The 133,152-nt window shown below is 57.4% G+C and overlaps 9 protein-coding genes across 15 annotated transcripts in view; 4 read left to right on the forward strand and 5 right to left on the reverse strand.

The window, feature by feature from the left end:
* Positions 1–653: 653 nt before the first annotated feature.
* On the reverse strand, positions 654–25,973 carry SGSM1 (small G protein signaling modulator 1). Of its 3 annotated transcripts, none has more exons than XM_088135062.1 (25): positions 25,637–25,973; positions 19,484–19,559; positions 18,612–18,774; positions 17,859–18,011; positions 17,533–17,600; positions 17,198–17,343; positions 16,759–16,890; positions 16,299–16,423; positions 15,978–16,045; positions 14,887–15,047; positions 13,912–14,041; positions 13,138–13,308; positions 11,298–11,436; positions 10,737–10,801; positions 10,399–10,544; positions 9,778–9,906; positions 9,380–9,562; positions 9,043–9,114; positions 8,192–8,764; positions 7,641–7,765; positions 6,600–6,682; positions 6,124–6,233; positions 5,744–5,840; positions 5,241–5,408; positions 654–4,381 (listed from the first exon to the last, which is right to left on the reverse strand). In XM_088135062.1, the coding sequence occupies exons 1-25, from the start codon at positions 25,805–25,807 to the stop codon at positions 4,293–4,295; spliced, it is 3,543 nt and encodes a 1,180-aa protein (XP_087991188.1). In that variant the 5' UTR covers positions 25,808–25,973; the 3' UTR covers positions 654–4,292. The 3 variants fall into 3 exon arrangements, with proteins under 3 accessions (XP_087991188.1, XP_087991187.1, XP_087991189.1); XM_088135061.1 differs by having other exon boundaries at positions 655–4,381; positions 14,887–15,050; positions 25,637–25,972; XM_088135063.1 differs by lacking the exon at positions 13,138–13,308 and having other exon boundaries at positions 657–4,381; positions 14,887–15,050; positions 25,637–25,971.
* A 2,778-nt stretch (positions 25,974–28,751) lies between these two features.
* On the forward strand, positions 28,752–38,403 carry LOC103062023 (sodium-dependent serotonin transporter-like). Its single transcript, XM_015890889.3, has 13 exons — positions 28,752–28,839; positions 30,516–30,650; positions 31,410–31,629; positions 31,875–32,013; positions 32,309–32,443; positions 33,882–33,985; positions 34,456–34,583; positions 35,190–35,302; positions 35,598–35,729; positions 36,205–36,304; positions 36,662–36,762; positions 37,624–37,791; positions 38,300–38,403. Exons 1-13 carry the CDS (start codon positions 28,752–28,754, stop codon positions 38,378–38,380), a joined length of 1,644 nt encoding a protein of 547 aa, XP_015746375.1. The 3' UTR covers positions 38,381–38,403.
* Positions 38,404–40,623: 2,220 nt separating this feature from the next.
* On the reverse strand, positions 40,624–48,859 carry ANKRD13A (ankyrin repeat domain 13A). 2 transcript variants are annotated; one of them, XM_088135067.1, is made up of 15 exons: positions 48,620–48,859; positions 47,921–48,053; positions 47,667–47,791; positions 47,148–47,193; positions 46,124–46,267; positions 45,280–45,475; positions 44,985–45,051; positions 44,053–44,134; positions 43,443–43,504; positions 43,171–43,301; positions 42,701–42,858; positions 42,476–42,589; positions 42,175–42,335; positions 41,778–41,845; positions 40,624–41,322 (listed from the first exon to the last, which is right to left on the reverse strand). In XM_088135067.1, exons 1-15 carry the CDS (start codon positions 48,701–48,703, stop codon positions 41,130–41,132), a joined length of 1,764 nt encoding a protein of 587 aa, XP_087991193.1. In that variant the 5' UTR covers positions 48,704–48,859; the 3' UTR covers positions 40,624–41,129. The 2 variants fall into 2 exon arrangements, with proteins under 2 accessions (XP_087991193.1, XP_087991194.1); XM_088135068.1 differs by lacking the exon at positions 48,620–48,859 and adding an exon at positions 48,491–48,509.
* Positions 48,860–49,080: 221 nt separating this feature from the next.
* Positions 49,081–65,653, forward strand: GIT2 (GIT ArfGAP 2). 3 transcript variants are annotated; one of them, XM_088135066.1, is made up of 19 exons: positions 49,081–49,469; positions 49,905–50,038; positions 51,386–51,498; positions 52,333–52,438; positions 52,652–52,738; positions 52,830–52,960; positions 53,204–53,298; positions 53,965–54,010; positions 55,109–55,160; positions 55,466–55,538; positions 55,847–55,944; positions 56,364–56,475; positions 57,267–57,409; positions 57,992–58,096; positions 59,778–60,017; positions 61,193–61,275; positions 61,472–61,642; positions 63,691–63,754; positions 64,268–65,653. In XM_088135066.1, exons 1-19 carry the CDS (start codon positions 49,418–49,420, stop codon positions 64,478–64,480), a joined length of 2,118 nt encoding a protein of 705 aa, XP_087991192.1. In that variant the 5' UTR covers positions 49,081–49,417; the 3' UTR covers positions 64,481–65,653. The 3 variants fall into 3 exon arrangements, with proteins under 3 accessions (XP_087991192.1, XP_087991191.1, XP_087991190.1); XM_088135065.1 differs by having other exon boundaries at positions 55,112–55,160; positions 57,992–58,141; XM_088135064.1 differs by having other exon boundaries at positions 49,082–49,469; positions 57,992–58,141.
* Positions 65,654–66,601: 948 nt separating this feature from the next.
* TCHP (trichoplein keratin filament binding) lies at positions 66,602–71,894 on the reverse strand. The gene is made up of 12 exons (XM_088135070.1): positions 70,392–71,894; positions 70,093–70,303; positions 69,952–70,008; positions 69,734–69,802; positions 69,473–69,646; positions 69,056–69,168; positions 68,513–68,579; positions 68,132–68,304; positions 67,857–67,938; positions 67,573–67,758; positions 67,325–67,468; positions 66,602–67,102 (listed from the first exon to the last, which is right to left on the reverse strand). The coding sequence occupies exons 1-12, from the start codon at positions 70,583–70,585 to the stop codon at positions 67,070–67,072; spliced, it is 1,503 nt and encodes a 500-aa protein (XP_087991196.1). The 5' UTR covers positions 70,586–71,894; the 3' UTR covers positions 66,602–67,069.
* Positions 71,895–71,986: 92 nt separating this feature from the next.
* GLTP (glycolipid transfer protein) lies at positions 71,987–78,446 on the forward strand. The gene is made up of 5 exons (XM_007444220.3): positions 71,987–72,225; positions 76,307–76,368; positions 76,735–76,868; positions 76,986–77,136; positions 77,453–78,446. The coding sequence occupies exons 1-5, from the start codon at positions 72,123–72,125 to the stop codon at positions 77,633–77,635; spliced, it is 633 nt and encodes a 210-aa protein (XP_007444282.2). The 5' UTR covers positions 71,987–72,122; the 3' UTR covers positions 77,636–78,446.
* Positions 78,447–80,550: 2,104 nt separating this feature from the next.
* On the forward strand, positions 80,551–96,203 carry TRPV4 (transient receptor potential cation channel subfamily V member 4). Of its 2 annotated transcripts, XM_088135071.1 has the most exons (18): positions 80,551–80,689; positions 85,260–85,441; positions 85,869–85,960; positions 86,595–86,992; positions 87,134–87,306; positions 87,979–88,131; positions 88,627–88,767; positions 89,209–89,507; positions 89,889–90,068; positions 90,164–90,322; positions 90,547–90,639; positions 90,865–90,938; positions 91,567–91,732; positions 91,829–91,895; positions 92,946–93,262; positions 93,843–93,970; positions 94,554–94,675; positions 95,518–96,203. In XM_088135071.1, exons 2-18 carry the CDS (start codon positions 85,414–85,416, stop codon positions 95,673–95,675), a joined length of 2,748 nt encoding a protein of 915 aa, XP_087991197.1. In that variant the 5' UTR covers positions 80,551–80,689; positions 85,260–85,413; the 3' UTR covers positions 95,676–96,203. The 2 variants fall into 2 exon arrangements, with proteins under 2 accessions (XP_087991197.1, XP_087991198.1); XM_088135072.1 differs by lacking the exon at positions 85,260–85,441.
* A 5,623-nt stretch (positions 96,204–101,826) lies between these two features.
* FAM222A (family with sequence similarity 222 member A) overlaps positions 101,827–133,152 on the reverse strand; it is a 35,099-nt gene continuing 3,773 nt past the window's right edge. The window contains exons 2-3 of the mRNA XM_088135073.1: positions 116,327–116,456; positions 101,827–103,683 (exon numbers count right to left, since the gene is read on the reverse strand). Coding sequence (XP_087991199.1) covers positions 102,425–103,683; positions 116,327–116,408 — 1,341 coding nt within the window. The 5' untranslated portion in view covers positions 116,409–116,456 and the 3' untranslated portion in view covers positions 101,827–102,424. The remainder of the gene's footprint in view (positions 103,684–116,326; positions 116,457–133,152) is intronic.
* LOC148216576 (uncharacterized) overlaps positions 126,742–133,152 on the reverse strand; it is a 10,242-nt gene continuing 3,831 nt past the window's right edge. Inside the window, exon 3 of the mRNA XM_088135002.1 lies at positions 126,742–132,759. The gene's annotated coding sequence lies outside the window, so the exon portion shown is untranslated. The remainder of the gene's footprint in view (positions 132,760–133,152) is intronic.

Here is a 133,152-nt window from a genome sequence, read left to right on the forward strand (position 1 = left end):
CCGCGCGGACGCGCAGAGGGCCGTCCGGAGGCGACGCGAGGCCTCACGGGGACCAGCGGCGCTTTGCTTCTGCTTTACTGCCGACCTGGGGATGCAGAGCCGCAGCGCAGACGCGCGTCAGTCAGGGTCAGCAGAGCGCCAAAGCGACGAGGGCGGCGTTCAGACGAGCGTTCTGGCGGGGTCTCCGGCGGCGCGTCCCCTGGCGGACGAACGTGAGCCGCGAGCAGAGGCAGGCAGGCAGGCGCGCGAGCGAGCGAGGGCGGCCCAGGGGCCCCGAGGACTCCCCGTCGGCCGGGGGCGCCTCCTGAGGGGGCGCGCGCCGCGCACGAGCAGCCCCGTCCGGGACGCGGCCCCCGCTCCCGCCTTCAGAAGCCCTCGGCCGGGCGCCAACGGGCCCCTCGCCCTCGCCGCCCGAGGGCCTGGGCGGCCCCCTCTGCCCCGGAAGGGTCTCCCCGCAGAAGCGGGGCACGCGCAGCACGGGGAGGCTAGTGCGGCTCTCCGGGGGCAAAGCAGCCGGGCGCGTCTTGAAAAGGCCCAGCCAGCCAGCCAGCCAGCCAGCCTCCCCTGCCTCGGAAGCTGGCTCGCTCCGGGGCCTCGGCTAAACCCCGAGCGCGCGAAGGGCGCCAGACGCGCGTCGCCGCACGGTCGTGGGCGCCCCAACGGCTAACCCCGCCGCCCAAATGTGCGTTCACCAAGAACGCAGCAGCAAGCCAGGCTGAAACTGAAACGGGTCGCTGGAGACTTGCTGGCCTCTCTGTTAAACAGGTGCAGCTGCGCGTGCCCACAACCGTCTCGCCTTCCTGGTTGTTGCCCCCCAGGAGTCTCCAGTCCTGCCCACCAGCCCTACAAGTTGTAAATTAGGCGAGCTTTATTTTAAGGCAAAAGCACTTCTCCCTGCCCTCCAAGTCAGGCCCGCAGCCCCCAAGCCCAGATGATGCCGAAGAAGCCGGCCCGTGCTTCTCCCCGGGAGCAAACATACAACAGCACATTAAATCTGCTGCTCGTTCAGGCCAATCCAGGAAAGGGAGCGGCTGCCTCCCTCTGCTGAACAGCAGGGCTGACCTAGCAGAAGGTCCCTTCTCTCAGGGCAAAAAGGCTGCTGAGAACCTGGAAATGGCCTCCCGGTAACAAGGATGCTGGGGCAAAAGGTGCGTAACTTGTAAATTGTTCCAGGGTATTTTACAGGAAGCAGCACATCTCTTCATATAGGAATAAACAGCAATGGTATAAGTGGGGGAAGCTTTCCTCAAATCCCTTTCTTCTGCAGACCCTGAAGCAAAGCAGGAAAATGGCCATTTCACTTACGCCCAAGGTACATGAGAGGGAGGGACGTGCTCCAGATCGCACAAAGCTCTTAGCGGCGAAGCCCTTGCAGCGCCCTGCTTAATCCACAGACATCTTGTTTATGCGTGTATATGTGTGTGTGCATGCATATGTGTGTACACACCCTCTCACGTGCACACACATACATATGCATGACCTGGTTATCTGTATAATATATAGCTATACATAAGACAATTTCCTGCTAAAATGTTTACAAGATACATTTTGAGACTGTGACAAAAAAATACACCTCTGCTTGCATAAGGCTTCATGCACACAGACTTTGGGATGCACAGAATTAATAAACACATATAAATAATGTCTCCCTTGCATTTATAACCGTTTCCCTACATGGGTCCCGTTCTCAAACGGCTGTAATAGGCGCGGTGGCAGCAAGGACCGGGCACCTCAGCTGGCTTTTGAAATGACAGAAACTGTGAGGGAGAGACTATGGGACTACCGAAGAGCCATTCCAAAGGATGCGTTGGCTACGCGGTGTGGCAAGTCCTCTCCAGGAACTTCTCAACTGACCTGAGCATTCTGCGGACGCACCCAGGTGCCCAGAAGTCAGGTGTGGGAAAAAGCCCTGTGCTAACCCCATGCTAGGAACTGTGCTGCCCTAGGGATTGGGGGGGCACCCAAGATTCACTGCTGGTCTCTACTTTGGCATCACGTCCAGCCTAAAAAAACCTCATCCCCGTTGGCCAGAGGGTGCCACCCCAAGCAGCCTCCTCCTCTACAAAAGGGACCTCGCTTCTGGCTGGCTTCTCTTGTTCAAGAACGACAAGATTTAAGCTTTCGGGAACAGATCACTCACTCAGAATTGTGCTTTTAAGAAAGAAGGATCACTGCAGCAATATCCAAAGTTAGATAGCCCAGCACAATTAAAATGCACATTTACACACACACACACGTGTATCTTTTGGGACTCCAACTGATTCTTTAAAATCCCAGTTTGTCCACCCATATCCCATAAAAAACCCCAGAGAGAATGAATTTTAAAAGATGCATTGGTTTCAAATCCGGAAATCTTGGTTTCTGAATGCTCCCTTTGTTGTGCAAGTGGGGCGAGGAGAATCAAAGGGCAAAAGATGGCCAAGAATGGACCACATAGCCTGCACAGATTTTCTCGTGTTTTCACCAATAACTGCACCCAGGCTGCCCTTCCACCTTCTACTGATGGTCTTGCTGATCTAAGGGCCACAAGAAACATCAAGTGTTTTGCTGAGAAAGTTTGTGGGAGTCCAAACAGAGCCTAATTTGGCAAGAGACACCACCTCCTGCCCCATCACCATCATCTCCATCCTTAACCAAAAGATGTTGACCTAGGAGAACTTTTGTGCAACTGACTGAAGTATAGTTCCTCCCTGGAGCATACAATTTGGGAGTCATCAAGAAGAGCCACTTCCATTTCCTGAACTAAAATTCCCTGGGGTTTGCAGAAGGAAGCCAGTTAAATGTTTGAAGTGATCGCAGAAATGGCAGCTAGAGATTAACTATAATTGTAGACCTGCCCACCCTCACTCCCTTTGAAGTCCAGCAAATGTTTTGTGAGGATGTCACCATTAAGGCCAGAATGTCCCGCTTCGGTTCAACAGACAATGACAAACATGTATCCAAAAGCGCACAAACACACAAGCTGACAGAGAAGGGCAGAAGCTCTTAAGAGTTGCTCTTTGTTATTTCTCCCTCCCTGAAATGGAATGGGAAGATAAGAAGCTAACACAGAACTGCAGCTTTGTTTAGGAGGCTGGTCCTTCTGAAGGAAGGGGGGGGGTACCTATGGCTGAGCATTTTCTGGCTTGCAGGAAGCCATTTTCACAGCAAAAATGTAGGTCCTTGCTTAACCCAAACGGTTGCTTTTTCTGGCAGGTTTTGATCAGGCAACAAAGCCCCATTTTGCTCCTCCTACCTCTCTTTAAAAACACCTGAGTTTAAAAAAACCCAAACCATCCACACGTCACCCTGCCCCCCAGGAGCCAAGGCCCCAGCCCACGGGTGACTCTGGGGCCGGCAGGAAGACATCGCAGAGGCTCCAGCCAGCGCGGCTCGGTGGGCTGCTGCCTCCGCCTTGGAATAAGCAGGGTCTTACTTCAAAGGGCGATGGAGAGGCTGCCCGGAAAGGTGATGTTGAAGAAGAATTGGTGGGGGGCGCTGAGGGACACGACCCCGCGGCAGCCACAGACTGGCTGGAGAAACGCTTCTCCCCCGTGCTTGAGGCCTCCGCTAGGAGCAGGGGACAAGCGAGAGGCACTGAGCCCCCAAGCTGCCCTCCTGCCGAAGGAAGACGCTCAGGAGTCGGCCAGAACAGCACTGGGTAGCCCAGTCCATCTTCATGAAAGCAGAGCACGCCCATCAGTCAACCTGACAGCGGGAGTTTGGCACACTGGGGGCACCCCCAAAAAGGTGCAGGGAAAAGCTCTAGGGCAGAGGTGGCCCCAAACAGCAGCCCGGTCCCGAAGGCAGAGAAGGGCTGCCTGGGGCCAAGGACTCTCCAGGCTCCAAGATTCAGGACCTCTGCCTGGGCGAGAGCCTGCCGTCAGCCCGGGGTCCTCCGCTGGGGGTGGGGCAGGACCGGGGGAAAGTCCCTTGCTTCGGCAAAAAGAAAAACACGCCCCCAACCCACATGCGTGGCAAGAAAATCTGAAGGGAGAGGAAAACAGGACCAGTCGGTTCCTGCCATCTTTTCCAAGGCTCCCGTCTCCCCCTTCAAAACAAGGTTTGTGCCAGGTCAAATGCCCCCCCATCTGACCAAGAAGGGAGACAGAAGGGTTGAGTTCTTTGGTTCATTGCGAGGATCGGCTCCCAGGTGGACTGGCAAGGCCAGGCTGTCTGCTGCCTTTCTGGGGGGGCAGACCCCAGGGAAGACTCTCCCTGGACCCTTTGCATCCTGTCCCCGTGGCCATCAGCCTCCAAGCGCAGGCGGGCGAGGGTGGTCTTCCTCCTCGGAGGGCAGGGGGCTTCCCAAATCACTTGTTCTCAATGAGCGTCTGGACTTTGGACACGAGTTCCCGTGCCAGCTGCAGGATCTGCTTGGTGTTGTGGCGCTCAGCCATTTCTGAAAAGTGGAAGTGGGAGGAAAAGGGTAGGGAGCAAGTTCTGAAGAGAAGGCAGGCAGAGCTTCTCTCCCGCCTGTGGGCAAGTCAGGACGCGGGCGGCCCAGAGCCAGGGAGGGGAAGGACTGGCTGCCAGCTTGAAGTGCCAGTGGCTTGCTTGGGAAATGCTTCAGCCAGCAAGCACACACAAGCACTCCTCCCAATGAAAGCGGCTTTGAGGCAATGGGGGGGCCTTCCCCAGCAGGTACACTACCCCAGACTGTTCCTTGCCAGCACCCGAGCTCAGCTGCCTGGCTGTGCCAGCTTCAGTGACGCCCCACTCTCTCCCTTCCCTGGTCAGGCCAGGAAGCCCCTCGGCACCCACCTCAAGAAAGCCCCCTTCCCTCCCTCAAATCCCCCGGTTTTCGACCAGCACTGCTGCTCACTCTGAATGGCCTGGGTCTGGCAGTTAGCCATAGACAAAACCGTGCAACGCGACTCAGCGGCCCTTCTTTGTGGGCAGAGCTGCATTTCACCCGGCCTGCCAAGGGTAATGCAAGCCCGCGTGCGGGTGCCACACCTGACTCTCAGCCTAGGGTGCGATTTGAGTCAGGCCCTGCTGCTCGCCCTGCGGCCCCTTATGTTGCACCAGCTTTTGCGGTAGATGAAAGCAGGCAGTTTCTGCCAGATCTCACTTAGCGAAATGGGGACGCCTCTCTGCTGACAGGTAGCAGGTCTCCTGGTGAGCAGGGGCCCTCCGCCAAGAGTGGACCCCAAGCAGGGAAGCCTCTGCAGCGGGGCCTGAGAGGCGGAGTGCCCGGGGACCCCTGGGGACGCTAGAAGGCATCCTCCGCAGGGCTCCGCAGCCAGCAAGGCCCGTACCGTTGAAAAACTTGATGATGTCTGTGAAGTCCATGTTGTTCTCCAGGATGATGTCCCGATACACCTCCACCAAGGCGAGGGCGATGAAGAGGACGTAGCAAGAGGAGGAGACCTGCGCCGCCGCCCAGATCGTCTCCCAGACAGTGAAGACATCCTCGTACACCAGCTCTGGGGGGGAGCAGAAGCCATGGGAGCCCGCGGGCCCCGTGTCTGTCCCAGAAGCCGCCCCCCCCACCCCCAGTGATTCTCCATACACGCAGGCCCAGGTGCTGGGCGCACACGACCCACTAACCCCACCGTCGGGGACAAGTTGCAACGCTGCGCACACGGGATAAGCTGTGCCGAGTCAATGACCTCACAGCTGAACGTGGCAGCCTGGGCCCTGCCACTGCGAGGACGCCTGGTCCCCAACCCGGCCCACTCCCAGCGCTCTCTCTTGAGCCGGCCCCAGCGGATCTTCGTCCCAACTCCTGGTGTGCTGCGTGGCCCCGGGCGGCGCTCACCTCGCTTGAAATCCAAGAGGAACCAGCGATAGCAGAAGTAGAAATGGGTGTAATCACCGTTTTGGTGCATCAGTTCAAAGAGCTCCGAGTCTAAAATCTGCCGGAAAAGCGCATCCCTCTCTCAGGGTCTGCGGGGAGAGGGCAGCAAAGCCCACGGCACCCTCCTCCCCGCTCTGTCCAAGACGCTCCCCTTAAGCCCTCTCCCACCAGACTCTCCGCCGGGACGTCCAGCAGACCGAAGCCCCTCTCTCCCCCTCCTCTGGCGGCTAAGAAGGAAGGCTGTTCCTGATGAATGCCTGCCTGTTTCAGGCGTACAGCACCCTGCTTCTTAAAGCCAGACCAGGCAGGCTGCAGGGGCCTGTCCACTTCTTCTTCCATACCTGGATGAGGGACCGCATGTTGGCAAAGTGGGTATCCATGGCTCCTCCGTGGGGGAAATTCTGACTCATCCTCTTCATGAGCTCCGTGAAGCAGCTGAAAGCGAGAGCTTCTGGGAAAGGAGCAGAAAGGAGAACTCCAGGGTCTTCCTCCCACCCCTCAGCTTTCCTCAGCTGGCAGAGAGCCCCCAGCGCCAGCACCAGCTCCACCCACACGGGGCGCCAGAGAGCTCTCGCTTTCCCCTGATGCCAGATTAAGAGCCTGCTGAACGCTCCTTTTCTTATCCTGCCCAGACCAAAGGACCCCAAATTCATTCCTTTTCAGTCATTTCTCCTACTCGATATGCTGCTGCCTAAGGAAAGTCCCCAGGCTGATTACCAGAGCCCCTCTAACCCCAAATGGATCGCTGTTCACTGCAGGTGGATCTCTGCAACCGCCGCCACCGAGGGAACCCAGCAAGAGGCGCAACCCAACTCACCCTCGTCCAGGATGACAAGCAGCGGGGCCAGCAAGTCACACATCCCCTGAACGTACCCCACATCAATATGGTGCCAGATGTAGCTGCAGGAAGGAAGGAGACGCTGTGAGGAGCTGCCAAAAGATCAGTATCAGAGGGAGGGAGGGAGGCAGGCAGGCAGGCAGGCAGGCAGGCAGGGTGGGGGGGTGGGGGGGTTTCTGTGCTGGATACCCCAAATTCTGCACCTCTAATTCCCTTATAAACCATGCTCCTTTGGACTCCAGCATTTTGTGCTCCAGTTCTTAGCACCCCTGAATCAGAGCCCTGCAGAGCTGTGTCGTTTACTTAGAAAACTGACACCTGACCTTAAAAAAGGAATTCAAGATAGCTCCCAAGTTAAAACTTCTCAAATGAAAACAGCACATAGACCCATAATACCAAATAACAATCCAACACAAGTATTTTCCTGAAGAACTATATTACGTACCAATCCAAAGGAAAAGAAAACAATAAAACAGGCTAAAAAACGGTACAGAAAAGATGCTGCCCTGGTACGTCCAGACCAGCGGAGCCTGCAGAGGGAATCAGGCTGGGACCTGAGGCTCCTGTTCTGAGAGATTCCCTCTGCAGGCTCCGCTGGTCTGGACGTACCAGGGCAGCATCTTTTCTGTACCGTTTTTTAGCCTGTTTTATTGTTTTCTTTTCCTTTGGATTGGTATGTAATATGGTTCTTCAGGAAAATACTTGTGCTGGATTGTTATTTGGTATTATGGGATTAAGTCAAAACATGCCTCTGAGTCACTTGATAGATTTCAAAATAATAATAACTATTATCATTATTGATCATCCACTTCTAACTATTCCAGGCACCGATTTGGAGAAGGCACCCTCCTCTTCTGCTGGGGAGAACGGAGCATCTAAGAACCTCTACATCTCTCCCACTTCAGGATCGTTTTATAGGCTCATTTATTTCTCCAACGAATCGCTTGACCAGTGGCCGGCTCTGCAGCAGAGGGCCAGGTCCTCTAGAAAGGAGCCGGGGCCGCCCCAGGCGACCGTCACCTGCACATCACGTTCCGCAGCTTCTCCAGGTTGGCTGGCGAGAAGTACCAGTAGTTCCGGTCACACCTCTGCACATCCTTCTCAATGCGGTGCAGGTTGATGGTGTACAGGTCCAGGAGCTCTGGCTGTGGAGTCACAGAGGGGGAGAGCATTGAAAGGAGCGCGCAGCTGCACCTGGCGAACGTCGCCGGGAACCATACAAAGGCCAACCCTGGGCGCTACCGATGGGATGCGGCTTTCAGTACCAGCCCCCCTTGGGGAATCCTGGGGGGCAGGGAGGACGACGCCTCTCTCGAGGACCATTCGTGCGCTAAAATAATCTCCCCAGCACACCAGGGTCACTAAAACTGCAACCTGAATAGGCTGCGTTTGCACCATTTAAATCACGGTGTTGGGGTTCCCAGGGGACGAGAAAGGCCCCCAGGGAATGCCTGCGGGTAGAAAGACCAGAAGCTATAAAATAACCACAGAGCGTCCAATATCTCTCCGAAGAAAACCAACAGAGCCCTAAGACGCAGCTTACAGATCTGCAGCCGCAAAGCTCAACTCACCGAGTAAGTAACCCCAGAGGAGGAAACAGGGGAAACTTCGCTCAAGGTGAGGTCGGTGATGGCCAGCGAGTGCGAATCCAGCTGCGGGTAGAGGCTCTCCATCTCGGGCTCTTCCGAGAGGTCGTCTTCGCTCCCCATCGAGCTGGGCTGCCCTGCGCTGTGGCTGACCCAGCGGTCGGCCAGGGCGAGGGAGCCCCCCTCTTTCCCAGGCAGTTCCTTGCCCATCCGGAGGAAGGCATCCAGGTTCCTGGGAGCAGAGAAGTCCCCCTCAAGATGGCCCCGTGGCCCTTCCCCCATCCCCGTGCCGTCCAGGAGGGTGCTCTCCACGGTGGGGGGTGCCCCTTCCCCACTTGTCTGGGCTGCTCCCCCTTTCCCTCCCTCCGGCCCGCTGTCCTCGTTGCTGAAGCTCCGCTCCGAGAAGGCGACTGAGAAATTCTGGGAGGAAGGGTGGCCGGAGTCGGGGGAGCAGGAACCAGCCTCGGGGACCCCTCCATTGGAAAGACTCGCTCGTCTGCCGGCAGCTGGCTTAACGTCTGCTTCAGTCTGCTCCACCTCATCCACGGATTCAAATACCTGACGAAACAGGAGCGAAGCCACAACGGGACCAGCTTGGCGCCTCCTTTCCAGAGACGGAAAGTGCTTGCAAAGATCCCAGCTCTGCGCTGGCATGGAACAGGAGATGGTCCTGGCCTGTCCAAAAGCCTCAGGCCAGCTGATGATGACATTCCCTCTTAAAGAGCCTTCCACCTTCAGAGCTGGAAATGCTTGGCTGACGGGGATCAGCCTCTCCCTCAGGAGGCCCTGCTGGCCCCTTCCCAGCTCACCCTGACAAGGGGGGGGCCCTTTCTCACCTGGGTGCTGCTGCTGGAGTCGCTCTGCAGCCGGCTGAGGTTCTGCGGGCCAGAACTGATGCTCTGGGAAGACTGTGAGGGAGAAGGGAAGCAGCGGAGGTTAGCCTGGATGCTCCATGATGGGCAGAGGGGGCCAGGTTAGGGACAAGAAGGCTTGAGCAGGACCACTCCCCTTTTCAGGTCGTGGGCTGCCCCTGGCCTTGGCTGGCCCGTTTTCAGATGTGGGCAGGATAAAGGAACGGATAGCCCCAGGGCCAAAACATGACCGTTGCATCCAATTAACTAAGCCACGCTCTTCTTGGGGGAACATCCGGAGGCATCCCCAGGAGATGCTCACGCCGTTGCTGACGGTGGAATCGCGGTGCCTCAGGGATTCCACGTGGGAGTCCAGGCTGGCCCCCGAGGAGCACTTGGCCAGGGCCGCCGCGTGCGACTCCTTCTCCCGCTGCCTGACGATGGCCTCGCAGCCCAGCCATTCGGACATGGTTTGCTCGTAGTTGGCCCGAGTCTGAAGGTCCACCTGCCAGCAACAGAGACGGGAGGAATAGCATGGCAAGAGCCCCTAAATGACCCCAGGAAGAGAACCAAAAAGAAGGCTGGTTCAGCAAAAGAAGATTCCATTTTGAGCCCGTTCCACTGACTCTTAGAATTAAGAGTCACGAGGGTGGGGAGAATGCTCATTGATTTCATTTTTAAAAACAACTCGGGGCTGCAAATGCTTGGAACCGGGCTCACCTCTTTCCTCTCTGCTTCCAGCATCCCGAACTGATAATGACCCAGGAGGAAAGGCCAGACGGATTTCCGAATCTCATGCTGGACTCCTCCAAAATAGACCAACCGTAGAAGCTCCTTCTCCTCGTAGCTCTGCATAGAAAGTTCAACTTAAACATGCTGGAAGGGGAAGCAGAATTAAAAAAAAAAAAAACTTGTGCTATCTGTAGCACAACGTATCTGGGCAGGAGACTAGGATTAAAAAAAACCTACACAGAATATTTTAAAAACACGTAGAATAAAAGACAATAATAAAATGGATAACATAATAACCCTCAACATTTGTTTGGGGCATCAAGGATAAAAGCCTGTGAGAATGACTGCAAGTGCCAAGAGATCTCCAGGGTCCCCGGGAGACCCGGCGCTGCACAGACAACCCCCCAAACATTAGGGCCATTCGGCCGGCTTAACAGACATCCCCTTTGGCAATTTGCTGCAGCACGGACGAGAGGGGACCCAGCTACATGAAACTGCTCGCTTTGGGGTGACATTTCCACACCCAAAGCAAAACCTGCATCAAGAGTCAACCTGGGGAGGGAGGAGGTGGAAGAGATGGGAGGGATGCCAAAGGAGACGTTGCAGTACCGTGCTGTCCTGGAGAAACTTCTCCCAGATCTCCGCAGTCAGCCCCAAGCTGGCACCGCATGGCACATCGGGAGACACAATATCGTGGTTCACCAGCGCCGAAAGGTGCGTTCGAACAGTAGAAAGGTGCCGGCAGTAGGCAAGCCCTGGAACACAGGAAGCCGGAGGAGAGGAGGGGGCTCCCCCAAATGCAAACAGCTCCCCACCTAAGGACCCTAGCTCATAATCACGAAGGACGGGAAGAGGAAGAGGACTTTGGGTGCCATTTTCATCCCCAAGGGATCAAGAGGGAAAACGGTGGCCTGGCCTTGACGGATCCCGCCCTGGGAAATACTCACAGCCATAAAATGCCCGAGAGACAATTTGGTACTTCATGTTGTCGCACAACAGCTTCAGCGGGGCTCTGCGGAGAGAGGGAGGAGATGGCCGGGGAGGGAAACCCGACCGAGCCCCCCTTCTTTTAACCTGCTTCTCAGAGGCAGAACTGAGAGCAAGTAAAGCTGGAGCAACGTGTGGCTGTTCGTTCTTTCTCCCACCCCATCCCTTTTTTTACAGCGGTTCCTAAAAGCTTTTATTCTCACGGTGGGCACCCATTCCTTCTCACTCAGGGCTAAACCAGCCTGACCAGGGTTTTCTTAAAACCTCGGCTCTGCCAACCCTGCCAACGGTCTGCAGTAGCGCTGCTCTTCATCTCGCTTCCCCAAAAGCAAAGACCGACACGCCGCCCAACAGAGCAGCAGAGGCGCATCCTCCTTGTCGCAGGGAAGGTGGCGCTTGCCAGGCCCCATCGTGCCGGGCAGACCCTTGGTCTTCACGCCCCACTCTGGGCCTCCCTCAATCGCAGGACCTCCCTGCGGTCATCCCAGCCCCATTCCTGAGGCCCCCTTACGTTCCTTCACCTCTCGTGGCTGCAGCCGTTGGACGGGCCGTTCTCCGTGGATCCGCTCTGAGCACAAGAGGAGCAGGAGGACTTGCGGGCGCTTGGCTGCCACATGGAAGGCAGGGCATTCCCCGGCGCATCCATCAGATCCTGGGCCGCTGGAAGAGCCAGAAACAGCTGTTAATGTCGCACAAGGAGGAACAGGCAGCTCAGACTCAGGAGCAGAGACAGAAAACAAGGAAAAGGCGTCATTGGAACGATTGGGACGTTCATTTCGTATGTGGCATCACATCAACTATTTGATCATCATCCAATCATCACAGCAAGGCTTTGGAGGGAAGGTCGGGAAGGGAAAGCCGATAGGAAACGCATCCCTCAAGCTTGGAGACCCCGTCGAGGAACACAGCAGAGGAGACAGAGCGTAAGATTCTCCTTTACGGGTCAGCCAGAAACGTCCAGCAACCCTCCTCAACCAGGAGCAGGGTAAGAGTTTGCCTTTTCAAGCATCTGCTGCACCAGGAGGGGCTGCTGAGCGGGCTGGCGGATTCTTCGGCTGGCCATTCCAGCCGCTTCCTCGCTGCTTTCACCTCTCGCAAAGCGTGCAAACGAATCAGGAGCCAGAGATAAACTCAGGTTGGGAGGATGCTGTCCAAGATTAAATCAAACCATCCTCTGGGTGCAAGGAAAGGCACGAAGGTTTGCTTTGCTTTGTTTGTTCTCTCAAGCCTTCAGTAGCTTCTGTTTTGAGAATGTGGTTTCCCTGATGCATCCTTATTTGTCTGTTCCACTGCACAGCTGAACTTCTAAACACTTTGTAAACCGCTGTGGATACCTATGCTAAAAAAACCTTCAATGATAATATAACTGATATAAATAATTGCCGGATTTCTAGATTTCATGGGAAAGCTCCTTGGGAGCAAACTGAGCTCTCTGGATGAGCTGGGGGGGCTACCTTGAGCTGATTCCAAAGGCGGTGAAAAGGCACTGAACCGTTTTGTTACAGAGCAACGGCTCCAAACGTCAAGGTCTCCACCAGGCTTATGATCACCCAACCAGGGGCACAGAATTCAGCCCAGCATCACTTCGCCAGGCCGAAATGTGGTGTCCTCAATCACCCAGCAGTATCTCTTCTCAAGGGGGCTAACCACAGAAGAAGAGCCCATATTTTTGACAGCCCAGGAACGCAGCAATTTGCCTTATCAGGCAGAGTTGAGGGCACAAGAAAACAGAACCATCTTGATTGAGGAACAAGGAAGGGGAATGCAAAGTCAGGAAAAGGCTGACAGGGGTCAAAGAAGGAAAGTTTGCAAAGCCGAGAGCTTGGCCCGTGATGGCATCTGAAACGGATGAGGGAGCGGCTCCAAAGATCTTCCTTCCCTGAGCCCAAGGCTTTCCCTTCCTCCATCCATCTTCCCATCTTCATGCCTCAATTTGCAAATGAGAATATATACGGATGACAGTAACACTCATTCCACTAGATGGGCTGATTAAACCAAGAGCTTTAGGAGTGCAAGGGGGCATAATCTTTTTATCTTTCTTAATTCTACTTAATGTATCTGCATCCGAGAAACGTTTTTATTTGGAGTTGTTTTAGTCAAATGTAAATCAAGTTAGTCAACTGAATTAGACCCCATATGATTAATCCAAGAGAGTTCTTCCAATATTGCCAGGAATAAAAGGCCCAACTCTGCCTCTTCTTCCCTCGCTAGGCTTTTGCGCCTCTGAAGCAGGAAGAATGGGCTGGGGATGACCCCAAGGGGACCGAAAGATGGGCCCCTGCCTTGCCAAGTCACAAATGCCAACACAGAAGCCAAGCCACTGAGCCTAAAGTGCCCCCAGCAGGCGAACGGCAACATTACAGCGGTGCTGTCTGGACTCCAAGGTGGTGGGAGAAGGAAGGATCACCCCAGGAAGACTCGGGGGCCATTTGGGGATCACCACGACTTTGCCAGGGACCCGTGTCATCCGAACCGCCTCTTCCCCAGAAGCGTTGGCAGAGGTGGGGGGAAGACAAGAGCCGTTAACAACAGCTGAAGGAGCAGAAAAGGGGAAATATAAAGATGGACCCCAACCACTCTGTAAAAAAAAACAACACCCACCCACAAAGGGTTTGAACATTTATAGAGGTAAAAATTCCTTCTTCTCTTGGTTGGGGGGGGGGGAGGGAGACAAACATCTTTGAATTGCTAAGGCTTCCCCCAAAGAAAGGGTCAGAAAGGTGATTGGAGCTCACCTCTCTGATCCCCCCGTTCTGCCGAGACCGTAACCTTCTCAGAGCAGAAACTCACAGCCCTTATACTAACGTTATCCTCTTTTGCAAGGCAGCCGTAAATTAACAGACTGAGTTGAATCAATGAAATGTTTCTAAGCTCCTTTGCCACAAGTGATCTTTCTCTCCCCAAAGGTCATGCAGACAATGCCTTGTTCTACTCTAGCTAGCATTCAAGGCAGCTAACAAAACTAAACCAATTCCAGAAATATTTCACATTAAAGTAATAGTAAAGCTGATTATACGTCTGACATGCGTAGCTGTAGCTTATCTTAACGTGCTGAAAACAAACCGTTGGGTAGAAACTTCTGCTCTTCCTCGGGAGCGGAACGGTTTCCCCGGTTCCTCCCGAGCAAGCCCTTACCGAAGTCGGACAGCGTGCCTGGGTAGAGGATCCGGAACACGTAATCCGTGGCCTCCTCTTCTTCTCTGTCCGAGGCAGACTCAGGGGGACCCTGGAGGTTGCGTTTCTTCAGTCTGGGAAACACTTTCCCCTTTCGGAAGCAAAACACAGAAGTGGGAACGCCTCAGCTCAGCTCGTGGATCTGAGCCAGCCCAACGAAAGCTAGAAAAGATGCTGTAGCTGATTCCACGGCTAAGCTCTACTCCAGCACGTCACGCTCGTTCTCAGCCCGCAGCCATCAGCTCCTTCTCGGAGACCGCTGGAAACCATCAGCGGCTGCCGGTCCACCTCGCTCAGAACAGCTGACCCCGACCTGGTTCATCCATTAGGCAAAGCCAGTTTATTTTAGCCACCATTTACTAAAGAGACCAAAATGATCTGAGCTCACACAGCACGCTGAGACAAAGAAGCGCTTCGTGGCTTGGGGAAGTGACTCTCCAGAGCTCTGAGCAAGAATTCTGCTGCTGAGGCTTAGGGCAGCGAGACCCAGCAGGCTCCAGGTTAGAGAGGACCATTATAGAGTTTATCTCTGCAGCCTCTCAAGGCTACCAAGCAATTCGCCAAGTACGCGTCAGCCAGGACAAATGGGAGGAAGGAAGTTTAAACCTTGAGAAAATGTAGAAATCTCTGACATCTCGGCACTGCAGAGGGCAATCAGTGGTTGTGCGTAAAGCCTCATTCTTGACTACAATGAAGATTCAAATACGTCCAAGTCTTCTGCCACCTTAAGGCAAGAAGCTGAACTAAGGGCGAATCATCTTGAGACCGGCGATTTACTGCCAAGGTCCAACGTGAAGCCTGATCCGTGGGCCAGCTCCCAGAATTCCCCAGCCAGCAGACGCAGGGGAGCACATTCAGACAAGAACCGGTCCTCCCTCTGCCACACCTAGCTCCGAATGTGCAGATCCACCCCAGCAAAGTCAGACTCACGCTCACCTTCCCCCTCTGTGACCAGAGAGGTGGATCCAGCTGGCCATGGGGCAGCAGGCCATTTTCCAGGCAGGAGAGGAACTGAAGGAGATGTCCCCCCTTCGGGAACCTCAGGGGAGGGCGCTGGATGCCATCCTGGCTGACCAGGACAACGGTCCCCCCGCTGTCTACTGTTGGCAAGATGGAGGAGAAAGCAAGAAAGGGCACAGAGTGGGAGCAGAGGTGAAAAGCAGATTTGGCCAATGGGAGCCCAACAGAGACTGGGGCCACCTAAAGCAGGCTGTGGCCCTCTCCACCACCAGCTCAGTTACACCCAAGCGAGCACAGGAGTGGGTACGGTACCTCCCCCTCTTCACCCAGGCAAGAGAGGAAAGTCTCATCTCCGTCCAGCTGGCACGGCCTTGGAGTTCAAGCACTGATTTCAGAAAGCCCCCAAGGGGCCTCCCAGAGAGACGTGGCCACCCAGGGCCCCGGCCTGGGGGCTCTGACTTGAGAAGGGGCCTCCCTTGCACACCCAACCCCTTGGTTGGTCTGTCCAAAATGACTGAGACTCTGAGAGAGACCAGGCTCACTTTCGTTGCAAGTTCGTCTTGGGGATTGTTTTCAGAGAGGAGAAAAGAGAGTGAGAGCCCACAATAAATTTAATTTACTGCTAGGGGCCAAGTTGTGCTTCTGGGACCCCAGGACATTTGGGGGGGGTCCCTTAGAAGCCCAGAAAATGAAAACTGAAGCATGGCCATCATTCCAAGAGGTAAGGCCTGGCTCGAAGGCTCCTCTGAAAATTAGGCAATGCTTCCTATCCTCCCTGTGAAGATGCACCCCAAGGGGCTGTTTCCCTGTCCCTGCCAGGGCTGGAAACTGAAGATGGGTCACGGGTCGGCCGGCCACATTGATGCTTCAGCCCATGACCTGGGGCAGGCTTTGCATTTGCACCAGATGGACGTCGGAGACCTTGATGTTGCTGGGTGCAAATCCAGAGCCCTCACTAGGCGAGGATCTGCGCACTGGTGACTCGCTGCCTCTTAGGACGGCTGACCAGTCAGAGCCTGAGATTCTGTGGAGGGCCACGTCACAAGCCACGGCAGATGCTCCCTTACCCTGCTGATGGCAGTGAAGGTAGACAATCTCTTCCAGGCGAATGGTCATGGCATAGTCCCAGTAAACACTGCAAAGGGAAAAACCAACGCCTGGCATGGGGAGGAGCCCCCTGAACAGGGACTCCCTCCCACCAGATTGCTGAAGGATTCAAAGAGCCCCACACGGATCTGGCAAAAACCCTATTAAACCAGAAGGGAAGCCCAAGCCAGATTCGCTTGACACGTGAATTCTTTTCACATCAAAAGCACGAAAGAGGTTTTAGCTGTGCTACGAGGCAGTCTGTGTGGCGCACGCGAGAAAGAGCACGCAGGAACACGCACCTCTTCTCATAGTCCAGGTCGCCCACAGAGCCGTTCATCAGCTGGTTTGGGGTCCACTTCAGCGTCATGACATCTGCGGTCTGGTGAAGAGATAAATAGCCCGGAATGGCTTCCATGTCATCTCGCTATCAGGAGAGGGAAAACAGGAAACGGAGCCAACTTACGACGTTGCTTCTCTACTGTCACTGGGACAGGTTTTCAGCATCCGGCATCCTTGTTCACGTTAAATAACAGTAACAAGATCCCAGCAGGTTAGAAAACCTGTGACGCTGCTTGGAAAAGGAGTTCACCATTCTCTTGGTTCTTGTAAAAAGTTACGCGAACAGATGTCCTCAAATTTGCACAAGGCATCGGAGGCGCTTCATGTCGCTTCGGGAAGGTGAAGCATCCGCACTGCCTGGCTTTAGCTCACTGCAGCGGGGCCCGGCCTCAGCAGGCCCCCCGCTTCCTGGCTACTCACCGGCTGCACCAAGACGTTGTTTTTGCCGTACAGGAGGGTAGCCCTGGAGTTCTGGTGCAGCGACTCCACGTAATCTCTGGCTGAGAGGGAGGGGCGGTCATCCATGCTGCCACTGGAGTGCCTCTTCTGGATCTAGAAACAAACCAACCAACAAACAAAATCGCCAACCCTAAGCAGAATTATTTTTCCAAAGGGGTTGGACAATTCAGTTTAGATGCCCAAATCTAACCAGGCCGAGGTTCCCAACTGAACTGGACCGACACTGTGAGTTTTGCCACGTTCTCTCTCGACCACTTTTTTTGCACTTCTGAATCCCAAGGGGTCTTGCTGGGAATCCCCTTCTTCCCCCCAGAGCGGCCTGGTTCAGGAAGGCAGCCCAGCCCTGCTGACCGTCAGCTCCTAACCCCGGCCTCCTCTTGACCGCCCCCCCGAGACCTACGCAGAGCGCAGGGCGCTTGGTGGGCGAGTCTTGTCGGCAGTGGGAGCTGTGGATCCGATGTCTCTGGACCAGCTCGTCTGCTGAGGGATCGGTCCAGAAGTGATCAGCCGTCTTCATCTTGGTGTACTCCAGGGCACAAGGACCCACTGCGGGTGCAGGAAAAAGAAGGAGGACCAATTCCAGAGAGAGCTGTGTTGGGTGTTACACCTCCCCCAAACTCATGTTCCCTTCTTCTTCCCTGGCCCCGCCGCCGACCGGCTTTCCCCACGTCAACACCCTCTGGGTGTGTGTGGATCACAACCCCCAGGATGCCCAGCCAGCCTCCAGATCCTTACCCAGCAAAGAAGCCAGGATTGGCCCATCGACAGGATCCATGAGTAAAGCCTCCTTCTCGTAGTATTTGCTGCAGGTGGGGGGAAAGGACAGGAAAGGCTTACAACTGGGTAGACAGACAGACGCGGGAAGAAGAGCCAATTCTCCCCCATTTTAACTTTTCCTAATCCTGTATTAAATATATCGCAGAATACTCTTTTGCTGCCTGAGCCTGGCTGGCCCAGACCGCGCGTGGTCCAAAAGGCCCAACTGCCCTGCCCGGCCACAGTCCCTAGCATCGCCAGCAGCCCAGCAAAGGGGGGTGGGGGGTGGGAAGGGAGATCTTCACCTGCTGTTTTCCACCAAGTAGTGCACAATTTTGTCCAGGACCTTCTCAAAAAGCGCTGTCCGGATCCAGAGGTGTTTGATGGCTTGCGGGGACAGGCTGGGCGGTTTCTGAGCCTTGCGAGCGCTCTCCTGTATGCCGGGCCCCTGGTTCCGCCTTGGAGGGAGAGAAAAAGGCCCCCCATGTTGACATCATCGTGGGCTTACGCGGCACCCAAGGTCGGCGTCTTTACCTCCTGTTTGAGCCTGTTCCTTTACACGTGCGTTCTACCTGGCTGACACCCCCACCCCCCACCCCCCCAAATCTAAACAGAGCCAGATTGGGATGGAAGGCCACTAAGAAACATCAACCTGTAGGCAAGATTGGGAATCCAAATCAGATCCCAGGGGCTTCTGACGGAAAGCCTCTTCCATACTTTTGCTGAGGAAGCAACGCTGACTTTTCCACAGGGTCACCAGGAATTGACTCAACTGAAAGGAGACTCCAGCTTTCTAAATTACCATCAGAATAAAGACAAAGAAGTTCTACAGCGAGGGGTGCGGGAGCTGAACGGACGGGTTTGGATTAAACTATAGCTGGGGACCCCCCTCCTATTTCCTCAGCACCAGCAAGCAACACGCCAAGCATGGCGCGCAACCTAAGAAGGGTTGATCCAACACCACGTGGATGCACTTATCAGCACCACAAGGCTAGCGGAGCACCCGAACCCTAACCCCGATTCCCCCAGCGCGTTTTCAAAGCACAGCCACGGCTTACGTGTTCTCCATGAGCTGCTCCAGATCTTGCACTTTCCGGGAGAGCTCCTCGGCAGGGGGGAAACTCTTCCCCACCTTCATGAACAGGGCAGCAATTTTATTGCTCCGCAGGAAACCCGCTGCCCGGCGCTTGAGCCCATGAAGGACGCAGGCTTCGACGGCGGCTGGAAGGAAAAGCCCCAAAAACTGAGAGGGGAGCCCCCAGGCCTGGCTGCGTATGAGTGTCCCTTGGGGGGATGATGTTTTGCGGAAGTCAGGTCTGGAATGGCCACTGCCACACCATCCTTCGCCGGTCCCCCGGAGGCTTGCTCAAAGGAGACCCACCACCCCCTCCGTGAAGGCTGTCCTCTGCGGAACATCTCCAAAGACCGAGATGTTGGCAGCCCTTCTGACCACACCCCCATTTCTTAAGGCCTCTAAGGCCCCCCCAGTGCCCAAGGCTGCAAAATGCAGCTCCTGCCGCCTCCTCAGCGCTTCGGCGATCTGCAAAGATGCCTCTTTAGCCAGATGTTTCACCGTTCAGTGAGTTTAGTACTTAATTTTAACAGTAACTTTTTATATTCAGCTGTTGTTTTTGAGCTCTGCTAACTGTCTTGAGTGCTCGCTGCAAGTGGGGTGTAAATCAAACCAATCAATCAATCAATGGGTTGCTTTTTTGCCCTTTCCTTCGTTCCCTCGATGGCCAGATACAGACTTCGCCAGAGAGAACAAACTACTTATTTTCAGAGATGCCAATCCATCTGCCTGCAAGAAACCTGCTTATTATCTGCATGGCAGCCAACACCAGGACCCACCAGGTGGGAAACCGCCCATGTTTCTTTGACGGGGCTCTTGATGGGAAGGACAGAAAAGGTCTGGATCCATCTAGCTTACCGCAGAAAGAGATGATGTGACTGCTGTCCTCATGCACAAATTTCCTTGTGACTGCTTCCTCCATTATTTGCTTTACCTGCAAAAAACAACGTTCAGATAAAATCTATCAGATAAACGAAAAGAGATTCTCTGCCAAAACAAATTTAAGACAAACATTTGAGGAGAAAAACGGTCCCTGGAGATACAAGATCCGAGGTGCCTCTAGATATTCATACAGGTCTCCCTCAGCCCTCTTTTCCCAATCTAGCCAGAAAATACAGCCGTTTTTCCCCCAGCTAAGATGAGGCAACAGCGGTGAGCAGAACAGAATTTTCTTGAGGTTCAGGAAACTTCTGATTTGAATTAAGGACATTAGAGACCGGGAAATCTATCATTTACTATCCAACCCTCTTGAATGCTTTGTGAAAAACCGCCAGCGTAGAAAGACTGTGAACAAGCCCCACTGTAGCCAAGGTCACATACTGCACCAAACCAGGGTTGACTGAGGAATCACAGCTGCTGAGCCCAAACCCACAGTGCGCAAATGATGTTACGGTATAGCGCAATGAGTGAACTCAACAAAGCTCGCTCTCCAGGCACGTTTCAGAGCTGCATCAAATGCAGTCCTTAGGAGGAGGAGGAGGAGGAGGAGGAGGAGGAGGAGGGAAACAAGCTGCCAACAGCCAGAAACAGAACCCAGGGCTCACCTCTTGTGGGGGAGCTGAGGGACAAAGGGTAGGTGTCTCTCTGAGGGCTGCGTGACTTCCATATTCCTCAGAATAACCTTTGTTTTGAGGTGATCTGCAGCGTGCAGCAGTACGGGAACGCAAAGGATTCAGTCAGCCTCTCCCTCCTTTTGCAGCCCCAAGTCCCAGGCCCACAAATAGCCGCCTGAGCTGCACCCGGGGACTTTGTGCCTCGTTTTGGTAGCATCGAGGCAGGTCCCAGAGAGCCGAAGGCTGCTCTGCAGCCTACAGAAACAGATGCAGGGAAGGGTTACTTTGGGAGGGGGAAAACATCTGGCCATCCCTTATACAGTAATAATTCCTGATGGGCTAGTCCTGAATTATGCTGAAGGACGAGGTCAGGAACGCCAGCAGCAGCAGCAGCAGCTTCACTTCAGGCCTGAGCAGAATTAAATCCATTCCCAACGGTTTTGCAACCTCACCCCTTTAAAAATCACTGGCCGTTTATTCGGGGACAGCATCCCTTCCCATTGCCATGGCAACCTTAGTGCAAAAGGGAAGAGCCAGCGAGTAGCAGCACCGTAGTGCATCCCGTGGGCTTGACAGCTTCCCCGGCAGCCCCTCCCTGAGGCCAAGGCCCTGATTTCCTCCCTCAGGCTGAATTCTCCCTCCCGTCTGAAGAGAGTGACAGACGGCCTGCACTGCACGACAGGGAGGCAGGATGTTAAAATGACTCTGAGCGAAAGGGAGCAGGCGGGAAGGGGAGGAACCACTCCGGCGAACAGGCCCAGGGTGTTCAGATCAAACGCGAGGGGCCAGCAATGGCCTCTCCAGCACTTCTCCAGCAGCGAGTATCTCCCGAGCCACATCGAGGAACCATGCTGTCGGGCCAGACAGATCGGCCAGGGCTCCAAATGCCGGCCTGCTAGCCTCGGGCCAGCTCCCAGGCCGATCCCCTTCCCCAGTCACGCGGCCAGGAATCCCGCCACTTCCAGCCAAAGGCCAGAGGCTGCTGGGCAGAGAGGGTGCAGCTTCAGCCTTGAGGACACCGCATCCTTCCAGCTGCCTCCACGGAGACCTTCCCTGCAGAAAACCCGCACGGTGCCCTTCAGCAGCAGCACAGCAGTTTTGCAGAGATGAGATGCTCCCCTCCGAGAAAACCGCAACCCCGGTTGTGACATTCCTTGCCCTCGCCTTAAAAAGATGCTTTTTAAAGCGTTTCATACAATACGTCAGTGCCTCTCCCATGCCTGGTGCACATCAGCTAGGACAGGTGGGTGCCTGCTTGTCCATCCCACAGAACGGCATCTCCGTCCTGCCAAGACTACCTTAAATCTTGCCAGAGAGGTTTTGCCACATTCCCCAGCTGGCTCAGCTATGGATTAACTCGTAACACTGACAGCCGAACAAGGCTGCGAGATATTGGTTTTGGCATTCCTGTCCCACCAACAGCTCCGGTTACTTTCTGCCCTTGAAAAGAAGGAAACGCGGCCCTGAGGGAGGTGGTCTGGTTGGGGGCAGGGCCCCACCTGGCCAGGCGTCCTGGTTTGTCTCCACCGTCTCTGCCTACCAGGCCCCTCAGAGCCACTGTGACCAGCCAGGGCAGATCAGGCCAGCCGCCAGCACCTCCCTCGCGGCCCCAGAACGGGCAAGAGCAAATGTCCGAGCCCCTCCTTTGGCACGTTGGGGGGACTGGGGCAATTTTAAGAGCCAACCTGAGTTTTACAGAAGCTCTCTCTTTTCAGAAGCCACGAGAGCTGCAAGAGGAAGCGCTCCCGGATTTTCTGCAGCTCTAGCTAAACCCCGTCTGAGACCCAGATCTGCTGCAGTCGAAACACACCACGTCGGGTCAGGGAAGGCGTGGCTGGACTGAGGCCAGCAGCTAAGCACTGGGCTCACAGCGCAGCAGGGCCAGGTTTTCAGGAAGCCACAGTGAAGCGTTTTAAAGCCAGCTCTTCCTGGTGTGTTCTTAGCCCAGCCAGCCTGCAAAGGCTGGTCTTTAACAGGGCATTTCTCCGAGCCATGCCATTCGCCGTCTTGATTAACAAATGGCATGCGCATAAAATCCCATTTCAAATCTATCAGCAGCCCGTAACTCCAATATCCTGTTGGAGCAAGCCGAAAAGCTACCCTGCAGATGAGGGAACTAACAAGAGTCACTGGTCTGAGATGGGCGGCCACACAAATTGAATTAAACCAATTGATAAATAAGACCCTTTTAATTAAAAAAAAAAAGGGAAAGAAAGGAAGTGAATGCCACCTGCACCATTCCTGGCATTGAGTCACTGTTTGCTCTGCATTATACAGATGATAACCCCGCTGTGGAACAAATGGAGCTGGGTCTCCACCCTCTCTTAAGGAGACACCTCAGGACAAACGCTCCGGTTTTCGACGGCGCTGAACTTAAAAGACCGTTAATGGGTTGGGGGGAAAAGTACTGAGGTCCCACGTTCTGCATTAAAGTGCACCTGAACTTTTCACGGCACCTGAAGGCGAAGGTTTTAAGCACTTGTTCCCTTCAAAGCCGTGGCGCGGGTGGTAAGCGAGGAGAAGGAGCCGGCCCAGGGTCTCACGCCTTCGCACGCCCACAAACCACTCTGTTTCCTTGGCTGGCGTGGAAAACACGACTGGCGAAAGAGGGGCAGACAGGTCAGTCGCTTGACACGCCGGAGCTGATTCTCCCCAAGCCCCTCGGCATCGCCGAATTTTGCACAGGCTTGAAGAGCGGTGACGCACGGCTCCAGATCCTCTCCCCCCCAAGCGTCGCGCTTGCCGGCACTCCGGGCTGCGGATCGTTTCGTACGCTGGTGCTGACTCATTAGAAGGCAGCCGTTCCCATGGAAACCGGCCGACACTCTCAACCCTGGAGTCCGCGCCGCTGGGCCAGGACGCGAAGAACGTGGCTCCGATGGGGTCACGGATCTTTCCCCAAAAGGCTTTTGGCACCACGCTGCGGGAGAAGAGGCCTTTCTGCCTGGCAGCGCTTCCTCCCCGAGGCCCGTTCAGCAGAAAGCCGCGGCTGCCGTCTTCAAAAGAAGAGGAACGAGCACCAGAGGCGCTTTCGACTTCACAGAAGCCCTCGGCGCCTTTGGTTTCTCTCCAAAGCAATTCCGAGGGAGCCTCTTATGATCTCTGGTCTTCTGCGCTCGGTTGATCAAAGCCACGCAGACTCACCAGCCTCTTCTCATCTCCACTGGATCCAGGAGCCTAATTCGCTTCTCCGTCCAAGGGCAGGAGAACTCATTGTGCAGTAAATGGCCCGCAAGACAACGACCTTCTCAGTTTTATTCTGACTACAGTTCAGGCAGGTAGCCTCCAGAGACTCCCTGGATCTTTCGGAAAACAGCATGACGTGTAAAGATGCTATAAATTAGTAGCAGAGAGGCAGTGTGCAGCTTTGGTCTCCTGCTGAAGGGAGGCTGCGGCCCAATTCCAATAGGGCTTACCCCCTGCGGTGTTGGAAGAACTGAAAACATAAATGCTTGTAACCTGGTATCCAGCTGTAACTGTGGCGCGTTAAATGATCTTTTCATCAATCGCTCAAATCAACTGATTAAAACATTGCAGCCCCAATAATATATAGATTTATGCCAGCTTCAACAGCAGTTCCCCTGAAGCTCGACAGGCAGCCCACGCAACAAAAGCTTGGCAGCCAATGAGCTGGAGGGGCTGCGGTGGCAATTAATTCCCCTCCACCAGCCTCAAGCCCACAATTCAAGTGGACGGACGGACGGTATCAATGGCTGCAGACCAACTTCCAGGCAATCAATAATGCCCCAGAAAGGGGAAGCCAAGAATAGGTCCGCAGAGCAGGCACAATGTGCCTGGTTCATCATTAATGAATAAAAACAGTGGAAGCTCACGGCTGGCAGGCCGGTGAATTAAAAGGCATTTAAAACCAGGCAGCCGAATCGGCAAGCTCTGTTTCGAAGCCCCGTGGCGACCGCAGGACTGCCGGCTGGGCAACTGGGGCTCAACCTGGGAGTGAAGCAGCCGCCATCCTCCTCATAACCAGGGCAGAGCTGCCATGGCAACCAAGGGAATTTCTTCCTCATCTGATTTCTACTGCGCCAACTTGGCCCGGAACAAAATGGTGGCAGTCCCGCGAAGGCAAGGAAGCAGAGGGGACGCTGAGGAGACACTGCACCCAAAGCGGACCCCCAGGAACCTCAGATTCAAAAGCCCAGGCTCATCCTGGCCTGTCAGCTATTCCTCCAGCCCGAGCACGTTTAACCTTCAGGGCCAAATGACACCAACTAGCATTTTACACAAGTCTTTTATTTTACTTTTTGTTTAAACCAGTGTGTATCAGTGCCAAGATATGGTGCCAGGCCATGCACCCTCTTCCCCACTGATCACTTCAAAATCATGCCCCCGAGCGATGCGGTCTGGATGCCAGCCCATCTGCTCCTCCTCCACAGAGGCACTCTGTCACCCAGAGGATCACAAGCGGGCGACCGTGCGCACCGGCTTCACCCAGCCTACCAATCAGGCTACCGTCTGGACCGTGTTTTGACTTGGTAGAACAGAGTCACCAGAGCCTAGCGGACCATTGAGGAGAAGGAGTCCAACCTCAGCAGGGACCCGCGGCAAAGGCCCCCCCGCAGCCTGCACCCCCACACCAGGCAGGAGCTCGGCGGTCCCACCGCCCTGTTCCTGAGGGGCGAGCAGAATCGGCCTTCCTCTGACTGCAGGCAAGGCCGGCCCCCGCCCCCCGCCGGTCCCTTCCCGGGGAAGGACCGCCCGACCCGCCACCAGGCCGAGCGCGGGTGAGCCCAGTTCGCGCGGGCTTTGGTCCGGGCCGGCCGCGCCACGCGCTGCCCCCGCAAGCGCTGCGCCCCGCTCCGAGGGAGCGGGCAAGGCAGGGCGGCCGAGCTGCAGCAGGGCCGCGGGGGAGCCTCTCAGGGCCACCGGCCACCAGGTGGCTCCGCTCGCGCGGCCGGCAGCCCGGGCAGGCAGGCGGTCAGCTCTGCTGGCCGAGGCGCCGCAGAGCCTTATGCAACGGAGCCCCGCGGCGGCGGCGCCGGCGGCGGCCTGCTCCTTTCGCCCCTCGCCGCAGCCGAACTCCGCGCCGCCCCCTCCGCGAGGAGCAGGTCCGGCAGGGGCCGAGCCGGGAAAGTCCCTGGGCCGGCCGGGCCAGGGGCGCAGCACGCCGGAAGCACGTCAAGCAGCGGGGCCGGCGCTCCCGAGATCCGGGGCTGAGGGGCAGCTGGGAGGGGACCCTCGCCCGAGCCCCGCGGCGACCTGCCGGCTCCCCCCTCTTCACAGGCCCCCCGCAGCCCCGGCTAGGGCAGGCGAGGCCCGCTCGGGGTCTGGGGGAGGGCCGGACCAGGGCTCGGAAGGGAGGCTGCGCGCAGGGACCCGCGCCCGCCGCCTCGCCCGCCCCGGGCTTTCCCCCGCCGGCCGGCCGGCCGGCCGGGCGCCCAGGTGAGGGAGCAGCGAGGTGGCCGCCGCTCGTGGCTCGCCGGCGCGCGCGCCCCGCACTCACCTCCTTCTTGGCGGTGCGCAGGAGGCGCTGGCGGGTCTCGGCCTCGGCGGGCAGCAGCAGCAGCGAGGCGGGCGCCAGCGCGCGCAGGGCGGTCGAGCCCCCGGACGTCGCGCCCGGAGCCCGCCGCCCCGACCCGGGCGCCGGGGCAGCCGGAGCCGGAGCCGCCGCCATCCTGCCAGTCCGCCCGCCTGCCCGCTCGCTGGCTCGCCCGCTGGTACGCAGTCGGGAGGCGGGCCGAGGCGAGGCAGGGCAGGGCGAGGCGAGGCGAGGCAACGCCCCGCCGGCCTGCCTGCCGCCTCTGCGCGCACGGGGCTCGGGGAGGCGGCGGCGGCGGGCGGCTGGAGCAGCGCTGTCACCGCTCGTCCGTCCCTCCCTCTTAGTCCCCCGCCCAGCCGCCCGCCTTCGGGCCGAGTTCCCGGAGGGGGGGTGCCTGGGAGCGGCTCCCCCCAGCCCGCAGGGGCGGAAATGCCCCCTCCTCGGGGTCCGTCCAGGCCCCGCTCCCTCAGCCGCGGAAGAGGGGCCGACCGGCCGGCCTTTACGGTGGAACAGAAGGAGACCGGGGGGGGGGCTGCACCTCCCCTTCCTCTCTCTTCACAACGACCCTAGGAGGTTGATTAGGCAGGAGTAAAGTCACCGAGGCGGCGAAGGTCTGAGCCTGGATTTCATCTGTCCCTGCCCCACAATGAGGGGAACACTGAGCCACGGTTGATTTAATTGTGGCTTGTGGAATAAACTGTAGTTGAATCTCTTCATGAATCATAGTAACCCATAACCCCAATTCACACATTGCAACCACTTGGGTTCACACAACACAACTAAGTCGAACTCGAAGCCGAGTGAGCTAACCCTGGTTTATGCTCAGACAGCACCACCAATTCACTTCCAAAGGGGCATTGGGCTGTTACACTATTAGAAGAAGAACAAGCCCATTTCTTGCAGAACCTTAAAGACTAAAAAGTTTATTACAATGTAACATTGTCTTCAAAGACTAAACTTGAAGGTACTACAAGGTTCTTATTTTAACCATGTATTTCATTACATTTATAGGCCGCCCAGCCCCTTTACAACTTCTCTGCATGATTCTGGAGAATATCAGAGGCCACACAGGTACGTAACAGCCCAGTAGGGTAGGCCAGCGTTATGCTGAGCAGGGGAGGGATGAGGTTGGAAGGTCCGACTTGCTCCAAGTTGAAGGGCCAGATCTGAATTCAAAACTTGGCTCTCCGGGTATCTGCAAAGCCTGAGGACCGCAGCCGAGGACGCTGGGCACGCACCTGGTCTCCTGCATCAGATCAGTACCAGGTATGTCTTGGTTCCCCAAGGGAAAGGGGAGTCAGGCCCTCTTGCCCTTTGCCCTTCGCAGCCTGTGTTGCTCAGCATCCCCACCCCACACCCTCTGTCCTCCCGGGCAAATGAGCATCAGCTTGCCCACACCTGTCAGTCCCATTGCTTTGCACAAAGGAAGCCGCCACCATATGGCTCTGGTCGGGCCTGAACGGGAACCCACCTGACCCAGCTCAGGCAGGTTCATGGCTCCACTTGGCAAAGGTTTTCAAAAGGCACTAAAGCTGCTCCTTCCCTGACCTGGGGGGGGGCACTGACTTGGGCCCAGGCTGGCCAGCGCAAAGCAGCCCGTAGGCCACTCGGGGCTTCGTGCTCAGCTGAATCATGCTCACACTAGCGAGGGAAAGTGGTGCGTCTCGTCCCAGGATCTCACCTTCCACTCGCTGCTCCTCTGACTGACGTTTTCAGAAATGGGAGCTGTCAAGGGTGAGGAGAGATTTGGACATCCAGCTGACAGGTGGCAGAGGAGAACTGAAGGCACCTGCCCAGGCATGGCTGAACAGCTCAGGGCAGCAGCTGCTGGCCAGGCATGAAAAGGCGCTGCTGCGCAGCCCTCAGCAGAGCGCCCTCGGCTCCTAAGGAATCAACCCCGGTCTCAGGGGAAGGAACCCTCCTCCTCCCTCTGCTGGTCCAGGTCTGTGAGAAAAGAAGATCTCCCTGCCTTCTGCGGTGGCCCTTGCGTCTGGTGGAGCAGAGTCAAGAAAAGCAGATGCCGTTGTCCTACCCTTGTGCTGGCAGCCTTCAGATACTTCCCGATCTCTGGCAAGGAGTGGGAGCAATAAAGCAGGGCATATGGAGGGTACCTGATTGGGAAAGGCTGCCTCCAGGTGCCCTTGCATGGAAGCCAAGGACAGCTCATCCAGTCCAGCAACCAAGGCCTACCTGGCAAGGTTGTTGTGCAGGAGAAAATCTCCAGAAGTCGCCAAATGTGGAAGAGGAAATAATCCAGCCGTCCTGGGAGCCCAACATCTGAACTCCACTGGTCCTGCCGCTGGGAGAAAGGAGAAAGCAAGCTCTCCTCCCTAGCAGCGTTTCCGTGTTCCCCTTCGGGCAATTCCTTGGTCTCCCGTTGAGCCCAGGGTGGGCTCAGTGCCACGACGCGAGTGGCAAAGGATGACCAATTCTGTCCCTAGGTGTGGCTGACCATTGTTGGCTGGCCCCTGCACCAGGGCTACCCCGGCCAGGTTTGGGGCCAAGAAGGCTGGACCAATCCAGCAAAGCAGCCCTTCCGCTGGTGGAGGTGCTCAGGTGCCCCCCCTTCTGGGGGGCTGAAGTGAATTCTAGCTGGGCAGGCCCCAGAGCTCCTCCATGCCCAGAGCTACAGCCCCCTACCCTGACTCAGGGCTGAAGGTCCCAAAAGGGAAGACCATCCTGCGTCTTTCCTTGCAGACCCAGGACAGAGGCTGTGCAGTGTGGGAGTGGGCAGGCCTGGGGCTCCCTCGTGCATCCTCTGGGACGGAGGCCGGACCCCGCTGGTTTCTCTTGCTGCTGGAGCCACACAAGAGCATGCAGCGGGGGGGGGGGGGCTCCTCCCCTGTCTCCTCCCCCTCCCTTTGAAGTGAGGCAACCCTTTCTGGAGCTGGCTGCAGCTCGCCCTCCCTCCTGGGTGCGCCTCTCTTTCTCCAACTTCTTCAGTCCAGACCCTGCTGGAGCTTTGGGGAAGATGCCCACTTCTCCAGCTGCCTGCCTTGCCAGGCCGGCTGGCACAATGACCCCCCAGGCCCCCCCTCTCCTTGGCCAGAGAAATTCCAGGGACAGGTGGGGCAAAAAGATGGATTTCCTTCTGTCCGTGGTAGGATTTGCCGTCGATCTGGGGAACGTCTGGCGCTTCCCCTACATCTGCTACCAGAATGGAGGCGGTAAGGAGCCGGGTCGGGAGCTGGGCATGGATTTGGGGCAGAGCTGAACTTTCTACCCTGACCAGGGACCCCTCTCCCCTTCCCTTGCAGCCCCTGCTCCTTACAGGGTCATAATTCTGGGTGAAACTTTGTTAGACTCCCCCTGCTTCCCTTCCTTTGCCTTTCCTAGCAACCGCTTTCTTCTCCACCAGCGCGGTTTGGAAGACTGGATTTTAGAATGTGGAAGGAATGACCCAGAAGAACAGGGAGTCCCATTTAAATCCAAAACATGAAAGTGTCAGTGCAACTTGTCAATTTATTGGAGACGTTTGCTATTGGAGAGACGTTCCAATTTTCTGGAGTTTCTTTGGTTCTAAAACTACTGGGTAGACCCACGTAATGTTTCGGTCTCTGGATAATACTACCGATAGCTACCACTAAGCTTTTCTCTCCTTTTGGGGGTGGGGAACTGTCCATGGTATTTCTTTTCAGCATCACTGAAATGCATCGCAAAAAAAAAAAAAAAAAGTTGGTTAGCAAGAAGGCATCTCTTTGGCCCCATTGGAAAATAACCTGAAACATGGTACTGCTTTAATGCAGTTCAGTCAAAATTTGATAAAATTGCAAGCAAACTTTGTGGCATTATGTGACCTTAATGTATAATACCTAAATGTAGCAATCTGCAAGCTATTGCTTTCTTTTTTCTGTAAATTTAAATTGGTTGTGTAATTATTTCTTAAATTACTGCCCCATTTATCAGCTCCTTAGAATGTTTTCAAAGTAAAATATATACAAATAATCACAAGAAAACTACCTGAAAAGGGAATCTAAATAAATCAATAAATGAAAGTCAATCGAGGCAGAAACAAATTAATCAGATACCGATCGAATCTCTGTATCCAAATTATTAAATGTTTACTTTAGATTTGTCAAGAATTTCTGTGATATTAAGGAAAAGCGATGAATATCCTCCTTGAATGAGCAAGAAAAACAAATCTGAATTGCAACTTCCAGTTCACTTCTGATGGCTTGGTGGGAACGCCATTTAGGGTCAATTTTATTCCAGCATTTCAGAGCAAGGCAGGTGTAATGCACACCTGGTGCCTAGAGATCTTTGTTTCTTCCAATGTTTTCCCAGAAACAGGCAGCTATTAACATTTCTCACTGCTGTGTGCCTGTGCCTTTCAGGCAGGGAAAGCTGCAGCCTTGTCTTATGAATGTAGCTTGCAGGGTGTTTTCTGTTTCACCTTGGACATTTTGGCTGTTCCGTAACGATGTGTGCCACTCTCATGCACGTTTCTGGACCACGTGAATGCAAAGAAATCTGATGATCGTATGGATCTCTTTAATTTTGTGCAAACAGCTGCTGGGGGGCTTTCAGAAAAGGGGGTTTAGGAGGAGATGGTGGGGAGCAAGCTGTGTCAGTGGCCACCACCTCATTTAAAACACACAGGTGGGATCTGATATGTGCCTCACTGGGAGAGGTAAGGTAGATTCATGACGCCTCCTTCCCGAAATGTCCACCCTCTGAAGCTGGCATTCTCAAACTCCAGTGATTGATGAGTAATTGAAGCTGGCTTTCTCCAAGACAGACCTCGCGGGGGCAGGGGGAGTGGGAACGCAGCTCAGCTCAGCTCAGCCGAGGACGCTGAGCGCTTCTCCGTACCTCTTGAAACTCCTGCCCTTTGCCATCACAGGAGCGTTTCTCATCCCCTACGTGTTGATGGCTGTCTTCGGCGGGGTGCCCCTTTTCTACATGGAGCTGGCTCTGGGACAATTCCATCGGGTTGGAGCCATACCCATCTGGAAGAACGTCTGCCCCATCTTTAAAGGTAACAAGCCGGCAAAACTGAGCAGAAATTTTCCCAAAGGGAAGAAGGCCGGTACGCACGCACACGTGTGCACGTCTGTCTACGTTTAGGATGCCTTAAGGAAGTAGGGCCTTTAGGAGTTCAGGGCTCCCCTCCCTCTTTCACGAGAGGCAGTTTAAATGCGTCCCTGGAACTTCAGGTCTGTATTTTAATCTTCCCCTTGCATTCTGAAATGGTCCCTCCAAAGGTTAGATGGTCGCCCGCTTCTGATTCTTGGAGTGGGCGCTGAACCCCACACCCCGCCTTGGCCCCCAGACCAATTTCGATGCTCGGGAGACGCCACGGCCCAACTTCCAGGCAAGCTGAAAGGAAGCTTTTTGCCTGCAAGACCCTCCTCAGCCAACAACAGCCTGCCAGAAATTTCAGCCCTTGTTGGCCTTGCCAGCAGCAATAGTTTGCAGCCGAGGGCCTCGATGCCACCACACTCCAAATGATGGCACAGATTAATTCATTGGTTATTGTGGATGGTTGTTATTATTTGTACATTCGTCAGTTATTCGCCGCTTTCTTTTATGTACACATCTGGCCCATTGGATAATACACCTAACTGGAGCTTTCAGATCCGAAATGTTTTACCTTTGAATAGGTGCATGGGAGCAATTGAGGTTAAGTGGCCTCTGGGCTCTGGGTCCTTTGGCTGATTTCCAAGAGGCACCTGGAAACGAGGGGCTGGGTGAGAGGCTGGGGGCGCCTCTGCCTGGCCGCCTTCTCCTTTTGCAGGCATCGGTTTCGCTATCTGTGTTATCAACCTGTACGTGGCGTTCTACTACAACACCGTCATTGCTTGGGCCCTCTGCTACTTCTACTCCTCCTTTGCACACACCCTGCCCTGGGCCAGCTGCAGCAACCCCTGGAACACCCCCAGCTGCATCAGCTACTTCGACAGCAGCAACGTGTCCTGGACGAACCACTCCAAGTCACCCGCAGAGGAGTTTTACATGTAAGGGGGGCCGGAGGGGCTTAGGGGCACTGAAAGCAGCCAGCTGATCGTAGGAGACCGGGCAGCAGAGCCAGGTGGCACTCCTGGGGCAGCACGAGCCAAAGACGGGGAGTTTGCTGCACTGGAGTCTCTGGCATCCACACTGGCAAAGTCTGCCAGAATGCAATGCTCCTTCTGGGAGTATTGGCCAGGCAGTGGTGCTTCCGCCTTTCTTTCCTCTGACCGAGAGGCTTCTCTCTGGGCAGGAGGCAGGTCCTGCAGGTGCAGAATTCGCGTGGTCTGTCTGATGTGGGCAAGATCCGTTGGCAGCTGCTCCTCTGCCTGTTCCTCATCTTCACCATCGTCTACTTCAGCCTCTGGAAGGGGGTCAAGACTTCTGGGAAGGTACAGGCTGTTGGGGTCCCTCTGACTCTGTCCTGCCCCATTACAGCCCCTGCCGGGGCCTGATGCCTCCTCAAGGGGAGCTTGGGGTCCAGATTCCGTTGCCACTCCCTTCCTCGCAGCTGCAGAAGCTGGCAGAGGGCACCGACCCTTGAGGCGTTCTGCAGGAAGAAGGGCAGCGGGAAGTCTGGGAAGAGGAAGCGACGCCCATCCTGGGATTTGGAGCTGGGGGCGGTGGAGGTGGTGAAGGCGTTTGGCTGAAACTCCACAGCCCATCGCGGCCTGGTTGTCCCCCCAGGTGGTCTGGGTGACGGCCACTCTGCCGTACATCGTCTTGTTCATCCTGCTGATCCGTGGTGCAACTCTCCCGGGGGCTTGGAGAGGAGTTGTCTTCTACCTGCGACCCGACTGGGGGAAGCTCAGGAGCATGGCCGTACGTTTGTACACGTAGCTATGTCATTGCAAGGTGATGCCTTTTGCTCGGAGACAGAGCTCTTCTGCCTTGAGCAGGCACATCTCAGACTGAAATTCAACAGGAGCTCTGCTAGAGAAGGTAGGAAAACTCCTCAGGATCTAGAGGCGGAGAGGGGGCTGGCTGGTCTTCCATACGTACTCAGTCATTGCTCAGGGACAGACCCACCAAGGACTCCCACATTTCAGTGCCACAGAATCGTGGCTTTTCCCGGCAGGATTCAGTGAACAAATCATCGGTGCTGGGTTAGGAAGCAGGCGCAGAACAACGGGGATCCTCCCTGCTCCTTCACTTGGCCTGGCGTGCAGTCACCCTTCTCCAATTCCAAAGCAATTCAAACTCCTCCGTAGGGGTCAGAAGGATGCCAAACCATCATTCTCTGTTCAACATTGCTGAGATCTATCTGATCCCAGACCCGCTGCCTCTGCAGGAGCATTCACTGCTTCAACTCCACTCCAGTTAGGTGCCTCCCCAAAGAGAGGAAAGGACTTGCTGGGGAGGCGCTGTGGCCCTCTGTGTGAAGGGCAGCTCTTTTAAAGGGTCATTTGCTCTGGCTCTGCTGCCCGTGACTCCCCCACCCCGCTATTCCCTCTTCTGCAGATCCACAAGAAAAAGGCCCCCCGTCTGGCAACCCCCAGAGAAGATCAGACGACCAGTTGGGGAGGGAGCGACACGTTCTTTCCCTTGCTATTCTTTGGCACCCTTGGAAATGCAAATCATGAATTGAATCACCCATGTCATTTACGGTCTGCCGGCAATTGATTCGGGCAGCCTGCTTTCGCGCGGCCTTTGCCAAGCTGAACTGACAATGGACTTCCTGCCCGTAATTACCTCTCCCAACGCATTGATGAATTTTCATTAAAGCTAATCGGACGGGGGGGCGGGCGGGGGGGAAACGTTGACCAGAACCTACAAGGGGCTTGCTTGCTGCCTGCCTTCTACCTAACACACACACAAGTGCAGCACCCGCCTTGTAGAAATCCACAAGAGCAGGAATACGGACCTCTTCCAACTTTTTTCACCAAAGAGTGACCTTATAGAAAGGACCAGAAGGTCCAGTTTCCCTGCTGGCATTTCAGAGGCAGAACTTGGGGACCCTTGCCATGCACCATCTGGAGGGAGAGTCCTCTGCCCACCGAGCGCATTCTTTGCCCTGAGGTTCTCCTCCTCTGGTCTTGGCTAACTTGGCTCCTTTACTGTTGGTGGGGGCAGTGTAAAATTAAACTCCAGAGGGCCCACGAGGTCCGTGGTCCTGGAGGCTCGCAGGCTCCCTTCCTGCAGCGAAAGCAACAGGGAGGGGTGCTCGGTCTGAGGATTGGCCTGGCACCTCCCCGGCTACCCTCCTGAGCCCTTCCCCGGAGGCTCTTCAGCTGCCGCAACCGTGCCTATCTCCGTTCAGGTGTGGGTTGACGCAGCTGCCCAGATCTTCTTCTCCCTGGGGCCCGGATTTGGAGTCCTCCTCGCGTTAGCCAGTTACAACCCCTTCAACAACAACTGTTACCGGTGAGGGTTCAAGGCCAAGCAGCCGGCTGTCCACAGACCCCCACTCTTCCCTCTTCTCTTAATTGCTCTCTTGGGGGGCAGACCTATCAGTAAGAAGGTGGGTTGCTGGTGCTGGGAGGGCATCAGCCGAACCAGGCATTCCGGCATGCACGGGGCCCTGCTTTGCACACGTGCCACATGGGAGCACCGGCGTTGCTGGGGTTGGGGGCTGCAGGAGAGGGCCGCGTGCAGCTCCCAAGGTGCGGTGAACAAGTGGCTCTTACCCATCGCCCAGCTGCCTTCCTTACCCGGGAGGGTGGCACGGTCTTTTCCTTCTCAGCGCCAGATGGCCAGATGCCTCAGCCTGCCCGGGGAGGAGGCTGAGCGTTTGAATGCAATGCCGTTGGCTGCACCCGCAGAGCAGCAGGGCCCTGCTCCTCTCCACTTCCCAGTCTGCCTGGGGAATTCACGGCTTTGTCGCTCCTTCCCAGAGATGCCATCCTAACCAGCCTGGTCAACTGCCTCACCAGCTTCCTCTCGGGATTCGTCATTTTCACCGTCCTGGGCTACATGGCTGAGATGCGGGACATGGAAGTTGCGGACGTGGCCAAAGACAAAGGTTTGCGGCCGCCTCTTGTTGGCATCCGTTCTCCCACACAGGGAGCTGAAGGCGGCTGCCAAGGGTTGTGGGGTTTGTAACCGCATCCTCCATCGGTGAGAACAGAGAACAGCCCCCAGTTGTCGTCCGCGGGCAGTGGAGGCAATGCTTCCTCTCCTCCGAGCAAATGAGCCCTACCTTTCCCTAATGGCATTGTTCTCAGGAAATGTTTGCCTGCGATGAACATAACAGAGTTTATTGAATTAACTCGATTTCTGGATCCAAGGAACACAACACCCTCAGCTAAAACGTGGCTGGGTTGGGCATGGCTTTCTGCTCTGGGGGAAGCCAGCCAAATAATTCTAAGGGAATATCCTTTAGCCAGATAGACTGCAGTCGTGTTAACCCTGCTGTGTTTTGCTTGCAGACTTGCAGGCCCCACACTGCTCCTACCTAAGAGTGAGGGGAAGTGGGACAAGCATTGCTTTGGGGGTGATGGGGGGCAAGCACAAGTCAGGGAAGGCCACGGTGAGCCCTCATGAGAATGCCACCCTCTCCAGTCCTGGCACAACCTCCCTTGGCCTATTGGCTGCACGCAGGAGCTGAGAGGTGGAAACCTTCTTCCAGGGCCCAGCCTCCTCTTCATCACTTATCCGGAAGCCCTCGCCAACATGACCGGATCCTCCTTCTTTGCCGTCCTCTTCTTCCTCATGATGATTACGCTGGGACTGGACAGCACGGTAAGGGTTCATTTTGCATTGGGAAGACAGAGGAGACTGTCAGGCAAGAGGGTTGGGCTCCAAGTAAGAAAGGTGGTTTCTGGCTATGGTACTCACTCGTTCTTTTGGTCTGGAAAAACAGCACTTCCCAATTTGTTTCCCAAACAATAGGCTGTTATTCCTGTTCAAGGAACAGTTTAAACCTGTCCAGGGTTAGAATTGCTCTGAATTTGACTGAGCTGCCCTGCGCTCCCCAATAAAATCTCCAGGGCTCTGCCACTGACTCAGACTGGGTTCTCCTGGGGGGTGTTTGCAGTTTGGGGGCCTGGAAGCCGTGATCACAGCCCTGATGGATGAGTATCCCCAAGTCCTAGGGGAGCACCGTCAGCTGTTTGTGCTTGGACTCATTGTCATCTGTTTCCTGGGCTCCCTCGCCACGCTGACCAATGTGAGTTGTGGGGGCACTGGGCGTTTTCTGACCCTTGATCTCAGGGCCAGGCAGCGCTTCTCTGGTTAATGCAGAAGAAAGGCCGGCTGGCATATTGGAGGTCACCGAAACACGCTGGACACAGAGGATGGCTGGCAACAGCTGCCCTTATGTATTTCCCAGAAATACAGTATCTTGTTAACATACTTGCCCCACCAGGTAGTGTTTTATTTTGCTCCTATTATGGGGGAGGGGGTGAGGCAAGATGGAAGCCCCCAAGTGAGCCAAGCGTGGGACTTCCCCCTACTAGAATCCACCACGAAATGGCAGAGAGGTACCTCAAAGGCCAACCACTGCAGTGTGGTATTGTCCACCTTCAAGGAACCACAAGACTGCTACCAACCCACAACCCCAACCTTGGGGGCCTGTAGTCTAAGCAAAGTGCCCCTATCCCCCCCAGTTTCACAGCAGGCTCTTTGCTGGTGTTCCAATCCAGGGAGGCCCCTACATTGTGAAACTCCTGGAAGAGTTCGGTGCTGGTTGCTCCATCTTAGCTGTGGTGCTGCTGGAAGCCATCGCCGTCTCCTGGTTTTACGGTGAGGAGGGATGGGTTGTGGCCCCCCTGGTGGCAGGGGGAGCCTCCAGAAGACCCCCAGTGCTGTCCTCCAAGACCCAGCCAGACGTGCCTTTTCTAAGAATCGGTAGAGTGACCGCCCCGCGTGGGTCTCCTTCAGGGAAAAACTTCGCAGAAACAAGCCCCCGCAGGCAGAGCTTTTCCCCACCATCCCTGCAAACCTTCCTGCGCCTTTCTGACTTTGAAATCAATGCTCAGAGTAGCTGTCCCCCAGAATGACTGGGGAGAGGCCCCAGCCCCTCAAAGGACTTAAAAGTGTGGGCTTTGCCAGAGCTGAAGTTGCTGAGCCAAAGATGAACAGCTTGAATCTCTCTTCCAGGAATGCAGCAGTTCTGCAGCGATGTGAAGGCCATGCTCGGGTTTGGACCAGGCATGTACTGGCAAATGTGTTGGAGAGTTGTCAGCCCGGCCACCTTAGCCGTACGTAAGAGATACTTCTCCATCATTGTTTTTATGTCACCATCATCCAGACTGAGATTAAAATAGACACAAATATTCACTGCCCCCAAATGCTTTTAACTGAACACTCCAAAAATGTGGGGAAACTGCAAAGAAACATGGGATGAGTGGTGGGTGGGAGGAAAGGCATAGTTATGGATAAGCCGGGTTGCCCTGTAAATTAGGAATCAAAATGTGTTCCCAAAGGAATATTCTTTGCATCTCCATCAAGAAGGTCTTGCTTAGTTTTTATTGCTCTTCCCAAAGCTCTAGAGAAACCCAGCCAGTCAGACTGAACCATGCTGGAGCTAGAAATGAGCTGACCTAAAGCCAGTAACCGCAAGCAGCTTTTTCACTTCCAGTTCCTGCTGAGCACAGAAACACTCATGCCACACAAATAATTGTAAACGCAAGGCCACAGATACCTCCACAATTGAAAGACAGCATGTAAGGAACTCGGAACCCATTTCACTCTGATTGCCCCCCACAAGAGTCTTTGTTTAATAATGCCAGAGTTCAGACAACCCAAGTTTGTGGATCACAGCCCTCTTCGTGAGCTGGCAGGGGCATTTCCATGAGAAAGGGGTACGGGTGCCCCAGTTCCTAAACAGGGAAATGAAGTTTGCTGTGCTTCAAACCACAACGTCAGTTTTGTCAGATGTCCCTGGCTCTCTCTAGGGCTAACAGCCCCTTGGCTACTGTTTGGTACAAATGTCCCTTTGGGGGTGGAAGGGATGAATTTTGTGGCTGGGGGGGCTTGTAAAGCAGCCAAGACGGGGACGGGGCAGCGGGGGCAGCTGGGCGTTCTCCCAGAACGGATTTTATCCTTGTCCCTTGCCCCAGTTTATTCTTATCAGCTCCCTCCTGGACCAGCCACCCCTCGTGCTGTTCGACTACAAGTATCCTGCGTGGAGCATCCAGCTGGGACACCTGATTGGAATGTCGTCCTTCCTCTGCATTCCTGCCTACATGGTGTACAAGCTTGTCTGGACCCCTGGATCTCTGAAGCAGGTCAGGGAAATAAGATCCTAACAACTCTGCCCGGGGGAGTCCCACAGCCCTCTCCTCCCGCGGATCCGATGCCTAAAGAGCGATCCCCAGGCCGCCTGGCTGAGAGACCGCACTGCGAATAGGCAGAGTCTCATCCTGGCCTCGGTTCTGCCATTAACCGAGTCAAAGGCAATGGATCTGAAGCAGGAAGAGTTGTTCTACCCACGGGGGGGGGGGAGGGGGGTTGGAAAAAAAAGGGAGGAGGGAAGGTGCATTTATGTTATTATGCTTGGGCTGTGCTCTGTGAGATTGTGAAAGCATGGACGTGGGTAAAGATTATTAGGAAAAGAGTCAGAAGTAAAAACGCTAATGTTTTAACACCTTGACCTGGAGTGGAGCCACGCATGGGACGCCACAGAGCTCAGGTTGCTGTCCTTCAAGAAGTTCTTGGACAACTGGACAAAGCAGTCCCCACCTGACCCTTTCTCCCTCTCTCTCCCCACTCTTTCTCTCTGTCCTTGGCCGCCAGCGCCTCGCCCTGTGCCTTCGGCCAGAGAAGGTTGTGCAAGAGCTGCCCCTGGAGACGGTGGATGTGCCAACCTCCCTTTAATTCCCTTGACTGAGAGCTCCTGCCTCCTACCCCGAAAACACAGGCTGTTCTCTGCTGACCCCCCACAGAAGAACACCCGGCCAAGGCAGCGACCAAGTGGATGTCGGAGCCCAGTTGGGTGGGCTGACCCCGCCATCTCCCAAGCCAACTCTCCAGCGCCCCCTCCTCCTGGAATTGCTGGCTCCTCACCCTGCCCCCGCCCCCAGCACAGCTTCTGATCCTTGGCATGCCGGACAGAAACACCTTTGTGGGGACTCAAGATAACCCTGGCTTTGGCCCTGTTTGCCTGTCTCGCAGAAGAGCTGCGCTGGGAGGAGGAGGTGTGCTGGGCATCTGCAGCCAAACCTTTCCCCGTCTGTCTAAGTGGTCAGGGCCCCCCGCCCCCAGCTCCGTCTGGCGGCGGGGGGGGGGGGCGGCTTAGCCCTGCCTACCTGCGAAGCCCCAGTGATGGCAGGACCCAGCTAGGCACAAAGACCAGTTCAGCTGCGGTCGGCTCCGAGTTCCTGCTGACGCGCGACTTCCCTTGCTCCGGGTGGCCCTTTGCGTTTTTTCGCTTAAGCAGCCTACGGCTTATTACTGGGGAGGGGGGGCGGCGGCGGCGGCGGCGCCGCCGCCTTCTGGGCGGGCGTTCGCGGCCCCTGCTCTAGGGACGCGCTTCCCCTCGGCGGGGCTGTCTGCGCCGCGCTGCCTCTTCCCGAGACCGACCTCGCGGCTTCCCTCCCGGAGCAACAAAACCGGCGTCTCAGAAACGGCGCTCCCGAGTCGGGGGGGGGGGCACCGCCGGTTCACCCGTTTGCAGAGCAATCCGCTTGCAGCCCGCCCCCTTTTACCCCGGGAGGCCGCGGACAAGCCCAAATAAAAATGCGATCTGCCTCTGAGCCGCGGCTTGCTCACTCAGCCGCACGGGCTGCGCCCGGGTACCACGCCGAGCCGCGGCCACGGATCTCAGCGGCCCCTCGGCTGGGCGACGACAGCCGCTTCCATCGCGGCCAGGCTCCAAACCGGGACCGGGTGACGGGGGGGGGGGATCGCGCGGCGTGCGCACGCGTGCAGAGGCGCGCTCGGGCCGAGGGCTGCGAGCGCCTCCCGCTGCCCTGCGCTGGCGCGAGGATGCCGCGGAGCCGCCGCCGGGGAGCCGCCCTGCCGTCTCCGTCTCGGTGTGGCCCTTCCGCCGCCGCGCTCCCCGGCGGGCGGGGGCAGCCCGGAGCCCGGCGATTTGCTTGCGCTGCGCCTTTCCTTCCTTCCTTGAGATGCGGGGTTTAAGCTGGCAGGTCGATTCTCTGTTGCTGCCCTCCGCTTTTTGGAAAGGTAAATATCTGCAAATAACCCTAATGACGGTGTCTGAATTATTAGGGGGGCTGGGAAGATCGTTTCTCCTGCAGAATTGTGTAGGGTAACAAGACAGCGCGAAGCTGCCTGCAGTTGTCGCCCCATAGATGGGTGGTTTGAGCCTGGCAGAACCGATGAACTAGCCAGGCGGCCACAGGCCCTGCAGACCCCCAAGGGGGGGGGGCGGGATTGGTCTGATGCAAGACTGATCACCGCTCCAAAGCACTCACAAACCTATCCCGATGGCGAGGTGGGAGGCCAGCTGAGACGGGCTGGGACCTCACCACCCAGACAGCTTCATGCGCAGCATTTCACAGCCGCCAGAGGAAGGGATCCTCACCTTTAGCCCTCCAAGGCCAAGAGGGACACCCCTCTGTCCCCGGTTGCCTGGATTCCAAGGGCGCTCTTCCACTCGAGCGCGCTGCCCAGAGTCCAGCAGGGAGGGCAGCTGGAGGTATTCACGCTGACAATTTGCCCATGCCTCTGCCAGCACTCCATAGATGGTTCTGCGCTTGTTTTTACACGCCGGTGGGATGTCCCTGATGCGTACTAGCTACTTCGGGGTCTGTAATAAAACAGTTGTCACTGCATGGTTTTGCTTAGCTGGTCTCCATCTTGGCGACCCTCTGGGGCGGGTCCTGAAAGAGCCCGGCTCTGTCTCGGCCAGGAGGACAGCCACGTTGCGGCGCGTGGCTTTTGCTCTCGGCAAGCGCGCTCTGACCCTGCAGGCGGCTCAACAGAACACATTCCGGGCTCTTGCAGCTTTTCTGACCTAACTTCACAGAACCGCCGAGGCTTTTTGCAGTCAGCCCCATTCGCGCTTTCAATGCTTCTTGAAGGCAGTTTTTTGTTTAACATAAACAGCTTACAGCAGCCCACTCATCTCTTTTCTGGTAAGGAATTCAGCCAAGAGGGGAGGTTGCCCCCGCTTTATTTAAAAACACAACCCCCCCCCGTGTGCGGAGGATTTGTTGCGGGCAGGGGGAGCAAAAGAGGGAAGGCTACAGAGATGAAGCGGCCGGGGTCTGAAGGGAAAGGAAAAGGGCTCTGGTGTAGACAGACCGCGGGGGACGCTTGTAGGGCTATGAAAAGACACCTGACAGCCCCTGAAATCTTTGGTAGGCAAGGAGCATGCTCCGTGGAAACCCTCCCCGTGGCTCAGGTTCCCTGCTGCCGCCCCCCCCTTTGAGGCTGATGAGAGTCCCCTGGCCCCTTCAGAGCAGCCTTTGGCATAGGTACCTCGGGGTGCCCCCTTTCAGTGCAACCGCTGAGCACAGAGGAAGACGGGCAGATCTTTGGGCTCAAAGCTTTGGCGAACGAACGGAAGAGCCCATCTCTGCTCAAGATGGCCTCCCCGTGCAGGTCCCAGGCGGAAGGGGCCCGGGGCTTCTGGCACTCGCTTCCCACGGGCAGCATCCGGCTACTTCTCCAGCAGGGAGCGCTGAAGAGCCTCCTGCAGCTCCGCCTCCTCCTCCTGCTGCCTCCGCTGCTCCAGTTCTTGCTGCTCCCGGACGGAGAGCGCCATGGCCAGCTGCAAGTCCTGGTCAAACGTGGAAGACCCGTGCAGGGGCGGGTTGCTCCTGCTGTTGGCCAGGAGGCTCTCCTGTAGGGCCCTGAGCGGGAGAGAAGAGTGCTTTCCAACGGGGCCTGGCGGGCGGGGTAAGATCCCCACAGCCCAGTTCTGCTACAGAGCTGCACCCAGATTGTGCTCGGTGGCCCAGCGAGCTCCAATTCTGGGCCTGGCTTTGGGGGAGGCTCCCCCCCACATTTCTCCAAACGCCGATGTTTGTAGGATCAAGTAATGGGGGACAGACCAGCCCCTTCCCGAAGAGGGCAGTTTCCAAGGGAGGGGGAAGAGGGCAAACCGAGTCCGAGCCACGAGGGGCGCAGGTCTGGCCAGGAGACGGGTCTCGCCCCTGTGGAGGCCATTCTGAGGTCGCTGCCCTCCTGCCTGCCAGCTGGGGTGTGCCCGTGGGGGAACAGGGAGGAGGACCGCGGGGCGTTCAGCACCAACCGTGAGAACCCAAGCGCTCCCGGTTGCCCAGCATCCTCTGGTTCTTGGCCTCACCTTTGATACTGTAGGTTGAGGTCCTGTGAGTAGGACACATCCCCGTTCAAGTGTGGCCCCAAAGGCTCCTGGGAAGACACCAGAGCGGTTACAAATCCACTTCCTGCGGGGGAACCGGTCCCACTCCTGCCCGCAGGCCTAAATGCTGAAAGATGCCTTTATCTTTCAGAGGACCCCACTCCTCGGTGGGTCACGTTCAGAGGAGCACATGAAAAGCTAAGTACAATCCCTAAACGCACATCCGTGACAAAACAGCGGAACTAAAATGTTGTCTTCGGTTAGAAAATAAAGCACAACTCGGGCTTAAAACCAACGGAGAGGCAAAAGAGGAGCCTGCGGGCAAAGCTCTTGACAGCTCACGGAAAAAGACGTGCGGAGGACAGTGAGGGAAACTCACCTGGTTTTGGCCGGACTCCATCAAGCTCTGCTGGATGGCAAACTGCATGATTTCATTGTCCTCGTCTTGCACGTGCAAGTTCCGGCCATCATCTTGAATACGGTAGGACATGGGGATCTCGAAGACAGAGGGGTCAACCACAAAGGTGGAGGCTGGAGCAGCTGGAGAGGGAGAGCTGTGATCAGGACAGCCACCAGCAGCTTTGGGGGCTGGACTCAACTCTCATCACCCGCCTTTGCCTGAAGGCTTCTGACCACTCCTCTGGTCCCACCAGTCCAACCCCCAAGAGCAGCTTCCTCACCAGATGTCCCCCGGGGGCCTTCGGGGCCCAGAGGTGAAGCGTCTTCCAGGGTGCTGCAGCTGTTCACGCTTCCAAAGGTAATCCTGGCGTTCAGTATGTGGAACAAGGGGATTTCTGCAGGTGGGAGAGAGGAAGAATTGAGAAACAAGGCCCCGGACAATCTCTACCACTACATTTGGTTTGGAAGGTGCTCCAGTTTGGAAGCACAGGACAAAAATGCCACACCGATTTTAACAGGAAATCCAGGAGGGAAGTCCAAAGTGATGAAGTCCTTCAGTCGAGCAAAGTGGGCGCTCGTCCTGGCCATCAGGTCCACGATGGGGGAGACCTGCTCCACAAGGGAGAGCGGGAACTCTTCGGACATCCACAAGTTTGCTTTAAATCTGTGCGAGAAAGGCAGGGATGGCTACGTGGGTGGGGGGGAGCGCGGAGCACGATCCTACTTGGGGGCCTTTTCCTGGCCGCCTAAGGGGCTCCCACTCTGAGCCAGAGATGCGGTGGGGGATTTATGAAGGGAGAGCTGCTCCTCTGCAATGTGGAAAAAGAAATGGCGGCCACCACACCCACCCCACGATGTTTGCTCCCTCTAGCTGAGTGGGTGCTGGGCTCTTCCTGAGGGAACAAAGCAGGGAAGGGGGGAATATGCAGGCTGGGGGACAAACCCCAAAGGGAACCAGGAGAACCGACGGCTTTACTTCTGAGTCCGAATGGTCACTTCTTTGGGCCTGCCGATATCTCTGTCCTTCAGGTCAAACTGAGGGTCAAAGTATTCCTCTGGTGTGAGAGCTGTTGGGTTGTTTGTCGAGGCAAATTCTGTTGTGAGGTCCTGGGGGAAAGGCCAACATGACTGCCCTCAGGGGCTGCTCCCTCCCCCAGAAGGACCACCACCACCCCACCTCTACCTAAGGCCAGGAGAGGCAAGCGGAGAATGGCAAGGTCAGGGCTTGGAGGGCATTGGAAGACTCACCTGCTGGGCCCCGTACTCGTGCTCAATGGTGCCCAGGAAGGATTCCAGGGGGCTTCGGTCAGCTAGGAGAAAGGAGGAAGCGGCCGGTCAGCTCCCAGCTGCCTCCGCCCTCCAGGCTTTCTACCAAGAAGCTCAGCTCACAAGCGCAAAGGGGAGAGGAGAATTTGCAGCTGGAGGAGGCAGGTGTCAATTCCACCTTTTTGAGGACTTGCCTCCCCCAGCGGTGTTAAAGAGCCACACGATACGAAACACCAGTTCATGGTGGGGCCCTGAAAACCAGCGTCTCCAGAGGCTGCTGCTAGAGCTGGACACATGGGCAGAGTGTGCTTTCACACAACCCTTTTACCTCACGGAAGGGTTGGGTGTGCTGGCTCTTCAAGGATCTAGAAGGAAGAGGAGGAAGCCAGGACAGAAGCCGAAGGCAGCAGAAATGCCAGTCTCCGAGGACTATGTGTGAGAGTAGCGTGTGGTGAGACTGTTTTAGGATTTCAGTTTCACTGGGCCTCAGCCAAGGAATCTGGTTCCAACTCTGGCTGCCGACTCCGCTGCTGGAAGAGGTTTGGCCAGGCCAGCAGTTCCAAATGACCTCGGACTATCAGCAAGGCCTTACCCTTGTATCGCCTCTTCTCCTCTTCGGTCAAGTGCTCCGTCCGGATCTTGGTCACCACATTCACGTTGTTGGCTGTGAAGACCTCGAGAAAGGAGGGAGAAGCTCCAGATCTGGCCAAAGTACCCAACCCAGACAGCCCGGAGTCCCCAAAGCCTCCCAAGAAGCTGCCCCTTCTCTGGCCCTCCTAAGGCTCAAGGGGCAGAACTCTTAAGGACACCTGTCTTGGCAAGCTCCGGACCTCCACTGCGTGCCACATGCCACACCACCCGGTGGACTACAGCTTCCGTCATCCTTGTCAACAAGAGTTGGCTATGAGGTGATGGGAGCCACAGTCCCACACCTATAGGAGGCAACGGGTAGGGAACCTTCAGGAGATCCCCTGCCTGCCTTGCATGCTGCAAGTTTTCCCTCAGCCACACAAAGAAGACACCTCTGTGAGGTCTTCCCCCTGCTGCAATAGGCTTGAAGCGCCTTAGCTCCTGACTCCATTTTCTGAATGCCACTGGACAGGCCCCCCTTGAAGCCACAGGCTAAGCAACTGTGGTAGAACCCACACCTGTTTTTCGTCCCCAGCCCCCAATTCTCAAATGCGGCAGCATTTCTGATGGCCAGATGGACCTTCTTCGGCCACTGAAACTAACGGCAGAAAGTCTCGTAGACTTGCTACCTTCTAGGTAAACCACTCTCGGTAAATCCCAGTGCTTTCTTGAGTTTAGAAAACCTAATGTGCTCTTCCAAGACCCTTTGTGGTTTAAAAACAGTCAAACGCACCCCTTGCTCCAACCAGAACAGAGATCGTCACACTGCTTGCAGATGTTCTCAGCGCTATAGAAAGGCTTGGAGGCAGGGCTCCGTGACTGTTTGTCCTGCCAGAGGCGTGCAGCTGGCAGGGAAAAGGAGACCTCCAGGCCAGAGTCTAGGCAGCGTCTTACCTTTGCTTCATAGTCATTCACCACTTCATTCCTCTCAGTTTTCCAGACCCAGAAGCCAGAGGTATTTCTGCAAGGCAAATATCCATTTCCAGAGCCTCTGGGCTTCTGCCATTCCTAAGCCCAGGAATGACTCAATGGTCCTCAAGGTTCCTTACCCCTTGGAGTAAGAACTGATAGGGGGTGCACCTCTTGGGGCCCCGGGGGGTGGTCAATTCCCTCCTATCCAGAGTCTTGTCGCAGGAAAACAACAGGAGAAGGGGAACAGGATTCCTCAGGCCAGAGATGCCCATCCTACCTTTCAAATGCAATATTCCTGGTATCCAGGGAGGTGTTGATAATGGGAGAGGTCAGCCGTCGCTCCACCTCCTTGTTCTTTGGGACCATGGAGTCCAGGGTCAGCCGCTTGATTTGCTGGGTGATCTCGAAACGCTCGGCTGCCACCACTTTCTCATCGTGGTTGACCTCAATCAGCTCAGCCCAGTGCCCAGTATCTGGAAAGCCAAGCGGGAAGTGCTGAGGTGAGTCGGAAGAGCGCTTGGAAAAGGAAGCGGGGAGCTGAGCACCGAGCCGGCTGCGTCTAGCTGAACCAGGCAAGGCAGACCAAGTCAGAATCCTCGGGATGTTTTACGGCATGCTTTCAAAACTCTGCGCTAGCAAAGGTTTAAACCTTGGCTGCTAGATTTACACCCCATGCTGCTAGATACATATATAAAGCACCCTTGTTGTTGCTCAAGAGCAACATTTGTGTACAGACTGTACCAAGATTTTTGTTAATTCTCCAGGTCATCTGTTTCGGGCAGTGAAACCAACGCAGGAGGGAGACTGCCTTTTGCACATGCTGGCATGGCAAGGATTAGCGATGCTGGCAGAGAGTCGGAAAGAAGGGGCTGGAGTTCTGCGAAGGCAAAGCTCAGCAAGCTATATGCCCATTTGGCTCTGACAGCCCCACACGCACGACTTGATCTTTATCAGAACTTTTGGGGGGGAAGTGGATCCCACAGGACGTTAGCACTGATTCATCTCCTGGGTCTCTCCAGTTGATGGGGGGCACGCACTCTTCCAGCCCATCCCACTGTCTCAAACAGTGACCCCTTGTAGCCCTTCCTCCTCCCCCCACCTGGAACTCTGGCGCTTCTCACCTTCCCCTCTGAAAATCAGGCTGCGTTTCCCCCGTTCCCAGCTCATGTTTTCAAAGCCCAGCAATGTGATATCCACTCGCAGCTTTGCACCGCTCTTCCAGATGCGGCAAACGTCACTGGGGCAAACTCTGGACACCAGTGGGACTGTTGGGAAGCATGGAGAGAGCAGAAGAGCTAAAGTCCACTTTGTTTTTGGAAGGGTGGATGGACAATACGCTTGAGAATCCCTGCCTAGTATTCCCTTCGTTAGACCCCCTTGCCAGGCCCAGCCAGAGGCTTCCAAGATGCCACAAACGAAAGGCCAGCTAGGTTCCCACATCATTTTTCGCTTGCCCATTAGTTGAATAAACTCATTCAAGTTCACACATCAAGCAAACCACAAATTGTGATTTACAAGTCATGACGTATAGGCTCATACAACACATTAACCTAACGCAAAGCAAAGGCTTACTGTGATGTGCAAGTCAAGTCTCTATCTAAGAACACAGAGGTTTTCTTTTCCTTGTGTGAAAAATCCCTCCTTTTGTGTGAATTTGCCTCTTTTTAAAGCCTGAAACTCTGAGCCACATTTTCTGGCAGAAAATCTGCCTACCTTAAGGCTGTGTTGTGCAAAAAGCCCATCTACATCACTGAAAGAGCCCAAACTCTAACAATCACTGACTAGAGCAGAATAAATTGGACCGGAGAGCATCAAGCCCCACAGCTTACATTTTATTATCTTCATCACCACCACCTCCTTGTAGTCTTACGCAGCGAGAAGAAAGGGGAAGCACGCATCACACACACAAAGAGAAACACATTTTGCATCTTGAAAGATTCAACATTTGTGGTTTGAAGACAAGGAGATTAAAAGGCAGGCAATATTCGAGAGTGGCAGAAAAGATGGCAGTGGGTCACAGGAACACAGCGAAACCCAGTTTAATCCAGAAATGAATACCATTTTCCCAGGCTGAGTTGGATCGTGTGAGCTCGGTACAAGAGGACAGATAAGCCTCTAAGAAGTGGCAACTTGATTCAGACTTACCCCAGCTGGTGAATTCCCACTTCATTTCCACATAAAAATCTGGAGTCTATTGGGGAAAAACGGAAGAAGAATAAAAAGGAAGTGAGCCTGTGGCATTAAAGCACAAGAAATCCACGCTCCACGTTCATGGAATTTCGGAAACGGAAACGCCGCTCAGCTGGTGGTGTGATCCTGAACGTGTTACTCAGAAGTAGCCCAAGAGGGCTAACTCTCCGCTAAGTAAAAGCCTAACGGCTTTTCAGGAGAGACTTAAGCCACCCACAGCAAAGCCACGCAGACCTGGAGCCGGTTTTCTGGATACGCCCGATTCTTGCTCGACTCTGCTGACGCTCGGGCAGTAAACAAGAGGGAAGGACAAGAGCCGTCTTGCAGTCCTTCCCCACCTGAGTTCTAGAGAAGGCGGTGGGTCGCACATCCCATCACGCACGTTTGCTGAAGATGGGAAGCGGAGTCCAGCACCCCTAAGGCCGGGGCACGCAGGCCCACAGGGCGTGTCCTGCTTGCGGCTCCTCCATTTACCTCACTGATCTTCTGAAGTAATTCGGGGACACCGCCGAGGGTGGCGGACGTCTGCTGGTAGTCGCGGTGCTGAAGGACCATGTGGACTATTTCCGGATCCCCGGTGCTGATGGCCTCGTGCAAGACTGGAGGAAAGACAAGCGGAGCTGAGGTGGCGGGAGGGAGGCAGCCAGCGCCGTCGCTTAGCCCGGCGCTCGGCTCCGGCCTCCAAAGTCCCCGCCCGCCCGGGCCCGCGGCCCGCCCCGGGGGCTCACCTGTCCAGCCCTGCGCGTTCTCCTTCGTGACGTCCGCCCCGTGCCGCAGCAGCACCCGGGCAGACTCCGCGTAGCCCAAGGAAACCGCCAGGTGCAGCGGGCTTCGCCCGCGGGGGTCCTCTTGGTCGACATCCTGATAAGAAACCAAGAGGGAGACCCCTTCTGAGACCCCGGGGTCCGCGGGGCACGGCCGGGAGCGCGGCCCTTTCTCGGACGCGCCACGAGATGTGCGGAAGCGGCTCCGGCGCTGCGACTGCGTTGCTCGCGGGACACACAGACAGGCAAGCGCGGAAATGAGACGGCGACCGCGAGGCCCCCCTTCCTCTCCGGGCCGCTGAGCGGGCGCCCGCCCCGCCCCAGAGCGTCCGGGGGGCGGAGGGAGGCCGGTTCCTCGCTCCGGAGCCTGCACTGCCCGCGCCGGCCGGGAGAGACCCCCGACGGCGAAGGGGCAGCAGCTCTCGCTCCCGCCGGGCCGAGGGGCGGCGGCGGATGGGATGCGCACAGAGACAACGAGCGCCCGGACGGCACGGGATGCGAGCGCGGCCCGCATGCGAGGCCCGCGCCCCTTACCTCCGCCTCCGGCCGGCCCCGCCAGCTGAAAGAGAAGAGCACCTGCGGCTGAGGGGGGGCCTCGGGGGCCGCCCGCCGCCCGCCCCCGAGCCGGCGCGCACTCGCCCGCCCACCCGCCGGCCGCGCTACCTGGCCCCGCAGCGCGGCCTCCAGCTGCCGGAAGTCGTTCCTCCAGACCAGGAGGTGCAGCGGGAACCGGGCGGCGGCGCTCATGCTGCGGCCCCGGTGCTACGCGGCCCAGCCCCCGCCCCGGCGCGCCATGGCCCGGCCGGGCTCACACGACCCCGCCTGCCCTCCGCCCCGCCCGGCCCCGCTCGCCGCCCAGCCCGGAAGCGGGGAGCTCCGCCCTGGGGCGTCGCGGCCCGGCGCTTCCCGTGACGCCCGGCGCGACATCTTGGGTGCGGGCAGCGGCCGCCCGCTCCCGCGCGGCCGCCATGTTGGCGAAGGGCGCCGTCGCGGGAAAGGCGGCCGCCCTGGCAGCTCAGGGCGACGCTTCCGCTTCCTGCTCGCCGCCCTCTTAGGGCAGGGCGGGCCTTGCGGCGCCCGCTTTGCGATTCCCCGCAGAAGCGGATCTTGCAAAGGGGTGTTCGGCAGCGTGATGTCTCCCGGTTTTAAAAAGAATGCGGCGAAACGGCACCCGCGAAAAATTTCTCCCGCCCTAGCTGAAGCGAAAACGGCGGCTCTGCCCGCCCCAAAGATGGCCGCGCCCGCCTCCCTCCGCCAGGCGTCAACAGGGCGGCCACAGCGGCGCGCCCCCGCCCCCAGCCTCGCGAGGGCGGCCCACGCGACGTGCGGAAGCGTCTTGGTGAATGGCGCCGCTCGCGCGGCGAGGCGCGCCGGCGGCGTGCGCGTGCGCGGCGAGGCTCCTCCGTGACTGGCCGGGCGGAGGGCGACCTGCGAGCGGCGGCGACCCCGGCCCTGCCCGCCATGTCCAAGCGGCTGCGGAGCAGCGACGTCTGCGCGGACTGCAGCGCTGCGGGTAGGCGGCGGCGGCGGCGGCGGGGGAGGAGGCGCCCCGCCCGCGCCGGCTGCTGGGGACCGGGGCGCCTGGGCGTGTGCAGAGCGCCCCCGGGGCCCGGGCGCAAGGGGCGGGCGTCGCGGCTCCCCCGGGGCGCCGGGAGGCGGCCGCCACTCCTCGCGCAGGGCCGCGCTCCCGGGGCCCGCGGCCGCGCGGGGGCCTGGGCGGGCCCCGGGCCTGCGGCGGCCCCCTCCGGGCTACCCGCCCCTCCCCCGCCCGCCGCCCGCCGAGCGCTTCCCGGCGCGGGGGGCCGCAGCCGCCCGCTCCCGGGGCCCGGCGGGGGCGCGCCCTGGCTTTGCCCGCGGGGCCGGCCGCGCGACTTCCCGTTTCTGCCGCGGCCGCCGCGCTTCCCGCCGGCTCGCTGACCCCCCCCTCGCTCCCTCCCCCCCCTCGCAGAGCCGAGCTGGGCCTCCGTGAACCGCGGCGTCCTGCTGTGCGATGAGTGCTGCGGCGTCCACCGCAGCCTGGGCCGCCACATCTCCCAGGTCCGGCACCTGAAGCACACGCCCTGGCCCGCCACGCTGCTGCAGGTACGGGGGGGGCTTCCGCTCCGGGGATCCTGGGAGCTCGAGCCCCTCCGCGCTGCTGGGGAATTCTGGGAGTGCGGGTCCGCCCTCCTGACGCGGCCAGGGTCCCGGGAGCAGGCGGACGGAAGCGGGCGCTGGGGTCGGTTGAATGCAGCGCTGGACGCGCGTTCCTCGGCGTCTGCACCGGTTCGCCTCGGAGGGCAGCAGTTCCGGCAGCTCATCCCGGACTCGGGACGGAGGTTGAAGGGATGCAGCTCTGCCCGTGAGCCCAGCTCCTTAACGCGGGATGCTTCGCTCGCAGCAGGCCGCCGGGCCCGTAGCCTTGTGAGCAGGTTGTTTGGGCCCTGCTGCCCTCGTTAGATCTGGATGCGGCAGAAGATCTGCGAGTCCTGAGCTAACTAAATGCTGTATTCGTGGTCTGCTTTTTAAAAAAACGTTTTCTTTCTTTGGCTTTCTGCCTTCCGCGGAGAGGTCTTTAAATTACCGGCTCTCCGCTAATTTTGGAAGGAGAGCTTAAATGGAGAGAGAAGTGCAAAACGTTAGTCGTTGGCTGCCTCGAGTCAGATGTTTGATTTGGGGATAGCTGCAGCTGGGAGCCGAATGGAGCTCCGGTGCTGATCGCGCTGCCTTCTTTTTGTTAAATCGCAGCCGAGACCCTGATCTTCATCCTGAAGGTCAAGCATAAAATACCACAAAATCTTGAAAAGAGCCATCCGTGCCAAACGTTATGTTCTTGACGGTAGTACGGTACTTTTATGCTTAAGCAATTATTGCAGTTAGCAACGGTGGTTTTATTTGTTACGTGCTTATAACTAAAGGCAGCGCGGATGTACGACTGTTAATAAAGAAATATGTCGTAATCAGTTTTATGCCGTAATATAACATGAAAGGCCCTTAAGTGATAAACTCTGTAGATTTAAACTGACAGGTAAACGTTTATGGTAAAGCAAGATTACAGGAGTCCATAAAAAGAAGCACGTTTTAGTGCTTTTTTTAAACTTCAAGGGGTGCTATTTCAGCTGTAGTCCTGGTGGGCACCCTGGCCAGGAACTAGGGGCAGCTCGGAAAAACCTCAGAATTGTGATGTGGCTCTTCCAGGATGTGGGAGAACCAAAGGACCCTGGCCGATGGTTGGGTTAATCAACAGGTACAGAGCCATCAGCAGACCTTTCTGATGACAGGGTGCACCCCTGAGTTTCACTAGTTGCTGAAAGCTGTTTCCTGAGTTGGGATGCCTGAATCCTCCTGCCCCCGAAAATGATCCGTGCCAGAAACGTGACAGCCACGAAGCTGCTGTAGAGGACCAGAAGAGGCAAGCTCAGCGCTCGTGCTTCCTGTCCTGTTTTGCAGATGGTGGAGACCTTGTACAACAATGGCGCTAATTCCATTTGGGAGCATTCGTTGCTGGATCCGGCGTCAGTCATGAGCGGAAGGCGCAAGGCGAACCCTCAGGACAAAGTGCAGTAAGCGGAGGCAGGGTTGAACGTAGCCTGCTCCTATGGTGGCGGCGGCGGCGGCAGCACTTAATAGCCCACAGCAAGTGCAGCAGCAGATGCCAGTAGACGTTATCCCTTTCTCCTGCATTGTCAGAATGAGAGAACGTGTGGGCATAAAACACAGAAACTCTTCTTTATCCAAGGAGCTTTCTGGAAGAGGGAGGGGAGAGGAAAGGGCGCCCCTGAGTAGCTTCGATGATGTGAGCACGGGAGCAACGCTTCCAAATATTTGGCTGAGTGGGGGGGCTCTGAGGCCGAGCGCGATTGGGCTGTTTCTTTAAGCGAATGTGCTGTATTCAGCCTTCTGAGTCTTGTGCTCTCCTCAAAGTGTATATCTGGCCTCTTTGATGGAGTCTTTTAACTTTCCCGTTTCAGCGCTTGGCATGTTCAGCACTGAACGTCTAGCAGCCTCATAGTATCTTCACTGACAGTGAGAATAGCTAGCTTGATCTCTAACCCTCTAGGTCATTTTTCGGGACACGTAGCGTGCAAACTGATGCATTTTGCTGGAGTGTTGATGGTTTACCTGAAGAGAAAGTTCAGTCTCCACACAGTTAGAAACTCAGGTTGCAACCCTATAGGGTATAGTGTGGAAATAAACCTGCTGAGGATTAAGGGCATGGCCAGCGATGTACAGATTGTTCCTGGGTTGATCACAAGAAGTTGATCTTTTGCGTTTGTCTGCTTCTGCCTTCCCCATGTGCTGCCCCCTCCTCAGCGCTTTGGTCCTTGGCAGGGAAAACCCATCCCACCTTTCTGGAGTTCTCATGTTGCAACCTTTTCCTCTTTCATTTCCTGCAGCCCCAACAAAGCAGAATTCATTAGGGCAAAATATCAGATGCTGGCCTTCGTTCATCGCTTGCCGTGCCGGGATGATGACAGTGTGACCGCCAAAGACCTTAGCAAGGTAGGGCTCAACCTTGGGCGGGGGGTGAGGGGATCCAAGGGATCCCGCCCACCTGGATACCACCGTGCGCAGCTTCAGCCAGGCTGAATGGCAGCTGAGTTGGCCCACCAGCCCTCTCCCAAGACAGGCTAGGCAGCTGATATCGCTGGCCTTGACGACAGGCAAGAAGGCTTCTGACAATGGCCCTGAGGCCTCTCCTGCCTTTGCTTTCAGCAACTCCACTCCAGCGTCAGGACGGGCAACCTGGAGACCTGTTTGAGGCTTCTCTCTCTGGGAGCACAGGCCAATTTCTTCCACCCGGTGAGAGGAAATGAGTGTTCTTTCTGTAGTCCCAAACGGGTTTAGAGGGGAGGACTTGCAGCTGAGCGAGCATCTCTTGGCCCTTCTGTAGGAGAAAGGGAACACCCCGCTTCACGTCGCTGCCAAGACAGGGCAGATTTTGCAAGCCGAGTTGTTGGCCGTGTATGGCGCTGATCCTGGCACTCCAGACTCCTGTGGGAAGACACCCGTGGATTACGCTAGGTGAGCCCTTTCTTGCCAGTGGAGGGGCTGCTTTGGAGGCCAGAGGGCTTGTTCCACAAAGCCAGGTGTTGTGACTCTTCCGGGCATCAAGGATGAAGACCACCTCCCTTCTTCACCAAGTGCTGGGAACAGCGGAAGGGGTTCCAATTAAGGATGTAGGTGGATGGGACCCCCCCTTTGTTCTTGCCTCAGAGCCCCACATCAGCGAATTCTGAATGCCTCTCTGACTCTTTTCTCTGTTAGGCAAGGAGGCCATCATGAGCTGGCCGAGCGGCTGGTGGAAATACAGTACGAGCTCACCGACCGGCTGGCCTTTTATCTCTGTGGCAGAAAACCGGGTAACTGGATGTTTGGTGTTGGTGGGGCCCCATTTTTCCTCTCTGGAGTTCCCACTCCACCCCCTTTCTCTGCCCCTCAGTCCAGGCAGGCAGGTAGGTTGTGTGGGCAGTGACCAGATCAGCCCTGGTCCGTTAATCTGCAGGGCTGTAAGAACAGTTTGGCCAAGGCTTGTGCAGGTGTGGGAACAGAAGGAGGTGGGGGAACCAGGATCCTGCTCCCTTGTGGGTGGTGCTGCAGTTCAGAATCTTCTAGTCTGCCAGTAGTGAATTCCTTAATTCCTTACTCCAGTCGTTATCTCTGCTTCCCAGCACACAGAATACCATGCACGTGTTTCCAGCAGCTTGGCCACAGTCATACTTTGGCCTTCATTCTTCTATCCTGAGATAGTCTGGGAAAGCAGCTAAACCCGTCCCAGGGTTCATTTCCCAACCCCCAAGAGAACGCGTAGGCAGCCCTTTGCAGACTGGCCGGTTTCAGGCTCTGCCTCTGGGAACACACTGGCGTTTTGTGGGGAGCGCAAGCGGTGCTGCTCCTGCCAGCCCTGCCCGCAAAGAGGTCCGGCTGTCCGGCAGCCCATGGCGCTGGCAGCCCCGCTGAGCGGGATGTGCAGTCGGAGAACGCCTGCTCCTCCCAGCCCTGATGCTCTTTTGAAATGTTCTTTTCAGATCACAAAAGCAGGCAGCATTTCATTATACCTCAGATGGCAGACAGGTAAGAATTTGGATTGGGACCCTGTGACTTTTTGGTAAAGCTGTCCAAGAGCAGCGCCCCGAGCGGTTTGTCTTTTGGTTTCCGTGCTGCGTCTTCAATTTGCATTCGGTTAGCTGCCGAAAACGAAACCAAGTCTGGTACGTTGGTCACAGGCCCATCATCCTTCACCAGGATAAGCAGCAGTATCAGACCGGCAGGGCTATTTCAGTCCTTTAGGCTGGGTTGAGCAAATGTAACGTCGCTAATAAGCACAATTTAAAACGATAGCTGCTAGTAAGAACAGCACGGTATTCTTCCCGTTGTTACTGAACCCTGGATCTTGGGAATTAAAGCAGCTGTAAGTACATCTTTTAGGTGAGCTCCTACTGCTTGTGCAGTTTTATTTGTTTACACCCACCATGAGCTGCCTGTGCAGCAGCCAGAGGAGACTAGACAGACAGACAAAGATGAAATGGCTCACCTCGTTTAAATTAATGGTCTAGCAGTACGAAGTCAAGAGCTGCTTTGAGTTGCGTGTGTGCTGGGGCGGCTCCTGGAGCCTCCTGTGTGACCAGTGTCTGTGTTGGGGCATCCTCTGGGGGGCTTGGAATGGAAGCGGTTCCTTGGATTTTCCCCAAAGCGCATCTTCCTTTTTGCCCTGTCTCCACGTTCCTCTTGTGACCCAGCAAAGCAGTTTTTAAGGGGAAACGAGCCCAGGGAAGGTGTGGATCTGGACGATTGGTGGTCCTGCCTCAAGCACAGCAGTTCTGGGCCTTTTCCCAGAATGTTGAGGGTGGGTAGATAAGCCTCGGTGGACAGGGAAGCATCGCCGCACAAGCTTCTCTGTAGCAAAGACCAAAGTAGGTAGAGCGGGTGGTAGGGAGAGGCTGTTGGTAGAGAGGCTCGAATCGTTAAACATTTTGAGGTTCTTCGAGAACAGAGCAGTTGAAAAGCAGGATGTGGATTTCAAGAAAGAAAGAGCGAGTACACCTGTGTGTCTCCTTGGCATTCACACGTGCGCGCACGCCTTCTTAGTTACCGTCGCCTAGCTCTGCTTCCAAGGTTGAGGTCTTCAAAGGAAAAAGGGCAAATGTTCTGACGGGCTCCCTCTTTCCGTAGCAGCTTAGACGTGTCAGCGCTGGCCAAAGCAGCCAAGAAGAAACTCCAGTTGGTAAGTCTGCCTGTTTCTCCGCTTTGACCTGGGAAGGAGGAAAGCCCACTTTCTAAAGGGAGAGCTGCGTCCGCTGGCCCCCCTCTCTGCCTGAGGCCCCTGCCCCACCTGGAAGGCAGTTCAGAACCCCAACCCGCCTGGCCCTCAGTTTTTCCAAGCGGAGGGGGTGGCCGCTCTTGCGGGCTATGGGCTTCCTGTTGAAGCCTCCAGCCAGGGACCGCAGGAGCCAGGGCCAGCCCTGCCTTGGTCCCCAGGAGCTCCTGCCAGGCCCAGCTTCAGTGTTTGGTCTTTCCCTCCCTCTTTAGTTGAGCAATCACCTGTTCGAAGAGCTTGCCATGGACGTCTACGACGAGGTGGACAGGCGGGAGACAGACGCAGGTGCTTTCCTCTGGCAGGGCTGCCCCACAGGCCAGGGGAACAGTGTGCAAGTGCCCAGCACCCCACCTCGGCCCCCCTTGCCCCCTTTTGGTGTTGCTGTGCTAGGATTTAACTACTCCCGTCATTGGCTGTCCTTAAGGGGGGGCCACGTGATTGTGTGGAGATAAAAATTAAGCTAGGCTGCATGTTAGAATGGAGGAAGGGCCTCCTCTGTTGGAGAGGAGCAAGGGTGGGATGTGGGGAAGGGCAGTTGGGTGCAGAGAGTAAGCCCACGCGCCCATGACCTCGCCCTCTTCTTGCACAAACAGTATGGCTTGCGACACAGAATCACAGCACGTTGGTCACTGAGACAACCATCGTTCCTTTCCTTCCTGTCAACCCAGAGTACTCTTCCACAAGAAACCAGGTACAATTCCCCCATGATTTTTCTGGGCTCTGACAATTACGGGGAGAGAAATGAATGCCCCTTTCCACATGTTTGGGCAGCTGAGTTTTTTCCCAGCCCTGCTGAAAAACGGCGGCCATCGTTCATTTGGGCCCTGAATTGCAGATCCGTAGATCGGCTTCAGCCCCATCCAGTTGGGTTGGAGTTCTGCTGCCGGTCGTCCCATGCCAGGATGCCGATGTCGGCCGTAGAAACAGGGCCAGCGTTCCAGAGTTGAGAAAGGGGAAGGGGGGAACGCGTCCACTGCCAGAAGAGGCTAGCTTGGGAAGCCTTGGATCTCTGCGCTCTGGGGGTGGGGAGAAGCAGTTGCCCTGCATGCACACTTCCCTAGATGTCTGCCCCGAATGCCTCTGAAACACTGCACTCCTTCATGTTCCCAGGGAAGGCAGAAACTAGCCCGCTTTAACGCCCACGAGTTCGCAACGCTTGTCATTGACATCTTGGGGGACGCCAAGCGAAGGCAGCATGGGAACCCTGTTCCAAGTGCCACAGGTGAGCCTCTGGGGTCGCTGCCCTTGCCCCCTCAAGCACTTTGGGAGCTGTAGCCTGCTCTTGGGTTGGTGTTCCATAGACAGCAAAAGTGCCCCCCTCCCATCCTTACGACATGAGACGGGCGGGGGGTCAGGGGAGATGGGGGGTCAACTCAGTGGCCTAGAGGCCAGAGGAGGGGGGCTGACAAAGGAGTAGCGAGGACTGCGAGCGAGGGGGATTGTGAGGGTCGCATAACAGGAGTGACCCTGGAGAAAAGAGGCCTGAGAGAGTCGCAGGAGGGACTTCCGAGCAGCGTCCACGGCTCGGACTGTCAGTCCCAGGAGTAAATGCATGCAGGCCCTTGAATACCGGCAGGCACTTGGAGAAAAATACTCCGTTGGCCTTAGGAGAGACGCTGGCAGTCTCATTTTGGCTGTCTCATCTTCCGCTCCACGTTGGCACCTTGGAGCCAGAGAGGCCAGAGGATCTCAGTCCCTGTGGATGGGCAGAGTGTTTGTATATCGATGGGTGGCTGGGGCCCGTGGGGAAGAAGTGCCCCCCCCATGGCTGGACTCTGGGGCCCAGCTAAGCAGTTGCCCATCTTGGGGAAGGGAGACAAGGCAAAGGGCACCAGCCGCTCTGCAGAGGTGAAGGAACCAGAAAGGGCCTTGAGGGAAGAGTAGTACCCCCAAGAGAAAGTATAAAGAAGCCCCCTTTGCTAAGGCCTCCCTGGGGTTTGCCCCTTTCTCAGCCTGTTTGGAGAGGCTCTTCCAGCACTGCCATCCTCTCCACGGAACTCTCTCCCACTCCAGAAAACGTGGAGCTGATCCTGAAGGCAGTCAATAGCCAGCATGGTCCAGGGAGTCATGAGGCTGACCAGCCCGACTACGACAGCGTTGCCTCCGATGAAGAGGGAGATCTGGAAACGTGTTCAGTGAAGGCCCCTCGGCAGAAGGTGGGTGGAAGACCATGGCAGCCTGGGGAAGGGGCTGGAGAGGCCCTGCTGCTATCCACAACGTCATCCGCAGGCAGACACTAGGCGCTGCCCTTAGTTACGGGTCTGGATGCCTCCCTCTCAGTTCGCAGAGTTCCCCTTACGACGCTAGAGCTTTTCAGAACGAATCCCCGCCCTTTTAACTAGAGAAGGTAGCTGGGATACTTCAGTGCCCTTTTCAGATCACCAAAGTCCTCAGTCTGGAAGGAGCTGACCAGTGTAATCTCAGCGTCCTCTCTTTATTTCAAAGAATAGAGAGATGGCGCTTTATGCTACTTCTTCCCTGTTCCCGAGAGAGCCCTGCATAGTCCTCGAGAGGACTTGAAATGGTCTGTCCCTGGAGCAGACGGACGCTGCCTCCGGGATTCTGAGTTGCAGCCGTCTTCCTTGTGTTATAGTAAAGGTTCTCTGAGTCGTGCTGAACTGAACACTGTCTAGCATCTTTGAAAGCTTTCTTTGTATTTGGGGCACGTTCCTCTGGGCAGGTGGTTGGGTGCGAGAGAAGGAGCGCGAATGTGTAAAAGCGGCGTGGGCGTTTTGCAGAGCCTGGACTCCGACTTGTCTGACGGCCCCATCACTGCCCAGGAATACCTGCAGGTGAAAAACGCCCTGGTGGCTTCGGAGGCGAAAATCCAGCAGCTTTTGAAGGTGAACGTCAACTTGAACGATGAGCTGAGGACCATGCAGAAGAAGGTAGCCCTGCATTCCAAACCCTGCCTGCCCTGCAGGGTTGTGCCTGTTCGGCAACAGGCCGGTTGAGCAGAATAATCAGGGTTCTGGTGCAGTGAAAAGGATGGTGTGTGTAGGGCAGCGTTTTCCCCGATGCCTCCAGGCAGGCTGATGTTGAGCTCCCACCACCAGTCGTGAGCTCTGCAGGCTGGGGATGATAGGGAGTGAAGTATCGCACATCCTCCGGTTGCAAGAAGTCTGAGGTTTGAGGTTGACGTTTAGGGGCTGGGTGAGAGATTTGGCTTGGAACTGGAAGATCTGAGTCCTTATTTCATGTGCCATCAGTGTCCCGTGAGCATTCTCTCTGCTCCTCCTCCTCCTCCTCCTCCTCCTCCTCCTCCTTCTCCTCCTCTTCCTCTTCCTTCTCAACCGTCTGCCTCTTTGGCACGTTACTCCCTTCCCTTTTCTGAGAAAGCAACAAAGCATTACTGTGCTCCCTTCTTCTTCCAGCTGACAGGTTGTGGTTTCTATTTCTGGGAGCCACGTGGCCCTCTAGGGAGTTAAACCTAGATCCCCCCAGCTGTAATCCAGCTCTTGGACCGCTTCGCAAACAGCACAGGGCCGTGAACAGATGGTCCCCTTTCTTGCCAGGGCAGAGCCACCAGCAGCTGTAAAATGCTGCGCAGATTGCTGTGCTGCAGAAAAAGGGGAAGTGCTGTAGTCCTCTGCATAACCTTCCTGGTCCCAGTTGAGATGGGGAACTTCAGGAAGTACATTTGGGGCCCTTCAGGCAATTGAGAAATTGGATGCCCTCCTCTCTGCCCCCGGCAGGCTTTCCCCATCATTTTGCCGGAGGGAGTGCAAATGCTCCTTAGCGTGCTTCAGTATGTTAGTTTATATATTTCAGAGGTGTGGAGAGGGCTTTGAGGAGGGTGAAAGAACCGATCCCTCTCAAGATCCCACTCAGGGCATAACTCCAAATCGAAGCAAGAATCAGCCTTCCAAGCAGCGCAGGCCGCCGCTGAAAAATAGGGTCCTGCTGTGCTTTGCGGAGGGGGAGGAAATGCTCCCGACCTCACCCTGGCCTGAGTTCATTGCTTGGCTCCGCATCTCAGTCCCCTGCAGGATCGTTCCGTCTCCTCCTGCAGCGTTGGTGGCAGGGCATCAGTGCCAGTTGCTGCGGGCAGCTGCCTCTTTAAAAGGTCACCTGATACTGAACCTCCATGATTTGCGTGCAGACTTAACGGGGAAGAGCAGGGCCTTCTTGCCAGGTGGAAGCTGTAGGCTGTAGTCTGGGTCCTTCTGCTTGAGGACGTTGTAGGAAACGGATGGTGCGTTGGCTTCCTTGTGCCTCTGAGTCTTGCTTTTGCCAGTAGCTTTCGTCTCATTTCCTCTTCCACCGCGGCTGTGGCACTGGCATTTCCACACTTCCCCTCCTGGCTTGGAGCTTGCCCCTCAACTGTTCCGCACGAGTGTCCTCCACTAAAAAACGTTGCTCAAGCCACGATCTCTTTGGAGGTCTTTGTGGGCCTGCCCTGCCCTGCCCTGCACTTGAAACGTGGCCCCCAAGTCTCCCCTCTCTTTGGTTCTGAGGCCTTAATATGGCCGTCTTTAGAAGCAAAAGAAAGCAAATGTGGGACGATTCCGCACTTCATTCCAGCTTCAGACCCTGCAGAGCGAAAACACGAGCCTTCGACGGCAGGCCACCGCAAACCCCCACCAAACTCCGGCCGGCTCTGAGCATACAGACGTGCCCTCTATTCGGCGCCCTTCCTTGCGCAGCAGCCGGCCCATGTCGATGTACGAGACTGGGTCCGCTCAGAAGCCCTACCTGCCCCTAGCTGAAGCCTCTTATCCCGAGGAACGCGTCACACCACGGCTGCAGCTCTTCCCTCCCCACGTAAGTAATGCAGTTGCCCTGTTGCCTTTCAGTTTGCCTCCTGTTCTCTTGTGCAGCAGCGGCCTGAAGCTCCTTTGCTTGGCGGTCAGTGGGTTGTGCCTCATGCAGCTCTTGGCTTCTGCTGGGCAAATCACTCGGACCCAAATGTTTTTGAAGAGCTGAGAGCAGGCAGGAGTCCCCAGGCTGAGCTGCACAGGCCTCAGTTGGTTGCAAGCAGGAGTGACCAGTTTGGACTCAGCAAGGCCTGGCATGTCCTGAGCAGCATCGTTCATGGATGGAGTTGGTGACCATCTCAAGAAAGTGGACGCAGATCAGCAGCCTTCACTCCGTTGCGGGGAGAGCCACTCTGCATGTGCCCTGTGCCCTTCCGGGGTATTACTCCTTAGAGAGAGAGGGTGAAGAGGGGAGAAGGGGGGTAGCAAGTCAGCTTAAGGACGGGGGAGGCAAGGCTTCAGCGCTCAGCAGGCCAGGAAGAGCTGCCGCTGGGGTCTCCGCATGCACGCCCCTGCTTTGAAATCCGGCCTGGCTGGCCCCAGAACAACAGGCCACGCAGCTTGGGCTTGTGAGGCGACTCTCAGCTCCCGCTCGGCTCTTCCGCACCCTGGCTTGCTGAAGCTAGAAGCCATCTTCAATCTTCGTTGGCTGCTGTCCTGGTTCAGAAACTGCGTGGGGTTTGGGAGAGGGCCTCTGTCTCCCCCAGCTTCCTGGGCTTGTGGAGTGGCTGTGGACTGCACTTTCCCTGCCCAGGCTTTCCTGGTTGGGAGGAGGAGACTCAGCGAGGGGGAGCCCCCCTTCTCTAGGAAGGGCTCCCGTCCTCTTCCCAGCCGGCTGATCTGCCAGGTCCTCTGCAGCGTCGGGCAGGGAGGCGGCACGTCCAGACTCCAACAATTCTCTTCAGCCTTGATGTTTCCCAGCCTCTGCCTCCCCTTTTCAGGGCCTTTGAGGGGGCTTCAGAGAACCTGGCCACTGGGCGGGAGGACCATGGGGACTGGGGAGCCAGGCGGGCATCAGAATGCTCGGCAGGGAGGTGGGACGGGCTGCCCCTTTCCCTCCTGGGGAAGAGACTCTGGCGGCTGGTGTGCCGGTTGGGAAAGAGCGCTCAGCTGCATCTGGCTTGGTTGGGGCTCCTCCGCTAACGGGGGATTCCCTCTTCCCCCCCTCGTTTTTCCCTCCAGGCATCCCGATTGGAAAAGCAGAGCAGCTGGCCAGAGGGGGATTATGACAACGCGGTCCCCGCTCTGGAGCTGGACGAGACGGGGTAAGTGCCGACGGTTGAGGGTCCAGGACAAGGAGGTGTGTAATTTCTGGGCTGCACCTGAAGGACACTCATTGTGTTGCCCCCCTTACACGCTTGCTTGAGCGAAGGGGAGGAGGGGTCAGCCCCTCTGGGGACGGGGGGGTCCAGCGAGGGGCCCAGGGAGCTGGTCTGGGCTGCAGCAGCTGCCTTTTGGCAGGCTTCTCAGGAAGGCAAGGCAGCGGAGCGGCCCCGGGCCAGAGGGCAAGGACCCCGAGGCCCACCCCAGCGCCAGCTTCCCCAGCACGGAGGACGTGATTCGGAAGACAGAGCAGATCACCAAGAACATCCAGGAGCTGCTGCGGGCGGCTCAGGAGAGCAAGCACGAGAGGTGAGCCGCGAGGGTGAGGGATGCTGGGGGCTTGGCACTGGAGCCCAGTCCCCTCCGGAGCGCCACTCCCACTTTGAGGGCAGGAGGGTGTGGCCGGCGGTCTGCCTCTCGTAGCGGGGGTTGAGTTTCTCCTCTCTCAGTCCACGCCCCAGCAACAGGCACTTTTTTCTTTGAGATGTGGAGAAGCCCAGCCACATCTGCCTGTGGCCTGTGCCCACTGCCATCGTCCATCCATGTTGGGAGAGTTTGGGGGCCTGGCGCAGCCAAATGTTTTTCTTTGCTTGCCTGGCAGAAAGTCTTTGGTTGAGTTAACGCAGACACAGCTTCTTTCCTCATCCTGAGGGAGCACACCCAAACTCAGGCGCGGCCTGGGGCTGTTTCAGGGCCCTGATTCTGTGGGCTGAGCCAGCTCCCCCCAGAGTCTGGTCCCCCCTCCTGGACGTCTGGCCTCCGTCCTGTCTCTCAGGCACAGCGTCTTTCCTCTTGTTCTCCACTTGCCCCCACCCAAGCATGGGGCAGTGGCACTTACGCAGAGGACCTGGCCTGGGTTCAGAAAGAAGCCGGCTACTTTAGTGGCTGCCACTCCAAGGCTCCCCCTGAAAGGAAGAGACCTGCAATTTGGCCCCTGCACTTTCTCACAAGACATTTACGGTCCCCCTGCTGCTTCTGCCACCTTCGCTCCAAATGCTGGAGGGCCTGTCACAAACCACCAAAAAGGCTTTTTCCTCCTGGTGCAGAATCTTACCCTTGGATGAAGCCCCGTCAAGCCCCAAACACTCTCCATGGGGTTGGCTTGAATTTAGTGGGTTGGGCCACCCAAATTATCCTGGTTTGGAAGCAGGATAAGTTCAGCCTCTGGGTGGAACTCTGCAAATGGCAATTTATATAGACCGAGGGCATACTACAAAGTGTCAGCTCTCCTGAAAAAAGGTAAAACATACTTTTGACAAAAACAACTGGATCCTGCAGTGACTTCCCCTGCGTGGCTGGCCATCCGGGAGATTTATTTGAGGCCCCCCCAGTTCTTTCCTTAACGCCTTTCTGAAGGTGTTCTCAGGAGGCAGAAGCCCCTCCTGGTGGGGAGGTGAGCCAAAGGCAGCACTAGATGTTTGGTAGCCTTGAACTGTGAGCAAGAGGAGTGAAGAGGGGCATTCAGCTGCTAGCAGGACCCAGGATCTTCCTCCTGGAGTACCTGCTGGTGGCTGCATTTCAGCGGCTTTTCCCCTCCAGGGCGGGTTGATTTCACAGGGACCTTTGCAACCTTTCCATTCTTCACTTGCAGGCAGATATGTCCCTCTCTGATTGTGTAACCTCGCTTGAAATGATGCAGTGGCAAGTAAAACAAGGGAGAGGTTTACATCACAAGAGCACAAATCTAGAAACAAGAGCTCTCCTAAGGAATTGCTGAATATTAATCCCACTGTTTTCCCCATGCCTTTTTGGGGCAGCACAGGAACCCCAGGCAAAGGCGACAGTCGTTTATCTGTTGCAGGGGTGGGACCTTGCAGAGCCACCCACCGACTCGGGGTGGGGCGTGGGTGTGCAGGACCCCTTCTTTGGAGCAGGCTACCGTTTTCCAGAAGGGTAGCTGGGCTTGCCGCCTGCTGCGCCGAGGCCAAGGGAGTTAGAGCGAAACAAATCCCGTAGGGCATCAGCTTTTGTGGACTGGAGTGTTCTGAGGTTGTGTGCGGAGCCCCTTGTCTGTCGCTGGGTAGAAGAGGAAGCGCTGTTGTCCCTCTTCCCTGCACCGAGTGAAGTTTCATGAGGTCTAGTTCAGTGAAATGCCCTCCAGACAGATTAGGTCTCAGCTCCCATCATCCTTTGCCACAGCTGGCAAACCCGTAAGCCCAGTCAATGTTTGCTCCAAAAGCTGGTGCTCAGCCAGTGCCATGTGGCTTCCTTTCTCGTAACAGACCTTACGCTGATGAGGAAGGCCTGTTGGTACAGAGCCTGTGTCTTAACTGGAGCAACTAACTTCACCTTTTGTGGGGCTGGGAGAAAGAAACCTTCTTCTCTGAAGACCCACCTGGTTTCTCTTCCCCTTGCAGCTACGTTCCCTGCTCGGAGAGGATCCATCTGGCGGTCACTGAGATGGCAGCCCTCTTTCCGAAAGTGAGTAACTCTTCTTCGGTAAGAGGGAAGGGGGGCTGGGGGGTGGAATGCCCGGTCTCTGGGCAAAGGCCGGCGCAGGAGACGAGGTGAGAAAATCTAGGGGAAGATTGTGGTAAATTTACGGGTGCTCCAGCAAGAGCAGAAGGTCGGTGTCAGTTCTGCTGACATCCCTGAAGTTTGTGAAAACTGTCAGAGGACAGGTGAGCGCACAATCAGGGGTAAAGCAAGCAACACCCACAGAGAACCCCAGAATCTCGGGCAGGGAGGTCTCGCACAACAGTCAAACTTCCTTGGTCCCCACGGGTCTGGAGGTGCAAGGCAGGGGAAGGCTGATGGTGGATGCATCTGGCAGCTGAATCCTTGGCATCACATCCCTCGCGTGACAGGAGGCCGCTGGGCATCTTTGTCTTTGACTGCATTCACAAGTTACCCTTTCCAGGCCTGTAGGCTGGCAACCACATTGGCCCATCTGGGCAGAAGCAAAAACCACTCAGCTCCCTGCTCTTTCCCCAGAAGCCGCAATCGGAGCTGGTGCGCACCCCGCTGCGGCTGCTGACCTCCAGCGCCTTCCGCCTGCATTCCGAGTGCGCGAAGGCCCTCCTGCCCGAATCTTGCTCCACGGCTGACGTCCAGCTGGTCACCCAGCAGGTCATCCAGTGCGCCTACGACATTGCCAAGGCTGCCAAGCAGCTAGTCACCATCACAACCAAAGAGAACGCCAACTGAGCGGGCTCCGGCACAGGGTTCGCTGTCGTCTTGGAAACTCTGTTAAGGTTTTCAGGGGATGGTCTTTTTTACAGGAATATTTAAAGCGGTGCATTACCATTTTTTTAAAGGAACCTCAGTATTAAATTTTTTGCATGTTTTTTTCTAAGAAGACTTTTTCCCAGGATTACTATAATCCGCTGCCTTACTTGGTGCTCTGTATTTGCCGGCATAGAGTGCGCGCGCTGGAAGTGTGTCTTGAGCCAACCGTCACATCACCAGCTTACGGTACTTCTTTGCTGTTGTGGGAAGTTTGAATCCTGTACTCTTAACACCCGTTGTGAACTCAGATGCGCATCTCAGAATCCAGGGTGCCTATCCTGGAATCCCGTGCAGTTGCTTGGCACGCTTTAACCACTAAGTAGTACACGCCATGGGCTCTTGAGTTACAGGGGATGGTCGAAAGGACACCCCAGTCCCTGCTTGGTCTGCCTGGTGCCATAGAGACCCCAGCCCCCCACCCACGAAAGCATGACGCGCTTGTGGCTCCACTTGGAAGGAAGAAGGAGCAGCCCCCCTCCTCCGCTGGAGCTGAGGGGCAACGCCTGTTGTTCCCAAGGCTCCCGAGGCCGATGTTGAGGCAGACAGTGAGGCAGGCCTGCGGCTGCGCCTCATGCTGGGTTTTCTGGAGGCTCTGGAAAGTGCCTTTGCGAAATAACTATGCACTGGGAGGCCTCGTGCCTTCCCCCTTACGGAAAACTATCCGCTGTCTTTTCTCTCATTTTTTTGGAATTCCCTGCCCTGCTGATACGGACATGTGAGGGTCTTTCTGGCATGCAGGGGCAGGGCCCCGGCCAGCCAGAGGGGACTCGTGCTGCAGGGGAGAGAGGAAGGTAGGCGTGGCTAGCTGAGCCCCCGGCCAATCCCACTGCTCCCAGTTGGAAGTGTGTCGGGGAGGGGGAGCTGTTTAAGGAGCTGGTTTTACTGGCTCCCCCCCTTCCACAAACGCTCTGTGCCACGCCAGCCCCATCTCTTACAGCACGGTAGGCCTCTGTGTGTGAAGTACAAAGCACGTGGCCATGGCACAACGGCCAATCAATGCAAAAAACAGACTTTGGGGGAGAAGGTAGCAGTTTCAGACGGCTGGGAGTAGCATCCCGCTGGTCACTCTCCTGTGTGCGTTGGAGCTGGAAGCTTCCAGCAAAGGCAGCCACTTGGCCTGCCACAGCTGGCTTGTCTCGCTGGGCTCAGTGGCTTTTGAAGGTAGGGCAGATACCTCATTGCAAGGAACCCCAGCCTCCCACACCCTTCCCCTTTCTAGGCGGCGCAGATTTCCTGCATAGCTCCACAGCCAAGCAGAGAGAAAGGCAGCCTAGGTGAGCGGGGGGCACATTGTTAGTGCACTGCAGCATGGATCATGCCGAGTGGGTGGGCAGTAGCAGCAGCCAGGTTGTCTAGAGCCTTTGGAAAAAACCGCGTAGCCCACAGCAACATTTCTGGCTAGCGATTTTTGATTCTTCCCCCAAACTGCCACTTCGCTGCTTCACAGTTTAGACAAGTCTGACTACAGGAAATGAGCTGCTTTTGCAACAGAAGAAAAAGTTGGCAGCTTTGCAGCTGAATTGTTGGCGGCTGCAAGGTTTGTCCAGCTGAGTTGCCTTGCGGCTGCTTGATTGCTAGGGCACCTTAGCCCAAGGGCGGCACCCTGCACTGGCCTTCGTGGAAACCCCCGTGCTCTACCCATCTCCAGTCCACCCCGTATGGCGGGTGTTAGCCCCCCAGCTCCTGTCCAAAGCCAAGGGCCTTCTAGCCGCCCACAACAGGCGCAGCTGGCAAAGAGGCCAGCGGGCTGCCCTTTCCTCGAGGCATCTGTCCCATGGCTGGTCTGCTGCTTGCCCCGGCCAGGACTCGCCTGCGGCCAGAGAGCAGCGATCAACTGCCCCCAAGGAGAGTCTGGCTTGCTCAGGACACCCTGCGGGAATGGGGCACCTGTTGCTTTGTGACTGTAGAGACAGGCTCCCCACCCCAATTTTAAAGCCACAATTAAGTGAAGGCTCCTGTGGAAGGGTGTGTGTGTATGTATATGTATAATATCCTGCTAGTGTGTGTGTATGTAAATCTTACGCGTATAAAAACAAGTGCCATAATATTTTGAATGCTGATATTTCATTGTAGCTATCTTTTTTTTTCAAGTGGTATACTGTTTTGGGGTTAAACAAAAATGGGTAGAACAATCCTCTCGCTGCCTTCCCCCCATAGCACCAGGCCAGAGGGAAATTGATTAAAAAAGAAAAGCAGCACTTTATTGACCTTTTAAGCACCCCGCCCAGCTTCACCACCACCTTCCTTCCTTTGCAGAGGCAACAGCAGCCAGGTAGCGGCTGCCCCTCAGGGGAAGGCAGGAAGGAGGGCTGAGTGACTGGAAACACCACTTCTGGGGCGCCCCATTCCGCCACCCTCTTCGTCTGTCCTGGAAACATCCGTTCCTTTGAACCACTCCTTCCCTGCCAGCTCAAAGTAGACCATCAAGACTTGGGTGGTTGCACTCCAGCTGGCCAGCAGGTTTTCAGCCATCCAGGCCCGGAATGCAGGCTCTCCCTCTTGCCTTCTTTAGGCCCAGGCGGTTTTGGGATAGCTGTAGCACTAGAAAGAGGAGAGTTGGAAGATGCTGGTCAAGAGTTTTATCTGACCCGTGAGCGGTCAGACCCTCCCGCTGGTGAATCAGACCAGCGAGGGGCTCTGCACCCTGGGACGGCAGCCATGAGCCCCAAGATACATCCTCCCAGAGAAGCTCCCCTCGGGGGCCGTCTGGCCTGCCGCACTAGGGGCTGCCAGGTTGGGGTCCCCTTCACCAGCAGCTCCCACCTTGTTGCGATAGCCAGCTTCCACCATGCGCCTGGCCTCCAGCTCCTCCAGCTGTTCCTTGCGCTGCTCTTGCAGCTGGGCCTCTGCTGCCACCTCCTGTTGGCGCTGCAGCTCCTCCTCCTCCTGCAGCTGCCGCTCCGTGAGCTAAAGGACGAGGAGATGATCTGGGTAGGGATGGCACCCCTAAACAGCCCTGGCCAAGCAGCCCGGGAGACTCCAGCGAGCCCTGCTCCGCAAGGAAGCGCTACCTGGGCTTGCAGCTCCTGTCTGCGAGCAGTTTTTTGCAGAGCCGCCTCCTCCTGCTCCCGCTGCGTCAGCTGCTTGGCCTCTTCGAGTTCCTGGATCAGCTGCTCCCGGAACGTCACGGACTCCTGCTGGGCCTGCCTGTTCCGCTCCATCTTCTCCTGGATCTGCTGTGCCCTCTCGGCCAGGACCTGTTTGGGGCAGAAGAGCGGGAAGGCTGAGCGGGCACCAGGGCCTCCCTTCGCGCTTCGGAACAACGGCGGCCCCGCGACTGAAGTCCCGCTCTCACCTCCGCCATGAGCCTGTCCCGGGCCTTCCGCTCCCTCTCCCACTCCTCCTCTCGCTTCTCCCACACCTGTTTAGCTTCCTCCCTGGAAGGGGAAAGGAAAAGGGGGGACGGGCAGATGGCCACTAGTCCTCTGCAGCCAAGAAGGCACTCCTGTACGTCCCAAGGCGCTTGGGTGCCTTCTGCCTGGGGGGTGAGGATCCTGGTTTTCAGGCACCCCTCAGCTTCAGCTCTTCCCAGCAGCCTTTGCTTGAGTCGCCCCACTGGCACCCCCTCACCTGAAGATGGTCTCCAGCTCAGCCTCCCGCTCCCTTTCCAGCTGCAGCTGCTGCTCAATGACCCCCCTCATCCAGGCCGCTGCGGCCACAGCTTCTTCCCGCCGTGCCGACTGCAGGCGCTGCTGCTCCTTGTCCTTCTTGGACAGGGCCAGGAGGATCTGCCTGTCCTTCTCCTAGACAAAGAAGGGCACAGGAAGCCGTTGTGGCTTGTCGCACCGCTGCTTGTGCCAGCAGCAGCACAGGCAAAGAACGGCCTTTCCGGCCGCCGCGTCCCCAGATCTTTGGAGGGATGACTCCTGCAGGCAACTGGGAGGCTCAACTGGACTTCAGGAGCTGCTTCGGGAACCACGGCCTGCCTCGCGCTCCGGTGGACGAGCTTACCAGCTCTTCCTGGACCTGCTGGGCCCGTCTCCTCAGCTGCGCATGGTACTGATGCTTCAGAAAGCGCCTGGGGGATGATGGGAACAGGAAAGAAGTCGGCAGACCACCCCATAAATGATCTGGGCCAGCAGCCTGAGAAGTGCTTGAGCTTCCCGGCTCTTTCGGTTTGTTCAAGCCCCTGAAGCGCAGCCTCCACCCTGGATATGAGAAGAGCACAAGACTGCCCGCAGCTGGCTGGGGTCCTCATTTCTCTCCACAGCTTGAGGCTAGCAACAGCTTCAATAACGGAACCCCCTCATCTGGAAGAAGGGGCCTGGGGGAAGGGGCTCCCTCTACCGATAAGCCTCCCCTTCCACGTTCTCACTGCACCCTCCTAGGCAAGCTCTCGCACTTCTCTGAGAAGCACCCCGTCCAGGCAGACAAATCCACAGCTGGACAGTGTGCCTCACGGAGAACTCAGCCCTCCCACTTCACCTCTATGCTGCCTCCTCCTCCTCCTCCAGGAACGTCTGGAGAGAAGCTGCCCCTGCCGGGATGACATACCCAAGCTCCAGCTTCTTCCGATGCTCCTCCTGGAGCTTCCGCTCTGCTTCTAGCGCTTGCAGCTCCCAATGCTGCTTCAGCAGGTTCTCCTCCTCCTCCTTCAGCTTGGTGGCCTGACAAGAGGAGCGAAAGGTAAGGGCTGGGGAATTCTGCCTCTGCCCGGGATCTCCTTGGGCTTTCCTGCCTTCTCCTTCCCCCTCCTCCGAGGAATCCTAATATAAGGGGGGGGGGCTGATTGTCTGCAGATCCAGAAGTGGGATGGGCTGTCAGACATGGGGTTCCGGATGCATCACTGCCACTTGAGGCCCGAGGGTCTCCTGTGGCCCAGAGTGCCTCCGCCAGCTGAGGGCCCATCCGTTGAGCGCTTCCTGGCCAGGCACACCCCCGCCCCCCACCCCGAGTCGGCCCTTCGTGCACCTCCGCCTCCCGCAGCTGGAGCGCTTCCATCTGCCGCAGCAGGAACTCGGCCTGCTTCTTCTCTTCCTGCCTCCGCCGCTGCTCCTCCTGCTTCAGCCTCTCCAGGGCTCCTCTGCGCGCGCTCTCGTAGCGGTTCTCCGCGCGGAGCTTCTCTTCCTGCTCCGCCGCTTCCCGCTCAAGTGGGATGAAGCAGAGAGCGCGTTAGCCGGCCTGGCTGCCCCTCCGCTGGTCAGGCGCGGGAGGGCGGCGGCGGCGGCCTACCTGCTGCTTGTGCGCCAGCTGGTCCCCCCAGGCCTCCACCACGTGCTTCTTGTGCAGCTCGGAGCCCACCTGCAGTTCAGCAGAAACGCCGGACGGTCAGTCCGCCGCCGAGCTCGCGTGGGGTCCGGCGCTGCCGGGGATCGGGTCCCGCCCGTCCGCCCTCGGCGGGCCCCCTCGTCTCCGCAGCCCCCCAGCCGGCCGCCCGAGGACGGCCCCACCTCTCGCAGCCTGGCGCTGCCGTTCCTCCAGCACTCGTAGAGCCGCTCTTCCGCCACCTGCGAGGGCGAAAGGAGGGACCTGCTGGAGGGGCTGCGCGGCTGCGGCCGCGCCCGCCCCGCCCCGCGCGGAGCCCGGCGGACCTGCTTCCTGCGCTCCTCCCTGGCCGAGCGCAGCTCCGCGCTCCTCCGCCTCCGCTCCTCCAGGCCGGCCGCCGCGCCGGGCCGCAGCTCGCGCAGCTCAGCCGCCAGCGCCTCGCGCTCCCGGAAGAGCAGCTCCCGCAGCCGCCGCCGCCGCCGCTCCAGGCCCGCCGCCTGCTCCGCCTCCCGCCGCTCCCGGCCGTGCGCCTCCATGCTGCGGGCAGAGAGGGGAGAGGGGAGTGGGCGCGCCGCCCCGCGCCCCCGGCCGCCTCGCCCGGCCGCCCGCCTCGGCCCGGCCTGACCTCCGCTGGAAGGCGCGGGGCGAGCTCCACTCGGCCTGCTTGCGGCTGCGGAGCCCGCACTGCCGGAAGGCGCGGCTGTGCAGCTCCCACTGCCGGCGCAGGCGGGCCTCCTGCTCCCGCCGGCGCACGATCTGCTGCTCGAGGGTGCGGCTGCGGCTGCCCCAGAGCCCGGGGCCGGCGGGCAGCGCCATCATCCGCGGGAGCCGCCTCGAGCGCGGGGACGTCACGCGGCGCCCCGGTCGCGCGCCGTGACGTCACCCCGCCGCTCGCCCGCCCGCCCGCCCGCGGCTCTAGCCCGCGGAAGAGGGCCGGCCCCCCGAAGCCAGGCTCGCCCGCCTCGGCGCGTGCGGGGAGTGACAGACACCGAATCGCGGCGCCGCCGCCGCCGCCACGAAAATGCCCAACGGTCCAGCGCCTTCCGGAGCCGCCAGGCGTTTCCATGGCAGCGCTTCCGGTCTCCCTACAGGGGCCGTCGAGGGACAAGAGGGCCTGTGTCACAAGAGGGGGCGGGGCCGAGTTGGGTTCGCGGAGTTCCCACAGAGCTAAGAAATGGAGAGGGGCCCCCCGATCTCGGCGCGGGCGGCTTCCGGGTGCGCTCGCTCAGAAGAAGCCGCACTTCGATATCCTGCCCCGAGGCAGACGCAGATGCTGCTGCTGCTCTGAAGAGACGAACCGCCTCCGTGGCGCAGCAGCGACGCCAGGCCGCGGGACCCTCTCGAACTGCCGGGCTTCTCATTCCCTTCTGAAACCATCTGCAGCGCCAAGTCTCAGGCAAATCCGAGACGGTTCACAACAGCCTTGCAGGGTAGCACAGGCGCCACTTGACCCCAAGCCCGCAGGGCAGTCCGATGTCACCGGCCGCCGGCCGCAGTCCCCTTTCGGGGAGCGAGGGCACACCCGTCGGGGGCTGGGGGGCGAGGAAGGGTCGCTCTCCCCCGGCAACGCCCGCCCGCAACGGGGCCCTCCTCGCTCGCTCGCTCGCTGGCTGTCCGGCGCGGGCGAGCCCGGCCGGGGCGAGGAGGCGCTGCTCCTTCCCGCGTGTGCCCCGGCCGGGGTGCTCCGCCGCGCCGCGCCGCGCCGAGCTGCGCAGCGGGGTCTTCAGAGCGGCGAGCCGGACTGCGGCACCCATCGTCCCCAGCCGGGCTCGGGTACCGAGTCGGCCCGCCGCGCTTCAGAAAGCGGGGCTGGCGACCCAGAAGCCGCGGCTGCGGCCCCGGCGCTCATCGGCCGTCGAGGCGGGGGAGCGCGAACGCCTCCCGTGCGTGGTCGGGGGCGGCCCCGCCCCGCCGCGCCCCGCCGCGCTGCCCCCTCGAGGCCAGGGTCCCCGGCAAGACCTTGGCGCCGCGCAGCCGGCCCGTCGCCCAGGGAGCTTCCCCACCCGCCACGCACGGCTCGGCCGCCCGCGACTCGGGGGCGCAGCCCCTCCGCTGCCCGGGGAGCGCCAGCTGAGCTGCCGGCGGCCGAGGGGCGCCCTGCCCTGCCCGTGGGGCCGCCTGCCCGCCCCGCCCTCCCGGCGGAGCTCCTCCGCGGGCCGGGCTCCCCTCCGCCGCTGGCCCGCGCAGCTTGGCGGTAGACTGCCCCGAGCCAGGCGGCTCGCCTCCCCTCCGCCCCGGGCTGCGGGAGGAGGCTCGCCGGCGCCCCGCCTCCCTCGGGGGCGGCGATGCCGGGCTCCACCCCGGTGACAGGGTTTCTTCTGCCCGGCTCGCCCGGTCAACCGACTGGGCTCCCGCCATGGCGCTGCTGCTGGAGTACGAGTTCCGCACGCTGCCGGCCGACAAGCAGATCGACACGGAGCCCTTCCTGGAGGCCGTGACGCACCTGCCGCCCTTCTTCGGTGAGTCGCGGCGCCCCGGCCGGGCGGGCTTGGGGCTCCCCGGGCAGAGAAGGGAGGGACGCTTGCAAAGTTTCCCGTCGCAACGACAGCCCTGCCGGGGAGGGTATCCTCGCACAGCGATCGCGGCTGCGGCGGGAGCCTTGGCGGTCCCGCTTCCTTGCGGCTCCGCGGAGGGGCGGCTGAGCACGGGAGGAAGCCCGAGGCGGCGCTGTTCCAGCGCCCTTCCGCCTCCTGGGACCAGTCCGGCCTCCCGCCGGCCGGCGCGCTCCTGCGCTAGAGGGCTGTGGATGATGGGGTTTACAGTCCGGGGCTTCTGGGAGGCTGCCTCCCCCTTTTCGTCCTCAGACAGGGGAGGGAAGCAGGAGCTCTGCCTGAGCCAAGTTGGAGCACCTGGGCAGGTTGTGAGCTGGGAAGCCGAGGGCCGCTTCTGGAGGGGCCCTCTTTGCCCAGCACCCTTCCTGGCCTCTCTGAAATCCTGGCGCCCTCCTCCCTCGCCCCCTTTCCTCAGCGCCCGTCAAGGCTTTGCAGAGCGGCAGATCTTTCCCAGTGGCCCAGCAGGACAGAAGCTGGCAGAAGTTGCCAGACCGGCTTAGTGGAGACAAAGCCTATGCAGAGAATGCGCAACGGAGACTTTAATTCTTAAATAAACCGAGTGACGGAGATACCAGACATCAGGGATCCATGTTTTCCACTCGGGTTTTGTTTTCTTTTGCTTTCTGGGAGTGGGGTGGAACTATGTGGTCACTATGTAACTTAAATTCAGCCTGGTCTTTCATTCATGTCTGTGCTTTGGGGCATGTGCAGAAGGCCCTTCAGTTGCCTTTAACATGGTCTTCCCTGCATCAGAGGCGGCCGCATCTCGTGTTAGGTCTTTTCACCCGTCTCTTGCCATTCCTCCTGCAGCTGGCTTTCCTTGGCCCTGCTGCCAGTTCTTTGCCTCGGGAGAGGGGTCCGCAGGCCCCCCGGACAGCATTGGCTCCTTGACAGGCCTGGACCCCAAGCAAGCGGAGACGTTAAGCCGGTGGGGGAGCTGGCCTTTGTCTCGGCAGCGGCCAAGAGGCTTCTGGAAATGAGATCTCTGGGCTGTCAGATGAGGAGCCACTTTCATCATGGATGTAACTGACGCTTCTAGAAATTCAGCCGGCCCTCCTTCGTCCGCTTTGTTAAACACAAAGGTCTGGAAAGGCCACACTAAGCAACTTAGGAGCACTTTCTTTCGAAGGTGGCCTCAGAAAAAGATGGCGCACAAGGCCTCAAAACAGGGACGGGGTATGCCAGCGGGCTGGTGGAGTTCCAGGGGTCAGCAGAGCCTTTCCAAGACTTAAGTTAGTTCAGCGGGAGAAAGAAATGCCTTCCTCTGAATAGGAACAATGGCCCTTGTAATCTGGAGATGGGGGGGGGCACCAGCAATTTCTGAGGATTGTCCCTACTCTGTGCTAGGACCTAAGAGAGCGAGTGGGATTTCTCCTTTCTGTGCAGCGGCCATTGTAGAAAAATGGAAATCCTGTGGATAGGGGCAGTCTACTGAGGACTGCAGAGTCCCACTGCTAGGCGACACTGTCTCATCCAGGGGCTTCTTAGGTTGGCCCCTGAACTCTTTGTTAAGGACCCCTTTAAGGCATTTCTGGAGGCCCCAGTGGCCCTGCAAGGGAGCACGGAGCGGTCCTGCCCCCGGGGTTCCTGTGGAGCCAGCCCCCCTTCTGCACGACTGACGAGCGACTTGCTACAGTCACTCTCGACCTCGGCTGCGCTTGGCAAGCTTTGTCTGAACACTTTTGGACTTGGTCGAGTTAGCCCCCTCCCGCAAAACTGCCCTTGTGCGGCTGGAGGGCAGGATGCTCCCTTCCGCTTGTTCTTGAAACCTAGAGGCCACGCTGGGGTGGCTTTGCACCGCCCACTAATGGTGGCGCAATGCTGGAGCCAGCCTGCATTTTGTGCTGGGAACCTCGAGACAGGCGCTGGGAGCCACCTGGAAGCCTGGCCCATCTCTCTTCCCACAGTGGGAAAAGCAGGAGACAGCAGAGGGTCTCCTGGGTGTGCCAGCCTCTCCCTTCCCCCTTGCGCAACCCAGAGAGGTGGGATTGCGTCACTCAGCCGAGACACTGGGTGCCGCGCAGGTCCTGGCCCTTCTGCGGTTCAGTCAGCCCTGCGCCTGAAGGTTCGGCCGGCCGGCTCCCAGCCCCCAGACTGGAGGGGGCGTCTTGGGTGCGGAAAGGGAACCAGTGCCTTTGCCCGCAGGCGGGCAGTGGGTGGCTGCCGGGAGAGCCAGCTCTCACACCACTCCAGGAAGCCGGCAGAAACAAGAAGAACAGGAATGTTTGGGCTGCTGCGGTATTGGGGGAGGAAGGGTGCCTTGCCTGGAGGGCTGTGTGGGGAAGCAGGTGGCCCCGGAGCTCCCTGGGAAAGTTGCAGGGTGGGCCTTCTTCTGGCTGCCAGCTGGGGGCTGGTTTGGGGCAAGCGCAGCTCTGGGTTTCCCAAACGGCCGGGTGGGAGGACGCCTGCCGGAGCCCGGAGGCAGAGGAGAATGGGCCTGGGGCGATTCCCAGTGCGAGATCAGGCCCCTGCCCGCCACTCCCTCCAGGCTCTTCCAGGGTGCTGGGGAAGGTGAGGAAGGCTGCTCAGTGGCGTCTGCCTGGCAGCGTCAGGTCCCGCTGAAAGAGGATGGTACATCCAATTCCTCAAGGGGGGGGAGCTGGATGTGCTCCTTCAACACTCAGTCAAGGATCTCAGCACTGCCAAGCAACGGGGGGCACAGGGTCAAGCAAGGACCAGATGCAGCCCTGCTCTCGCCCGTCATATTCAAGATGGCACAGCAGGGAGCAAGAGGGGCCCCCGCTCTTCCCTGGGCCCCCAAGGCATCCTCGCAAACATGGGGTCCCGCACCCGTCTCCCATCTCCCCCGAGAGACCCCCTCCCCCGGGATCCCATCACGCCAGCCAGCGTGCTCCGGAGACAATGGGTGAGCCTTTTCTGTTCCAGCGCATACAATATTGGTCATTATGTGAGAAAACGCACGAAAGGCCTCTCTTTCCACTCCCCCACCACAAGCCCAACTCTGAGCGAGGATGGTACAAAGCCCGCTTTGAAGATCTCACGGCTCCTTGCTGGCGAGCGGCTCCACCGAAGCCCTCCTGTCCCCCGCCGCCCCCCCTTCTATCGGTGGTTCCACAAAGTGCTCCCAGTTGCACAATCCAGGGAAGCTCCTATGGCAGTGGCGTCATTTCTATGCCCCCCGTCCCAACCTAGGCCACCCTGGGTGGTAGCGGTCCCTGACGGCATGCCAGCCACAGCCTGTAACGCGAAGCTGAAACAATCATTGGCAGCCTGTAAACAGACATTAAGGAGACCGGAAGAATGAAGGCTAGCCACCCTCGCACGTCGGGTTCGGCTCACCTTCTGGCCCGGCGCTTGAGGGCAAAGGCAGGTCTTCAAGCCCCCGCCCGCCCGAAGGCTCACAGGACTGGGGGTGCTGCTCTGCAGTGCCCAAAGCCCCCCAGCATTGCAGAGGAGGGGCTCACCAGAGCGAGGCGTGTGTAAGGCTTAAAGGGGCCTGCTTCTAGCTTAGCCACCGTCCCAGCGGCTCAACCCACCCAGGCACAATTCTCCTGTTTCTCACAACAACCCTGCAGTGTGGGTTAGACGGGGGAATAGGACTCGGAAGGACTAGATTCAGGGAGATGGCAGGGTTGAGGGAGGAGTCCTCGAAGTCATCTAGCCCACCCCAGCTCCCACTACCCGAGCAACGGTTCTCCAGTCTCTTCCTGAGGGCGCCCAGCTGCCCTCCCCGGTGCTAAAGCAAATCTCCCCATCAGCCGGGCTTAACGGCTAACGGCGCTTCATGGCCGTCTGATCACGCCCCTTTTGCCTGGAGGGTTCCAGGCATCAATGGGCGTGCCCTCTTCCCTCCTGCTCTTGGCCCTCCTGCGGCGGAGGGCTGGTACGGGGCCTTTTTCTGTTTGCAATGGGGCCCCTGCTCCCCCCGGGTCCAGATGCCCCTCGGCCATGGCAGGCTGGGTCAGGAGTCCCACCGCTGCAGGGGAAACCCAATGGGCCCCCCTGACCTTTGCTCTCTCCTCCGCAGACTGCCTGGGCACCCCGATCGTCTACACCCCGGTGAAGGCGGATCTCTCTGGGAACATTAAGGTAAGGGAAGGCCCAGTCTGGGGGAGGGAGGGCCGTGAGGCTCTGAGGAGAGAGGCTGGTAGGCTGGATCAGGCCCAGGCTGGCAGTTGGTTCGGGTGTGGCTGTGCCTGTTGTGGCTTGTCAGTGAGGGCGCCGTAGGAGTAGGAGCCCGGCTGTGGGCTATTCCACAGACCCTGGATTAGTGTAACGGGAAAGCGGCTGTTCTTCTGAGGTGCAGAAGAGGCTCCTTTGGCTTCACAGGGAGCAGGATTAAGGCGGCCGCTCATCATGCGCCCACACGCCTGGCCCTTCCGCCAGCTCCGTTGATCAGCTGGGCCCAAACTATCCGTGGGTCAAAGTCATGATTCCGTTTTGGTTCCATTTCAGAAAATACGTGCAGTTTATGAATCCAACCCAGCCAAGTTCAAAACCCTTCAGAACATCTTGGAAGTGGAGAAGGAAATGCATGGGTCGGCCTGGCCAAAAGTGGGGGCCACCTTGGCCCTCATGTGGCTGAAGAGGTGAGGGACGACCTCTGCTCCTTAGGAGTGGCTGGAGGACCTCTTGGGGCCCCCACATGGGGTGGGGGGCCCTGGCAGCCGCTCTGAGGGGTTTTCTCCTCCTCCTCCTCCTCCTAGGGGTCTCAGGTTCATCCAGGTCTTGCTGCAGAGCCTTTGTGATGGCGAGCAGGATAAGGAGAACCCGAATCTGATCCGCGTGAACGCCATCAAAGCCTACGAGCTGGCCCTGAGGAAGCACCACGGCTGGATGCTCCAGAAGCTCTTCCTGGTGAGTGGTCACTTCGGCCAGAGCCCCCAAGTGGGCGAGACCAAAAGGGGGCCTCCAGCCAAGACCCAGCTTGCCTGCGGAAGCTGGAGGTACCCCGGGGGCGGGCAACACCCCTGGACCTCCCCCCTCCGAAGGCTTCGGGGGTCTCTAGGGTGGAACAGTTCTAGCTCCTGTGTTCTGGCCCTGCGGGTGGGAGTTTTGCAAGGCCAGGCAAGCCCCGGATTCCTCCCCGTCCCACGCTTGAGCGCGACAGGCGGAAAAGCAGAAGCAGAAGAGCAAAGGGCCTGCCCGTCCCCTGACTCGCCTCCCTCCCCAGGGCTCTGTCTATGCTCTTCCCTACAAGTCGGATTTGCTGAAGGCCCTGGAGAAGGGCAAGGAGGTCAAGGAGGAGGAGACCTTACAGAAGATCCACCGGTTCCTATCGAAAGCAACCCCCATCCTCGACGCGATCTACGAGATGTACACAAAGATGAATGCTGAGCTGAACTACAAAGCTTGACCAGGCCCTCCCCTCCTCTGCCAGCCTGGGCCCCGGCTCCTTCGCCTCCTCTCCCCCCTCCCCCCCCACTGCTCTGCAGCCCAGAAGGTGCCTTCCAGCCTCTCGAGGCCACCTAGACCGAAGATCTGCAGCAGCTGAAGGAGGCCACGGTGCTACAGAAATGCTCCTCCTCTCCATCCCTGGGCTGGGGCTTAGATGCTCTTTCACGGACTTACTCCTCCTGGGGAAATGAGGGGGGGCAGCAGCCCTGCTCTGCTCACTGGGGCTGCCTGGCAGTGAGAACGTGTCTTCCTCTGAGCGTCGGACAGCCAGTTGCCTGGGTAGAGCCGAACACGCACGAGAGACACTGGTTGTGCGCCGGGACTGGCTAGTGCAAAAATGTCCCACAAGTTGTGCCAGGAAAGCCCCTTCTGGGTGGAGCTCCACTCCTGGGGATGCAGCTTTCCGGCCGTGGGGCAGAAGTGGGTCTGCCTCACCTTCTTCTGGGGTGGTTTTCCAACTTGTCTCGCCCTGACATCCTAGCCGGGCCCTGCTTTGATTTCTTGAGATCTCCCAAGGTTGAAAACCAACCAACCAGCCAACCAATGCCAGCCAGCCTTCCGTGACTCTTCTGAGCCACTCTTGGGGTGAAGGTCTACGCGTCGTTTTGCACAACAGACTTCTTCAGGGAACCAGTTCCGGCTTAAAACTTGCTGTCATTTTCCGGGGCACAAGAACCACGCCAGGCCTTAATGGTGTCTCTACTGCTTGATGCTTTCTGCATGTGGTTTTAGGGAAACCAGACAATTGAAATAAAACGTAACGAGGGAGACGTGCAACTTCTTGTAGCTTTGGTTTGCCCAAGGAGGGCTCGGTGGGACAGGATGCTGCAAACCACACCGGCTGGGGATGATGGGGGTTGAGTGTAAAGCCTTTTCGGCTAGTGGCCAACACGGAACTGGGGAGCTTTAAGATACCCGGTTGGGTTATACGTAGGCAGATATTTCTGTCACTGATGCGCTCAAACTGTTTTGGAAACACCTTTTAGGGCAACCTCCCTCCGGCAGCACACCTGCTTATTTGTCTGCCAAAGTTCTGGGCCCGCCCAACTCCAGAGCAGCTCTGAATGCGTGAACCTGGAGGAGAAGCAGGCGACCCCCCCTCCAGCTGGTCCTGTTGCGCTTGGTAGATGGTGGGGAACATGGGAAGGGGCGGGGGCTTTGCCCTCCATGCTCCCCTTACCAGCAACTCTGGACTGCCTCTGGGCTCCCAGCTGGCCAGGAGAGAGGCCCTGGAATTTGCGGCATTGCACCAGCAGGGGGTGCCCTTCCCTCACGGATGGACTCACAGCCAAGGCTGGGGTGGGGAGGCCCCTGCAGCACCATCTGCACCCAGGAAGGGGGGGGGGGTCAGCAGATGCAGGCCTCCACGATTGGCAGGAGGAAAAGCAGTCAAGGGGGAAAAGAACCCCTTTGGGCCTGGGTGGGCTGTGAGGGTGTTGAGTCCCTGGACACAGAACGGTCCCAGGACGGGTCCCCCCTCTGCCCACACTGCGGGGCAGTCCAACCCACTGAGGTCCAGGGGACTGAGTCGCAAGTGCCCACTGGGCTGCAGCCTCCCCGCCCCCATCTGCCCAGGGCTCAGTGTGACCAGGCTGGGAGCCAGCTCCACTGGGGCCCCTTGGCACTCCTGCTTCCTTGGGCAGGAGTGTAACCCAGGCCTGTTTGGGCTGGCCAGAAAAATTCCTCCGTCCCTTAAGCCCTTGGCTGATCCCAGCTACAGCCGTCAGCCCGGCTGGAGGGAGGCCGAGCAGGAAGGCCCCTGAGATTCGGATTCAGATAGAGGTGGCCCTTCCCCCGAGGAGCCTGGAGGACTCGGGGCCCCCTTGGAGAAGGCAGATGGACGGCAGCTTCCCGCGTCCCTGCGTCCCTCTCGGCCTTTGGGGGCATGGAGATCCCAGTCCTGTTCGGCAATCAAGAGGGGGCCAGGAAGATGCCCCCACATTTCCCAGCTGCCTGGGAAAACTCAGGGCCCTCCCTGGAGTGCAGCCAGCTCTACACGCCGACCCCTCTTGGCAGGGAGTTCCACAGCTTCTGGGCTCTCCCACCCTCGGACGATCTGGGCGGATTCTAGCCCTGCAAGGACTCTCCTTCTCTATTTGCCCCACGCCGAGCAAACCACGCCGTGGTTTTAAAGACCCTTCTCTTGTCCCCTTCAGAGTTGCAACTTTCACTCCTTGGGCCTTTCTCCAGCTTCACAACCCCTTGGCTGGTTCTCTGCCCACCCTGCTGACAACTTTTCTACAGAAAAGGGGGAAGAAACTCTTCTTTTGTGACGCCTCTTGGGTTGACTGGAGAGACAGAGAAAGCTACCGAAAGAAGCTTTGTAGCCCCACCCGGCCTCCACCCTCGGCAAATTCTTTTCCCAGGTTACAGACAGAGATGGGCAGGGTGCGTGCACAAAAACTTTTTAAAACATTTGTCTCATTCCACCCAGCTCCTTTTTCCACCCGCGGGGGTTCATTTCTGAGGCAGCCACAAGAGTTTGGTTTGGTTTCTTTGGGGGGGGGGTTTCTCCCTTTCTTTCTTTTGTTTACAGCCCCCTCCATCCCCAAAATGGGAGACTTTCATCTGCCTCCTGGCCTTGCGCTGAGGTCAAAGGTTTCAGAGGGTGGTGGGGGCCAGGAGGGGCGGAGGGGTGTCTTGCTCTTGAGAACATCTGGAGCTTGCAGGGGAAAGTGCTTCCCTCCTGGAGGACATACCGAGGGTGGGTGGTGTCTGACGAGGTGACGTCTCCGCAAGGATGGGCAGGTTAGCTGGGAGGCCCCCGAGCTCCTTGGCTCCGGGGTGAGCGGCCCTCCGGGCGAGGGGAGGGGAGCCGCAGCGCCGTCTCTCGCGGGGTGGGCGTTTCTTCCGCAGGGGGGAGGGCGGGCAGGCAGCAGCAGCTCCTGTGGTCTGGAGTTGGGCTTCCTCTGCGCGGAGCCGGGGAGGAGGATCTGCTCGCGGGGCAGCTGAAGCCAGAAGAGCCCGCGCGGCGCGGGGTCTTCGGCGGATGGAGCTGGACCCGGGGCGCGAGGTGAGCACGGGCGCGTGGGACGTGGGGGGCGTGGGCGGTCCGGGTGGGGGAGGGCGAGGGGAAGGGCGAGGGGTGTGTGGTTGCCCGCACCTTCGGCTCCCGCTCGGCCTGTCCAGGGAAGGCGGCTCCGGAAAGAGCGCCGTTTGGCTGCTGCTTCTGGCGTTCAGGCCCTGACCTCTCCCCGCAGCTGTCCGGGAGGAAAGCACCCATCATCCCCAGCTGGGCAAAGATTCGCGCTTCGGGTCCAAGGAGCCCAGACGTCTTGCCCTCTGCCTCCCGCTCGCCCGGGGCTCCCATCCGTCGCGGTCCGAGGGGGAGAGAGTAAAGCGGCACTTCTGGGTCCTCGCGAGGCCAGCGCCGGGGCTTGCGGGGGGGCGCGGGGCGCTTGCCGTGCGGGTCCCAGCGCGCGCTCTTCGCGGCGGCTCCGGGCAGGGGCCAAGACCGCCGCGCCGGCAGACAGACACGCGGCCCGAGCGAGCTCCCCGCGGGCGCCCCCGAGCAGGCCAGCAGCTCCGGGCAGGGGAGCGGCGAATTCCCCAAGGAGGGGAAGCACCCGCGGCCGGGAGTCGCGCCCGCCGACCGGGAAATGGGCTTCCTTCCCTGACCAGCGGTCGAGAGTAAGTCTGAGTCGGGCCTTGCCCTGTGCCCGGTCTCAGGCAAGCCGCCAACTCTGTCCCGCTTGGGGATCGTCACCTTGCCCTTCAGGTTGCTGTCCAGGGCTACGAGGGCCCCTGTTCGGGCCTGTGGATGAATCCTCTGAGCTGTGAAACCCTCCAAACTGCTTCAAGCTACGGGAGAGTCAGGAGGTGGGGGTGGCAGGAGGAGGCCAAGAGGGGCTCAGTGCTCGGGCATCAGGTCCAGGAGTCCGGCAGTCCGCCCTCCCTGCCCCGTGGCCCTCTGGCCACACTTCGAAGCCTGCAGGATGAGAGGGGTCCCTGAAGGGGCGCAAGTGGGCTGTTAAGCCGGGTGATCGACTGGAAATTAAGACCTTTCAGGCTCTCTTGCTCCCCTCCCCAGCGCCCAGCCTCTCCCTAGCCTGTGACCCACCACTTCCTTAGACCCAGGAATAGAAGCCCCTCTGCGAAACAGAGAGAAAAACGTCTTGTTGGGGGATGTTTTGACTATCCCAAAGTTCTTTGATTTGACTGCTTTCCTATGCATTGTTATTTTTACAATTTGACCTCACAGCCGTTGTTTATTTGGTGATACCTATTTGTTTGTAATTTTACATTAGACTGTGAATTCCATCTGTTACGTTTTACGGTTTGCAAGAAAGGGTTGGCAGGTGAGCACGGTGAATATTTATGCACTCGTTTCAATTTATATCAGCCCAAGGCGGTGAAATAACTGCAATGAAATAATAGTGCGGGAATTCAAAGGCGTGAGGTTCAGAGCGATGGAAGGGGCACAAGTTTAGAAACTCTGTTGGCTGAGGACGATGGGAGTTGCCCCGCAATGTATCTGGAGAGCCCCCTCCAACTGGAGAAGGTGGGCTTAGCTGCAGGTGAAGCCTTGGGAGAAATATGGAGAATCTGGAGCAGTGCCCTTGTGCTGGTGTTGGGTAGAAGGTCTTTCTTGGTGATTTGCTCTTCTGGTGCAAAGGGAGCCCAGGTGGCTTTTGTTGTTGCGGGGGGGGGGGGCTTTGCGATGCCAACACGGGGTAGAACTTCATCTCAGTGAACAGGAAAAAAGTCCTTCAGTTCCATGGCTTGTGCTTCAAATGGGGTGCCGCGTCGGTTTTTGAAATCTGGGCCTGGCCTGGCCGGAGCAGGAAGCCCATTCTCTCGGGACTCCAAGGAGGACGTTTGGGGTCTCTTACTGGGGCTGCTTCCTGATTCGGTGTGCTGAGGCTTGGCTCAGTCCGTTGATCTGTGAGCTCCTTCTGAAATTCAGGTCTGTTTAGCTGCTTTCCAGCCCTGGAGGGAGGCACCCATGCGTAGATGGAGTGCGGGGCTGTTTTGCTTCCTGTCCCAAAGCCGGCAGCCTTGGCCCCTGGCTCCAAGACAGAGAAGCGGGCAGCGTGGAGACGAGTCCTGCGCTCTGGACACTGCGGACTCTCTGGCAGGGCGGAGACCCCAGCACTGCCAGCCACAGGAACCGCATCAGAGGAGGCAAATTGTGCCCTGCAGCCAAGCTCAGAGAGAGGCTGTTTCTCTCTGGCCCAGCTTGGTTGCTCCCAGCGCACCTCTGGGGTTGCAGGCCTGAGCTGGGGTGGGGCACCTGCCCCTCTGTCCAGGGAGGCAGGGATTCCAAACTGGACCCCCCCCCCCGTTGCTTTGTGGGCTGCAAAAGCTCTGATAAGAAAGCGGCTCCTATTTTGGGGGGAGGCAGCCACCCATCCCCTCTGAGTGAGGCCTCTCTCCCATCTAGCAATTTGGCTGGCACAAGAAAACTTCTTGTGGTGATCCTGCGAATGGAAGCTTTGAAAAGCTTTGGTGGGGCGGCTAAATCTGTTTCCCAAAATAGGGCTGGGGGGAGGGGAGGGACTTGCAGAAAAACGAAGCCTCTCTTGCACATGGTTGCTTTTGGGGGAAGCCATGAAGGCTTGGGATGAGCTCTGCAGGACATCTATTCCACAGGAGCAAACCAGATTCCTTTAAAAAGCCCTCAGACAGGACACGAGAAAATTCCTCCTCCCTGTTGTTGCTCCTTGGTGGCTGGAATTCAACATGGGACACGGAGGCTTCATTTCTCCAGGGCCGCTTCTCTTCCATGAATAGATCCCATCTTTTTTCCCAACAATTGCCACACCTTGTGGTGGGGAGTCCCACCATTTAATTATCTTGTCAGCAAATGAGCTGCTGGGTGAAGCAGCCCGGCTAGAGAGCAGAGCGGAGGGCTGCCGGAGGAGGCCACCCATCTCTCCTCTTGGCCGAACTACTGATTTGGAGTCCTTTTGACCCTGGAGGAGGAGGCCCCCCTGCTCCCGCCCTGCAGATTCCTGCTCTGGGTCTTTGAACAGCTCGCCCGGTTGGAGAGCTGTTTGCCCTGAACCCCGTTCAGCTGCTGGCTTCCGGACAGCGAGGAGCTGGTAAACTTCACCGGGGGCTCTTGAGCCCCCCACAGCGTGCCAAACGGTCTCGTGACTTTCCACAAAGTTTTGTTCCCCGCCACGATTTTTACTGCCCAGGCTGCTTTGTATGACTTGCGCTTGTGGCTCGGACTCCGAAGGAACAACTTTAGTGAAGCTTCTGTCTGTGGTCCCCCGAAGGCCCTTCTGAGTCGCCCGAGGCAAGCAACTGCATCAGAACTTGGCAGCCCCGCTCTCCCCCCCAAACCAGCCTGCTATGGCTTGGTTCCTCTTCTCCCAGTCTCCCCCCCCCCAACTTCCTTTCCCTGTCGCTCTGGAACGGCCAGTTCCTACGTTATTCCTGCAAAACTGCTCAAGTCCTGCGGCTCTTCCGAGTCTTGGCCCTGGATATTAGGGAGAAGCCGAACAGGCCGGAAGCCCATTTCCACAAATAACAATAGAGGATCGCTGTGTGCCCAATCGCACTGGGTGCTACGCCCATGTCCCTGGGCGCAGGGCGCGAAGCCAGCCTCCTCCCTGCTTGAGGACACTGAGGCTCACCCACATCCAGGGCTTCCAGGGGCCCCAGCTTCTGTGGGTGGCAAAAGGGAGGGATCTCCTGAGGTGAAAGGCCGGGGGGGAGCTGGCGGGTGGCTGGGCTCTCTCTGCTGGGCCAAGGAAGGGGCAAGGACTGAGGCGCTGGGAGGGCAGTGCAACAAGTGGGTGCTTGGGGAGGGGGCTGGTGGGAAATGGCCAGGCTTGGCCACCAAAAGCTCTTTGTAGCACTTTCCTCAGTTTCAGTAGGAGCTTCACGGTAGATCGGGCCCCTCCTGAGTTTCAGATGCGATGCTTGGATTCTGCATTTGGGCAGCCAAACCTCTTGGGCTGACACGGGAGTAGCCGGGGCAGATGCCTTCGGAGCCCCCGCAGACCATTCCCTTCTTGCTCTCGTTCTGAATTCTCCTTTTGTCCTCCCCCCCCATTACGAGTAGCCGGTCCAGGCTGGGTCTCTTGCACTTCCTGGCCCTTGACTAATAACAAATATTGGGATCATGAATACGCCCAGGAGTGTGGGCAAGTCTCCCCCCACCCCCATTTGCAAATGCCAATAGTCCGAGGTGCTCAGTTGGGTAGCATCCGGGGAGACCACGGCTGCTTAGGGCTGAGCCTCCCCAATCGGGCGAGGGGCGGAGTTGGTACCCAGAGGCGGGCGATGCCATAAGCCCAGCGGCAGAAGAACGATCCTGCCTCTCCTTCAGGAGGCCAAGGGGGCCCCGTGAGAAGTGTTCTTTGCCCAGTTTATCCATACCAGCACCCTGCGAAGGGGGCTGACTGTGAGACTGTAAGTTGCCCATAACCCCAGGGAGGCTGGACTGGGTGGTCCCGGCTCCAGCTCAGCTCCTTGGCCCCACGTGCCCTGGGGCTTGGCCACAGGAAGGAGCGGGAGCCCCGGGGTCCGTTGGCTGGCTCTGCCTTTTGCACACTCCCCATTTGTGTGGATCAGGACTCCAAGCCCAGCTCTTCTGGAAAGCCGGTGCTCCTCTCCCTTGCCTGTTTCAGTCTGGGGAAAATCCTCAGGATTCGGATTGATTCCGGGGCTGGATGAAGAGGTGCAGCTTCCGTCTGACAACTTTGAAGCGTGCCAGAGCACCTCGGCACCTCAGCCGCGGAGCAGGAAGTTGGGCTAAATAATCCTGGCTCGGATTCCTTCAGCATGCCTTCCTCAACCTGGTGCCCTCCAGGTGGGAATTCTGGGATTTGCAACCCCACAAAGGAGGGTATCGGGTTGGTGAGGAAAGCCCCGCCAGAAAGAGGCATTTCCAGCGAGGGCGGTTGGAGCGTGTGGTCTAACTCCTGGGCGCCATTTCCTCACTTACAAGACTGCTGTTGAGCCCCAGAGGCTGGCTGCTGGCAGGGCCCCTCCAGGAGCACTGCATCTTGCCCCCGCCTGTTTGGATCTTGGGTGGGGTCCGAGTGACGTTCCCAGGAGCTGTGAAGGCACTCCTTGTTCCTTGCCCTGCTGGCGCCGGAGTCTGAGCAAGCTGCGGGCCGGTGGCCAGTCGCACCATCTCTCAAAGGCCTCTCTGAGAAGCGGGCAGGCTGTGCCCCATGGGAGGGAGGGGCCGTTTGGGTCAGGCAGAGCAGCCCCTGCCTTCCTTTTCCCACCAGAGCATCCACATCTGGGAGCACTTGGCGCCATCCCGGCCCTGGAGGAAGAGCCACGCAGCCTGGGCCCAGCTTTGCTGATGCAGAGAGCAGAGGTGGGTGGTCTTGGGCCCCTGACTGCAGGGGGGGATTTGGGCCCGAGCAAGGCCTCGCACCTTTGGAGGGGTCCTCGTCCCCCGCTTCCGTTGAAAAGGAAAACACAACCCAGCAGCAAGTCCCGTCCCCTTTGCCCTGGGGGCACGAGCAAGAGAGCGCAGTTTGTTCTTCGGGCTTGGAAAGGCTTAAAGGCGGTCCTGCCTCCCTCCTTCTCTTCCCAAAGTATCGGGTCATTGCTAAATGCTTTGAAAAGGTAGTTTAATTTAAGCAGATGAAGCCGCGCTCTTGCCTAATGCCTTAAGGAAGGACGGCCTCTCCCGCGTCCTGGAGTTCCGGTAGCCGACGTGGTTTGTGATCCTTTCCTGAGGCAGAACGTTTCAAAAAGTCTGGAACTTCACACTTTTGGTAGCTGCTGGCCAGGACTTTTCCAGGGGTGGGGGTCTCTGTGGGTTTCCCCCAGGGCTGGAAGAGGCGACCTCGAGTCAAGGCCAGCAGCCTCTGATCGCCGGCAGCAGCAGAGGCTCTTTGCCCCCGGCCCCGGGTGTTGCAAGGCCATGCGCGCCCAGGCAGCCCATCTTGCATAAACAAAGCCCCCTGCCCAGTTTCTGACCCATGGTTCCTTTCCCCCACCAGGCCACCCTCACCGTGCGCATCATGCCCGAGCCAGAGGACGCCCCCCAGGCCAGCCCCGGTGAGGCTGCCGAGAGCCCGACCGAGGAGGCCTCCCCGCAGGGTGACGCCTTCCCGCTCTCATCCCTGGCCAACCTGTTTGAGGGCGAGGATGGCTCTGGGGCGGGCGAGGCCGCCCGCAGCCCCCCCGGCTCAGGGGACAGCAAGCAGAACCTGCGGATGAAGTTCCACGGCGCCTTCCGCAAGGGCGTCCCCAACCCCGTGGACCTGCTGGAGGCCACCATCTACGAGTCCTCTGTGGTACCGGGACCCAAGAAGGCCCCCATGGACTCTCTCTTTGACTACGGCACCTACCACCACCTCCCCAGCGACAACAAGCGGAAGCGCAAGAGGGTCCTGGAGTGAGTAGCGGGGCCGTCTGGCCTGAACCCGGAATAAAGCAGGGCCACTTGTGGGGGGGTGTCGATCCTCCCCGCTGGCCAGCCGGGGCTGCTTCTCTCCAGGCGTGCTGAGCCCGTCTTCTCCACTGGCCGCCTCCTCAGGAAGAAGCGCCCCAGCACCAAGGGGCCCGCCCCCACCCCCCCGCCCATTCTCAAGGTCTTCAACCGGCCCATCCTCTTCGACATCGTCTCCCGGGGGTGCCCCGCCGGGCTAGACGGCCTCCTGCCTTTCCTGCTGAGCCACAAAAAGCGCCTGACGGACGAGGAGTTTCGAGGTGGGTGCGGCTGGGGGGCGGGCACGTGTGGGTGCTTGTGGGGAGGTGCATCGGGGAGAGGGGCAGGCCCTGGCCAGGAGACTGGCATCTGCAGAGGCCACAGACGGCTTTGGCATCATCTCGTCTCAGGCTTTGGGGCTCCTGGTTCACCACCGAGAGAAACAGCAGCCCGGGAGATTCAACCCACAAGATCAGAACTTATTAAAGAGAAAGTTGCCTGTGACATCTCTTTGCCCAGTTAAAAAATGTGGCATCTGAAATTCTGTCCGTTTTTCTCGGCAGACAGAAATGCTAGAAAGTGCTGTTAAAAGGAAGAGGCTGCAACAGAGCAGGGCAAACACCCGCTGCAGATGTCCTGGAAATGCCAGGGTGTGTGCGCAGCTAGGGGAGCAAAGGAGGGTGGGGCACGATGGCCGTGGTGCTCAGCTTGGTTGTCGGCCAGTGGTGGAGCAAAGGCAGCCTGGGGGCCCGGTCGGGGCAGAGGAGAGCCGCTTCCAAGTCCTCCCTGGCGAGGAGCTGCCGGTGATCTTAAGACGGCCTCCCCTTCTTGGCCTAGCCTACCTCACAGAGTTGTTGTGAGGATAAAAGGGCGAGAGTCCTGAGTTCCAGGAGGAGAAGGGGGGTATCGGTGCAATAAAGCTGCCCTCTTGTGCCACCTTCCCCTGGTTCCAGAGCTTTCCACCGGCAAGACGTGTCTCCCCAAGGCTCTGCTGAATCTCAACAATGGTCGGAATGACACCATCCCGCTCCTGCTGGACATCGCCGAGAAAACGGGCAACATGCGGGAATTCATCAACGCGCCCTTCCGAGACGTCTATTACCGAGGTGGGGCCCCTTCCCTTCCCGGGTGGCCCCTGGGCAGTTTCTCCCGTTAATCCTATGAGGAGGCTCAGTCAGTTGCCCGGTCCTTCTCATCTGTAGCGGGATGCCTGGCTGGATTTTTCCTGACCTTGCCTGTGCCATCCTCGCCGCACAGAATCCCCTACGTGAAATAAATGGTGCCGTAATTTTGAGCCACGCTGTGTGGGGCGGCAGGGACCGTCTGAGAGATCAGTGCATGGAGAATACCTTTGGGGGGACGAGTTGGACTAGGTACCGCTCGTTCGTTGCAGCCGGGATCGGATGACACAGTAGCATGCCCGTTTGGGCCTAAACATAGGTCTTCGGGAGTTTTCAGAACGGAAATCAAGGTTCTCGGTGGGCTGAGCCACCTCACGTCAGGCACGCGTTTCGACCACGGCCTCTGGGCCACGAGAGGGGAGGGAGAGCTGGAAGGAGAAGCGAGGATCGCAGCCGCAGCAAACGGTTGTGCTTCTTTAGGCCAGACTGCCCTGCACATTGCGATCGAGCGACGGTGCAAGCACTACGTGGAGCTGCTGGTGGAGAAGGGGGCGGACGTGCACGCCCAGGCGCGCGGCCGCTTCTTCCAGCCCAAAGACGAGGGGGGCTACTTCTACTTCGGTGAGTAGAAGAGGCGTTCCTGGACTCTGCGAATTGCTGCTGGTCTCTCGTGAATGTCCTCCTTCTCTAGGGCGGGCCACTGATGTCCAAGGAGCTTGGTAGGTCTCTGTCTGCAGGGAGCCTACAGTCTGCATGTGGCCCGTGATGATGATGAAGGGAAGAGGGAAACCACAGGAGGAGAGGATGGGGCTGCCCTACACGGGGTGGGGGGATGCTGAGTGGATGGAAATCTGAGGGATCAAGTCACAGAAGGGCACCTTTTGGGACCTGAGGTCCAACGAGGGCAGAAGGGAGGGCATGTTTCAGGCACGTTAAATTGAGCCTTGTGGATTTTCCAGTGATTCCCTGGGCATCTGCCATGCTGGTTTGGGGGTGTCCTAGATGAGCGGAGCCACCCGTCTTTGGGAACTTGGCACCTGCCCATTTCTCCACCCTACGCAGGGGAGCTGCCCCTCTCGTTGGCCGCCTGTACCAACCAGCCCCACATTGTGCACTACCTGACGGAGAACGCCCACAAGCAGGCCGACCTCCGGCGGCAGGACTCGCGAGGCAACACGGTGCTCCACGCCTTGGTGGCCATTGCAGACAACACCCGCGAGAACACCAAGTTCGTCACCAAGATGTACGACCTGCTCCTCATCAAGTGTGCCAAGCTCTTTCCAGACACCAACCTGGAAGCTGTGCTGAACAACGATGGCCTCTCGCCTCTCATGATGGCCGCCAAGACCGGAAAGATCGGGGTGAGTTGGGGGCGGGTTGGGGGATCAGTGGGGAAACAGCCCGAGCCTTTGCAACCTCGCGGAGTCGTTGCGCGGATCCAGGAGAGCGGAATCCCCTCCGCTGGAATCAGTGCAGTTTCTCTAAAAGCTTGCAGATTTCAACCACTTGAAACTCTGGGCTGGGTCCCAACTCTTGAGTGTCCTGATCCCGACCCCAGGGGCACCAGGTTGAGGGTCAGCTCGAGAAAGGGCCGGCCTGAAATGGGTGGGCAGAGGGACTACCTGGCGTGCATCGGCGGCCGGGAACGTGTCGCTGATCCCTTGGTTGCCTTGCCCAAGCCAGGCTCCCTCCCTCCTCAGTTCACCTGGCCCGTTTGCACCCCCTGCCCGTTCCGCCTGCAGATCTTCCAGCACATCATCCGCCGGGAGATCAAGGATGAAGACGCACGGCACCTCTCCCGCAAGTTCCGCGACTGGGCCTACGGGCCGGTCTACTCCTCCCTCTATGACCTGTCCTCGCTGGACACGTGTGGGGAGGAGGTGTCGGTGCTGGAGATCTTGGTCTACAACAGCAAGATCGAGGTGAGGCCGGCAGGAGACTTGAACGGTTGGGAGTCTGGGCTCCTCCAGCAGGGAAGGGTCTCCTCCTCACGGGGCACCTGCCCTCTCCTGCCCAGAACCGCCACGAGATGTTGGCTGTGGAGCCCATCAATGAGCTGCTGCGAGACAAATGGCGCAAATTTGGGGCCGTCTCGTTCTACATTAGCGTGATCTCCTACCTCTGCGCCATGGTTATCTTCACCCTGGTGGCCTACTACCGCCCCCTGGAGGGCACAGTGAGTACACCACCCATTGCCCCCTTCCAGGGAACGCCGGGCAGATGTGGCAGGAGCCGCAGCCCTGAGATGGCCAGGCTGGGCCTTTGCCTCCAAAGCTGCTTGCCCAGCCAGAGTCCCGCCCTGGGGCTTGGTGGAAACGAAAGGGCGGCGTTCCCCCAGAGACCCTCCTTTGATTCTCCAAGACTGGGGGCACCCCTCAGCGCCATTCTTTCCCTCCCCAGCCCCCGTACCCCTACACGACCACCCCTGACTACCTTCGCCTGGCCGGAGAGATCATCACCCTCTTCACAGGTGTCCTCTTTTTCTTTACCAACGTAAGTGCAGATGGGTGTTTCCTCCCCTGGGGGGTCCCCTGTCTTGCTCCTTCTCCAGCCCCCCTTGGCACCGTCTCCTTTCGGAGCCCCCCTCCAAAATCCTTCCGGCAGGACAGCTGCTGCTTCTGTCCTGGCCCCTCCCCAGCCTTTCCGGCTCCTGTCTGGACGTTCTGGCTGCGCCCTCGCTTGTGGCTCGAGCGGGGTCTTTTTCCTCTACTTCTCCAGATCAAAGATCTGTTCATGAAGAAATGCCCGGGAGTCAATTCCTTCTTCATTGACGGCTCCTTTCAGTTACTCTAGTGAGTGGAAGAGAGAAAGTCAGCTTTGTGTTTGTGTGTGTGTGGGGGGGGGGAGGTTTTAACTGTGCCCCCAAAGCCACGGACTTTCTAGCTGAATGACAGTTCCCGGGCAATCAGGGCTTCAGCCCTTCAGCAGCTGTTGCCAGCAGGGATTGCAAGGACCCTCCTCGCCCCGTGCCGGGGCAGGGGAGCTCTGCTCTTCTGAGCCCAAAGCCGAGAGGAAGGACCACGCATCCCCGGTTCTGGGGCTTCTCAGGCCCTTTGGACTGGCCACTGCAGGAGGCAGAATCCTGCTTTTTTCCATTCGCCTTAGCAAGCTTGTCCCGGCTGAGTTCCAAAACGAAGGAAGTCCCTCCCCCCCCCCCCCCGCTGGATGCAGCTGAAAACCCACGGGGCTTATTCAAAGAAACAAAGCCGGATCTGCCCCGGCGCCCTCCAGACTCCCACCTTCTTGCGGGTTGTCGTACCAAACCTCTGGAAGGATCAGTCCAGAGAGGGACTCCCCTCCAGGTGGGGACGTAGCGGCCTTGCAGATGGGGTCACGTGGGTGTCCCCCGCCCCAGGCGCTCAGGAACCGGGCTGCCCGCGTGCCCGCCTCCTCACCCGCCTCGCTCTTTCGTCCCTCCAGCTTCATCTACTCTGTCCTGGTCCTGGTTGCAGCGGCCCTCTACCTGGCCGGCATCGAGGCCTACCTGGCGGTTATGGTCTTCGCCCTGGTGCTGGGCTGGATGAACGCCCTCTACTTCACGCGTGGCCTCAAGCTGACGGGGACCTACAGCATCATGATCCAGAAGGTGAGGGAGGGGAGGGCGCCTTTCCTTTGGCGTGGCATGGCTTAGGGCGCAGCGTGTGAACTCGGCCTCCACGTGCCGGTCTTTCTCCACCTGCAGATCCTGTTCAAAGACCTTTTCCGCTTCCTCCTGGTTTACGTCCTTTTCATGATCGGCTACGCTTCAGGTAAGGCCGTTGCTCCCCTCTGCCAGATCACCGGCTGGCCTTTATTTCCAGCCACGCCTCTTCTGTCCAGATGAGGTCTGGGGTCCTTGCAAAACCTTGAAGTGAAACGTGTTCCTTCAGTTCCAGCGACGTTTTCAAATCCCCGGTTCTGCGGGTTCATGAAGTTTTCAGATCCTGCCGGCAGGAAGCGGTGCGCTCTGAGTCATATGATTATCCCCAAGGACTTAGCAGCAAAACTTTTGAAAAACACTAGGACTTTAAAAAGCAAACAATAAATCGACACAATTGTGACCGTTTTAGAAGTCCCCAATAGAACCTAGATCAAAGTGGAAGTCGGGTCCCCACCCTTCCTGCAAGTCTTCCTACAGAGGCTGAGTCGAGCTGGAAAAGGGTCCGCTGGAAGCATGTCTTTCGGATTCCTAAAACTGTCGCGACAGGTTGCACGCTCCCCACAGTGAAGCTTTGTAGTTGCAGTGACGTAGATGTCCAAGCTTGACTGAATGCCCTCTAAGCATTTTGGGCTGGTGGTCTTCCGCGATAACACGCTGGCACACCGTTCCACACCTTGGTGCTTGCAGAGTTCCAGCTCCAAGAGAACGAGATGCCTTTCCATAGAGAAATCTGAAGAAGGGAAACCTCCCTTACCAAGGGGGTGGGTTGGGGTGGAGGGTGCAAGAGGCCTCTACAAGCCGGGCGGGAAGTAGCCGAAGGGAGCAGTTAAATTGGAACTGTGTGCGTGGGACCTCTCCCCACCGTTGCCCTGCCTCACACTGCTTTTCCTTCCAGCCGAAGAAAAAGATGCAATGTCATAAAAGTGGGGGGCAGAGAAAGACCCCTTTTGCCTTTCCAGGAACCTTTTTGACAAGATCACAGTAAGATTTGTTGTGGAAAGAGAAATGAGGGCTTTATTTCCCCCATGCGCCCACCCACCCGCCCTCCTGCCATCGTTGGCACGCCCCCTCAACCCCTCCAAGAACACTCTCTCCATGGTGGAGTTTGTGTGGGGGGCTTGACTCACTGCTTCCCTCCCGCCTTCCCTGCCTCTTGCAGCGCTGGTCTCCCTGCTGAACCCCTGCCCCAGCGCCGAGTCCTGCCACGAGGACCACGCCAACTGCACGGTGCCCGCCTACCCCTCCTGTCGAGACAGCAAGACCTTTAGCACCTTCCTGCTGGACCTCTTCAAGCTGACCATCGGCATGGGGGACCTGGAGATGATCGAGAACGCCAAGTACCCGGGGGTCTTTGTCATCCTTCTGGTAACCTACATCATTCTCACCTTCGTTCTCTTGCTCAACATGTTGATCGCCCTCATGGGAGAGACGGTAGGGCAGGTGTCCAAGGAAAGCAAGAAGATCTGGAAGCTCCAGGTACGTGCCCACGAGTTCCACCACGGACACTGGTGGACATATGCTGGTTGGAGGCTTCATGGCCTCCAAGGGGACCCTGGAAAGGCCCTTCCTTCAGAGGAACATCTTGCTGGAAAAGCATGCTATCCACAAGGAAAGCAAGGGGATACTCCGTGGCCTGGTTCTTAAAGCCTGAAAGATGGTTCTTGAATAAACCATGGTTAATTGTGTTCCCACACCATGCTAAACCATAAATGAAACCAGCCATCTTAAGGCTTAATGCAGCAGGTGAACCCAGCCTAAAGGCTTTCAGTGTAGAATTTTTTTTATCATACAGTGGAAAAGAAAATTGATTTGTGGGTTGTAAGCTGGAGACCCCAAGGAGCTTTGGAAAGCCATAGTCCAAGAGGGAGCAGATGTCCTTTAAGTAAAAAATGGAAGGTTGTTTTTCCTTCACACATCAAGTGGGTCTCCCACTTGCCCTCCACGTGCCAGAGCTGCTCACAGGGCCTAAGAAGGAATGAGGAGCGACGGACGTGGCTGGGTCTTAGCCAGGTGGCGGGACGGCGTGGCTGACGCTTCCCTTCTGCTTTGCTCCTAGTGGGCCACCACCATCCTGGACATCGAGCGCTCCTTCCCCGTGTTCGTCCGGAAAGCTTTCCGCTCAGGAGAGATGGTCACTGTGGGGAAGTCCTTGGATGGGACACCGGACCGAAGGTGGTGCTTCAGGTAGAGAGAGACACCCCCAGATTTCTGGGCCACAATAATCAACCCCATTCAATGACGAATATGGAATTGGACCGCTGGTCCAGCTGTGCAGAATCAGCCCACCTTTTTTCTTATTGGTTCTCCCCTGGCTTCTGGAGGAGCTGCAGATGGTCACGGAAGCCTCTCTGAACCTTCCCCTCACGTCTGGAGACCATCCAGCTGCTCTCGAAAGTTCAGGAAGTCTCTTGGCAGGTTCGCCCTTTCTCTTCCCATCTGAAAGGACGAAGACCTTGCAAGACTCGGGAAGGGACCGGCTGCATCCATTGATCCTTCCCACATTTCCCTAAATTGCAGAAGGGTGCAGAGCCCCCACCTTGAGCCCCAACAAGGGTGGCAGGCTAGTTCTCCAAAATGGGCATGTGTTTTTGTGCCCTGGGTGAGCTCTGGGCAAGCAGATGCTGGTTAAAGTGTCCTCTGAGCCCATTCTTTTCTCCAGATACTCAGAAAGGGGGAGGAAGTGCCCACCTCCTGACCCCTCGATCCTTCGGGGGGGGCACCTCCCCTGGCCCTTCCCCCTCCAAAGGCAGGGCTTCTTCCTTTGCAGAGTGGACGAGGTGAACTGGTCTCACTGGAATCAGAACCTGGGTATCATCAGCGAGGACCCCGGCAAGAATGACCCCTACCAGTACTACGGCTTCTCCCACACTGTGGGGCGGCTGCGCAGAGGTGAGGGGGGCGGTTGGGCAGCTTTTCCAGCCCCAACAGAAATGCCTCGGCTGCAGACTCCGTTGCTGCAGCTGCAAACGCCGCGTATCACGTAGGGTGGCAGGCTATCTCGGGGGGGGGATGCTCATAAAAAGGGGGCAGGGTTTCAATTGCATGGCCCAGCCACCATCTTGACTTTTTTGACCCCCTACTGACACCCCTAGTGTCAAGTCTACGGACAACTTCTGCTCCAAGCAGAAATGTTCATTCCCTCCACTGGGCGAATGCAGCTCCTTCCAAAGGAAAACCCCAGCACGTTTGGGGAGGAGTGGCGGGGGGGGGGGGGGCGGGTCAGGGAAACACTCATCTTGCCCTAGATGGCGCTGTGCTGTGAGTCTCAGCAGCCTGGCTGCCGTGAGGCATGTTGGGAGTTGTAGGCCAGCAACCTCTGGATTGCTACGGGTCATTTCTGCCAGCACCGGGGCCCAAAGGACCCCCCGGACTGCTCACAAGGAAGAGGCAGGGACCGAAAGGCCTCCCCACATTGTGACGCTGCAGCGCTGCCCCCAACTCGGAGGGAACGTGGCGTCTTCAGGACAAATGGCCCTTGGCAGACCTGTCCGTGAAGGCAGCCTTTGAAAGCCGTCTAATCAGTGGCCACCGTCAGGTCTTGCGGCCGTGAGCGCCAGATCCTTCCTCCCTCCGCTCCCCAATTCCAGGGGTGTAGGGCGCCCTCCCCCCAGCTCACTGCGGTTCTGCTTTTGGCAAGCCCTCAGTTCCCCCGCTATAGGAAGGGAGGGACGAGGCTCCCCCCGCCGATCCCCGACCCAACGGGCACGCTCCCTCTCTCCTGCGTGGTGCAGATCGCTGGTCAACGGTGGTGCCCCGCGTGGTGGAGCTGAACAAGACCGCTCAGCCGGACGAGGTGGTGGTGCCCCTGGACAGCATGCGCTCATCCGGCGCAAATGCGCACAAGCCCAGCTACCCTCAGAGCTGGCGGAAGGAAGACGCTCACATCTAACGGCGCGAGCCACCGCTGCCATTCAGGACAACCTTTATTGCCCGACCTCACCCTTTCAAACGTGGCTCCGATCTCGGCGGAGCTGCCTTCTGTGCGCCACAGCCCGGACGAACCTTCCACGAACCTGACTTAGAACGGGACAAGAGAGGTCCAGCCGCTTGCGTTTTAAACAAACATTGCCTTGAAACAAACACCCATAAGAAAGAGAACTGTTTTCAGATTGCCAGATTGCGCCTCCCACAACCAACTGCACAGAGATCAGAAAGCTCGGGGTCTGGGAACGTCGTCCTTCGGGGAGGCTCGGAATGCTGGGTTAAGAGCCGGAGGAGCCCGGAAAGACCTCGGGTGGCCTCCCAGAGCGTCCGTCCCCTTCGAAGACACGCACATTCCTAGTTTTGCGAGAATTCCCTGCAGGCCGAAAACACGCAGGCATCGGGTGTTCGCTCTGCCTGGGGATTCTGGCTCTCCTCTGATAGCATCATTACTTTGCACAAGGTTTTATTGAAGTATTTATTTAGTAATAAAAGCCAAAGCATCTCTATTGTACTCCATGCTTTGGGTTGTATTTTTGCAGGGGGAGGGGTTTGCAGTACTCCTGCTGAAGTGGAGGAGGAAGGAGGCGCGGGGTTAGCTTCGGAGCAAAGTAACTCATCCAGAGGGGGTTTGTTCCTCCTTCCTTTCAAGAGTGGATGGGTGTCCCTGGCGGCTTAAGAAACCATTACTATATATCTCTCTATCTATACTTACTTACTTACTTATTTTAAATTTCCCTCCTTATATTTTATTTGGCACCACCCAGCTGGACTTGACTGGTTCCAGGAAAGCTACGGAGAAAAGCCCCCTGCGCCCCGCACACACCCTCCTTCCTTCCCCCCGTTCCTGGAAACCCAGATCCCTGCCTGCAAGTTGGGATCTGCGCCACAAGAGGGCAGCAAACCCCACAGGATCACCTGAATTTTGCTGATGGATGTTCTGCTCCTCTCCCAGGTCAGGACAGGCAGGCATTCAACAGATGGTGCATCCCCGATGTATTGCGAGATCTTTTGTGAACGTCAGTATATTAAGGGCCAGAAGGCCCGCCTGGGGAAAAAGAAAGGGGGCCTCTTTCCCGCTGAGCAGGCGTAAGATATTTCTCTTTGGAAGCCGCACATCGTCTCTAGAAAGGCGACGGCCTGTCGTGAGCAAAGGCAGAGTGGAACCTCCCGCCCCGAGTGCACCAAATCTACCGAACGAGGTGAAACCCGCATTCTCCAAGTGAACTCAGGCTCTGGCGGGGCAGCGGCGGAAAGGAGGCGGGCGAGGCCAAGCGGGTGCCCAGGAGGGCGAGGGCGGGAGGGGCCGCAGGCCGCCTCGTGCGCCAGGGAAGCCCCCGTGGCAGGCGCGGGGGGTGATGGACGGCTGCAGGAATTGAGGACCTGGGGGAGGCTGCTAGAGAGGAGCAGCGCGAGCGACACGAAATCACAGAGTAATATTCCAAGGAGGCGATTTTTTCCCCGTGGGAAGCACTTAACTAACCCTCAGCACGGTGGAGGAGGCGGCGGCGGGGGCGGCGGGCGGGGGACCCTTACCAACAGCATCGCTGCAGCTCCAGCATTAATCTCATTTTTGACACTTGATGAGAATTTTCTTGGCGGCTGCCTTGCAGATTGCTCAGAAAAGGTTGTCAGTCAGCCTGTTTGTAACAAAACTGGGCCGCGACTAAGGTTTAATGTGCCGATGCACAAGTGCGCGCGCGCACACCCAGGCACGGGGGGGTTGCCGTCTGAATGACAGCGCGGCCTCGCGGAGCAATTAAAAAGGCCAAATGAGTGCCTGCCACACAATGCGGAGAGACTCCGAAGCTTGCACACTTGTCAATCAACCCGCACAGCGAAAGTGGCGACGAGCTCTTTGGTGGCTTCAGAACATCACCTTGATAGGCAGGACACTGAGGCACGGGGCGGGAGGGGGGCGGCGGCCGCAGAGGCTGAAAATAAATGGGCCGGTCACGAACCCTTCTAAGGGAAGCGGTAAAATTCGATTGAGACCAACCCAAGAGCCGAGGGAGCCGCTCCCTCGCCTCTTTCGCAAGACGAGGAGGAGGAGGGGGCTGAGAAGCCCCCCCGTTTCCCCTGCCCAACGCGACCCGTCTTGGGAAGCAAAGTCAAATGGGGGCGCCCCCCACCCACGCGGCCCAGAGGCGAGGCCGCGGGTCCGGCTGGCCGAGAGAGGGGCGCCCTCTTCTCGGGCAGTTCGGCCCCCCCGTCAAGTGAGAGACGCCCCCCCCCGGCTGGCCGATGTTCCGTCCTCCCCACGTGGGAAACGGCCCCGGGGGGCGCAGGCAGTCGGCCGCCTTCCCGGTCAACAGCGGAGCCCGGGGCCCGCCGAGGACCGCCTGCAGCAGAAGCCAAGCGCCCGGGTAGCGGGCGGCGCTTCTGGGGGAGGCCGAGGGAGCCCCGAGGTGTACGCCCCCCCGCCACTCCTCCCCGCCTCGCGGGTTTTGCTGCGGATGCCGCGTCGGTCCCCAGAATTTAATCCCGCATCAAGCGCGCATCCCCGGACATGATTTGCCCGATGACCGCGCTTGAAAGGGGCCCGAGCGACGGTCGTGCTCCGCAGACAGGCAGACCCCACCTCGGGCCCCCCAGGAAAGTCCTCGCTGGGTCCTTTTCAAAGGCTGCAGAGCTGGGGGGGGGCAGAGGAGCAAAGCGCCCCCTTTTCCGTCGCCGCAAATCAGCCGGAGGGGAAGCGAAGGCGAGCGTTGAGGCGCTCGGGCATAGGGCGTTTGGTCGCGGGGGCGGTTTAAAAGGCCCCATGCAGGGCAGAAGAATTGCTTTTATTTAAGCACAGCCCTTCGCTTTCCCGTTGCCCCGATGAAACGGCTTCACCCCTCTTGCCGCATCTGGCAGGGCCTCGCACGCCTCGTTCCCATCCCAGGGGATCGTCCCTGGCGCCCGGTTGGAAGCAACTAGTTTGACTTAGGCTTGTAATCAAAAAGTGGCGCGTGCCTGATCCCCCCCCCAGCACAAGTAGCACCTTCATATTTATCGTCTCCCCTCCTCCAACGGTAGTTTTTGATTAACCAAGATGCAAGCAAATTCATTTTCCTACGGACAATTTAATTTGAACCTGCCTGGAGGCTGCGAGATCTCCTGGGCAGTTTCACACACACCCCTTCCCTACTGCCTTTCTCAAAACAGCATCTGACTTCTGTGAAACGGGTCTTTCTGCCAGGCCCCTCCTGGTTCCTGGCCCGGGCACAGGGGACCCGAATGGAACTGGAACCCCACCGACAGGCCTGCCCTCCCATTGTGCCTCTCTGCAGCCATGGAGGCAAGACCCCAGAGTTGGAAACAGTGCAAAAGGGCATGCTGGTCTGGCCAAGGACTTTTCTTTTGGGGGAGTCTGCCAGGTGACTCTGACTCCATTCAAGTGCTGAAAAATGCACTATTTTCAAAATAAATATAAAATTTCCAGCAGCACCAGTTTACGAAGAGGAGCCTCTCATAATGAGCTGGTATACAGTCACCCACATTAAGCATGGGCCTGCCACAGCTTCCTGGTTGCTGGGCTCAGACGTGCCACTCCCTCAGGTCCACAGAAGACCTCGCAGTGCATTCAGACAATGCTCCCGACTCAACCTTGGTCTTTTCTGCAGATCCGTTGGGAATGGCAGATGGGCTCTGATCTGGCCCAGGAGCCTCGCAGGCCACCTCTTTCCCCCTCCTCCTGTGGGGGCACGGCCGCTGAGATCGCCTGAAAGGTCTTCTGTCACCAGAGGGACCCCCAGCCTGAGTTCCTGGCTTTCTGCCCCCCCAACATCCTCCAACACACCTGAAATTTGAAGAGTGATTGTGATGTGTGCAAGGATCCTACAGGCATTGCCCCTCTTCTAAGCCCCGCAGAACGAGGAGACCCCACCTGGACATTTGGTCACCCAACAGCGTGTTTGTTCTCCTCCGAGGGAAGAGCCCCCAAAGGAACGGAAAGTCACCACTGCCATTGCAGGGGGGAGGGGCGGCCTGCAATTTTAGGCAAAGCCTTTCCAGTTTCAGCCTGCCTAGTTTGGGGGAGTCCATTTTGAGCCTTTAAAGCCCCCAAGGTTGCTGGCAAAAGACACGGCTTTTCAACCTGACTGGGAGATGTCTTACCAGGCTGGGGGGAGGCTCCCCCAGCTTTGAAATGCTCAGCTGCTTTCAGAGACAGAGCCTGCCTCAGCGAAGCCAAAGACGCCCCCCCCCCCCGCACCATATGTCGCTTCATCTCTGTGATGGAGGAAGACAAACCAACCGAGGCGCCATGGCCAGAAAGCCATTTGGGACGGACTGCCCCATCCCCAACGCAGGAGGCACGTGCCACCCCTGGCCAACAGCTGGCGGGGCCACTGTTGAGTGGAGAGGAGGCCCCCCGGCTCAGCCATCTGGGAGCTGAAGGGGAACCGGGCCGGCTGAGGGAAGGCCTCGCACCCGAGAGGTCTGCTCTTCGCCCACAACGAACCACCCCACACTTTCGCCACGCAGGATCGACGGACTTTGGAGAGAAAATATATTGAAGACAGAGGTTCGCTTTGCCTTTAGCGGCCAAGAGTTTGGAGCCGCAGCGGCGGCGGCTCAGAGCCCCCCCGACTCTCACCTGAGGGCAAACCCGTTCAGGGGCTTTCCACCTGCAAAACCCACTGCTCTTCCCAGCTGCCAAGACGTCCAGAAATCCTTTTAACATTCCCAATCTCTGAGTCCCTGCCTGGGGAGGGCAGGGGGGAGGAACCTACCCATAACTCAGGCCAGCACAGGAGCAGAAGACCTACCTGTACCCGGTGTTTTCTAGCTCAGGGCCACATTCAGACCAAGTTACCCCCAAACGTCTTCAAAGCGTTTTAATTTGCAACAAGCACCAGCTCCCCCCATTCCACGTGGCTGGTTACAGGAAGACCCTTCTTGGTTCACGTTCCGGAGCCCTCTGGATGTGGGACTCCCAGCTCTCTGAGTACAGTCTCGTGCATCAGGAAAGGTGGGTGGGAAGGCTCCCGGCCAGGGGAACCCCCAGCCCCGTGCTCTGGACCCTCCTCCGAGCACAGCTCAAGGACATCCACGGGGCGAGAGGCAGCACGCAAGGATGATCCGGAACAAAGATCCAGTGAAAGCCCAGATTTAATGTCTTTTTTTTGGGGGGGAGAGAAAAAAGACAGACAGACATCCAGAGACATGGTTCTCTGTTTTTTTCCGAGCTTTTTTGTTTTCTCTCATTTTTAAAACAATATAGTGCAGAGCGCACTTCTCACAGTAGAATATAATGGTTGCTTTTTCATATAAAAACACATTCTCAGGTATTTGTAAATGCACTTAGTGCTGGAATAGGTGGTGAAGGACACAGTACCTCTATATTTTGAGCCCCTCCCTTCCTTCCTCCCTTCCTTCGTGAAAATCTGAAATACCTGCAAAGCAGATCATCTTGCATAAAACCTATTAAACTCCTAATTCCGTCAGGGGTCCTGCAGAGCAAAAGGAATACTTTTTAGAAGCTGCATTTCTTTCTCTCTTACAGGAGGAAACTGAAGTATGTAAAATACTAATATCCTGGAAGGAGGGGGAAGACCCCTCTAAGATACACTGTGTTGTGGGGGATTCGACGCTCCCGTCTCTCGCAGCCGCCTAGAGAAGAGCCGACGGCTGCAAACCAGACTACACTCGGATTATCCACAACGTTGCTACAGCTTGGTCTGGACAGGAGGGGAGAGGGGCGAGGGGATGACCCGTCCCCAGCGGCTGGAGCGGCAACTCGGCAAACACAGCTTGCCTTCCCCATCGCTTCTGGCTCTCGGGCAGCCCTCGCGCATCCACGTTCCTCCGACTGCAAAGACGCAGCCAGAGATGATCTGGGGATGGGGGAGCCCAAGGGAGTGCCTTGTTTTCAAGCTTTGCGGGAACCAAGAAGGGCTTGGTTTTCTCCCCGGCCTTCTTAACTCAGGTTTCTGCAGCCAGATGTGGCTCCCTACAGAGGTGGATCCAAAGCAAGGATTAAAATAAAGGGGCAAAGGACCCTCCCAACTTTTCAGCACTGCATCTCTCTTCTGCAAACGTCCCCCAACCCTCTGGTCTTCCTCCCTGTTTCTCCCACGCAGACAAGTAATAAAATGAAATACTGCTATTAAAAAACCAGATGATGATGATGATGATGATGATGATGATGTTTTAATTCAGAAAAGAAATCTCCTGGGGTTATGCTGATGTGATGGAGGGGTGGGAAAATCCATCCTATAGCAGCCAAAAACTGTACAGCAGGTTCAAACTAAAAAAAGTCACTTCAAGTTTTCAAGTGGTTTTTTTCCTTCTTTAAACAGCCTCCACACCTTTGCCCCCCACCCCCAATTACTAGCTTTAAATCGAAACAGTGCAAGTTACAGACTTCATCTAGAAAGGAGGCAGGATCACGAAGCCACCTGGATGGACGGGAGGGGTCTGAGCGGGGGTCCGCTCCCTTCCTTGCCCTCCCCCAGTCACAATGCATTTCAAACGCCCCCAAGCGCAGCCCAGGACAGAAACGTGTTTCTGGAAAAGGAATGGGCCCCCTTCCCAGGCAGTCTGGCTGGCAACGCCGACACGCAGGCACACACCCGTTCTCGTCCCCCGGGGCACCTCTTCCCCGATTAGCAGCAAAACTGGATCGCGTCTCCCTGTTCACATTCTTAGCAATGAAACCCATTCCTGAACTACGCAGACAAAATGATTCGCCTCCGCCTCGGGGCAGCCTGGCCCCGGGGGCACCTCTGCCCCTTATCTGTAGACAGGCAGGCGGATGTGAGCATGCTGGTGGTCCAGGAGCCGGGGCACGGAGACCGTCTCGTAGCCCTTGCCCAGCATCTGCTCCTTGATGCACGGCGGATGAATGTCGTTGATCAGGTACTCCAACGACTGGAGGCTGCTGCTGAGGATGGAGGTGTTGCAAACCGCCTTGCTGGGCAAACTGGGAAGCCCCTCCGAGGGGTGCAGGCCCAGGTCCCGATGCCCGTTGGCCAGATCCTGGGCGTTGTAGCAGTCGCTACTGTTGGGAGTGACCAAGACGCTGTTCCAAGGCGGGGCAAAGTACTGCCCCACCGAGAAGTTCCCATGCACGCCCACGCAGTTCAACGGCGAGGAGCTCACCTTGTCCGTGGCGCCCGTCACGGGGTAGGCGCGCAAGACCCCGGGGCACACCTCGGGCGACTTGCTGACGGCCCCCCCGCTGCCTGCGCTGTACATCCGCAGCGGCTGCTGCTGCTTCTGCTGCCACAGCAGATAATCCACGCTGTCCGGGTAAAGGCCTGGCTTGGGCCCCACGAGGCCACTGCCTGGGTTGGAGCCAGCCACCAGCTCAGCACCCTTTCGGCAGTCCGGCAGCACGGCACCAGCGTAGGCCACCGCCGCCCCCACCGTGGCCATGGTGGTGAAGCTGCCGGTGGTGCCGTGCTTGGCCGGGCTGGGGTTGGCCACCACCACCCCCTGGCACACCTGCTGGCTGGCCTGGGCCTGGCAGTGCTGATTGATCTGGAAAATAATGTTCTGGATGGAGGGCAGGTTGGCCTGGGGCAGTGCCAAGCCCCTGCCGGCGTGTGGGACGACCGAGGTGGCCACCGTGACGTTGGGAGGGACCGGCGCCTCCATCTGCTTCTGGCTGCCGGGGTAGCTCAGCTGGGCCGCGCAGGACGGGCCGGGCGCTAAAGTGCTTGTCACTGAGTAGGGGGCTACAGCCACGTGGGCAGGGGACATCTTGGTCCGCTTGCCCTCGGCGTTCTTCACGGCCCCTTTGCCAGCGGATGCCTTCACGATGGCCAGGAGACCCTGGTAGCTGCTGGCGTGCAGAGGGTAGGGGCTGTAGCGCTGGCCCATCGTGTCGTACCCGTTCACCGTCCGGTTAAGGTGCTTGTGCTGGGGGACCCTGATGTTGGTGGGGAAGATCTTGATGGTGAGAGGGTTGTTTGCCACTTTCTGTGCGTAAGCGTCGAGCTCAGCCGGGCTGGGGTATCGTGGGGAACGAATGGGAGCCATGGTTTCACCTAGGAGAGACGAGGAAGGCAGGAGTTACGCCAAGATTTCTCAGCAGATGAGCCGCGACATTCGAGCGGGCACCCTCCGTTCTTCCGGAATCGGAGGCGCGGATTTTTTAAAAGTGCAAGTGTGTCAGGTGCATATGGGGTACAGATTAGTGCGGTGAAATCCAGTGGTGGAGTTGGGGGGAGCCTTAAACGTTTGCCCCGCTTCTCCAGGACATCTGCCCAGATCTCACTGCTGCCGGCAGTGCCCGTCCACTTCTCCAGAACACTGCACCGCTGATCTTAAGTCCAGCTGGTCCTGCAGATCAGCCAAACGCATTTCAGGACCTAAGCCAACCCAGTAAGGCAAGAATTTGCAACACAACCAACTTTGCTTCACTTGGGGGGATCTTATTTGAACCAGGGAGCAAAAGTTTAAATGCTCCAGTGGTGTTCAGACAACAGGCTTAACAGATGGGCCCAAGATTTAGTGGGCTGCATGGGCACAACCTGCTTGTTTTATTTAGTTCAGTCAGCAGAGTAAGAATGATGTAGGAAGACATCCACGGTCAAAGCATCCCTTGTCTGGAGGTGTAAGCCATGTTGTGACATGGTGTAATGCTTGCAGCCACCTCTGGAGGTCACTAGAGCGCCATCTGCACAATTAACACCAGGCGTAACGCCCGCCCGGTCTGTCCTCACTGGATAACCCTGGGACGGAGCATCCTCAGCAAAACGGGCTGAAATCAGCCCATTTAGCTTAGATACCCTCTCTTCCCCAATCCTGGGGGAAAGAAGAGAAATCTCCAGACTTAATCCCTTGGTTCTGGCTCAGCTAAAAACACAAAGAGGTGTTTGCCCCTCCACCAGCTCCATCAAACAAACCTATGCAGAAATCCAGCCCTCAGGACTCGACGGCCCCGGCTTATTCTCCGGTATTGTGCCCCTGGTTGTGGAGGCTCCATGGGCCACCCGAGTCACTCAAGACAATCGATAGCCTCTGTTCTTCCCTTCAATTTGTTTAATCATTTCAGGGGTTTGTTTTCAAAGGAAGCCAATTTGTCCTTATCCTTCCAAACAGATTCCACCGTTTTAAAGATCCCCCAATCACCCTCTTTGGACTTCCAAGGTTGTTTATGGGAGGGGCGCCAATCATTCTGTATGGGGCCGGGGAGATGTCTCCCCAGCAAAGGTGGTGGGAGGAAGCATCGCTCTGAGAGATTGGATTTAAACCGTATTATACAAGCAATTTCATGGATGCTTTGTGGCACTATGAGAGCTCCGTCGGAAAAAAAATAGGGAAAAATCCATTTACCAGCTATAAATCAGCACTTCTTATAATGAGCACAAAAATGTCACTTTTATGCAATTTTACAGATGAACAAAACTGGTGAAATTAACTGTGATAACCGACTGTAGTCAGCAGAAGGCAGCTCCAAGGAGAACGGAGGGAGAGAGAGAGAGATTATCCGTATTTTGCTTCTCTCAAACTCCTTTCCTGAGCTGTGAAAACTCATTTGTTGTTTCCATTATACTTTCATTTGGAGTTTATCTTGAGTATCCAATGAGCCACCAACTGTGAAAATGATTAAATCTACAAAATCTATCTAATAGATTGAATAAATTAGGTGTTTGAAAGGCTGCCTCTGAAAGAGAGGTGGGAAAACGGGGTCTTGCTAAGAAGGGGGGAAAGATTTGGGGAAGACGCAAACGAGGAGGAGGAACTGCAGGCCGGGGCACCCCCTGCCGCACCCCCACCCGCCCCAGTCCTTCTCCCAGTCTGTCACCCCGGGACTCAGCTGGGAAAGACGCCAGCCATGTAAAAGGCGTTGATAAAAAGGCCTATTTTGGCACCCTGAGAATTTCACCCTCGTCTTTTGAAACAAGCTTCGAATGGCACGTCTGCCACTTTCTAAAACCAGCTAGGCTCTCCCTTGGCAAGGTGGGAGAGATCGTCCCGGTGCTTCAGAGGCAATCTGCAATTACAAAACCCCTAAAAAGTAAAACACAAAATGGATTCACAAAGAAGCAATTAAAACGCAGCAACACCTACCCAATGCTTTGGACCCCTCGGTGCAGGATTCAAGCCCTTAAATGCCAAATGTCTCTTTCTTTCTACAACCTGGCACTCTGGGAATGCTGGGGGGGGGCAGCCTCCAGATGCCAGCCCTACTGGTCTGCAGGCCAAAAACGGGGGGGGGGAGCTGCTGCAAGAGCCCAGGGGCCGGGGGCTCAGAACTGGCCCCAACCCTGACGAATTCACGCTCCTTGAAGAGATGGGAGTGAGCAGGACCCTCGCGCTTGCCCACTCCTGAGCCTCTGCCCGCAACCACTCCCTTTGGGCACCAACCCCCTGAAAGGCAGAGCCCTCTCGCGCCCCTGCAGAAAAGCGAGCTCATCTTCTCTTCTCTTCCCCCCCTCCCCTCCCCTCCCCCCCACTGGCTACATTAAATCCAGCTCGAAGGACCAGGTTTTAATTGACTTAATAGACTCGTTAATAACAATGCCTATTTAAGACACCTGTAAAAAGCCCGTAACGTTAATGAAACGGGGGAACGCCGGGCAAACCTGCTTTCCAGCCGACTGCTGGTTTCAGTGGAAACCCACGATTAATGGGCGAGGCAGTTTGCTGCCGGAGTGAAACACGCTTGCACCCACACACCCTTGTCGGGCAGAAAGGTGGCATCGAGCGGAGGCAGGGCCGGGATGGTGAGCCGAGCAGAGGGGGAGGCCCCCGGCCCCCGAGGTGTGGGACGGCCTGCTCCCGGCGGCCTCGCCCTTTGTTGTGCCTGAGGCCAGGCCGGAGGCCCTGGGCGTGCCGCGGGCAACGTCTGGACGGGGGGAGCCCTGGGGCACGGCGGCCGAGACCCACAGGGAGCAGGCTCGGGGCTGCTGAAATCACCTTCGAGCCAGGGAGGCAGAGGGCACGTCTGCACTCCCCTCCGTGCCGACTCCGCTGTCCTTGGGGGGTGGGAGCGCTGCCAGCGTTCAATTAATAGTGACACTAATTAGCCGGTGACACTCGTGGAATCCCTAATGACACGGGCTCCTGGCACGAGGGTTAGCAAGGGAACGGGGTGCCGGGGAAGGTCTGCCCGCGCAGGAGGGGAACCGCAGCCCATGCGGAGAGATGCCCCAGCAATCCCGCAGGCGCCACTTGCCCACGTGCCCAATCTCGCTCGCCCCGCCTTCGCGCCCCCCGGAATCGCAGCGCAGGCCGGGCCCCGGCTTCCCCGGGCCGCGTTCGGCTTCGGGAGGGCAGAGAACGCTCCGCGCGCCACCGAAGCATCACTCACGGGTCGGAGGAGGAGGAGGGAGACTGGCTTTGTCACTGCCTGAACGCAAGCAGGGACGGGATATGACAAGCCGCAAATTCCACGTGTTGTCACATCTTGGGGTGAGCTGAGCACCCCTGCTGCGAAAATGATAGAGCAACCAATTTCCGTGGGGCTCCTGGTGCGCTTCGGAGCTCTGCTGGCAAGCGCCTCCCCCTCCCCGCAGTAATTACTGCTTTCGAACGGACCGTAATTACTTTCCCCGTTCGCACCCTCGCCGCTGTGCCACGGCAGACTCGCCTCGAGACACTGCCACCGGCTCGCACCGGCTGGCCTCCTCCTGGCCCTCCGCCACAGCCGCCGCAGGGGCTGCTCTCTGTGAAGCCCGGGCCCTTCTGCTCTCACCCGCCCTCCGGCCTGGGTCTGGGGGCTTCCAGGTGAGCCGGTTGGATGCTGGTGGCCAGAATGCTGGACCGCAGCCACCCTCAGGCCCTCCTTCCAGGGGCAAACGTCCTTAGCAGTGCCAGTCCAGGGTTTCCAGCGTCTTTCTGGCAACTAGAAACTCTTCTGGAGTGCTGGAGTCCCCCCAACCCGTTTTTTTCTTTTTCTTTTAAAAGAAGAGTTACTCCATTTTTCAAAAATAAACACTCTTCTAATTCTGCTAATACGGAATGACAATTCTGATATATTAATGACCTGGTTTTGTCAGGAATCCTCCCTCTCAAAGAAACAGAAACCCAGAGAACAGCAGCTTCAGCAGTCTAACCTGAAAAGAAATCACGGTCCAAGTAGGTGTGAAGAAACGTTGGGAAAAAAATCTCAACATTTCAAAATCCTAAGTAGGCAACGGCATTAAAATAGGGATAAGACAGGACCCTAATCTATGCCACATAATATTTAATTTAAAATGCTTTTAAAACGTTTCATTAAAAAGTACGTCTGGATGTACGGAATGGGGAGGAAGCCGGCCGAAGACTACGCACCATTAAAGATTAAACACTTCTTTTTTTAGAAAGTCATTTCATAAGCCCATTAGCCTAGAAAAAGCTTGAGTTAAGACCCAATTTAATCCATTCTAATTAAGGTGATACCTGTTTGAAAAACACATCGAAGGGACCCGCAGCACTGAGCGCAAAGCCAGCCAGAACCCCCTAAACGGCCTGTTTACTGAATGTTGTTTTATGTTGTTTTAACTTAAGTGTCTCATTATGTATTTTGCTTTTGTTTTCTGCCAGCTGCTTTGAGGGCTTCAGCAAGGAAAATACAACAACAACAAATATTTATAATTTTCATTTAATTTTTTTTCAAAGGAAGCTAAACCTCCCCGGAAAAATGGTGTTCCATTTCCACCATGAGCTCCCGTTGCCACCTCATCTCATATTTTTCTGGGCAGAAGGGGGGGGGAAAAACGTGATCCCAAATTCCCCGCAAGGAGCAAGAATTTCCCTCTCTCCATCTTGCAAGCTGTTCTATTTCCCCGTCTTTGCATTCAATAACAGCTAAATAATTGAATCATCTCGGCTGCAGAAGATATGCTTTGAGTTTTATTAGAATTTTAAATTGTTTTGTTTCTTCAGTATTTTATTACAGTAAATGGAAAAACGCGTGGCCTGCAGTAATAATCTGATGGCTTTGGGTATTATCGGGCGCTGGGAGCACATCCTGTGGGGAGCCAGGGGGGCGGCTGATGAGATCAGGCCTGAAACGCAGCAGCGGTCTGCTCGCCCCAACTGCCCGCCAGACTGGCTGGGCGGGTTCAGGCCCAGACCTGGGAATCTTGCCACGGGAAATCAGTCTGGAGTCTGCACTACGGGGAGGGGGCTGGCCGGACCCTCCACGACCTCCAGGTTTCGTGTGGCGCCTCCACGCCGAAGAGGGACGCAAGCTCTGCAGTGGGAGCTCCGAACTGGAAGTTGACCATGAGAGCCACGAAGCCGTGGACCAGCTGCCTCCTGGAGCGGTGGGTGCCCCCGCCGGAGGTTTGCGAGACAAGATTAGGAAGCCATTTGTCCAGGGTGGCACCAGGCAGGAGTTGGGACAAGCCCTGCAAGGTCCCTTCGAGCCCTGTGGTTTTAGGACTTACAGCGGCCAAAACGCCCCATTTAGGTGGGCCTTCCCCATCCTGATCCCCTTCCAGATTGTCTCGTCAACAAATCCCCAGCCAACACAGCCGGAGGGAACCAGACGATGTGGACCTCAACGGGCAGCGCCAGAGCAAGGGTCAAGAGGAGCCACGGTCACGCCTTGGGGCTAAGCTGAACAGGGCGGACAATCCTCGGACAGAGACTCATCCAGTCCCAGGTTCCCCCAGCCTGGTAGCCGAACGATTTTCAGCCTCCGTGGTGAAACGACGGCTGCCAGGGTCAGAGAGGGAGGCCACTCTCGTCCTGAGGGGGGCACTGCTTAATCAAAGCACCCCGGGGCACGCCAGCCCTGCAAGATCGAACTGGCCGGGCAGATGCTGTGGGGGCAGGCGGTTCCTCCAGCCCGGTAGGGCTTTATAGGCCAAGCAGCCAGGCTGTACTCAGGCAATGGCCAGCACCCTGAATCGCAATGGGTGGCTGGGGAATTCTGGGAGTTGAAGCCCCCACTTCTTAAAGTTGTGAAGTCTGAAAAACAGTGATTTAGAGTTTGCAAAGTGCCGTGCTGCTGGAGAATCAAAACTACCAAAGGCCGTGCAAACTTCCACCCGGGGGGCCGTGTTCACAAGAACACTCACTCTGGCTGCAGAGTCACCCACTTCCCGCTCGGGCACACGACGCTGAAGGAGGCACCCGGCCTGGGTTTGCACATTCTGTTAAGTGTGACGCAGATGAACCCGGGTGAAGGTGGATACAGCTGGCCAAGCCCTTTGTCTCTGGTCTTTTTTCTGCCTTTTCCAATTACGTAAATATCCTGCCTGCAGCTGGGAGATCCCCCGGGCACGATCAACTTTCCAGTAATGTAATAGTGAGGAACCCGAGGTGAGTAAAATCCGAAAAAAAGGACCCTCTCTCTGGCAGGTGCTTTGCGGGGGTCCAAAGGAGACCCCCACCCCAAAGAAGGGGAAGTGGGGGCTTCTTGAAATGTGGAAGAGGGGATCCTTGGGGGGGCTCGGAAACTGAGCTAAGCAGGAGATGGTGGCAGGAAGAAATCCAGGTTTAATTCAGGAGAAAGTCCATCATCTTGCAAGGCTGGATCAAGTCAAAAGCATAAGATTTGACCTGGGAGACCACTTTTAAATCCAAACAAGCCCCCCTCATCCACTTAGGGTATTGCCAGGGTCAAGGGGGGGAGAAGAAAGCAGGAGAGGATAAGAGGTAATAAAACATTTTACATCTGAGAATATAGGCGTATAAAACAGAAACACAAAAGAGGCCTGGCACTGAGTTAAACAGCCCTATAAAAATTCTAAGTCCTTTCTCTTTTTAGCAAGGTCCGCTTCCTCTCCCTGGCTTGAGGACTTGGCCATGCTTACAGAGAGGAACCAAAGGCCTCCTGGGAGCAGGAACACAGAATATTTCTGGCACTCCGTGCACCATCTATCTTCAGTGTAAATTTCCTCTGCTTAATTTAACACCCCCCCGGAGGAACTCTCCGGGAGATCCCACCCTCTTTTGCTCCTGTGTAAAGTGGAAATCAAAGTCCTATTGCACCAACTTTGAGCAGAACAGTGCTGAAATTGATAGGAATGTCCATCGAGAAGCTATTAAATATGGATCTTTGCTCCCGAATTCCAGATGCAATTAGCACATTTCTCAATACTCAGGGAATATCAAGCAGAGCCATTGCCAAAGTCATGCCTTGCTACGGTGCCTGAGAAAAGCAAGCTTGCATTTCTACCCCAGATACTTAAATGATTCCTAGAAAGGCCTTGGGAACGGTTTCGCTCTGATGAATCACCCTCAGTCTTGGCTGGCCCAAACACGTGGCTGTCAGCTGCCTGGAATTTAATGCAGAGTTTATAAAAAGTCTGGCAAGAAGAGATGGATGTTGGCACAGTTCAGCCACCAAGGGACAGCACCTACAGCAAATCCGCCTAGTTGGGACAGTCCAGGGGAAGAACTGGGGGGGCGGAAGAGCCGGAGTGAAGCTGATCTGGAGATGCTCGATGCAACTCGGGCACTTTGCAGCCACAAAGGACACAAGGTCCAGGAGGCCGCTCTCTCACACCTAGCCCCCCCCAATTCAAGAGGTGGAGGAGGACCGCTCCAAGATCCAGCAAATACACTGCAGGAGGGAATAACCCCTCCCCATTTGTCATGCCCAAGAAACTGTCTTGGATAACACATGGCTTTTGGCTTGCACAGCCCACAGAGCATTTGTGCAAAGCCCCGCGTGGCCTGGCACTCGTCCCTCTTCCTGGAAGTGACGCTGCTTGGACTCGGGCCCTGCTGTGGTCATGGCTCTCCAGCAGAGCTCTGTACATTTAGAGGGGGAGCTAAAAGCCTGGGGGGCAACTCTGTCGATCTTTCTGTCTCCAGTGCACCGATTCCCTCTTGGCAAAAAGCTGGAGGGAGTGGGGAAGAAATAAAATAAAATCCAAACCGGGGGGAGGGAGAGCAATTGAAAAAGATGCCCTAACTCCCCTCCCTGTCAAAAAAAGGTGTTTTTCCAGTGACCTATAAAACTCAAGAGGAAATCTTGCTGGATGGCGGCATTTTTTATTTCCAATCCGTCAGTTTTGTCCAGTCAACTCTGGTGGGAAATGCCAGCAAAGTCCCAACAACTGGGTGTGCAAAACAGCTTCTGAGAGTGTAAGGGACGAGGGAAAACCAACACTCCAGCCAGCTACGTGCCGGACAAGCAGAGTGGCGCTCCGACATTTTGCTGTATTTCAAGGAACCTTGCTCCTTCCACTTGCACGTGAACGTTACTCTGCTCCAAAGCTTCCCTGGAGGTCTGAACAGCCTCTGGGAAGTCCTCTTGCTCCAGAGGAGTGACCGCAGGGCGGGGCGGGTGCCAGGCTGTTGCTGCCCTGGATGGGCCGGGAGGAAGCAGGTGGGCAGCCGGCCGGCCATGAGCTGCTCGGTGTCTCAGACCCAAGGGCCGACCCTTTTATCAACCAGGGGCTTTGCAGCCAAGGCCAACCCCTTAACCCGTTCCCCTTCTTCCCGTTGCTATTTATTGCTACTATTCATTTATTTGATTTACTAGCTGCTTTTCTGCTTAATAGCAGCCAAAGTGACACGCAGCATGAGTTGTGTTTACTCATAAATAAAAGCAAGCTCCAGATTTGCTAGGATTCGGACAAGCCCCCTTCCCAGGCGGAGGTGCCCGTTCTCATCCTGCAAGCCCCGAATCCTGCCCTTCTCCCCTCTTTCCCTCTGTGACTCTCCAGAGCTCAACACTTCTGTTTGCACCCAGAAGGTTCAAGGACAGCCTCTAAATTTGGAGCGGGCAACAGAGAAGACCCTGGATATTTGAAAAACGTGTAGGTGGCCATTTTCTTTCTCGGCAGATGAGCCGAAAAAGTGGCTATCCGTTAGACGGCCAATCATCTAGCCTGGCCAAAAGATCACTGTGGTGGCTAGGGAATCTGAAAGCTGGCATCCGGAGGGCGCCAGCTTGCAGAAGGCTAAGCACAACACCTGCTTTCTACCCAGGGGCAGAATGGATGGCCTTCAGATCCTAACTCAGGGCTTTAAGCCAACTCCTCTAGAGATCCCCACGCTTTGCATTTTCCTTCCATATTTCTAAAAGAAAACATAAGTGAGAGTGTGGATCACCCCTGTTCTCCCCGGGCCCAGGCAGAAAGTGCGCAAAGAGGCGTGGGCTCCGTGGCAGAAGGACGCCGCAGCCCGTCCACGGCTCCTCGGCTAGAACGACTTCCGAATAGCCCAGCAGCGCTCCTGTGTATTGCAACAGGAGGACCGCTGGGAATTTCGAGGGGGGGACAGTTTGCTCTTCCAACCCACACCTGTTTATGCTGGAAACGGGAACAGGTGGACAGGCTAGGCTGCTCTGCCCAAGGGCACAGTCTGCACCGCTTATCTCCCAGCTGGTGCGGTGCACACCGCCTGCCCCCCCAGCCAGGCGGCTTCTGCTGCTCCTCCCCCTGCTCAGGGTGAAGCGCCCCCCCACCCCCGCACCAGTGTGTGAGCTCACAAGGCAATACAGCTATTAAAAGAGGAGTTCTGCTACAGACAGGCACTTCTGAACGGGATTAGTTGAGGGCTGCATTGTTTTGCGGGCTGAGAATGAGGGAGTAAAATGCTTAGTTTGCACGTGACAAGTGGAAGAAACAGGGCTGTGTTTGCATCACAATGGGACAGATTGTGCTTTGTTGGCACCACAAAGAAATTGGTTGTGCTTTGGTGAAGAGGCTTGTCCACATTCACTAATTCAATTAAGGGAGGATTATGCAACTGCCCCCCTTCCCCGGGACCACTTACTTGGCCTTGGAGAGCCAAGGTGGGGTCAGACTCCCAAAAGGAAAACCAAAGCGGACTGGACAGAATTTGCATCCTATGTTCATCATTTCAAGGTAGCTGGTCGGGTAACTTTTCAGGGACATATTTAATAATGTCCCCCTTCTGTCTCATGAACAACCAGCAATTTGGTTGCAACTTTTGGGAGGCCTCCATGCTGGGCACCAAGATTTTCAGGGTCCACGGGCAGTTCCGTTCCTCCTAGATCCAGACACTCGGCGGGCACGCCTTGGGCAGAACGCCAAGGCCGACCTGCACGCACAGGGCATCGATGCTCTGGGTCACCCCACAGCTGCTAGCGCCAGGACCTGGTGCTCACCCTTGAACTTTCTTTTCACGTTTGCACAGTCAGGTCGCAAAGCACCCAAGGTTTCCCTGGGTATCGGGTGCCACAGTCCTCGACAGTCTCTCACCCTCTGGCAGAGCAGCTCTTGTAGGGTGCTGTGCCCGTAACGGGCCTGACTCGGAAAGAGGCTCCTGCAAAGGCCCAGAAGACACATGCCTGGCCCTCCTCCTCCCTTCTCGGCACCCCTCCCACGTCTCTCACCGTCCTTGTGCACTGGGGGCGGAGTGCCCGGGAGGCGCACAGTTTCTGCACCAACCTGCTGAGCAGCCAAGCCAACCTGGACGCTCTGGGCGAAGACAGGTGTGCCAGGAAGAGAGGGGAGGGGGCCTAGAAAAGTCTGGAGAGGGAAGGGGGGGCTGGGAGAAATGGCAGTCTTTCCTGGGGCTCCAGCACAGGCAGGAGGGCAAATATTAGCAGGCACACCTTTGACGCAAAATTAATACAGAAATTAATCAACGGCACGGGCCGGGTAATAGGATTTTGCAGCCATGGCAGGCCGTGCTGGGCGGCCAACTTATTTAATGCTGACGGAAACGAAGCCAGAGGACATGAAATAAGGCCCATAAAGATAATTACCGAGATACTCGGGAGCAAATTAAGTAATCAGAGGCGCTTCTAAATCATGTCTAGTTTTAAGAAGCGCTATCTTTTCTGATTACTGAGCGAGCAATCTGGAAGGACAGCACAAAAACAGCCCAGCCCCCCCTTCCAGCCTCCCCAGTGCCCCCAATCTAAGGCAAGGGACCACCCATCCCTGGCAACCCGTGTGCCACTCAGCGCAGCTTCTCCTCCGAGCCCATCAACCTGGCCGTGGGTGGAATTAACAGCTAAGGGGAAAAACCGCCTTCGCAAGTCGATGCCCAGTGTGGGGGCTGCCTGACACTTAATTTGGAGGAGGGGGAGCAAAGCGAGAGATGTGATTTCCCTCTTGCCAAGCAGCTGTAAAAGTGACCAGGCCGAGAGAGGTGCAAACAAACTCAGTTGGTGCCCAGCTCAGTTAAAACTGGCATTGAGCAAAATTGAAATCCTGCACGCTGCATACGCCACGTGCATTCAGCTGACAAATTCTCCTCTCCAGCATCAAGCCTGCTGCTGCTGCTGCTGCTGCTGAGAAAGCAGGCAGAAGGACAACCGGTAAGGCCACCGCTGGAAAAGCCCAGCCTAACCCACTTGGGAAGGAGACACTGGGGTCGTTTCCAGAGTGACTCCAGCGCATCAGGAAGGATGTTCCTGCGTCTCTCAGAAGAGCTCCAGAGAGAAGGCTGGCCAGTGCAAGCTGCAGAGGATCAGGACCTGAGCAGGGCATGGAAAGGTCTGACTGGCGGAAGGCCGCTTTCAGAAGGCCGAGAGCGCAAACGTTAAGACACGGAACCAGGCCAACCTACATCTCCCACTTTTTCTGCTCCCCCCAATTCTTCACCCCCTTCTTAAACAGCAGAATTTAACTGCAGCCAGGGAAGAAAAGAAAGGGGTCTGGCCAGCCCACGGGCCAAACCGCTGCGGCAACTGCAGCGGATAAGAAACGTGTGGCGTAAAGGGGGGGAACAGTAACAACAACAACAACCACCCCCCCCGTTTAAAAGACACAATAATCACTTGAGAATCTTAATGTGCCTTTGCAGCCAAAGAGGTCGACGCTGCCCGCCTAAACCGGGCTCATTAAATATACATTTAATCACAGCTTTGGATTTAGAGACAAAGCCCGCGAGGAACAGGTGCTCTGCCGAGGGAGCTCTGGGGAGCTATTTTCAGGTTCTACAAAAGGCCGCCTCACCTCCAACCGCAGAAAGCCGGATTCAGAGGGAGAGGAGAGGCCCTGCCAAACGGGTGACGGGGCAGAGCCACAGCAGGGCCCCGGGCCCCTCCCACCACGGCTCTCAGAGGCGTTTCCACTTGCCGCCGCTTGTCCCACCCCCCGGATCCTCCTGCCCCACTCCCCATCTGCTTCCCCTGTTCTCTTCCGGGCATTAGGTGAAGACGCGCCCTTTCGTTGGCCAGGCGAGAGGGCGCTGAAGCGGAAAGCAGAGCGAGAGACCCATTCTCCCCTGCCTGGGGCCTTTGCCCTCCACTTCCACATCTCCCCAAATGCCAGCCACCCCCCTCAACCGCTGGGCATTTGGCCCCTCTTCTCTTTCTCCGATTTGGAAATTTTTCTCCTGTTGATTTACATTTGTTTGTTTAAAAGCAGCTTGGCTTTCTTTTGATTCTGCCCGTGACAGAAAAGTGGTGCAGGGCAGCAGTATTATAAAGGAAACTCTCCCCAAGCCCCTGGGGTGAGGGGGAGAGGGCAACAGAATTTGCATCGGGAGACCCCCCTGGCAAACGCGCAATGATGTCACGACGCGTGTGACGTCATCGGGGCTTCCACCGGACGCCCACAGGCGGAGTCCCCCTTGCAATCAAACTTTGGAAGGGGTTTGGCTCAGGTGCACAAATCCAGCCAGCACCAGCTGGCACGTGAGGGCAACACTCGCCTCTGGCAATTTGACAGGCAGCCTTGGCAACGCCAAGCTACAACAGAGAAGCTGGCCTGGCCGTGCCCTGTACGGCACCCACGCCAAGGGTCACTTCCACTCCAGGACGAGCGGGGCTGCCTCCGCCCGCCTGGCCGCAGCCACCGGCCCAGAGCGACTCACCCTTGCGTTGCTCCAGGGCCTTATTCGGACACCCCAGATGCTGCCTTGGCGGGTTCTGGGTCCTCTGCAGGCAGGCCAACATGGCGGAAGAGAGGGCGAGATGTCTCCGGCGGCATCACTCCAGAGCGCCCTGCAAGGAGACCCAGAGGAGACAAACAGGATTAGTCTGTCAGTCAAACACGGGGGGTGGGGTGGGGGGGGAAAGGACCTCTGCTTGTAAGCGACGCACTCCCCCCCCGTCCTGGTTTCAGCTGCCACGGGATTCCTGCCCCCCAGGATATTGCCCCTTCAGTCCCAATCAAGTTGGGGCATCCGTTCCGTCGCCTCTGAACTGGTTAATGGTTATGCCAGTGCAATTTTGCCCAGCGTCCTCCTCCCCGCGCACCCTGGGCAGATGCTGGGGGAGGTGGCTGAAAGCCCCCCCCGAGCAAGCGGGGACCCCAGCCAACGGCTTCCTTTCCTGTTCTCATCCCGGCACGGGAAAGGCACCCGCGCAAAGCAATGATTTCCCGTGGCTCCATAGCCCCTTTGCCCAGAATCCTGAAAACGACGGGGGCGGCTTCTCGCCGTTCAAGAGAACTCTGCAGAGTAACACTGCCTAACTCCTCCAGCCCCCTTCCTCAGAACTAGGGGAAAGTTTTACATTTCTGCCCTCCTCTCCCCTCGATTCTGTCCTGCGTCCTTTTCTCATCTCAAAATATATTCATTCTTTGGATCAGGTTTCACTCTTTACAGACAGAAATACCGCTTTAGGACTGCAACCACGCAGCATTAAGATTATCGTTCCTAAACTCTGTGCCTGCAGGAGTTTGCCTGCCAGACCGTGGCAACGACTAACCGCGGCCTGTTTCTGGACAGACCCGGGTGCCAGTTCTGGTCCTACGGACACTCTCTGTCAGAGAAGCAGGAGAGACGCACGCAGCAAGGATCTACCTGTGAATACGCCCGGGACCGCACGGGGAGCCGAAGCAGATTTAACTCTTTGATAGTTATGGGGAGAAATAAAAAGAAATAGTGCGTAAAACAAGAGCATGATTGGAAAATGAGTCACTCGATTAACAATGCACTGAAAAGCACAAACAGAATGAGACTTCATTCAACTGGTTTGATTCCTAAATGAAGTCACAGACAGTTGTCTTGAAATGGGAGGGCTGAACCCCTGGGTACGGCTCTTGCAAGCTGGGGCGTGTGCGCGCATGTGTGTGTGTGTGCAGACGTGTATGCGCGCGTGTCAACTGGTTCCCAAGAGCATGCACACCCAGGGTTGGGGCGAAAGGCCATTTGGGCCCTTTCGGCAAAGGCAGTGGCGGTCAGCCAGCCCACCCGGAGACAGAGGTGGGCACCCAGAGGAACCAAAACATCCGCTCCTCACGTTGAACATGCGCCTGGAGCTGCCAAGGCTCCTGTTCCTGGTACTAATGAAGTATTCATGAATAAAAGCCCTTTTCACTATCTTTCTTAAGATGCTAATTTCACAACAAGAGTTCGTTACCACATAATTATCTCAATCTAGGTTCCCCCCATCTGTACCAGCCTCTCTCTCTAAAAAGGAAAGAAAAAGAAACCCGAAGTCTGAGACACAGCCACCTTTCATCATCACCAGCTATTTCATTTTCCACGAAGCCACCTTGAAAGAAGCGATTTTTACTCTGAAAGGGACTTTTATTCTGTCTCACAGCCAATTTTCGCCTATTACTGTCTTTAAGAGAAAGCTGGGAGACGCAGGCGAAACGGGCCTTGATTACGAATCCCTTGTTAACGCGACTTGCAGGGGAGAGCAGGGGCCCGATTCCCACCTCGAGTCCTTTCAGAACATTCAAGGGGACGAGTCCGAGGCGAGGGAGCTGCCGGCGCAGGCGCCCAACCCGACAGAGCCGGGCTGCTCGGGAATCGGGTCCACGGCCGTTCGCCCCTCGCCATCCCATCCTCGACTTCGGGCCCGGGAGCAGCCGAGCACCCCCGGTCCAGGAGGAGAGGGGCTGCGGACCAAGCGGCACGACAGACCCCAACCGGCTGGGCACAAGAGGGTTACTCGAAGCCCACGGCCAGCCGGCCGGCTCCTCCAAAGCTGGGTCCCTCTCTCGGCAGTTCCGGGGTTGGCTCTCGAGCAGGGTAAGAGATACCCTTTGCTGGAGAAGGGTCTCGGGGGCAAGGCCTCGTAAGGCTGAACTGGGGGGACCTGGCACTTTCTGCCTTGATTTGCGTATTTGTGCCCTGCTGCCTGCGACACTGGATGGACCCCGTTCCTGCGGTGGGACGCCGGCCTTCTCCCACACGGCCCCGGCTCTGCCCGAGGGCCTCCCTGAAGCCCCAGGCTGGCGTGGCAGGAGCCCGGCGGCTCTGCTCAGGTGCAGAGCTCTGCCCATCCTACGCCTCGCCGCTTAACCTTTGCTGACCAGCCAGCTGGGCCTCCAGCCTCAGCTTACTGCCCTGGCTTCTCCTGCCTGGCCCTGGAGGTTCACCCTGCAGGCAGATCCCCAGCCCCTTCTCCCCAGAGAAGCCGTTTGGGGGATTTGGACCGCCGGGCACCTTCCGCCTCTGAGAGGAGAGTCCCATCCAGGCCAGGGGGCAGGAGGCTTTGCACGGGCACCCGTCTGCCGAGAGGAGGAGGAGCTCGGAATGGCAGAGCCAAAAATACGCCAGGACCCCTTCGGGCCTCCGAGTTTCTGCCTCTTGGAAAGATCAAGGAACTGAAGTGAGCCCGAATCCTGGCATCTTTCTCCAAATAGCAGAGTAACCGCCCATTTGAACCTGCTTGCAAATCTCTCCAGCTTATTGGCTCATCTGCTGTGATGTCACAGAGTGCTCACTAATGCAAAAAAGTCTGAGCCCACTTAGCTCCCTGCGCATTCGAATTCATTCCCAGCCCTCCTGGATCTCACTGGCAGCCGGATCCGCACGGAGCGCGGGCGGGCTCAGCAGTTCTCCCCATCTGCCAAGTCCCTCCCCTGCCCTCGCATTCTCCCTCGCCCTCAGAAGGGCCACCTGCGAAGGAGCCCCTGCAGACGCCTCTGTCCTCCAACCCCTTCCTGCCCGTCCAGGTAGAGGTGGCGGCTGTCTCTTGCTGGACGCCTCCCCGCTCCCAACACCCCCACACGGGAGATAATGCCTACCCTCCGTGCCACTGCAGCGCCTTTAAAAATAGCTCCCTTCTCGAAGCCATTCTAACAGCCTTTCGGATAAGTACCCATTTCACAGCCTTTTCTCTAACGCCTGCTAATTTTGAAAGCCTGTCGTGAAAATCAGAGCTATTTATAAGCTCTCTGCAACTTTAATAATCCCCCCATCACCTGTCCTAGCATGCCAATGACGGGCCTCTTGGCACCTTCGCCAGGGATAAGAGGGGCCTTATCTCCCGCATGAGGCTCAGCGAAGGTCCCGCCAGCGAGATAAAGGGCAGGGCAGCCTCGCTGGCAGAGGGGAAGGGGAGCGGAGGGGGGCCTGCCGGTGGCAGAGGAGAAGCACAAAGGGTCTTAAAACCAGGATTGCTCCAGCATTTGGGCCACTGACGGGATGGCTCCCAGATGCGCGGGGAGTACAACTCCCAGCCCAGCCCATCTGCAGCACAGTCAGTGGCTGTGCTAGATGGCGCACCGCTGGCATCACAACCCACCCTGTCTCTATCTGCTCTTTTGGAAATGACTAAACAGAGAGCTTTCACACAACGAAAGTCAGAGTCTCTTCACTGATGGCATCTGAGAGGTTGCTTGGGGTGACTTTTCAATGCATCGTGTCGTACGGCCTTCTCTACGTGCGTTGGGTTGTGCTGGGGACGTGGTTGGGTGACCTGATGATGCTGGACGCCGCCAACAGCCTTTTTGGGTATGGAATAAACTCTGGAAGCCTGGCATCAAGGGGGCACAGGAAGGCCAGCTTCCAACCCCCGACAGCCATACGCACCCCTGGGTGACCTGGGAATACCCCCATCCCACCTTGCAGGGCTGGGGGCTATGAAAGCCACGCTAGCACTGGGGAGAGAAGGAAGGATGAAGGCATGACGTACCCATTCAAACGCTGCTCATGCCAGCCTGCCAGGGGCTTGGACTGGCCAGTCTCAAGTCTGACTGCTCAACAGAGAGCTGTACGTTTGGTGAGCTGTAAAATGGCCTGTGCTGGGGGGGCGGGCAGATGTCCTGTTCTCTGCTGACACCACATCCCTGGTGCGCAGGCGCTCTTCCCAGCACAATGGGGGGGCCTAATCCACCAAATACACACTAAGCTTTGAAATATCCCCTCTAAACTCCTTACAGGTCCGAAGGATGCAAAAATACCCAAAGCCGGTTCCCCTTCCTCTACAGCTTGGGGAGCCAAGACACTGATGCACTCTGCCCATGCTCCGAAGCACCCCATTCCTCTCTCAACGCCCTGGCCTGATCCCGTGCATGGTCCCCTTCCTTCCTGTTCGCTGCTACTCAGGCCACTTGCAAGTAATTTATGCTTAACCTTGAAAACCCAAAAGGGCTGCAACTCAATTAGCAAAGCCGACAGTTTGGGTGGTGGAATGAGTTAATCTGGAGAAAGGTCACCTTTCTGTAAATTATGGGAAATAAATAAAACCCCAAACGGGAAAGTTCAACAGCACCTTGCCAAAGGCGTCTAATAAAGCAGACGGGCTGCAGCGTGACCTCTCTTCCCCACTCGCAAATGTCTCCATGAAACCCGGCTAATATGTTCTGGAGGGGGGAGCCCCTCACTGGCCCCCCCCACCAGCAAGCCCGAGCCTGCTGGGGAACAAGCGGGAGAGGAAGAGGGAGCGCATCCGGTTAATAATTAAATGTTAATCTAAAAAGCAATTTTAGCTGCAGCCCAGAAGATGTGGTTCAAGATTATATTAGCATGCAAGAGTCAAGGGTAATTTCCACTAACCCCTTGTGTGATCAGCAACAGCCCAGCCAGCTTTGAGCCACACAGGCCGCTGATTAAAAGGGGGGCCACAGCAGGGAGGGGGCCTCGGCGAGAGCCAGGAATTGGCCTGCACGGGGGGGGGGGGGGGGTCTGCCAAGTTTAAACACTTGTTAAAAGCTTGCGTGAACTTCTGTTGCAGCCTAAGACGCTGCAGCCTCCCCCTGCACCAGCCCCCAAATCTTTGCACACCTGCCCCCGCCTCTGGTGCCTGGGACCTGCCCCCCCACAGGCACGCCCCTCGGCTCCTCGCCTCTTCCTCCTCCCGGCCACGCTTGGCAGCGCCAGGCTCCCAACAGACGCGTTGGGATCGTTCCCGTCTCCATGGAGGTGGGGGCCAGTCCGGAGGCCAAGCACACGCCCCATCAGTGATCTAGGCCCCTGCAGTTCACTGACCCCCCGCCAGACTCCCCCCCCAACGAAACCACTGGCCAAAGTTGTGGTGTTTGCGCACATTCTGCGTCTTCTCCTTCAGCATCGCAGTGTTTGTGCTACATTTCCAACAAGGGTCCTTTAATTTTAGCCCCCCCGCCAAGAGTCCCCTCCAACCCTCCTGCTCCCCTCAATCCGAACACAGATTTTCACAGCGGAGGAAGCCACCGGTTTCCTAATTATGGCTCATTTGCATTTTCTAAATGGTGGCAGACTGGCTTCTGGACAATTTTCTGCTTGAAGGAGGGACCGCAAATATTGAAAGTAAATAAATAAGAAAATTATCAGCTTCTACAGCATGGGCTAATTCCTTATCTTTACTGCAGTGTAACAAACAAGCTAGAATTATGAATACTATAAGTGCCCTATTGTGCCATTATTCTGTTTGCTTTACAATTTCTGTATTCCCCCCCTTCTTGTAAAAACCTCTCCTTGAAACAACAGTTCTTGTTGTAGCTGAAATAGGGAATTCAGCAGCAAGAGGCCTGCGTGGAGAGAAGGGCGTGCAAAGACGCCCCGGTCGCAGTCCTACATAAGTCCTTTTTCTCTAGTGCAAGCAAAAGTGAGAAACCCAGTTTTCAGCGAACGCATCTGTTTCAGATGAGGGATTAAGACGAAGAAAAGGTGTACAAAGACGGTTTGATGGTGGAGAATTAAACAAAAAGTAGAGGCAAATAATCTGGGGGGGGGGACGTCACCTAGCACAGAACTTCCCCAGCGCAGAGAAGGCCCTTCTGCCCTCCCAGGCAACTTCACGTGCAAGTGGGGCCCATTCCCAGCAGATCAAACTGGGGGCCACGAAAACGCTTTGCCCCTTTTCGGGTCTGGTCTTCTGGCCCAAGCCTGTGGCCCTGGGTGCGGCCAGCGCTCGACCCCTCCTGCCGCCAAAGCATCTCTGACCCAGCCGAGAGCTTGAGCGTCGACCCAGAAGAAAGCAAGTGCTGGAGATTTCAGCCGAGGGGGAAGACGGCACGCCCCCCCCGCCGGGCAGCAGGCAGCGCTCCACGGCTCCCATCCTGCCAAGGCAGGCAAGGGGTCAAAACAGCCAAAAAGGAAAACCGAAGCACTACCTTGCTTTCCTTTGGGGGAGGGCGTAATGAGCGGCGAGGCCTCCTCTTGAAGCTGCTAGGATGGGGCATCGCTGGGGGCACTTGGGCATGACACAAAAGCACTCTGCGTGTGATTAGGAGGTGCTGCAATTCCTTTTGCAGGTTAGGGACAGGTTGCCCCAAACGGGGGCACACTCAGAGCATGTGCCAAGGTCTCTCCTCTCTCTGCCAAGTCAAGACACCCCTGAGGTCCACTTCGGATGGTCAAGCAAAAGGCGGCAAGGCTCTGCCACCCCCAACGCTTCCAATTTGCTCTGGATAGCCGTGCAAGCCCTCCCTCTTTCCCTCCCTCCCTCCCTCCCTCCCTCTGTCCATCCATCCTGGAGCTCCAGGCAGCCGCCAGGGTCACCCTTCCTTCCACCCTTTCTTCTGTGATGTCACAGCAGGCCAGCCAATCAGCATTCAAGGCTTCCATTCTGTCTTGGCCTTGCCCAAGTCTCAGAATTCACTTTTTCACGGCCTTCCCCGGAGATGGGGGCGGTTTGTCTCTTTGCTTTCGGTACAGGGTAGGCGGGAAAAAAGCCTCCTCCTGCAGGTGCCCAGGATGGATGCCAAGAGGCAAATGTCACCCTGCCCTCCTGAAAGCAAGTCAGTTGGGGAAAGTCACACCGAACTATGTTGACTTGCAAGGAAGCCAGACGAGGTCTGGTGGAAAATTACAACTGGAGGGACAACGAAACTCACGGGTTGGACTCTGTTATTTCCAGAGGCGCTGTTGATTTCTCTCGATCAAGAAAAGCGGAATTAAGGCCAACAATAGTCTAACCAGGAGAGCCCTGGCCAAAGGGCCCAGATTACTGTGACCGCATGTCAGAGACAGTCACCACACCTAAACTAAAGGAGGTCTATTCCCAGCCCGCTTGGGGTGCCCAGGAACACCCAGAAGGCCCCCACCGAGCGACCAGGAGTTTCCGGCTAGCGAGGGTCAAGACAGACAGGACACCCCCATGACTCTGAGCACCCCCGCCCTTTCACGACTGGATCCCCCACCACACACCTGCCCCTCTCATCCAACCTTTGCCCCCAGAGCAATTCACCCAAAGTGCCAATGGATGGAACGGGGCGCCCATTCTCAGACCCGCTGTCGGGGTGCTTGGCTTCAGCCTCCCCCCCGCACAAGGCACAAACCAATAGGCTCCAGCAGCGCCCCCGCGGTCTCTCCTGCCCAGGACAGGCCGGGGGAGGGCATGGCGGGGGCAAAGGTTCTTCAAAGGCGCCACCATTATCTGAAAAGAAAAGAGCCAAGCGACAGACGGGCGTTCCGGGCCTTAAGCACCCTGACCCCGAACCGCCCAGCCAGCCCTCCTTCCTTGGCTCGGGGGTGATGGCTGGGGGGCGTTTGGGGTCCAAAGGCTGCTTTGCAATTCAGCTCCCATCGATGGCCCTTCCCCTCTTTGCAGGGGGGGGAAGAAAAGCAGAGGAAGGCAGGCAGATCCCCCTGCAGCCAGTGAGACCTCCCCGCAGCTTTTCCAGGCTTGGAAGCGGGGAAGCCCGGCCGCTGAAGTGACTGACTCCGGGGGGAAGAATCTCGCCGTAACTTTCTGCACACCCGAACAACGTAAACAGGCATTCCGGGAAGCAATTCTGGAGGACACAGACACGCCAGGCCAAGGAGGACTTGGCTCCCTTGGCACTGGGTCTCTCTGCGTGGTTTTATTCGGCTGGAGCCACAGGTACGGCCTGAAGCCAGCCAACTGTGGTTTACTCCAGAAACCATGGCTTAGCAAAGCACCCTTAAATGCGAGTCGAGGCTCAATGTGCTGCAGAGTCCAGGCTGGAGCAGGCTAGTGCCCTGGCCCCTCTCCCCCCGCCCCGGCCCTCTGGATGGGACTTCCGCCAGGCGCGCAGGACCCCTGGCCGGAGACCCCGCCGTAGCTGCCTCTTCCTTGCAGACAACCCAGCTCAGCGTGGCCACTCCGGACGGTCCCTTCTTCAGAGAGGCGTTCCTTTACTGTGAACCTGAGGCTGGCCCTGCCTCGACGCAGGCGGAGGAGAGGGGAAGGGGGATGACCGCTGCAAGCGGCGGCCTCTCGGGCGACTCAGATGCCGCCAATCCTGCCTGGCCATCCACCGGATCAGAAAAGGAGGCATCTGTCAAACACAGGGCGCCTGTTTCACAAAGGCCCACTTTCCTCACGTGAGAGGCAGATGACAGGCAGAGAAATGCAAAATGATTAAAATGGATTCGCAGAACAATGGTGCCAGGGCGGGGAGGAGAGGAGGGAAGGGATACCGAGGCCCCCCCTCGCCACCATCCCTTCTTTCTTCCCTTCTATGTTTATAGCAATTGTATGAAAATGTACAACACGGATCGGCAACAGCTGACAAATGAGATCAAACAGACGTGATTTCAAGTTGGCTTCATCCCGGCTTCTGATTGGCATTAATTGTGAGCATTGGCAAGGCAGAACAGAGAGAGAGGCTGACATTAGCTTCGAGCGAACATTCCCCTTCTAATAGTTTTAATGATTACAATGGGAGCCAGTGATCGGCTCTGCACATTAATAACCCAGGAACAGCTGGGGAGGCGGGCGGGGGGGGAGCCGTGTGTCGGAGGGCCCGCCCTTCTGCATGTGCAACACACATTCACTCACGTGTGTGCACCAGTGAGACAGATCCCTCCAGCAGAAAAGATTGCAGGCAGAGCTGGGGCTCTTCCAGCCGTCATTTTCTGTTTGCAAACCTCGCAGCGAAGAGGAAGAGGGCGGCATGGCTGAAAGGCAGGACCATCCAGAGAAGGGACAAGTCGCCCCCCGACAGAACGCTGGTCTCCGCTTCCATCTGCAGCAGGAGGGGCGAAGCGACACGCGGCTGGTTGCAGGACTTTGCCCTTCCTCCACCCCACGCCACTTCCCAACGCCCAACAGCAAGGGGCACCCACTCGCTCAGTTCCGCAGGTGAAACTGGGGGTGCTCCAGAGAAGGGGGCACAGCCTGGGAGACTAAGACCTGAGTCCGCCAGGCATCACAGCAGACCCCAATCTCGAGAGGCCTTCTGCCCTCCCCTCTGGGCTCCGACCCAGGCGCCTCAAGGGTTCTTTGCTGGGGCTGGAAAGGAAGGGGGAGACAGACGCAGCCAAGGAACCAAGCGGGCCCAACCCTGCAAACGCCAAGGAAATGTGCCAGCCAACCCGGCAAGGCCTTCCTCCCTGAGAAGCCAACGGCTTGCCGTGCAGGAGATGCCCAGCTGCTGGGCCAGAAACACCCTTTTCGGCCCCAGAGCCGGAGCCTCTCCTACCAACCAGACCCAATCTTTATGGCCCGAGAAGCGCTGCCCACCCGCTCAGGCCTATGACTTGCTACCCACAAGGAGGAGCCGTCTGAATCTAGTTTTTCTTATGCTGCCCTGAGGCGCTCGGCACGCCCAGCGCTCTGAAAAGAGGACCAACTTCGGACCGGCCCCGCGAGACACGCATCCGGAGCCAGCCCACAGACGAACCAGGTCCTCAGGCTGGGAGAAGCAGCCGTGCCTACAGGATGAGGACTTAATCCAGCAACGAGGGCGCGGGACAGAGGCCCATGCCACCTGAGGCTCTGCCGAGAACTTCAAGTGGGATCTCCAAGTCCCCAGCCAGCTTTCCGCTTTATTTCAGAACCAGAACGGCACGGGAGCGTCTAAAGGAGGGGGTTTTATAGCGCTTCTGAGCACTTCTTGGAGAGGTAGGAGGAGAAAGATATACTGCAATCTTATTTATGTGTCTCTGTGAAGGAGGGAATGTGCACCAGAAGGACACACACGGACACACAGACGTGCCCCGACGCTGGCCTTGAGCAGCCCGAATTTCTCCAGAAAGAACAGATTGTTTCTCGCGGGGCTAACACTCGAACTGAAGGCTGTCAGACACCAAGGAGTAGGTAATGGGAAAGGGGGCTGGAGGCCCTCCTTTGAGGGTGCCTTCCCCTCCAGATGGCAGGACGGGAGACCCCCGGACATGGACCGCCAGCAGTCACAAGAGGCTGGCCGGATGCCGGACCCCGAAGGCCAAGGTGGAGGGGGCTGATGCCAAGTACCCGTCCCTGGCGGCCTTCATCCTCGCAGGGGATGCCCCGAGGCACCCCCAGGACTCTTAACATTTCGCCCACCACTCTGGCTTGGAACAAAGACCCCACCCTTGCCCTTGTCCTCCCCCCAAAGACCTCCATTGCTGCACCAGAGGGGCTGGCCTCTTATCTCAGCCACCGTGGCCCAGCCAGGATGTCACCTCCAACTGGGCATAACAGCCTGCCTTGTTCGGCTGGAGGAAGCTAAATCAAGGGCGCAAGTAGCCGCCGACTAATTATATCTCTGGACTGCAGACTCTGCTTGTCGCGGTCATTATTGAGTTAGAAAAACGGCCGCAAGGCTCGCTCTCGATCCCCCATCCTGGATCTCGGGAGGGGACGGGCAGCTGGCGCACGAGCCCTTCCCACAGGTCCAGAAGCCAAAAGGGGTGGCCACATCCAGCAACTGGCGCTTCACACGCCTCTCCGCACCTGGTGGGGCAATCGCATCCCACGTGCAAAGGCCACAAGTCTGCCCTTTTTTCACGCTGAGACGAGCCAATATTCGAAAGTCTTTTTTTTCTTTAAGCCCCCCTTCCCCAAAGTTGTCAGACCACAGACCTGAGACGAGCAAGCCAACTTAATCAGCCACTTTGCAAACATCAAAAGCTTCTGATGAGATTCCTGTATTTGCTGAAACTTCTGCTAAACATCTCCTTATTTCCTAAAACACCAGTGCAGAGATTTCCCTTCAAACAGAGATTTTCCTTCCGGCATTCAAGCCGACTTGTTGCCAAGAAGACTTTTAAAGTGTTTTTATTTCAGCTAATGCTTTAATTACACAGGTCCTCTCTTACTTGTATTTTAACGTCAGCTGCTTCAAACATTCTTTTTCAGGGAAACACAGAATATAAATTTCTGGTCCTCACTTTTTGCTGGCCATCCCATCATTTCAGACAGGCACCCCCGTGTCTTCCAAATGGGCTGGACTACCATACCCATGCCCCTCAGCCACAGGGCCCATCTATGCCTTCCATCTCCAGAGAGAGGCTACGTCCGGATGCTTCATCAGTTCAGCAAACGCCGTATTCCTCCTTTACAGTACTAGCTTTGGTCCCTCCTTACGAAGAGGGAACCGTCCACCCCAAACTCTGTTTGCAGCCCCCAGAAGGCCGCAGCCTGCAGGGATCCGCCCGAAGGAGCCCCCCTGCTCCTCTGGGGACCCTGCCCGTCTCCTGCGTCGCCCCTGGCAGGAGGGAAACGAAGGGGCCTGGATGCACGAAGCAGCGGGAAGCCCCTCCAGCCCAAGCCTTAAAGCTTGACCTCGCAGTGGGCTGGTTACCGGCAGCAGAGCCAGCTTAGCCCAGGGCCATCACTCCCCCTAAAAGGACCACCTCCAAATTCAAAAGCAAAGTCTTTGTAGACACACGTGCGCCCTCCCAAGGGCCTCCCTCCCCACCAAAACACAAAGGGAGCCCCCTCTGAAACCAGTTTGGCAGAGCCCCATCCCCGGCCAAGCAGGTGGCTGAATCCTGTGCGTGGCGGCCCCCAAGGGAGAGTGCCCGGCCCTGCCCGCCTGTCCAACGCCTTCTTTCCAACCAGAGCCAGCTTTCAATCCGATCATGTGGCGCGAGGGGTTAAGGGCCCCCGCCCCGCTCTGAGCTCGCCCCATCATGTCCGCTTCTAAACCTAGGGGAGCCGTCAGCATCTGGTGGCAGCGAGTTCCAGAGGCCCTCGAGGCTGATGCGCAAAACGGGCAGGCCGACCCACCTGACATTACGGCCGAGTCAGGATTAGGGGCAAGGAGGACGTTACCTGCCTCCCTTAGTTGCATTATCCTCCCTGCGCGCAGTTTTCTTTCACAAATCCCCGCCTCTGCCTCCAGCCCTTCGCCTGCTCGCCCGCCCTTTGCATCTCTCGAACTGAAAGGGGCCGCACTGCCGAAGACGCGGCGGTGCTGCGTTCAAAACAAAGCGATTCCTTTCTTCCACCAGAACCACGAAGAACCGATTACCCAGCTGCATTTAAGCCCACACCCCAAAAGTTCAGCCAGCAGGTGAAAGAAGGGGGGATTCACAAAGCAGCTGATTAATCAGGAACTCCCCCCCTCCTCTCCAGCCTGGACTCCAGGAAAAACCCGTGCTTCTCCGGGTCCTTTCTCTTGAACTAAAATGCCAATTCGCTGATCTGCGGGAGGGAAAATGCAAGGCAATTAAAACCTTAGGGCGAGGAGTGCCCCCCCTCCATTCGACCCAACTCTACTCCCAGAAACCCGCAAGAGGCCAAATTCATTGGGCTCCCAGGGAACCCCAAAGCTTGAGACAGCCCTGCAGGGACCTCCAGCATCTGGCTGGCTGGGGCAGCGGGGGGGGGGGCGTGCGGAGTTCAGGAGGCTGAAAGGCTGGGGGCCAAGTACAGCCTGCCCTGGGAGGGGGGCTTAAAAGCGCCAATATTGTCTTCCCGGGCAATAAAAAATTCCCAGCAGGCTCTCGTCGGTTTCAGGTCATTAACTTGTTTTTATTGAAAGGTTGTTTACAGCAGTCATAAATGGATTCCTTTCTGTGCCTCTCCGGCAAAGAGCCACCGTGAGACCCCGGCAAAGGGGAGGGGCAGCTGGGAAGGAAGCCGCAGCCCTGAGACACGGGGGTGGGGGAACAGGCTGCGCTGCCAGCGCCGTCCCAGCAGGCTGCTCAGGGGGGGATAATTCCAATCGCTCGGACGGTCAGATCTTGCAAGAAAAGCATCCTCTCTGTGCGCCTGGGTAATCCGGGACTGTCACGGCCACCGGACCCTGCAGGCGCAAAGTCCGCAGCCGGGGCTGGAGTGTCACTCGCAGCCAACCAAGTCAGGAAAAGCCAGAGGAGGCTGCAGCATCCGGGGCAGAGCATCCCGCACAGACGGACCCTCCAGGAGCCACAGTCTGCTCTTCCAGCCTCACTGCCCTGCCTCAGGGCGGGGGGCTTCAAGCAGCTTCACCCACCCACAAGGTCCTCAGATGGACCGAGCGAAGCCGGAAGAGAAGAATCGCCCGCCACAGAAATGTAACTTCCAAGGAAGTTACGACCAGGAGCAAGCAGGTCCCCGAGCCCATCCAGGCCTCAAATCCCAGGATTCCACTTTTCCATTTTGGAAAAAATCCCCCCGCTGGAAGCTCACCAGCCCCCTGCAAGGTCAGCAGCGAGGGGAGGAGACCCCCTTCCCCAAGTTCTCGTCTCTTGCTTGACTCGACTGCCAAACCGATGGCTGAGGAGGAGCCCAGGTGGAAGTTCCCACGCCAAGAGACGGACAAGGCGGCTTTAAAAAGCTCTAGCTCTACCCACAAAGAACAGGAAATCCAGCCCAATTTCCCCAGAGGAGGGTGGCTGAAAATGAAAAGCTGTACCGCAGCAAAGGTGGGAATGATGCCGAGAGAACCTGGATAATTTGCGGAATAGAAGAACTGCAAGCAGAAGCAGCTTGCAATGGCTAACGTATTCCACCGTTTCATTCTAACTCTGGATTTTAATTGTACGAATGTCGCTTCAGCTTATGTTTTCTATCCCTTCAGTACCGCAAGCTGCCTTGCTTGTGGAAGAAACAGAAAGGCCATTGGAGAGTCGATGAATAAATAAACGACTAGATAAGCAACCCTAACCCTGCACGCATCTCCTGTTTCCCAGCGAGCTGCTGCTCTGCGCCGGCCGGCCTCCCCACGGGCCAGCTGCCGTCTCTGGCAGCACACAAAGCCAGCCAGCGGCAGAACCCGCACCCAAGCAAGGGCTGAGCGGGAGCCGGCCGGAGCCGCCAGCCGCCCAGCCGGGGACACGGCACCCCCCCCCATTTGCTAAGACGGTGCCGATAAGCATCGCAAAGAATGAAAATAATGTATTCAGCCTGCATGCCGCCCGGCTCCCGTGACTCTGCGCAATTCGCAGGCAAACAGTCACAGATGCTCCCTGGGGGACCCCCCTGAATTGCCCATCCCTTCAGCCGAAGATCTACAGGAGGGGCAGCTTTCAAGATGCAGACCTCCTCCTACAGCGAAGGGCCTTCTCTCCTCCTCCTTGGCCAGAGATCACCAGGCCTGAGAGGGGAGGAAGGACCATTTTTACAACCTGAAAGCAGGGACGTGGGTGGGAGTAAAGTATTGGAGTCTTTTCTGTCATCCTAAACTACCTGTATGGTTGGTAGGTTGGGAGGGAGGGGGCGGGCGGGCGCATTTCACTCAAAAAGTGACAGATGCTCACCATTTCGGTCTTTCTTTCCGGCTAAACCACGACTTTGCGCTGGCCAGGCAGGGGAGAAGGACCTCAGAAACTTGCAGGTACGCCAGGCCTGGCAGCCCTGGGCGAGGCAGCCGTGCTGCGACTCGTGCACACAGGGAGGACAAATCCCTCTCTGTGCCTCATCATCGAAATCCGCAGCCAAGGCAGAACCAACATGCAGATTCTGTTTTTCCCAAAGACACACGCGCACACACACGCACACAGAGACACAGAGCGTTAGGCAGCTTTCAACCAATGTCAGCGGGCTGATAATTATGGAGGGCATCTCCTTGGGAGGGAAGCGAGTGCAGGGGACCAAGTCACTTAGCAACCGAGCGGTGCCCCTGGAGTGGCTGACCGACCAGCCATTTTCCCCCTCGCCTTCCCTTGCGGTGCCAAGCAAACACAAACAGCGACAGGCAGCCGCGCAATCGCTCTTGACACGCAAATAGGTTAACATAATAAAGCCAGCTTTAGCCGGCTCATTCGCCCGGCAAGGAGGGGGTAATAAAGCCCGGCTTTTGTGTTCCCGGGTTAGCCAAGAGGAATCACCCTTTGATTGAATTACCTTGCACGAATATTAGCTTTTCCCCAAGAATGCACCAGACCAGACAGGAGGAAGAAAGGAGACCCGGCCGGCCAGCTGGCGTGACAAGGTCTCTGTGCCACTGGCATCACCTTGTTTGCTATGGGGGGGGCGGGGGGAGAGGCACCCCTTTCCTTCTCCTACCAAGCGCCTCTCACAGACTGCCAGGGCACCAAGGCACGTCTTTCAGCCGAAAGGGGACCCAGCCCTTTCGTAACTTCTCAGCACCGTTCTGCGCCCGTGTGGACGCAGAGGTCTGCAGGACAGTGAAATCTTGCAAACAGAGAAAGAAGGAAAAAAGACCACGACTTGGATGGGAGCTTTTTGGTACGGGTTGCTTCTCAATCTTTAACGCATCCACGCTATGGACTAGGAACTTAAACATGGATTCGACCTATGGTAACAAAAATACACAGCGTGCTAAGGCAGCTTACTGGCCTTGGCCCAACGTATCATCCTATACAGGGAGCCTCAGATCCGGGGACCTGGGGAAAAAACAGTACGACGTCCATCACTTTATCCAAACTATTGAGCGAGACTGAACACACTGACCAGAATATAAACACACATGCCAGGAGTGAGTAATGTTGCAGAATCGGAGACCCCAGTTCAGGAAAACAGCCCCCATCTCTTGATTTGGCTAACCACCCAAGTGAAACCCCATCACCACATTTTGACCCGGGAATCCAGCACGTGGGAAAGGCGGATCTGCAAATCTCGGGCACCAGATGCCACGTGCCTTGGAAAGAACTCTCCAATCCTTTCCCCTCCATTTTGTTTCCCTTCTGTAAACCTCACGAGCATGCAGATTTTATCACGCAGCTCTTGGGGTGGCAGAACGTCACCCATTCGCACACTCCCTGTAAGGCACCATGCGCGCCCCCCGGCAGCAGCCACAGCAAGAAAGGAAGGAAGAGATCTGGGGTCAAGTCCTTTCTCAGTGTGTGTGAGTGTGTGTGTGTGTGTGGCTTTGGGGCAGCCCCCACCCCTACAAGATTATCGCTGGGGAGAAAAGAGGAGAAAGAGAAGCTAGTTACGCCACCTTGAGTCTGATGGAAAGGCAGGGGGGAAATCACGCCCAAACACGCACAGGTGACAGTGGCTTGGATGGACCCACACGGATGCCCCCCACAGTGGAGACAGTCGCAGCAGCACAAGCAGGCGCTCCTCACCCACATTTCTGAAGTGAAAACCCAAAGGGGAAGATTAGGCAGAAAAGAGCGGCTCTATTTTTACTGCATTCCTACTTAACTTTGAACAATTCTGCCCCTGAAAACCCAGTTTTCCTTCCGGGTAAGACAGGGTGCTTCAGCAACGGAAATAGTGTTATAATTTGGGCGATGTGGAGAGCTGACACTGAGATTCAGTTCACAGCAACCCAGGGAAGTCCCCAATCCAGTGGCCGCTTGGACCGACTGCCCTCGATCCGAGTTAGAGATACGGATCAAACCGACAATTCTGACCAGCTCCTCCCTAGCGATCACGCTGGGTTGGGTCTCCTCAAGGGGAGATTAAAGGCGCTTTCAAGAAAGACCAGAAATCCAAAAATGAGCCACGGTGAGTTCAGGAAGCG

This window comes from Python bivittatus, unplaced genomic scaffold, assembly GCF_059951505.1.
Source record: "Python bivittatus isolate LINGU-HERP-01145 unplaced genomic scaffold, Pbiv_v1 ctg000100_np1212, whole genome shotgun sequence".
In the NCBI taxonomy this organism is placed as follows: Eukaryota; Metazoa; Chordata; class Lepidosauria; order Squamata; family Pythonidae; genus Python; species Python bivittatus.

What these genes read in the sequence shown, in the direction of transcription:
- SGSM1 (XM_088135061.1), bottom strand. Translation starts at nt 25,807, where the DNA reads ATGGCGGCGGCTCCGGCTCCGGCTGCCCCGGCGCCCGGGTCGGGGCGG. An exon ending in TGCGCACCGCCAAGAAGGAG is followed by an intron (nt 19,560 to 25,636) that starts GTGAGTGCGGGG and finishes TGTTTTTTGCAG; the next exon opens with GTAAAGCAAATAATGGAGGA. An exon ending in TCACATCATCTCTTTCTGCG is followed by an intron (nt 18,775 to 19,483) that starts GTAAGCTAGATG and finishes TTTTCCTTCCAG; the next exon opens with CCGCCGTCGAAGCCTGCGTC.
- LOC103062023 (XM_015890889.3), top strand. Translation starts at nt 28,752, where the DNA reads ATGGATTTCCTTCTGTCCGTGGTAGGATTTGCCGTCGATCTGGGGAAC. An exon ending in CTGCTACCAGAATGGAGGCG is followed by an intron (nt 28,840 to 30,515) that starts GTAAGGAGCCGG and finishes TTGCCATCACAG; the next exon opens with GAGCGTTTCTCATCCCCTAC. An exon ending in CGCTGGGACTGGACAGCACG is followed by an intron (nt 35,303 to 35,597) that starts GTAAGGGTTCAT and finishes GGGTGTTTGCAG; the next exon opens with TTTGGGGGCCTGGAAGCCGT.
- ANKRD13A (XM_088135067.1), bottom strand. Translation starts at nt 48,703, where the DNA reads ATGAGCGCCGCCGCCCGGTTCCCGCTGCACCTCCTGGTCTGGAGGAAC. An exon ending in TACTTCAGAAGATCAGTGAG is followed by an intron (nt 47,194 to 47,666) that starts GTAAATGGAGGA and finishes TTTCCCCAATAG; the next exon opens with ACTCCAGATTTTTATGTGGA. An exon ending in CTCAACCTACAGTATCAAAG is followed by an intron (nt 41,323 to 41,777) that starts GTGAGGCCAAGA and finishes TCTCCCGCTCAG; the next exon opens with GGCCCTACAGGAGAGCCTCC.
- GIT2 (XM_088135064.1), top strand. Translation starts at nt 49,418, where the DNA reads ATGTCCAAGCGGCTGCGGAGCAGCGACGTCTGCGCGGACTGCAGCGCT. An exon ending in TCTCTGTGGCAGAAAACCGG is followed by an intron (nt 53,299 to 53,964) that starts GTAACTGGATGT and finishes TGTTCTTTTCAG; the next exon opens with ATCACAAAAGCAGGCAGCAT. An exon ending in CTGGAGCTGGACGAGACGGG is followed by an intron (nt 61,276 to 61,471) that starts GTAAGTGCCGAC and finishes GCCTTTTGGCAG; the next exon opens with GCTTCTCAGGAAGGCAAGGC.
- TCHP (XM_088135070.1), bottom strand. Translation starts at nt 70,585, where the DNA reads ATGATGGCGCTGCCCGCCGGCCCCGGGCTCTGGGGCAGCCGCAGCCGC. An exon ending in AGCTGGCGCACAAGCAGCAG is followed by an intron (nt 69,647 to 69,733) that starts GTAGGCCGCCGC and finishes ATCCCACTTGAG; the next exon opens with CGGGAAGCGGCGGAGCAGGA. An exon ending in GAGCTGGAGACCATCTTCAG is followed by an intron (nt 67,939 to 68,131) that starts GTGAGGGGGTGC and finishes TTCCCCTTCCAG; the next exon opens with GGAGGAAGCTAAACAGGTGT.
- GLTP (XM_007444220.3), top strand. Translation starts at nt 72,123, where the DNA reads ATGGCGCTGCTGCTGGAGTACGAGTTCCGCACGCTGCCGGCCGACAAG. An exon ending in GCCCTCATGTGGCTGAAGAG is followed by an intron (nt 76,869 to 76,985) that starts GTGAGGGACGAC and finishes TCCTCCTCCTAG; the next exon opens with GGGTCTCAGGTTCATCCAGG. An exon ending in TGCTCCAGAAGCTCTTCCTG is followed by an intron (nt 77,137 to 77,452) that starts GTGAGTGGTCAC and finishes CTCCCTCCCCAG; the next exon opens with GGCTCTGTCTATGCTCTTCC.
- TRPV4 (XM_088135071.1), top strand. Translation starts at nt 85,414, where the DNA reads ATGCCTTCCTCAACCTGGTGCCCTCCAG. An exon ending in GACGGACGAGGAGTTTCGAG is followed by an intron (nt 87,307 to 87,978) that starts GTGGGTGCGGCT and finishes CCCTGGTTCCAG; the next exon opens with AGCTTTCCACCGGCAAGACG. An exon ending in ACAGCATCATGATCCAGAAG is followed by an intron (nt 91,733 to 91,828) that starts GTGAGGGAGGGG and finishes CTCCACCTGCAG; the next exon opens with ATCCTGTTCAAAGACCTTTT.